Source organism: Perissodus microlepis, chromosome 7, assembly GCF_051167445.1.
Source record: "Perissodus microlepis isolate ML-2025 ecotype Zambia chromosome 7, ASM5116744v1, whole genome shotgun sequence".
Classification (NCBI taxonomy): Eukaryota; Metazoa; Chordata; class Actinopteri; order Cichliformes; family Cichlidae; genus Perissodus; species Perissodus microlepis.
In genome coordinates this window covers 7936109-8080287 of record NC_140467.1, presented here as the reverse complement: position 1 = coordinate 8080287, position 144179 = coordinate 7936109, and the positions used below count along the sequence as shown (strand labels likewise).

Genomic DNA, 144179 nt, shown 5'->3' with positions numbered 1-144179 from the left:
CACAAAACGAGTAAGAGAGAGAGAGAGAGAGGTCAGAGCTTGATGACAACACACACAAACTGGCAAAGGACATTTTTCTTTTGATCCAAGTCAGACTGTTTCAAAAACCACCAAAAGGATTTCCACTGCAGTGGAAGAACAAGCACCAGTTATTAAACAAAAAAGGACACACAACTTTAAACCCGTTACGGAAAACTGAAAGTTTAAAATGACACAAAGCATCAATGCATGAATATCAGCTACTTCAGAAGCTCTTCATCTTCATGTTTGAGTAATTTTCTTTAATATTTTCCAACAAAAAGCTGAAGCGCACCAATACAGAATGCACAGACTGTCAAAGCTGTTAGCAAAGAGAAACCCTGAGCAATATTTTAACAGTATAAAACTTCCTTGAGGAGCAATAAAAGAGAAAACGGCCTGTTAAAGGGGGGGGGGGGAGAGAAGAAAACACAATTTTGTAGTGTCATGAGAAAAAAAATGGCTTGCAATGATTTTCACAACAAAGCAAAACAGCAAAGGCTACTAGAGCAATTGTGTAAACCAGTGATCCCCTTGGGGTTAAATGTGCGGTGTCAGCAGGTTGGGTGACAAAGGCTACAGAGGACAGAAGCTCAAACCTCCTCATTTCTCCCTCTCTGTCTCTGATGATTACATGCTGTTTGCGCTTTCATCCTTTTCATTATGTCACTGAGCTGAAACAAAGAAAAGTAAATGACAAACAAAATAAGGGCAAAAGGCTAAGGAGCAGGCCAACATATCTATGCGGCATATAGTGTGTGTGTGTGTGTGTGTGTGTGTGTGTGTGTGTGTGTGAGTGATAATGTCCATGAATAGTTTCTCCTCCCTTCATCTGAAACCAAAGAAGCCCAGGAGGATGAGAGGAGGGGAACTTATTTTCCACACAGCATTCGATATGCAAAACCATCACATCCGACAGCGGGAGGGTTGAGGTTACATGCCATGCATTTACAAATGACAAAAATGCCTCCTCACTCATGCATACTCTAGTGACCTCCTGCCAAATGGAGTTGACAGCGTTCAGGATACCAGTTAAGATTCAGGCAGTGTCTGCCTTTCATAGGAAACTCTTTACATTGGAACCATGCATACACGGCCCTGACACAGGTGACACTGTAATTCTCAAATGATCAACCCTTTTAGTCTAGCATCTTATGTAAACTGACACCATTTTTGCAAGGCCACGAAGCACCATGAAATGCTTCACAAATAGAAAAGAGCGAGGTGAGAGGAGAGGAGAGAGGAGAGGAGGAGAGGATAGGAAAGGAAGGGAAATGAGGAGAGGAGAGGAAAACAAAGGAATAGATGGAAGACAGGATGAAATCTTGATTGGCATTACTACTAGACAGTGATTGTTCTAGATGGGTTTACCATGATGTCACGCAGCTATGCATTCATGCATAGGCCATATCTCTGACATGCACAGACACCAGGATACATATATCTCTACATACACACCGATACATGCTCAGAGAGAGAAAGACATCCGAGAGAAAGAGCTGTGCAAGCCGGGCACCTCATCAGTACCTGGCCCAGATGTTGATATAAGCGGTCCTTTCTCTACAGGTATACATCCAAAGACAGCCTGTCCTCCCAGGCGTCCTCTAGCCTTGCAACCATCCACCGCACATCTTCTGCCGCCTTGGTGAAACCACACTCTCTCGCCTCCTGCCTCTGCTTCTCCACTGCTGCTCCAGCACACAGCAGTAACCAGCTGCAGCCAATTTTAATCCCAGGGAAGAAGATAAGGACGGGGGGGATGGGAGATGTAAAATGACACGGATAGATGGCGAGAGACGACGACCGTCGGGAGGAAAAAAAGAGGAAAAGATGTACCAGTGTGAAGCCGGGCTCCACAAAAACCTACCAGCGGATTGGCCGGATGACTTCGACAATCCTGCAGCAGCCCCTATCTGCTGCTGCTATTACTGCACTGGTGTGTGTGTGTTTTGTGTGTGTGTGTGTGTGTGTGTGTGTGTGTGTGTGTGTGTGTGTGTGTGTGTGTGTGTGTGTGTGTGTGTGTGTGTCTCCAAAAGACTGAGAGAGACAGTACGTGGTAGTATCAGATAAATGTTTATGCATGTGAAAGCATTTGTAGAGTGTGTGTCGCTATTGTTTTCCGTGTATGAGCACACCCAGATGCTCCCCGACGTTCCTTAAATACTCTCCATCTCCCATCCACCAGATGCTCTCTCTGTTTGACCTTGTGTCAAAGTAGCCTAGACTAGAGAGAAATACTGTGACGCGCAGCAGCAGCAGCAGCAGCAGCATATGTCACAGTGAGGTTACACTCACTCATCCACACACGGAGGGCTGATGAGCTCACAGCTGCAGAAGATGCCTCGAGCGCCGTCTTGAGCAAGGTTTGGTCAAAACACGAGACGTAAACAAACACCAACACAGAAACACACGCTCGTGATATGAGCGCTTGGCTCGAGGCACAGCTGACTGTGGAGGAGGGGTGTATTTGAAGAAGCTTTATTGGTGTGACTGTTCAAACAGAACAAATTTACCAGTCTCAGAGTTAAACTTGATGCTGTAAACATCACAGTGAACTCGTTTGGTGCCTGTCTGCTTCAACAAAGCAGAAAATAATTCTGGGAAAGGCAGTTTTTCTAGATTTCCAAAAACGGCAGCATGAAAGCGGGGTAGAAAGGACGACGGCACAATCAATCAACACCATCAATCAAGGCAGACAGCAATCAGCGCAGGACTACACAGACTCACGCTGCCCATCGACTCTCTTTTACATGATCCCCAAAATCACGCACAAACATTTAAACACAAAGGTTCATTTAAACAAATTCCTCCCTTCTGCCCACATCTGCCGCTACTGGTGGAGCTGCTGGCACTACCTCCACCACAGCAGCCTTCGCCTCATTATGTGATTAGACGAGTCCAAAATCACTCCCAGTTTACCATACAGAGCACTAAATTTACTGTCCATTTTATTCATAATCACTAGTGCCCTTAAATATTCCACAAGGGCTTGTCTGCTTAATTCCTATGCTCAATATCTCGTTAAAATGTGTCTCTTCTGCTACTGCTGGGTGAGCTAAATGGCTCCAGCTGAGTATTTAGCAAGCTACTTGGATCCACAGAATCAACTGCATGTTTAACCATGCAGACAGCTTCACGTTTTACTAAAGAAACCCTGAAAATCGAGCAGAATTCAGTTTTACACACAGAGACGTATAGATAGTTGGCCACATACATCAGATAATCTAATGTCTTTGTTGCTTAGCAACACAAAAGAACCAGATCTGTCCGCACAGCTGTTGATTTACCTAACGCCACACACCCAAATTAGAGAGCTTGTTCAGTGTTTAAACGTCAATATTTCTAATTCTACATGCCTAAATAAGTGTCTTCACATGAAAAAAAACACCACCTTCACATATCTGTGTTCAAATGAAAGACCATCAAATGTTCTGTCCTACAATACAACGTCTTTACTGATCAAAGCAAGGCTGCCACTGCAAATGCATTTTAAAAAAGTAAACAAATCTGTCAACAGCTATACTTTAAGGATATGAATATGCAATCAAATCTGACAACAAGAGGACTATGCAACTGTCAAAATACTGAACCAGGAAGACAGTTTGTAACATTAATTCAATTCAATTTGATTTATATAGTGCCACATCACAACAGCAGTCACCTCAAGGTGCTTAATAGTGTAAGGTAAAGAGGGTCTAAACAATCAGATGACCCCCCTATTAAGGAAGTGGGAAGGAAAAACTATTTTCAGGGTCTAAAATGTAACTTGAAAGTTTTACATCGTAATAAATAAAGGCAGAAATGTTAAAACTTGACTATCTGATGTCTGTAATCCACGGACAGCAGCAGAAAAATGGGTTTGCCAGGTCACTGCTGCAGCTGTTGTTTGTGGATCTTTTTTCTTTTTTTTAAGCAAGTGAAATGCAGCAAGATCAGGTTGAGATCAGGTCACTGACCTGGTCAATGCAGAATATTCCACTTTCAGACCTTCAAAAACTCCTGAGCTGCATTCACATTATGTTTCAGGTCATTGCCTTTCTGTACTCTCAAGTGTCCTCCAGTGAAGTTTGCTGCATTTGCCCGAACTTTGCACAAAGTGAAACTCTGTTCACTTCAAAAAATGTACTTGTGTAAATGTGAGTCGTGACCCAGTGCCAAAGAAGCGATGTTGATCCATGCATCATACTGCATCATACCGCCTCTGCTGTACTTTTTTAAATGTAGTACGCTTCAGGATCAGAACCTGTCAAAGCCTTCTCCACACTTTCTTCTCCACAGTTATCTTACTGGCTGTTTTTTTGTTTTTGGCAATTTCTAATCTTATCTTTTTCTTCTTTGAACACATTTGCATCTTGTGGTGATCCCTCTGTATTTCTTTTTGTGAAGTCTTCATCATAGATCTGGATAATTATAAGCCTTCCTAATGGAGTGTTCCTAAATTGGCTGCCTGTTCTGATAACACTAAGTTTCCTGTCATGATTATGACCACTCACAATGCTCTTTACTTTAAGTCCAAGCTTTTTTTCCCCATGTTTCTAAGCTCACAAGCGTTCTTGTATCAAAACTGTTGATTTTGCCCTTCCTAATATTTCTGTTATCCCTTTGAAGATTTTCTTTGTTTTTGCTGCCTCAGGATGGCCTTTTTTCATTTGTACTGACAGCTCCTTTGAGCGCAGTGATACCAAATGTACACAACATACTTGGAAACAGCTCTAAACCGTTTACCTGTCATGATAGCCTGCGTGATAACACGCGAGGCCCCAAGTACAGAGGATTGGGACAATAAATAACTATAATGGCTCGATAGTTGTTGCATCATTTTTCTTTAGTGTATTCATCGTGTGACTATAAGGTGAATGTCTTAGTACACAGCTAAAATATTAACTGTTCTATGAGTTCCCACACATATAAAGATCTAAAAGTATATCAGTCAGCACCTTAGCGTGCTGTTAAATGTGCTCTCCCCAAGCCTCCAAATTGAAAAAAAAAAAAAAAAATCACTTCCTGTTATTTCAGTAATATTTTATATTGAAGAATGTATATCCTCTGCTCATCTCATTTCCAAGTTGGAACAACTGTTAATTAAGCTAAGTTCACTGACATTAATGATTTATTAAACTTGTACCAACCTCTGTAGTAACAGTATTTCATTTGTAGTGATTTATGCCGTTGTTTATATATGATGAAAGCTTAAAAAGATTTAATTGGGGATCAATAAATGCTCAGCAGGCTACAGCAAAACCTAAGGCTCTGTTCCTCCACTAATTACTGACGTAAACACTGGAACAACCAATTCCAGAGGCCACGGGCTCGTTTTGATTTCAATTCCGGCAGTTCACGGAAACAAGGATGCCTGACATCACCTCACCAGTGCTACGGACAGCTGCTGAGGTTTTTAGTCTCTCTCTGAGGAAGGTCACATTTTTCCTGATAGAAGACCTTGTGAGATGGAACATTTTCTCTCACAGTCTAAAATCTTTAAAAGTGCAATTTATTCATAAGTAAGATTTTCCTAATTATATATAGCTTAGCTCTGTACCCACACATTCAGTTCCCAGATGTCACTGAATATATACACTTAGTCATGTTTGTCAACACTAGTCAAAATGTCCATCCAATCTCTCTTATCTTAGTTACTAAAAAAACAAAGCAAAAACCACCTTTCTGTGGCTTTGTGGAACTGAGAGTACTACAACTTCTGTCACGGAGGCTTATAGATGAACTGCAAACCCTGCCCACGATTCCCTCAGCACCTTAAGGTCACACTTAAACAACATTTATTCATTTTTATAAGCCGTCTTCCTCCAGGCAACAGCTACTTTTTAGTGAAGTATGCAAACCACAAGCTTACAGAAAAATCAGAAGGCAGATATTCTTTAGTGAAACCAGAAAAAGACTCAGATTTACCTCATACTGTAACGTAGAGCGTACCACAGGTCACAGAGATTACTTTCTTTCATAGCTGGACGTAAATCTGATATTTTTCATGAACAATACCTCTTTTTGCTAAATGCTTTTTAAAGAGATGTGGACTTACTTGACATAAGCTAACTAACTAATATATTAATGCAACCTCAAAGTTAAACTATTTAGGTAGCTTCAGGTTTGCTCAGAATTTCAGATTAAACACAGTTTAATCATTACTATGATGTATTATTGTGTGTGTCCCTTATAATGCTGCAGAAGATGCATTTCTACATTAATGTATTAATGTAATTATGAAAAAAAGACTGGTCCATGTGTATACACCCACTAATATTAACATTACATAACTATATACTGATATATTAGTAAACAGTTATGTAATACATGTAATATATATAATTATACCCACTGTCAGCTTCCCATACATGGTAACAGTTACCCATCATTTCTTTATTTGTTGAAAGTCTTTGGACTTTGCACCACTGCACACGTGAATCCATACATGGTATTATCAATATTCTCTGTTCTATTTACAGTGAGCGCAAAGACAAAACAAGTACAAGTCCTCTCCCATCACACTGTTTTTCTGCTTTCCAGCTCCCCTCGGTTACTGATATTTCAGATTTCATCTGTAAGTCAAAACCTACTTGTCAGCTAGACCCCATTCCTACAGTTTTGGTTAAGGCATGTCTACCTTCTTTGCTTCCGCTCATATCTGCCATCATCTGCTCTTCACTTACCACTGGAACTGTTCCTGCTTCCCTCAAAATTGCCGCCATCACCCCAATATTGAAAAAAACTGGTCTAGATCCCAATAATTTTGAGAATTTTCGGCCTATTTCCAATCTACCATTCCTTTCAAAAATTCTTGAGAAAATAGTTGCCACACAACTCCACTCACATTTAACTAATAATAATCTGTATGAACAGTTCCAGTCTGGTTTTCGCCCCTCCCATAGCACTGAAACAGCACTTATAAAAATAACCAATGATCTTCTTATGGCAGCTGACTCCGGTTTACTTTCCATTCTTATTCTCCTCGATCTGAGTGCTGCTTTCGACACTATTTCTCACTCCATTCTTCTCAGTAGGCTAGCCTCTATCGGTCTCTCCCATACTCCACTAGCCTGGTTTAAATCATACCTGTCTGATTGCACTCAGTTCATTCAACTCAAATCCTTTACTTCTCAGCCCTTTCCTCTGACCACTGGCGTGCCCCAGGGATCTGTCCTGGGGCCCCTTCTTTTCATTATCTACCTTCTACCGCTTGGACATATTTTCCGTAAATACAATATCCATTTTCACTGTTATGCCAATGACACCCAGCTTTATCTGTCCACTAAACCTGATTCTGCTCTTCCCCCATCCTCCCTCACACTCTGCTTAGCTGAACTAAATTCATGGTTCTCTTCTAATTTTCTCAAACTCAATAGTAATAAATCCGAGCTCCTCTTGGTAGGCACTAAATCAACATTATCCAGAACCAACAGTTTCTCTATTGCTATCGATAACTCACCGGTCTTCATTTCTTCCTCTGTGAAAAGTTTGGGTGTCATCCTCGACAGTACTCTATCTTTCAATTTACACATTAATAATATTACTCAGTCTGCATATTTTCAATTGCACAACATTAATCATCTCCGTCCTTTTCTTACCCCACATGCCACTGCCATTCTTGTCCATAGCCTTGTTACTTCCCGGATTGATTATTGTAATTCACTTCTTTTTGGTCTTACTCAAAAATCCATCCACAAGCTCCAACGCGTCCAGAACTCTGCTGTCCATATCATCACCAGGACCCCTTCTGTCCACTACATCACTCCTGTCCTGCAGCAGCTTCATTGGCTCCTGGTCAAATATCGCATCAATTTCAAAATACTCTTGTACATATTTAAGGCTATTCATCATCTCTCTCCTCCATATCTCTCTGACCTGGTTAAGATCACTGCCCCATCTCTGTTAGGGTCCCTGGGTCGTCGACCCAGTGTTTTGTGTTTTTGGTTCTTTGATTTTGTTATTTCATTATATTCTAGCTTTGCTTTGTGGGTTTTAGGATTATTCTTAGTTTAGGTTCTCTGGGTGGGGTTTGGTTAGAGTTTTAGTGTTCTGGTTTTCTGTCTGTGTTCTATAGTTGCTGTCTCCCCTGTCTGCTGTATCCCCACGTCCAGTCAGTGTCTGTGTCTGCCCTGGTCCCACGTCTCTGTTCCCTTTGTTATAGTGCCTGCCTGTGAGTCTGTGTTATGTTTCCTGTTTTACTTTGAAAGTCCATGTCTCATGTTAATGTGTCTGGTTTTGCTTGCCCCAGCTGTGTTTCCCTCCTGTTACCCATTCCCTGATTGCTCCCTCTGTGTATTTAAGCCCTGTGTTTCTTTGTGTCTGTGTCGCGATCTACTGTTTATCTAGCTGTGTGTTCTGTCAGTCTTCCGGTGTAAGTTTATTTTGATATTTCCAGTTATGTTATATTTGAGTTTAACATTAAAGCTGTTTTGAGTTCAAGTTTTGCCTCCGAGTGTCTGCACCTTGGGTCCTATTCCTGTCTGCACACAGCCGTTCCATAACAATCTCGTTGTCTCAGATCTTCTTCTTCCCTTTCACTCTCTGTCCCCTCCCCCCATCTTGTAACCATGGGGAGCAGGGCTTTCAGCTGCTCTGCTCCACGACTCTGGAATTCCCTACCTCCTGATTTAAGAAACATCTCTTCCTTCTCTCTCTTTAAGTCCAAACTCAAAACCCACTTGTACAAAATAGCTTATCCCACATAACCTCTCCATTCTCCTATTTTATTTGTTTGTCTTATGCTTTTATGATTCTGTAAACTTCTTGCTTTTATTCTACTGTGTACAGTGACCTTGAGTGTTTTGAAAGGCGCTTTCAAATAAAATGTATTATTATTACAATCCATAGTATGTGTACCCACACTTGGCCAATAAAACAGAGTATCGTTTTAGATTCTGTCACATTCAGAGCTGGGTTGTAAACGTTAATCCGACCTTCTATGGTCTATGTACGGATGTACGGATATACGGAAGAGGATTAGTGCCACCGGGGAGGAAAAAAATAATTCTGACTTTAATCTCAGACTTCTGACTTTTTTCTCAGAATTCTGAGAAAAAAAGAATTCCAGTTTCCAGTCATTCTGGAAAAAAAAAAGACGTGAAAAATTAATTCTAAACTGATTATAAAAGCAGCAATTTTCTTAATCAACTAACTGTTTCAGGTCTAAGCTTATAGTGTGAGTAAGGACCAGTTAAACATCAGCATGCTGAAATTAAAATATTTTTTAACGCCTAAAAGAAATGGCCAGATAATAAAAAGATTTTTATTCAGACTTTGTTATGCACAACACAAATTGCTGAGCACCACTTTTGTTTACATGGCATAGCTAATGGGTTGCACAGTTTGTATGAATATGAGCTTGGAGAAGGGAGCATATTGATGCAGACACCAATGGGAGCCATTTTGTTTGATTTGGGAAGGCATAATTAGACCCGACATGCCCACTTTCCTGGGAGGCTGAGAGAGGAGGCAGGCACAGTCCTGCCACATTGATTCTCTGAGCTTCTCTCCTCACAAAGTTTAACTGCTAAACTCTTAACTGCAAACAACCCTACAGTTATGCGTGCACACTCGGACTCTTACTGTATATCCACACACACACACACACACAAATGCAAGGAGACATGTTTACATTTAAACACAGAAATTTCTCATATTTCATGCTAAGGACAAACCACACCTGATTAAATCCTACTGGCAAAGACACACACACACACACAGACACACACACACTAGTACACTGAGTAAAATGGGTAATATCTGTTGTGATGGTCAGAGGAATGTAAGGAGAGCTGAGATGAAGTGGTGCTGCTGCACCAGAGAGGTTGTCATGGAGAATGAAACCCAAAAAGAGACGTGTTGATCGATAATGCTTCCTTATTCTCACAAGAGGTCATACAGGTTACAGAGGAGTAAAACACTGTAAGGCAGGAGGCATCGCATATCCGGCTGCTCCTCTGACACGTGAACATTCATAAACATGCATAAATAAAAAGAGAGAAAAAAGAAAATCTGTTTCCTCATCCAAGCTTTGACCAAGCAGCTGAGCGCTGCAGCTAGCACCACCTTGACAGGAGTATTATAAGAAAAACCACGCAAGGTTCATCAACAGAGAACTCAGTTGGACCCTGACTTTCAAGTAACCAGAGCCAACACCTTAACATTATTGAAGCAGTTTGGGATCATCTTGAGGGAGTACAGTAAAAAAAGGCAGCCGACATCCAGAGAAGAGCTTTGAATGTCCTTCAAGAAGCCTGGAGAACTATCCCTGAAGACTGCATAAAGAAATGCAAAGAAAGCTAAGAGAGTTCAGGCTGTGTTGAAGAATAAATATGGTGTGCTCTGGACATCTTCCACAGCTAGTCGCTAACTCATACTGACCTTCTTGATCTATCATATCTATGGTATCCTGAGTTTAGCTTAAACTTGCAATGTACACCTGGGAGCTGGGTCAGATTCTGTTCACCCCATAAACATACTGCTATGGCGTTCATTTGAAACTAGACCTAAACCTCCTCCAAATGGTAAATGGCCTGCATTTGTATAGCGCTTTTCTAGTCCTTAAGGACCCCAAAGCGCTTTACACTACATTCAGTCATTCACCCATTCACACACACATTCACACACTGGCGATAGCAAGCTACATTGTAGCCACAGCTGCCCTGGGGCGCACTGACAGAGGCGAGGCTGCCGGACACAGGCGCCACCGGGCCCTCTGACCACCACCAGTAGGCAAACATGGGGTTAGTATCTTGCCCAAGGATATTTGGCATGCAGCCAGGAGGCAGCCTGGGATCGAACCACCGACCTTCTGATTAGTGGCTGACCTGCTCTGCCACCTGAGCTACAGCCACCAACCTGAGTGTGATTACTGTGTTCACATCTAAACCGCACCAAAGTGGAAAACAAACCACAGTTCAACTTAAACGGACTAAACACTGCAGGTGTTTCTTTTAACTCACTCCCCTTGGACGCCTGCTTTAGGTAACCTTTATTTCTTATTTCTGACCTGAGCAATTTCTGTCATATTTCAGGCTTGCTTACAGAACAAAAATGGCCAGATGTGCATAAAGGTTAGTGAAGGTCATCTCTGCCTATACAGCTTCCCATATACCCTTGGAAAAACCCAGAACGTGTTCTAATGGTCATCAATTTACATCTTCATTGATATATACTGAGGTGTCAAAATCTGTCATTAAGGGTAAAGTCAAGGTAGTCATATAATGTCTTTTAGGGGGGACAGCACAGATGAAGCTCTAGTCAGGAACCAACATGAACAGAAAGAAATTTTTTAAAAATGGAAGAGGATAATCAAAGCCAGGCAATCCATCAGCTATCATCTAATGAGCTAAACTCTAACCGCTAATGTTTTGGAGCTTTCCGTGTGGCCAGGGGATATCTGGTCCAAGACTTCCTAACTACACTTTTTTTTAAAAGAGATGAAAAATCCTGAGTTTTGAGACTGCTTTTGGGTCAGTGTGTTTTGTCTTTTGCTCTGCACACATGCTGAAAGCAGCCAAAGCTTGCTTAAATTTGACTAGTCGATACTACAGACTATATATGAAAACTAGAAAACTCCTAGTATCAGAAGTCTTGTTCCTTGCCTACAGATTCTAAATATTCATGTGTGGGTGTCCATTTAAATAGATCATATGTCAAACAACATGTCCAGTGTTTTCTTTATTAATTAATACAATGTAATAAATATATTATTAAGTTAGGTGTGCTGTTAGCCAAACCTAAGTTATTCCTGTTTGTTTGCTAACTGAATGCTCAGAAAACATCTTGTCTTGTTCTTCCTTATAGAGGGTCGTCTGATTGTTGAGGTTTTCTCTCTATTATTGTAGGGTCTTTATCTTACAATATAAAGTGCTTTTACTATATAAATATACTTGAATTGAACGGCATTAAATGTGAGGTTAAACTGAAGATGCTGGCTTTTATTTAGCAGATAAATGAACTTCAAGGACAGTAACAGCAACAAAAGGCGATAACATAAAATGCTACAGTGCATTTGTATATTTCTGAAAAAGGCCACCACAATTATTTGTCAGTCAATTTCCGTTTTTACGTTTCCTTTCAGAATAAGACCCTAGCCAAATAATATACGGAAAAAGGGGTTAGCATGACAAATTCTACACACTTCAGATTAAAAAAAAAGAAGAAAGAACTAATTAAGGTATATTAATAAGCTATAAATATTTATATACTGTAATTAGGGCTGTGCGATATGACCAAAATCTCATATCCCGATATAAGAATCCTATCGTCCCGATAACGATATCAATCACAAAAATGTAACATTTTCTGTAAATTCTGTGAATCTCGGGCAGCTCGACTTGCAGGAAGTGTTTCCAGCTGCGTGTCATGCACCTGGAGTCGAGTGTTTTAACCGATGCATGAAACTATACATTTTTAGACATAAGTTGTAAAGGCCGCCGTTTTCTTTGTGAGTATTTATTACACGGCGTGCTGCGGGGAAAAGCCTGTTCTAACGTTTGAGTCTAAGGTTTATTTTTTAGCACCTGGTGGCTCTTTTTTAATTCTCATCCGTAAATAATCTGCTCTTTCACGTTATTCCGTTTATTTTGAAAAGTCTCAACAGGATCTTGAGCTTTATTGTGAAAGGTTTATGTGGAACATAAACAAGCGGACACGCCGATGCTGTTACCGTCGTTGTTGCTAATCACAACGCATAAAAACAGGCGCTTGTCCGTCCGTAGTGTGGTTATATAAAATATAAGAGAAAGAGAGAACTTTAAGAAATTAATATAGCCACTACAGTGACCATCAAAACAATGAAAAAATATTCCCGTAAACGGTTTATTTTGCGACACCACGAAACAAACGATAGCGTAAAATGAAACGACAGACGTTTTTATATCGTCATCCAATATATATCGTTATATCGAACAGCCCTAACTGTAATACTATTGGTCTTTTATTTTGGGGCTGTTTACAGTATATTTTTCATTTGCTACATATAGCGTAAGTCCATTACATTGTGAACACTAAAATTTTAAAAAGCCAAAATGTGTGTTACTGTCTCTTTAAAGAACATACAGTACCTTTTTTTCTTTCCCTCTTTACATTCATTTCTATCATTCTGTTTTTCTACCTCTTTTTATCTCCTTGTCATATCTGACGTTTTACTTTCACGGTGTCTTCGTCCACATCTCCTGTGGTCCAGTTAAAGAATACTAAGATCGGACTTGGCCCACTTTTTCTTGTCTAACCCTCCCAATTAGGCACAGGAAGGGCTGTGTGAGAAAAAGGTGGCGATACGGTGTGTGCGTGTGTGTTTGTGTGAGAATGATACTGGATACTGTATGCATTTATAGTCGCCACATGTGGGTGTATTGTAAAAAGGCCATTTAGCTGTGGATAAAGTATCAGTTTCCAGTACTCCTAATGGCGTTATTACAGCAGGCTGCAGGGCCCATTATTAATAGTAAATGACAGAGCGTCTCTCCTAAAGGTCTTAATATTGATTCCCCCCATCCTCAGACTAGTCTTAATGATGATGTTCCTCTATGTCTTTCTCTACGGTGCCATAATCAAGGCCAGACACAACCTCTGAGTCGCTGTAAAGGGAAACAAGCTCACACTACAAATGAGATTTCAGGACTAAAAGAGGTAGAGCTAACGGAATTGCCATTCCTAATTCCTCATGTAGCCATGCTCAGTTACACCTCACTGTTAGCAGTTAGCTCAAACAGCCCCTCCACTCTGCGTTGTGTTGAAAATTATGTGTGAAGGATTGTGTATCTATTTGTGCTGGGGTTTATTATCTGCATAAGAACAGAATGCAACACTTAAAAGGTGCAGCAAACCCACCTGTAGCTCTTTGGTGGACACATTAATACGCAATATATCCTCACAGTTCTTTGCTTGGCGACGCTGAGCTAATACAACTCCACAGATACACATCTATCAAATTTGTGGTAATTATGGCAATTGGATTCACATACTATAAAAAAAAACTCTGTTAGACTTGTACTGCCTTCTTTCTCCCGTCACTCCTCATTGTATTCAAGCAGCGCTCCAAAGACTCAGTCGGAAACAAGCAGCATGCCTCTTAATGGAAAGTAAAGAAAGACCAATTAAAAGACAAAAACAGGGTAAAATGTGCACAGCTCAAGCGCTTCATCCGCTGGTTCGCAGATGTGGGAAAGTTGAGTAACAATAATGGGTAGAAAACACAGAGAGAGTGAGATATGAAGAAACCCCAGAGGCAGTGGAGAGTAATAAGAAACTCATCAGTTTGGGGGTGCAGCAGTCGATTCCCTGAGGGGTTCAAACCAGCATGGGTGTGTTCCCTGTCAATACAAAAAATTAATAATTGCGACTGTGGCTGAGAGAAGGCCACCTTCTGAGCATCATAATGATTCTGCTCTCCAATGCATCACTTGGCTGCTATGGTCTGATAGTCTAATAAACCCTGTCTGTAGTGATTAAGGGGCCCTTCATGCTGCTAAATCCAAACTAAAATGAATTGAATTCAACTCCACTGTACTGACCTGATTGCTCCTTTCTTTTCTCCATTACAGCTTGCAAGGATGAACTATATGAACAAGAATGTAATAGACACCATGCTCATAAAGTCTGCGAGAAATGGCCATAACTCTGACCCTAACAAGTCAGGTGGAAAATACTTTTAAGCTCAGGCATGCTCCACTGACTCATCATTAAGGTCATTACCATTTCGTTAGGATCAACTCCAAATTATTGGCAGTAAAAGTCCAGAAGTTTAATAAATTCCACAATTGGAGCAGTAAACAGCTAAGCATAATACACTTAATATCTTGGTCTGACCAGGCTACACTGAACATTTGTCAATACTAATGTTAAAGGACAGCAACATACACTATATTGACAAAAGTACTCACTCACTCATGCGGATCATTGAATTCAGGTGTTCCAATTGCTTCCATGTCAACAGGTGAATAAACTCAATCACCTAGGCACGAAAACAGCTTCTACAAACATTTTTGAAAGAATTGGACCCTCTCAGGAGCTCAGTAAATTCCAGCGTGGTACGGTGATAGGATGTCACCTCTGCAACAAATCCAGTTGTGAAGTTTCCTCACTTTCGGAAACAACAGCAACTCAGTCACCTAAAAGCACAGAGCATTGTCAGAAGATGCTAATGGGCTTTGTGTTCAGAGGTCGACAACTTTCTGCAGAGTCGGTTGCTACAAACCTCCAAACTTCATGTGGCCTTCAGCTGAGCTCAAGATGAGTGTATGGAGAGCTTCATGAAATGGGTTTCAGTGACCGAGCAGCTGCATCCAAGCCTTACATCACCAGGCACCAATGCAAAGCAATGGATCCACTGATGCAAAGCACACCACCACTGGATCTAGAGCAGTGGAATTTACTTGTCTGACTGCATTGTGCGAAGTGTAAAGTTTGGTGGAGGGGGAGCATGGTGTGGGGTTATATTTTAAGAGATGGGCTCGGCCCTTTAGTTCCAGTGAAAGGAACTCTTGATGCTTAGCACACCAAGACATTTTGGACAATTTCATGCTCCCAACTTCGTGGGAAGGTTTCGGGGATGACCCCTTCATGTGCCAACATGACTGCTCACCGGTGCACAAAGCAAAGTCCATAAAGACATGGATGAGTGAGTCTGGCTTCAACACAACAGAACACCTTTGGGATGAATTAGAGCAGAGACTGTGAGCCAGGCCTTCACATCCAAACCTCACAAACACTCTTCTGGAAGAATTGTTAAAAAATTCCCATAAACACACCAAAACCTTGTGGAAAGCCTTCCCATAAGAGTTGAAGCTCTCATAGCTGTAAAGGTTGAGCTGGCATCGTATTAAACCCTATGGATTAACAGTGAGATGTCACTTAAGATTATATGCATGTGAAGGCAGACGAGCAAATACTTTTGCCAATAAAGTGCATCTTCCCTTCTGATTGATCAAACCTTTACAAACACCATGTATAAACAGCATCCTTGTTAGTCTCTCCCATAAGCACAATTTTAAGAGTCAAAATTAGAAAATGACAAAGCACATAACAAAGTAAAGGACTGACAGGTTGAGTCATCCAAGGTATTTTTTTTTTTGCAAAGGTTTGAGTTATTCTCAAAGATCTTCTCAAATAAGGTTTCAGCCCTGTCACAAGAAATATTATTAGATTATTTTTTTTAAGCAGGCTAGGTTTCTGCTTCAGTGAATTTAATGTGAACCATTTTCAATTTTCCTTAAAAATCCCCCACAAAGACACAGATGTCTGTCTCTGCTGGGTGTTGTGGATCATTCAGGGTAACCAAAAGAATGTCTCTTCTGGGAAAAGGTTTGTGTCTAGTTTCATTTTTTAAAGATATCAGAAGGCACTGTATGAGTTTGATCGGATCTTGGCCCCTGAGCTCAGAGAAGGATTTAACTTTCGTAACTAGAAGACTAAATAAGTTCAGGTGGGAAACTTGTGTCTCTGTAGCCTATAAGAACATGATTTTGGTCCTTTTTTACAATTTAAAAGACACAACTTACAGTTCCTGCCATCTTTGATGCTCTTTATGTTGAATTAGTCAGTGACAGGCTCGCCTTTATACACAGAAATTTGCACATTCATCTCAAACAGCAGAGTTGCTTCAGTGCAACTACTGAATGCAACACTTTTGAACTCAGTGGAGTTCAGTCTGCTACTATTAAACTTCCTGTGAGAGTGTCAGAGCAGATAGAGAGCTGCTCCTTTGAAAACTGATTAGACAGATGCTGTCCTCTACTGGTAGGAAGCATTAGCTACAGTTATGAAACGATCCAGAATGTAAATGAAGCACTTTAACACGTCAGCCGAGATTTCTTCCAGTAGAACAGGAAGCTGCCTGCTGCTGCAATGAGCATGATTGAGTCAGCAGTGGAATTTAAATTCATATTTAAGCAGAGCAGCCTTACACAAAGGGAGTTTTCCCCCATTAATTTATTGTATGGAGGTACAACAGTGAAATGAACTCATGATCATGTGCATAAACCGATGCAGAGCAGAAAAATTAGAGGGTTTTCAAAACAGCTGAGGTGTGGTTATGAAAAACAGGCTTTAACACGTATACACATATTATATATATAGTGCATGACGCGTGTCACAGTACTCTGCGTATGAGTTGGCTCCACTTCAAGCTATTCAACTCGGGAATGAAAGTGAGCCTCTTTAGAAAGTCAGAAAATCACACGCCATTGTTGGTAGCCATCCACCAGTTTCAGTGCAGCAGCCAGAGCAGCTCCTGACGCCAGCTTTTATAATCCTTCTCATTCAGATCTGAAGCCCACAGTGAAGCTATCAGATTAGCGCTGCTGGCTAATACACACTATGTCAATGAATGAAAACCATGCGCTGCCTTCTGTGCTGCCATGCCTGACTGAATAAGATATGATTCAGTGAAAGTAGGAGGGAAGCTGTTGTTTCACCACAGACCTGACTCCCTGAGAAGGTTTTCTAAATACAGCAGATATCATTTTCAAAGCAGACCTGCTGACTTATAAAACACACAGAGAGGTATTGTACGCGCAAAGCCAGACAAACCGAGTGACTCTAAATACATGCGGCAGCTGTGATGAGCTGTCTGCCTCCACCTCTGGAGGTGAGAGGTGGTGTCCCTCAGCTGTACAGTCGCCTCATTAAACCCTCAGACCTCCCGGCTGACTGAGACAGTGGGAGAAAAAGAGTAAAGTGACAGGGGTTGCACGTGAATGTCAGTAGGAGAGTGTAGTGAATATACATGTCTAAGTACAAATGTAAACACTCGAGCACTTCCATTTTATGCCACTTTGTATTTCTGTGTACTTTTTAGACCACAAAAAATTTGAGAGCCAACTAAAACTTCATATGAAAAACATATGGACCGGATCATACAGCTTAAACCAGTGGTTACCAATATGGATCAGACACACATACACAAGCGTCCGCCAGAATTGCAGATCTGATTGCACTTTTCTTCATTCATAATTCCATCAGTTTTGACCTCTCCAACACTACTGCCTGAAATGCAGCCCCAAAACATGGCAGAGGCTCGATCATGTTTTACAGATGGCTGTAAACACTCACTGTTGTACTACTCTCCTGAGTTTCTCAGTACATACTGATGACAATGTGAAGCCAAAATGTAAAACTGTTTCGATTCTTTAACAAAAGAGATCTGTTACCAGTGATTTTCAGCCCAGTTCCTTGTGAATGGCATCTTTACATCTTTTCTGATAAGGCTTTGCTAGTAGATCGATCAACCAAAGATTCAGATGCATCTCTCAGATCCTGTATCATTTCTTAAGGACATGACATTCAGATGCTGTTCTTCTGCTGTAGATAGATTTTAGCCCTTCCACTTCTTCTTTTGTCTTCCACTGTCCAATTTCCTTTAATTCTTTAAGAACGCACTGCACACCATGCCAAAATATGCCAAGTTTTCTTTTTGTCATTCTTCATAGATTCAACTAAAGAAATGGGAACAAATTATGAGTTTTTGTCACAGGCTAGAATAGAATAGAATAGAATAATCCTTTAATTAATTTTTTGTCACAGACTGCTAGTAATAAATATACAGTTTAAGTTGTCTGTTATATACGGACACATCACTGTTTTTTCCTGTGATTTTGGTGCCTTTTTTATGCTTGAATGATTCATAGGTCAGTGTTACGTACCCTAAACGGTAGAAAAAAATAAAACATCCTCTGAAAATGGCCAGATACAAGGACTGTACTGAAAATGAGTGAAAAAGGAGCCAATATTCAAAAACTTTGAAAGACATTGAGAAAGCCTGGAGAAGTATTGCCCTGGGCCTCTTTAGAAGATATAGAAGAAAGTCTGTCTCCTTGGAAGAAAAATATAAAGAAATGAGGGATTATTTAGAAGCTTTGCGCAATAATGTTCATTCAATCAACAGAATATTTTCTTGTATTATTAGATTTCGTAGGTTTTGTATCCTAATATACTTGCATTTAGGCAATATTTGTAATTCATAACTTTTACTTTTACTGAGGATTTTGCAGCGTGTTGCTGATTCAGTAAAGGACCAAAAAGGAAAAAAAAAAAAAACTCACACAGGCACAACATTTTTCTCTTACGAAGCAAAATCACCTCAGCCTGATTACATTACTTTCACTGCGGTTGTCACAAGATAAAGAAGCTCCACTAGGTGGCCAGCGGTGTAAGGTGTAAAACATAAATACCCACAAATTAAGATTTATTTATACAGCCATGCTTTTAAAACCAATTTTCAGAGTTCAGTGTAAAATAAACAATGAACATAATGTCAAGTAATATGTCATATAAACAAAACAAAGAAGGAAAACAACCGTCAGAGCAAATATGCCCCAAAATCAGCTTCGTCTTTGTATTTTTACCATTTTTGTGTCCACATTATTTCATCAAAAGAGATGATTCATTGCTGAAATCTTGCACACAAAGACAACTTTCTATTGTTCCCACAATGAATATGTGCATGCATACATTTTACATACTCGCACTTAATTCCTTTCTCAGCATATTTCACACACACAGCCCCCCCCCTCAGCACTCAGACGCACTCATCCTGAATAATCATAAGAATTTGATGTTTATCTCAGCCAGTATGAAATGCAGCCTCACACAGCATCATATGGTTGCATTGCCACATCGATCCATCACTAAACTCTCTGTGCTGTCACAGATTCTGCAAAAATGCTAAAACTGGCATCATAACCAGTCACATCCTGACATTAGAATAACTGAACGGCGGGCGAACTGGCGTCACGGTTCTTAAAAACTCTGATCACATCATGACTCGAATGACATTTAGGGAAAATCACTTGACAAAAACCTTCTTTCAGTCACGTCTTTCACACAAAGACACCGCTTCTATCTGCACCTCACAAACACATGCTGCAGCACAGTCCCAGTGCAGTCCCATGCAGCGTGTCCACGCTAAGGAGAATTACATTGACCTAATTCACTTAACTGGACCAGTTAGATATTTGGTCATTGGCTGGCTGAGCTCGGGTTTGATCCTCTGAGCTGAGCTCCAGCAGCTTCTAGCCTCAATAAAATCATCCTCCGCCTCTGACAGAACTCATCTCTTGGTGAGTTATTAATACCAACGGAGCAGACAGGATGTTATGCACTGATTCTTCAAGCTTCTCATCAACAAAGCGACATGAGAGCAGAAGAAGGTCGCCTTCTCTCCCTCTGCTCCATCTGTCCCCCAATACTGTACTTTACATCATTAAGAGGACTGGCAGAACTTGGACAGCCAAGTCAGAAAACTTGACAACATCAGAAAATGACCCAAAGTGTAGATTTTAGAGAGATTAAAAGCTAACTGAACAACCATTAAGCTTTTTTGTGCTGCAACACTGCTGTGGCTGTATTTTCTATTTTGTTTAGTTTTTTTTATATAAGCAGTTTTAAATGGCCTTGCTTGGACAGTAGCTTTGAGATTTGTGCTTTGTGACCATCGACGCCTCCAAAGAGTGATTATTCAGTCTGAGCTTAGCAACCATAACCATGCCTGGAAAGCCTGTCAAGCTTTCCAATTTCTCCTACGTGCTGTGTTTGGATCAATATATCTTTTTTAGAGTCTTAAAAAAAATTGCAATAAGACATCAGAAAAGACTCATGAAAATATTCAAATGTGTTTTTTTTCTGCTCTGAAATAAACTGGAAAACATGCTTAAAAAGCTTAGCGCATACAACAATATCCTTAATAGCTTAACAGCCTGTTGCATTTGTTTGTGGAAAAATGGATAGCGCTACACAAAAACAAACATACTATTATAAAAGATTTTAGGGGTTAAATAAAATATTTGTTACGCACTTCATTTATTCAAGGAAAGTCTAAATTCCAGTACACCCACCAAATCGAAGGTTCGCCTACCTCCCTGTCTGCACACAGCTGTAAAACCTGAAAATATCCCTTTTTGATAAATAAAGATATTTCCTCACAGTCTCAGCTTTTTGCATGTTTTTCTTTTTCAAGGATTAAAAAAAAATTAACGTTCATCTTTTTAAAAAACTACATTTTTACTAATACAAAGATTTTTAAGGCTAACACTACTATATTTTACTTTATTTTGGTGTCATTTATTCCCCTATTATTCTTATGAAACAAAGAAGTCTTCATTCTAAGAAATGGGTCAATTGTTTGGTCTTCATCACACCGTGTCTGAACTTGAGCAGTGCAAAATTCATGTTAACACAACACAGAAACTTCAATAAGTATCATTTTTATTTGCTGATAGGTTGTTTAGGCAGCATATAATCACTCCATCTATGCATACACAGTTAACAGGTGCACATTTAAGACTTCTTGAATGTTCGCTCATCTCAACCATACATCTAAAAGAAAACCTTTGTGTCAAACTGAAGATGTGATGTTTAACGAATTCGAAGCAAAATCGGGATCAAATGAGCCCGCGTTCTTGTTGTAAACTGCAGATTTGAAACAGTCAACTTCACAAAGCAGATCATCAAATTTATGCAATCAGTAGGACGAACATATGTTTTTACTGCTGTCTGCAGAATCCCAGTTAACAGTTTCATTAAGGAACCGCGAGCTTGCTGGCCTGCCCCATATAAGCTGTGGGCGAGTGCTGCACAGTGTGACGGAGGCTGACTGTGCTCCACTTAGATGTTAAAGGCCATGTTAACATTTTGAATTCATGTTGTTTTCCCTCAGAAGGAACACATATTGTGCTCACAAACCCAACTGCATAAAACATCCCGGGGTCTTCCACCTCCACACTTTTCTCCGCGAGCCAAAAACATATACTACATTTGAAGGGGAGAAAATTACATTTCAGAGAGACAAGCAGTGACAGCGTTGGTTTCTTTTCTTATATGGAGGAATCTTAAGGTAGGGAAAAGGGCATTTCTGATATTCTGCTTATTGGTATGTAAATTATATCAGGACTTGTTGTAGATTCAGCCTGAATCTGAATAAGGGAATAAAGGCTCCCAAAACAGCTGATATTACCACTTGTCTTATTTGTCTCCAAGTTTATCGATTAAGTTTTAGTCATATAACTTTTCTGGGGCTTTTTTTTCCCCAAAAACTGAAAACAGCAGTGAAAATTAATGAGATTCCAAACATTACTGAACATTTTCAGCATGCTGTCATTTTTTTATTTCTACTAAATCAGAACAGCAGTCGCCTCAAGATGTAAGGTAAAGACTCTGCAGTAATACGGAAAACCCCAACAATCAAATGACCCCTTTGAGCAATGCACTTGTGACAGTGGGGAGGAAAAACTCCCTTTTAACAGGAAACAAGCTCAGGGAGGGGCAGCCATCTGTTGCGACTGATTTGGGGTGAGGGGAGAAAGATAACATCACAGGCATAGACATAAACACATTATTTTGCTTTTAAGGCTGCGTCCACACTAGCCCGGATAGATTTGAAAACTGCCTTTTCTTCTGAAAACGCTCTGCGTCCACACTAGCGTTTTCAGTCACGTTCACAGAGTTGTGCGTCCACATTGAAACGGCCCAAAACGCTTACGTTCCAGTCCTGCGCATGCGCAAAAGCGAGTGAGAATTAAAGGATTTGAAGAAAAGCTATCTGGAGCATGTACAAAGTGATATTAATCTTTTTTAGGGCTGTCAAAATTGAGAGCAATCAACACAACTGCTGTATAATGCACTCCGCTATCTTTGTTTAATTGGTCACATGACTGCATCACATGACTAAAATGCGTCAACGTTTTAGAAAATCTGCGTTTTCGAGTATCCACACTGCGACGGGACAGCTCCGTTTTGAAATGTATGCGTTTTCAAAACGCTGCGTTTTTCTTGAGGAAAACGCCGTCTGAGTGTGGACGGGAGGCCAAAACGGAGAGAAAACGAATTTAGAACCTGCCAGACGTCGTCTGTAAAATAAATAAATAAATAAATAAATGAATAATAACAACAAGAGGGAACTGAGTCCATTTTGCCAAGTGTCTTTTCTCACATCTCCACCACACTCTTCTCTTAAAACTCCACCTTTGTCTTTCTCACTTTGTCACACACACACACACACACACACACAGACACTTATTCACACTTCTCTCCACTCCATACTGTTCTAACACCTCTGTGGTTGTGATCTTCAAGGCACTTCTATAAATCTGCCTCACTGAGTCGAGCAGCCGTTTGCACCTCACTCACGCTCGCTCCGGATGAGGTGCTGAACATGGAGGAGAGCTCTACATCAAAATCATTAGGTGCAAACGGGCACAAGCAACATCTAATGTACAAACGAGCAGATGCTGTTATAGTTTAAGCTCAACAACAACACACTAATTGTCATAACAGGCCTCGTTTCGTGTCACGCCAACAGTGAACCGGCGTGGACTCACTCGTTTTCTTATAACATCCGTGACTCGACACAGTGTCATCAGTGAAAAGGCCCTTTGTTTTAAGCTTTTGGTTTTTTAGGGGGGTGGAGGGTGGAATTAGGAGAGAGCGGAAGATGACACAAAGCATTTGAACCCACGCAGTGACTGACCTAACCACTCGGCTATCCGTTCAGCCAGAAAGTTCCAGAGTATTGCTTAAAAAATGTAGAAATTGTTATGCTTTGTTGGTATTTTGTGGTGCAGTTTGTTGCTTTGATGGTGAGATTTATTTACAGCACATTCATTTACAAGACAGAGGGGTGAGAATCTTGAAGCAGCTAAACACACACACAAACATAGACGGGGAATAAATAACAACTCCCCTGAGATGTGCACTTGAAATTGTTTCTTTGTTGGCAATCCAGCTATCACGCTTAAATAATTTCTGTATAAAAGAAAGCAGTTTGACTGATTGGCACATGATGTTTATGGACACTTTTAGAAAGTGATACGTCCTAAATGACAACTCACACCTGCGTGGTGCAATGCACACACAAAAAACTTGCCAACACAGATATTTTTTTGGGGAAACAAATATGCATGTTTGTTCCCGTAAAATCTGCATGACTGGCTTCCCCCGTCCCATCGATTTAAATGAGAGCACAGTGAAAACATGTCTGAACGCCGTAGTTCCTAAAAAACTGTGATGTAGGCACATGAAGGAGGTGACGGCAGAGTCACCTCAACGTGGAGGTCCATCAGGCCTCTCTGCCAGTGCAGTGCTCCCTCTGGGACTGGAGCGGGGCTTTCTACAGTGTACCTGACTGGAAATAGCCTGTTAAAACGTGTAAGTGCGTGCATGTCTGCACGGTCGGGCAGACGTGATTGTGCACTCAGACGGGACATCCATATCTCTGATTTTTTTTTCTTTTCTTTTGGCTGTGTGTGGCCTCTGAGTCGAGCGGCTGGACTCCTTCTAGATGATTCCTCGGCGGGCCGTGAGTGTGTCAGCAACTGTCTGCCATAAATATACTCCGCTCTCCACTGGATGGAAGTCAAATACTAATATGACAGGGAGAGAAAGAGGGAGAGGGAGCGAAAAAATATATGTAGTGAAGGGGACAACAAGCTGTGCACAAACAGCAGAGGGCTCAAGGACGTTCTCGGCAAAGACGACGTTCATCTGGAGAGCAGCGAGGTGGGAAGTTCAATACACGCATAGACTCATGTTTAAATGTATAAGTGAGGGAGGAAGAGAATAGACCTGTCTGTTAGAGGCACATTAGCATTTTAACCCCTCACACATCACAACACCACACTCCCACTCTGTCAGCAGCTCTAACTCAGTAATCAATCACATTGATGCAACCCATGGAAACACAGGGACTGAGACAGAGCAGGCGAATCCTCTGTAAACATGCTCGGCAATGTCCAAAAATAAAATTAAAAAACTGCGTGATTTCAAGCTACACTGAGGCTTATTTCGCAGCTGGGAACGCAGCCCTTTTTAGCCACTTACTGGGGCTTAACTGAACCTCAGAGGGTGCGATGATAAGCATCTCCTCCACTTTTAACTTCTATCCAATGTTCTCTCTGCGCAGACACCCTGACTGCTCTTACACTGGCTGACAGAAGCAGGTCACTCAGTCAAGTCTGCTGCCAGAAATCCACTGGAACATCACAACAACCCTCCATCTTCAGAGGCTACAGTTTGGTTTTGATTTTGTTTTTTTAATCAAAACACCCTCAAAGCTACCCTAAGCATGACCTGCACAATTATTGAGTATTTCATGAGCACCACATGTGCACATGCCAGTGAAATTTTAAAGGGGGTGATCAATATGAAAGCTTCATGGGAGTGCAGGTATCGTGGAATAACAGCACTGATCTGGGCTGGCATGCAGCAGTTGTTTGTGTGAAGCGTGTGTGTCTGCTCAGACTGTACAGCAGCCAGCAAAGAGAAGAGAGAGAAGAAGAAGAAGAAGAAAAAAAACATTTGATCCACAGCGAAGGCCTCGCGTCCTCGACCAAAATAAGGAGAAAACCGCAGGCTGTGGCATCAAGCCTAAACGGACACACCCCCTCCAGCCTGGAGGCATCGAACCAGCGATAAACAGACCGCGGCTGCTCCTGGCTGCGATGTAATCATTATAGTTGCTGATCCTGGTGGACTGAGCCCTTCATTACGGCTCGTAATTGTATTTCAGCAACAAAACAGGCCTGCAGCCTAGCAAAGGTCCGTGTTTACACCGGCTTCTCGCTTTAATGCAGACTGACAGATGACTGCACGAATGACATCTTAATCAAACCAGCAACACTCATTTACACAAACACGCCACACACGCACGCCTCTCCGCGGATCCGCGCTCCTGGCCCCTCTCCCGTCCAGCGCATATCTCACCTTGCTTGACACATTTGAAGCGGACCGGGTCTTTGCAGTGTTTGATCACGGCCAGCACGTCCCGGGTAGTGAGCCCGGCTACTGGCATGTCGTTGACCTCCAGCAGCAGTTCATCCTGGGCCAGTTTGCCGCTCTGGATCAGCCCCTTCCCCTGCTTCACCTCGCCGAAGTAGGGGAACTGGCCGTTCTCCGCGCCCCCCTTCAGCTCGAACCCCAGCTCGCCTTCTTTCCCCCGGGTTATCACCGCTTCGTGGACTTTGTTGGTCCAGTGGTTTTTCTTCTTGAGGCTCTTCGACATCGTTAGGGCGAGTTAATCACCGCGGGCTAGCCCCTGCAAAAGCCTCCTACCGTCTCATCTCTGCCTTTTGTGCGAGCGGCTGCAGCTTCACGGCGCTCGTGGCTCCATCATCACCGGTGCACGCTGGCGCAGTGTCCGCTCTGCGAGCCGCGCAGTCGGGAAGAGAGCTGCAGTACAGCACGGCAGCGGACTGAAATAATTATCACTCTGTGAGACACACAGACGCAAGAGACAGATCCTGGCGGATGACCCGGATGTGAAGCCTGAAGGAGGGGAGAGATGAATGGTTCTGGTTCGGCGTAAAGGGATGGAGAGGAGGGGAAATAGCACAGGAGGCGCTTCACTCTTACTACACTGCCAGGGGCGCTTCCTCGGGCTCACTGTGATCGCATACATGTAGGACGAAATATGGTGCGCTGCGTGATAGCCTGTATAAACTTGCTCACGCGCAATTTACACGCAAGTGCGTTTGGGGAGTGTGAGAAACAGCAGGTTTCGCGCTGCAAAATTCATATATCTGTGGACTTTGCTAGAATATTCCCTTTCTAAAAAAAATATGCAACAAGCTTGTAAAGACTACCCAAAGGCTGCATTACCACGCGGGACAACACCAGGGACAGCAGGTTCACCGGGATGTGGTGATTTCGAGATTAATGGTTGTTTGTTAACACTAAGTACAAAATTTTGTATCTAAAATTAGAGAGAATTAATAAAAGGCTTTATTTATATAAGACTTGGGGTAACAAAAGGTTTTATTAATGCCGATTTTATTCTGCTAAATAAATATAAATATAATATCTACACAGTACGCGGGGAAACCTGCACAGAGGTGTGCCAAACTATGGTTAAACTAATACGCAGTTTAGAGTAAAACTGCTGTAGTTGGTCAGTAACCGCCTCCCTCACACATCCATACAGACACCCTCCCTCGTGCATCAATACCTGGTTCTGACATGCAGGATTGTCCATTACATGAACATACATTCCTAAATATTGCGCTTCAAAAAGCGCTTTTCATCCCTCGTGGATTCATTGTTGGAATTTTGTAATTCATCCACACAGCACATAACAGGTTTATTGGATGGATGGTTGAGCAGAAACAAAAGTTTGTTTTTGTTTTTTTAATGTATTTTTTGTTTGTTTTTGTTTGTTTAAATGTTATAATGCGAAGAAAAAAGCGTCGCATCCTGACTTGTGTTTTGTTAAAAGTTCGCCATCTCTGTGTTGGTCACAGTTACATAACTATGATGACATAAATCCAAGTTCAACACAAAACGACAAATCCGTTTGTTGCCATTACTTTTTCATGGCTTGCATGACTTTCTGAAAGTGGGTGAAGTAAAGTTGCGTTCAATATTTAATGCATGAGTCAAGAGCTGCTGGTCTGAATCTACTGAGGAGGATGGTCCCTCTTACTGCCACTCTGGATGTGTGTGTGTGTGTGTGTGTGTGTGTGTGTGTGTGTGTGTGTGTGTGTGTGTGTGTGTGTGTGTGTGTGTGTAATGTGAGCATTCTCCCTACAAAACAACATTACTGTACACAGAACGCAGCCAGTGAATAAAACACAAGGAGCAGTGGACTCTGTCTTTACATACTTGGGTATCTTTTAGCATTTAGGTCATACAGATGTTCAGAGTGCCTCTGACACGAATTCTAAGCAGATGATGGAGACTAGATTCATTTTCTCCATCGCAGTAGAGAAATATTACTGAATAATCCAGAAAACTGGCTGGATTAGTAGACTAGATACCCATGGGGGAAATGAATCCCAGTTTTGCTTTTGCTCTGCTCTACTGGTGGACGTCAGAATTGCAGCATCATGAGGCCTCTGGCCTGGACTGAAACTCTTCATTTTCACTCCAACACCAGCTCATTTATTGGGTCTGGTTGCACTAAATTATGAAACCAGCTCACGCTGCCTTCAAAGAGAATACAAATGTGGAGCAGTCTCTTGCTCTGGCGCTCTCTTTGTTACATAAGTTGTATATTTGTGCAGGCAGGATAAATCATACACTAAATTTTTCCCCTGTGCTCATATATCTATATCTGGATCAGAGTTTTTCACTATTTTGGACCTTCTCTTTGTGAGCAGAAGTGCGATAGAAGAACAAAGAGAAAAGCCATCAGCTGTCGAAGCTTTGAGCTCGAGCAGCTAAATTTGGAGTCACTTTCGGCAGCTCGTTGGCACTTCAAGATTATTTATTTTTTACTGACAGGATGCTAAAGTAGAGCAGGAGCTCTCTGTGTCTGTATGGCCACTCGAGAACAATGACACAGCTTCAGTGTTAGGAGGAGGTTGAAGAGGAGGAACACATACTCCTTTTTTTTTTTCTCGAGTGTCACTTTGATGCTGATGTTTGCTCCAAATTGTCCAAATAACAGAAGAAAACAGTCGAATTAGCAGTGAATCTGCACCCTGAAGGCATCCACACAGGCCATCTCAGGCGGCCTGTAAACACGTTTGTGGCCGTGTTTGTGCATACTGGGCGGGGGAGGAAGAAGAAAGATACGGATATTACTTTATATCATCATTATAGACAGAAAGTAATGAGCATCCTAAAGCAGACTGCCAACAACAGAAGGCAAAAATACAATAACACGAGGCAGCCTGCGCACTCAGAGGGGGAATTTCAATAGAGCTTATATGGATTTAGTTCACCGCCTCCCTCATTGACTCTGCTTTGTGCATTTGCTATTCGGGGGAAAGAAAAAAAATGCACACTAAGTTGTTTTTATTGCTCAGCGAGGACAGAGGGGGAGAAGGGTCACCTTCACACAGGCACTCGCACACAGTCTCCTCCACTATTTATCACCTTTATTCAATCCACAGATTAAGGAAAAAAGGGACAAGGGGTGTCTGCATGCATCTGCAAACATGAGACTGTAACAATATTTGGGATATGCATTTTACACTTTAAAAATTACACATGCACATGACACGATCGCATCTATGAGGAACCCACGGGTGTAGTGGAGCTAAAAATCTGTTTCACACATACTCACAGTCAAACGCAAGACACACACACACAGAATAAGTTAATTAGACTGAATGGCTTTAGGGAATTGGCAACTGAATCACATTTGCTTTTTCTTCGAGCTCACAATGAGATTTAATTATGAAGGGAAACTTGCGACGCCAGAGTACACCTGTTAAAAAAAAAAAATACAGACTGAATCCAAACCAAACCAGACAAAGGAGGCTGGAAATTCAGCAGGATTAAGATCATATTAGCTTCTGTGGATCTGTGTCGGTGTCAGTGTCGGCTCGGTGCAGAAATGTTACTCAAAAGCAGAGATTTGAAGCTGCACCAGTTATTTTAGATTAGGTGGTCCTGCAAAGAACCTCTCCTTGGCTTTAGTGGGCTTAATATTTTACATTAAATGCAAGTTTTTTCTTTACGAATCTCACACTGATACTTCCAAGTCTCCCAAACTTTATATAAAATGTGCTGGTTATTGCACTCATCTGGTTTTTGATCCCTTCGTGGTCTGCTCCGGCACCCTGTTCCTTCCTTCTCTTTTTCCTTAAACACATACCTTGTTTTTGAGTACATTATTCACACCGTTTGATCTCCCCGGGAGGACTTTAGGGATTAGCTAAATGACCCTGCAATTAGCTTTTAAATCACACAATACCTCCCCAAAAATAGTTTCCTCTCAGCTAATGCCCTATCATTGTGCTTGAGTGGTGATGGCTTAGCTAAGTCTGCAAGATAGGAGACAGCCTTGGCACTGCTGCTGCTGCCACCCATTTGTGGGATGTTCCTTGCCATCATCTAGCTCTCTATTAAATATATAAATATGGAGAGAGACTGGAATGTGACAGTTGTTCTGATAATCCTTTCACTATCTCTAAACTAATTCCTTTGATCAGCTTGTGAATGCTGGAAATAATTTTGGGCTTCAGTTCTTGCTTTAAATTACCACAGCTTGATAGAAAATCACTTTCTCGCTCTAGTTCAAGATTAATTAGCCCTAATCACGGGGGCTTTCCAGTGGAGATTTTATATGAAGGCCCAATGTATCTTTGTCACAAGCAATCTTTGTTAATTATATCCAAACTGCTGATTAAATTTTTCCCCTTGTCTCCTTTATAACCATCAAGCAGCCATCAGTCTATTAGTTACATGCTGTTACTAACAGTGTACACTAGATGGGGCTAGTTGTTGCTTTTCTTTTCCTATGCTGAGCTGTTAATATTAGGATATATTATTTATGTAGTCGTTTCTTTAATAAAACAGACATCTCTGACAGATTAACTACTATCACAGACTCACTGATCACTGTGCCAAAGATAGCCTAGTATATTTGTAAAGGAAGCTGTTTTCTGTAGTATATTCTGTATGTTTTTAAAGCAATAAAAGCCATTAGTAATTTAATTAAATATTGTAGTTTTGTTTATGCATTGTGAATGTGAAAAGCCCAGCAAGGTTCAAGATTTGGAAATTAGAAATATCTATAAACTATATGCGCAGCACATCAGTTTCATGCTCCATGTTGAAACTATGTTAAACTGCATCCTTTTAAAGAAATACATTTAAATTTAAATTGTCCCCTTTTTATGGATTCTTAGTGATTTTGGGAACATACACAGCTTAAAAATTCAAGGGAACACTCAATCACAGTAGAATTTGCTTATATGCTGTATTTATATATTTCTATATATGCTATATTTATACATATATTCATATTTTATTTTTCCCCCTTTATTTTTTTATTCTAATTGTTATTATTATTATTATTTATTGCTACTGGAAACTGAATTTCCCGGAGGAATCCATCCATCTATCTATCTGTTCTGAGTCTTGGACTTTCTAGTTCAGTTTATTGTAATATTCTTTGTGATCCCTGGTTTGTTTAATGTTTATACTTACATTGTGTATATTTTGATATATTTAGCTTTGTTCCTGGTTCACAGTTGTTTTAGAATTTGGTTTTTCCATCAGCCACATCCTGTCTGCATTTGGATCCTACTCACCCTAACACAAAGTCAGTTAAACTTCAGTCTATCCAGTTGAGAAGAAACCACCGACAGGTACATTGCAGAAGCAAAAACAAGACAACCCTCAAAAAGGAAGTGGCTCAGGTACTCATTTCTCTCTACTTCAGGGATATGGAGAGAAATGGGCCTCGAAAGGGTTGCAAATGTATAGGATATGATCCACAAGGGTAAACAAAGATTTACAAATGTGTACAATGATTTGTGTGTGCAAAGCAGTTTCTCCACGTAAAACTATTTTACAAATGCGTACATTCAAACCTGAATAAATACTGATCATTTACGCATAATTTATTACGTTCAGCTCACGAATCCGATCATTTTGACTTTCGAAAACCTTTCTGTGCGTACAAACGTCTAAAACTACACGTAGCATCTCCCCCTCGCTTTAAAAACTTAAATACGTGTGCACGAATCGCCTGACACGCACAGATCACGTGGGGTAAATTTATCGCTGCAAGCTTCACACAGACGCACAAATGTAAGATGCATTCATGTCCCAGTGTAAAGCTTGGACATCTGGGTTTCCACTACATACGTTCGTTTCCCTTTCTAAATAAACGGAACAGCTCGTAACCCTTTTACTAGAAAACACAGATTTACCAATTACAGAAACTACACAGTAGCCTGCCACATCCTGAAATGTTCAGGATTATTTATTAAGCTAACATGTTAGACTGCTTTCATTAGAGGATGGTAAGATTAACATCAAAGTGATATTCCACTTGACCTGAAATATATCTTCAAAATATACAGAGATTAGTAAGCATACTCACTCCAGAGGATGATCTGCAGTAATGTACAGTAATGGTGTCCCCCCATCTGCAGCAGAGTGCTCACTTTTCCCAGCAGAAGTCCATAAGATTATTTAAGCTATATAGTAACCTTTTATAGGCTACTGTGTAGTGTCTGTTCGGGTTTGGATGTGCGCATTTGTAAAATAGTTTTATGTGGTCAAATTATTTTGTATTTGTGTGTGGATTGAAGCAGGTCCTCGTGAGCCCTCAGAAGTTATACACAAATCATTGTAGAGATTTGTAAATCTTAGTTTACGCTTGTGTATAATATTGAATGCATTTGCAACCCTTTTGAGGCAAATTTCTCTCCATACAGGGGCATGCCTAGAAAAGGGGCGGGGGGACATGGGGTGCCACCAGCCCCCCTGAAATTTGATATGCAATTTCAAACAAGGTTTTCTAAATATATTTCAATATACAACCTGGGTGCTATTAAGCCACTCTAGCAGGATTCTAACTTTGACTTATGTAAAAAGTCTAAATACTTTAATATAAAAAAATATTAAAAAAAAAAAAAAAAACAAAAAAAAAAAAAAACAACTATCACAGGATGTTTAATTTTTCCCCCACTTTTCACCTAATAAATCTGCAATAGGACGCAGGGCTGCATATGAGCTTGAAAATTGTGGTTTGTACACTAGCTCTTTAAACTTAAATTGTACAATTACATACTTATGGTAAATATTCTGATTTTATGCACCCTCCCTGCCTGGTCCACCCCATTTTAAAAATCCTGGACACATCCCTGCTCATCTTATCCTGACTAATTTTTCTTTTTGTTAGTGTCCTCATCTCTACTGGCAGGGTGAGAAAGTGTGACAACCTCATCTTTTGGCTGCTGAGCTGACAGGTTGTTCTTCTGTTTTGTGTTGCAGGTGCTCGGTGGGTGTGGTCATGTTCTCAGAGATTGTGAACACCTGGGCTGAGTGTTGCCCTGTGTAAAACCACACTGCTTGTTCCCTCTAAGAAAATCAGCTCTGCTCCAGAGTCCTTTTCTTCAGTCTTCAAATTGCTTTCAGATAAGCTGAAGCTTCATAATACACTCATGCCTTATTTAACTGCATGTGCTCCCCCCCCCCATTCTGGAAAACTAAAATAATATCGGGTCAACGATTTAAAACTCTTACACATGTAATTTACAATGTAAATGAGAAAAAAAAACCACAGCCAGAGTGTGTTTTGTGTATTTTTCCCCCTTGGGTTTAAAACCTTAAACAATGACCAAAACAGTTTGAGATAAAACATCTGTTATGGGTTTTTAAGGTCTACATTTCTCAGAAGCATTTAAAAATGCTTCTTACCTTTCATAAAATAATAACAACACACCCCCCCCAAAAAAAAAAAAACAAAAAAAAAAAAAACAAAAAAAAAAAACAAAAAAAAAAAACAGGAGGCAAACATGTTTTTTTGCATAAGTTGCCATGGTTTCAACATAGCAACCCTTTTATTAGCAAAATCATGGAGATTAGTCCACTAAAGTCCCCATCTCATGGAAACAGAGCTGAAGAGAAGGGGGGGGGGGTATGTAACTTTAAACCTTCACAGATCATAATGAGTAACAGTGCACTTGTAACCAAATCAACTGTGTCTATGCACTGAACACAGATCTACATATGGTCCTACTGTCTGCTACAAGGCCACCATTGGCATCCTCTTTTCAAAGCTTCCCTTTCCTTCATGGTTCAATCGGGAATGTTTGCAGCAGCGCATCGACAAGGTGCACTTTTTGATTCGTGAGAGGAGCTCCTTTTTGGTCTCTTAGAAAAATAAAACTTTGAAAGAGGATGACAAGTAGAGGAATAAAGTCCCTTTGTTTTATATTGTGCACGCACACGCACACACACACACACGCACACGCACGCTCCATCGCTCACATGTGCATTTGCCCTCGCTCGTATCACCCATGCAAACCACACATCAGTTTCCACACAGCTCTCACAGTATGTCAGCATCAGAGTGAATTGGTCTTGCTTGTTTTATACAAGGAGGCAAAAATATGTATATATAACAGTGAAGTGGCCAGAATTATTAAAAAACAAACATAGTATGAATTGAAGGGACTCGAGAAGAGTTAAATGGTGGCATCTAAATAAACAAGCGAACAATGAAGAAAAAACACTGCAACTAAGGCATGCAAGGCACAAGCAACTACAAAAAGGAAAAGAAAATGTGATGCACAGACCAAAAAAAGAAAAAGCAAAGGCCCCCCTTTTTACATAAAAATAAGGTAAAAGAAGCACATTTTAAAAATAGAGGAAAAAAATCCCTGGCCATAGACAGTTGTACAAATATTTTACACAAAATGTTTTCTCTACATACCATTTTTAAACTTTTAGAGATGAACATAAGTTAATAAGGGGTTAAACGTGACATCAGTCCAAGCTTCCTCCACTCCTCTTGAATAAAGTCACTCATTAAACCGGACACCAAGCTGCCTGAACAGGGGAAAAAACAAACAAACCAAAACCTGGTTAGAGGAGAAAATGTGGCAGAAAATATGGCGGCCTGTTCACAGACAAAACATGACATGTCACCTTTTAGAAAAGACCACAGTCTTTCAGGTTGTTCTTGATGATAACGTCAGTGACGGCATCGAACACAAACTGCACGTTCTTGGTGTCGGTGGCGCAGGTGAAATGGGTGTAGATCTCCTTGGTGTCCTTTCTCTTGTTTAGGTCCTCAAACTGGCACTGGACGTATGCTGCGGCCTCCTCGTAGGTGTTGGCGCCTATGAAGTGGGTGGGGATAAAGAGGAAATGGAAATAGAGGGAGAAATGAAATCTAAACCTGTTCCGTCTTTCCACTGCCATCATATATGTTAAAAAAAAAAAAAAAAAAAAAAAAAAATGCATAGATGCACTTATTTTTCAGTTTCTCATCAACTGAATATGACTGTGCACACTGTTAGGGTTCTACTTAAAACTATAAAACTTAACGCCCTGTGAAAGTTGTTCCTTTGCTGACCTCCAGTCGTTTCACTCTGCAGTGACGTACAGGTTGAGTGTCAGTGTTGTGTGGTTCAGTGTTCAACAGGCACCTGTCCTGAGCTCAGTCTCAAATAAACAGGAAGCACTACCCGGCCGTGAAGGCCGTTAAATAGCAGTTCCAGCCTGGTGTCAAGCTGCAATTTAATTATGCTTTCCAAAAATGCTGCTCCAGTGTCAATTCGGATTTATTGTTGCCCTTGTTTTTCTCCATCCTGGCTGCAGAATATTTACTTCTCAGCTGACTTTGTTTATAATTTGACATTTATTCAAGCAAGGGTTTCACCTGACAGGTTACGGAAAATAACAGAAGGGCAACAGCATGTTTTACTATAACGCTAATTCCAAAAGGAAGTGCAGATCTCACAAACCCACATTTAATTTTGTTCAAAACATAGAAACAGATGAGATACAACTAGGATCACTCCAAGTTTGATTGCAGCAACATGTCTTGAATAAGTTAGGACAGGGTAACAAAATGCGGGGGAAAACAAACAAAACAAACCCAAACCCAAAAACCAAACATGTGTATTACAATTTTGCTAGTCAATCACTTTGGTGATTGGGTATAAAAAAAGGCAGTCTTAGAGATAGATCTTCTAAAAGTCCTGACAACTTTACAAGCAAGAGTGGCCCACAGATCAGCTGTACACTGCCTCCATCTGACAGCAGAGCTCCCTGCAGGCAGACAGGTCATCCTTAGACTGGAGAGGACAGCATATGTGCTACCTCTGTTGGACCGCAAGTCCTGCTTAAGCAGTTAATCCGGGGGATCCCGGGAGTTCCCTGGAGTTCCCTGGCACTGGCAGTGTCTCACAAGTCACAATTACAGATAAGTGGGCTGGCAACAGTGTGGCTGACTTCACAAAGGCAGATAAAACTATACAGCAAGTAAAATACCAACAGGTAAGACACAATACTGAAAGTATGATGTGTTTAACTGAAAGTGAAAGTGGCACAGTTGCTGCAGGCAAATCAGCGATTACGTGTGTTAGAGGAAAGACGCTGGACATTAGTTTAGTATTAACAGCACTGTATGTGTGAGTCCTTTAGCTGTTTTGGTCGGTAAAATGGGAAATGGTTATATTTTAATAAAAGTCTTGCATATTTGAAGAAAAGGAGGAAGGCAAACTGTGAGTTAACACACCGCTCTATCAATAAAACACAGGAGAACCTGACGGATTATAATCGAGTGCTCAATCAGATTAATGTTTAACTGGGTGTTTGTTTTAGTTTTTATTCTTTCAGCTGCAGCCTCTGTGGTGTTTAACATTCTGAGTGTAACATGCAAATATTAAAAACAGAATCCAAATGTGGGCTTAAAGCTACAATAGGTGAAGAATTTGATTTAAAGTACAAAAGGCAGCCTACAAATATTTATGCTTACGGAACAATAATATTATTAACATTAAATAAATTATTTGCAGAATTTATAAAGACTTTAGCCCCTCATAGTCTCAGTACACAGGCATCTAAGGAATCTTCCAGAAATGACAACACAATTATTCGGAGGACTGACTGGTCAGTAGGTGGTGATTTCATACATGTCCATCTCTAATATGGTTCACAGCATCAGTTACCATGGCAATGCACCCAGTACAGTGGTCTGATGAAGAGCAGGTGTGCTTGAAATGTCATACACTACATGCAATAAGGAAACTGATTTAAATACAGGAAACTCAGCGTTAACACTCAATTTAACTGGATAAGCCAAAGTCCCGCTTCACAGTACAGGCATCTGGTCTCCTCAGTACCCAGACATTTACACACTGTTAGAAGAAGAGGTGATGCCACACAGTAGTAAACATGGCCTTGTCCCAGCTTTTTTGAGATGTGCCTTCAAATTCAAAATAAGCCAGTATATTTCCTCAAATAATAACTGTTCTCAGTTTTAGAAGTTCACGACATTTGAAAATCGCTGCATTCTGTTCTCATTCATATTTTACACAGCCCCCTTTAAAAAAATGAAGTTCTACTTTAAGCCTATGGTTATTACTTAAAATTTCTACTTGGAAAAATTAAGTCAATACTGAGGTCAAAATGAACAACATCTGGCTTTATGAATTGAAAAACTTTCGCTTAGTATCACAGCTGAGTGTGTTTTTGTTTTGTTTTTTTTGTTTTTTAAGTTAACGTGAGTTATCAGTGTGTAAAATAAGGAAGTAAACGGCCACCACAAAGTAATGAGAAGTGTGACACCAATATTACTGAACTGGTTCTAAAAATTCAACCTTTACCAGCAGAAATAAAACATGACAAACCCCACATCTATTTTAGGCACAGAAATGGTCCCTTGAATGAGTGTACCATATTTGGAAACCATAAAATGTCCTTTCACAATAAATACAACGTGACCCGACGAGCCTCCTAGGGAAGAAAAGGTTAAAACTTATCTTCTACTGAATCTCTGGATCCTTACATCACATCGATATAAATAGATGATGACATGATGTTACAGATATGGCGTTCTAGTGTAGATTCATATCAAAATCATGGCTATTTAATCTGTATCTGTGAACCTGACAAAAATGCATTGTTTAAACATGAAGCAGCCCACACAGCTCCAGAGCAGAGCAGTGGGATAAAACATCTGTGTCATCTACAGGGCCTGCCACACCTTTGTGTAGCTACAAAACAAGTTAGGCTCTAAAAGCAATAATCACAGGATTCTGACAGTATAAAGGAATGCAAATATGACTTAGTCATGTTACACAAAAACAACAACAGTTTAAATAAGAAGGTTAAATTTTTCTACACATCATTACAAATCCACAATTAAAAGCCCAAATCCTGCATACAAAGTTGGGCTTAATGATTTATATACCCCGCCAACACACAAAGGACATTATTTGCATGTATAAAGCACCAGCTCTGCATGTCAGTGTTTGTTTATATGACTCACCTGCGTACTCAGGGAAGCAGATTGTAAGGGGGCTCTTTTTGATCTTCTCCTCAAACAAGTCCTTTTTGTTGAGGAAGAGGATGATGGAGGTCTCTGTAAACCACTTGTTGTTGCAGATGGAGTCAAACAGCTTCATGCTCTCGTGCATTCGATTCTGAGCGGGAGGAGAAGTGCACAGTGATTACCGATCAGAGACGTACTAGTGGGCAGAGTATGCCGGGGTCAGACAGCTCTTACCATTTCCTCGTCCTCAGCCAGCACTAAGTCGTAGTCACTCAAAGCCACGCAGAAGATGATGGCAGTGACACCCTCAAAACAATGAATCCACTTCTTCCTCTCTGATCTCTGTCCACCAACATCAAACATTCTGAGATCACAGAAAGATATTGTTAAATAAATGCAACTCTCACACACTCACATGGTCTGGGTGATGACATTTTCACACAAACACACGCAAATCTTTCAGAATGTGTAAAATACTGTGGACAGCTGTCAGAGCTTTTAAAAGCCGCTTTTTCAGTTAGTTTTCAAGAGTATGAAGCTACTGTGTTCTTGCATTCAGTGTGATATTAGGTGACGAGACTACACGCTGGCCGACCACTCGTAGCTTTTCATTTTTCATGAACAAGGCATCAACTACTAGTGGTTGCCTCACATAGGAACAGCAGGACATTGTCTATCAAAATGCAAACTCCTGAATTTGCTGATTCTGATCCTTGCAATATGCGCTCTCTCTCTCTTACTTTTTAAATATAGATTTATGCATAAATGTTAGCTGGTGGCTGGGTCTCCATGTGTTTATTTGTGCACCTCAAAACATGACGAGCAACACGTTATATAACAAAGCAAATGAGAGACCTTTGACACCAAATGATTTTATGAGCTATGAAAATGAGGAAAGAATTGATGGCTATAAGAAAGCCATAAACCATTACCAACTACATGTCACATTTTGGTTCTTGGAGGCACTCCTGTCACAGTGTTTGGTCTAAATTGTTTAGTATTAAGTGCATCTGAAGTTTTCTATGTTTTTTTAAAGCTATGAGCCGTTTTGGCTTCTAAAGGTTAACAGTCATAAATGAAAAATAAAGGCAGGCATATGTGAGTCAGTGTAGACTTTACATGGAGCACCACGAGACACTGCTGTGTTTAAACAAAACTAAAACAATGATGGTGGCTATACTCACTTGAAGTGCAGGTCCTTGAAAGTGAAGTGTGTTTCCACAATACCGGTAGTTTTGACTCTGGTCCTCAGCACATCCTGCTGGGTTGGAACGTAAGCACTGTTGGATATCCTGTCCAGGTCATTTAGGTAACTTTGGAAAGAGAAAAATCAAAAAGAGAAAGAAAGATTGGCAACAAGCTAAAGCACTGACGTAAGAGCGGGAGTTATTCTTCCAAGGACAGTCCCCTGTTGTTTGAAGTATGCGTGTCCGTGCATCCTACTCACTATGCTGCAGAGTCGTTGAGCTGGTACTCTCGGGAGCGGCTGAAGCAGGCTTGAACTCCTCCATCTTTCCACAGCCGCTGGATGACCCCAGCCAGTTCACTGGTCATGAAGCCCTCTTCTGCTGAGCCCGCCAGGACGAACAGCTGCCGCGCGTCATCCTAAAGACACAGAGACACTTAACTGAAAACAGCCTAAAGAAGGTTAACTCATTATCAAATAGAAACAAAGATTTACTAGATTTGTTTTGCTAATTTTTTTCTATATTTAGAAAGATCACAATTCATCTATTGTCGTTACTCCTTACCCGAAGGGGCCGTGCAAACTAAAGTGATAAATTAATAATTAATTAACTGTGTTTTTCCCAGTCCTTTCACCTGTTATACTTTACATAAAATTAGATTTCAAAAAGGGCACAGTGTCTAAACGCCAGAGGCAAAAACCTTGATATTTGAGAGCATAAAATCAGAAAAGAAAGGCTTCAGGATTAAACTTGGTCACGATGAGAGAGCCAGGCCAGTCACGCAGACACAATGACTAGCTCTTTTGTTATGCCAAGAGGGGGGAAAAAAAGGAAAAAAAAAAAAAAAGGAGAAACAGATTTGCAAAAAGAAACAGGAGTCTGTTTAAAAAAAAATAAATCTGCCAAACAGGATATTAATAAACTAGACTTGTGAAAACAGAAATAAAACAATGGCCACGACGTCTCCAGTGAGAGAGAAAAACAGAAATGTTGCCTGTTTATTATAAATCAGGCTATAATAATTTTGCACACTGGATTCATTACATGGACTTTGCACATCTTCTACTTAAATTTAAACTCCCCCCTCCCACCCCACTGTCCTGGTCATAATCTTTAAATATTTCTTAATTTCTGTAGATAGTTGGGATATATTCTTATTTTGTGAATTTATATTAATATAGGGATGTATACATTATACATACTGTAAATATTATATATTCCATTTCTGTACCACAGTTTGGGGGGGGGGGGGGGGGGGTTTGCATCATCATATGAGGACAGATTTCTCATTTGAAACTTTTGACAGGCAGCATTTCACTTCATTATGAGGACAATGCAAAGACAGTCCTCATCACAGTGAGCTTTAGCTTTAAGAAGACTTTTAAATGTGATATTAAGACCAGTTTTTTAATCCTTTTTTCCCCCTAGAAGGTTGCAATGCAAAGAACCCTGCCCATAAGGCAAATGACTAAGCCGCTGTTACCACAGACAACCTGTGAGGTTGTCTGGATGCTGTGTTTTCTGTCACTTACTGCTCTGGCTTGATCGGCAAAGTCAATCTTGAGGCGTCCCATGGCTCTGATGATGGCAATAATGGACTGGATGGTGTTGCTGTAAACCACAGCCTTGTACTGCTTACACTCCTCCTCTGAGTAGCCTGCTTCGTGGATGATCCTGAAACACAGAGAGAACATTAGCAGGCGTGCCACAGTTAATTCTAATTTCATACAATAAGTACAAACAATGGGATTCAATCTGTTCTTTAAATGCTGGTAAACTGGTTGATAGTTAACATATCAAAATAGATTATAAAATGTATAAATAATGGTCCATTTCATGTTAGAGATTGCTATTAAAATCTGCAACAAGGCCAAACAAGCAATCAACTGCTTTAGAAATCCAGAAGATACAAGTAAATGCTGCTGCTCATCTGGAGTCACATTTGCTCTAGCTGTTTTAGGTCTCTCCCAGCTCCCGAGGGAAATGTCTGCCTAATACTCCACCATGTTCACCAGCTAAGTGAACCTGGTGGCTGCTTTTTTGTTTTAATAGAAATGACACAATGAACCAACCTAGTGGAGCAGCCTTCTCAGTTAAACAATCGGCTGAAAGTTGGTACCAAAGCTCTGTCAAACTGAGACTTAAAAATATATAGAGAGTTATACTTTTACTGATCACTTGTATAATTTGAATGATTAACCGTACTTATTAAATTCACATTCTAATTCAAGCTCTTATGCCTCTATTTTCTTTAGTGTTTATTCTTAGACTATTTTTAGAGTAGTACCGCATCATTTCCAGTTGAAAATAATCCTTATTTATTTTTCGATGAGATATGATGCAGGTTCTCAGATCATCTTAAGCATTGTAGCTCCTCCCCCTTTGAGGACATTTATCTCTGACTGGCTGCTCCTCACAAACTGAAGGTCTAAACGACAGGTATGTGGGGCTTATGTATTCACAGCCAGAGTGGTGTGCTTGAGATGACAATATTAGGAATACCCACTCTGACATCATACAGAGCCAAGAGCAGAATAAATATCTTAAACTGCGTGTCTGGAGCAGTCTGAAGCCTGAGCTTCTGGCAGCATATATGACAGATATTAGGTAAAATAATAACAGAACAACTTTCAATTGTTTTTTTGAGTAAGCCTCTACTCAATTACTTTTTACTGAATGTTTTTGGGGGAATTAAAAATAATTAACTATGGGACAGTCTGGTTAATGACTTCTTTTGATGTATGTTTTGAAGGTTTTATGTTTAAGTTTATGGTCAAAAAAGGCTTCTTAGATTTGCTACACCTGCATTTCCTTACAGGGTAGAAAAACAAAAAGGTGTATCATTTAAACTGCACTTATTTATAAAAAAAAAAGAAAAAAAAGAAAAAAAAAAAAAGAACGAAATCGCAGATATTTAAATCTAGAGTTAAAACATCTTTGCCCTGAAAGAATGGGGAATAATTTAGAGAGTAGATTATTTCCTCTTCTTCAGATTTGACTGTGTGTGTGTCTCATGTTGTAGAACAGGGGTAGGCAATCTCAGTCCACGAGGGCTGGTATCCCTGCAGGTTTTAGATCTCATCTTGGGTCAACACACCTGAATCACATGATTAGTTTGTTACCAGGTCTCTGGAGAACTTCAGGACATGTTGAGTAGCTAATTTAGCCATTTAAATCAGCTGTGTTGGTTCAAGGACACATCTAAAACCTGCAGGGACACCGGCCCTCGTGGACTGAGATTGCCCACCCCTGTTGTAGAATGAGGATGGCACGCCCATTAAAATAGAACATTTTTTGTTGCCTGTGCGGGAAGGAAATGGTTGTGCTCCACATATTGCCTATTCACCACATGGTGTATTCTATACTGTATGTTTAACATTAAAAAGAACAAATATTTCCATCACAAACAAAAACTGAGTGTCATGTGATAATTTCTAATTACCACAGTTGCGTTAGATAATCCATACTCTTAATGCATCATAAGGGAATTCACTGAGATCGGCACTGGTATACTGTGATTACCCTTTTTAATAAAAAAATACATCAAGTATCTTAGTGCTTGATGTATTCTAAACTGTATTACTGATTCATTCGTACTTACTTCATCTGTTTAACAATGGTACTCTTCCCAGACTCCCCAGCACCTGAAACACAGAACAGAAGTTTGAGAAAATTACAGCAATTGTGTTAATTATTTCAAAACAGAAGCAGGTACGGTGCAAACCTACAAAATTACATTAAATGCCAACCAGTGTGAAATAAACACGCATAGTTTACCTTTAAACACCAAACTGCATGATTCATTTCGAGTATCTGTGCAGCCCTACATTTAAAACACTAAGATAAGTTAATGGTGCCAGACTAGCTTCTGTTAAATGCACTTTTTTCAAGTTTTAAGTGAGTTCTGCCTGTGGTGTATGAACACCCACAGCGGTGTCTGAGGTCAGATTTAGTTGAGTCACAAAGCGCAATTGGATTAATTAACTGGATCGTCTCGTCAATGAGATTATAGACAGCTTAAACTTCCTTGTGTTAGAAATTCATCCCATACCAGCTTGGCAGGACTCTGAACTGCATCTCCAATGATTTATGTATGACTACAACACTACGGTATATAAGGCAGTGTGATACCACTACTGCCTTTTAGGTGACACATATCAAAATATAAGAAAAATACAATGCTGTTTCATTTCACATAAAGCTCAACAACTCCATCTGAGATTAAGGCATGTTTTAAGATGAGCACACAACATTTTAATTAGCTTACCCCTCCCGGGACTTTTAGTTCCCCAGTGGCTGGAGCGATTTGCCACTTCATCATCCCATATGAAAACAGCAACACACAATAGAGCTACCAGTACTGAAAACATCACTTAAATTTAATTTGCAAACACGCTTGCGCCTGACTGAGCTGCTGAAATTGAAGGGATAATAGAAACCAATTATGACAAAAACTGGTGGAGTAAAATGGTTAATGTTTTGCCACAGAGACGAGATGACAGGGAAAACAAAATACACACTTATAAAATGCAGATATCTCTGCAGTTTTTGCACTTATGCTGCTTTTTCTGTCATTTGTTTGCAAAAATAATGCTACACAAAAATAAAAATCTGTCTCATATTTGCATTTAAGCTGCTTGCAAAAACTCTACAATTAAGACAGTCCTCCCACTCAAAGCAGTGATTGCAAGAGCCTGTCATTTGCCGATTACTGTATTATTGCATACGTCCCCAGCGGGGAAGCATTACAGAGCAGCAAACTGCAGTGAGAACATATCAGTCTCCCTCAGAGACGTGAACATTACACCAGATATTCAACGTCACAAATGTGGATGTAAAACATCTTTGTGTTTAAACAGATTAGCCAGACCATTAGATGATTAATCCACAAACCAAACTTGCATCTCATGCAGGTGGTTGTGGGAATCGTGACAGGTAAAAGCACCATGAAAATTCAAATAAGGTTTCATCTCAAATGACGCACAGGCTTGACAACGGGACGTATGGGGTTGTGAAGCCATGCTGGAGAATAGCTGGTGCCACAGCCCTGCTTGAGCAGAGATTAGCTGCGAGACGCAGAATAAGACTGCATTTTCAAAAACAGCTTGCCGACTGCATGGCTGTGGCAGGCATCCCATTAGCACGCACTAACCGTTTCTGTCGTGCGTGCATTACTGTCAGCCCGGCTGCATAGGTTGCTATGCAACCTCTACCCCATCTATCCATGCTGAGATAGGCGAGAGTGGTCATGTAATGGGAAGAATGGAGAGGTGTGGCAGCTTTCCTTAAAACTGAAATAATCCTGGAGAAATGTGACATGCGGTTATGTTAACTGGAAGCTTATCTATGGTTTACATCCCATAATTTGAAAGCTGGGCCATAACATTTTTTAAGCAGCATTAGTAGTTTAAGTATGCAATTTTCTGAACATATTTGCATGGTAGGCCAACATATTTAAATGGCAGCACGAATGCTCCCCCCCTGGACACAGCATTTGGGTAATGCAGTTTTGGATGACATAAGAGCAAGTCATACAGAGATACACAAACAAGTATAGATACAGAGGGTTTAAATTGTGTGTACAACGCTTCAGAAGAGCAAACATGTCTCGCAGGAGGGGGGGGGGGGGCGTATTATTCGAGACCTGTTGAATAGTGGAGCTCGCACATACTTTAATGCTGTTCCAACAGATAACAACTTTAACACTGCTCACAAGTGTTAGTTTCAAATATTTGCTGGATTGTAGAGATAACCGATCTAGGGCACGTCTACTTTCTTTTTGATTTACGTCATGAAGAAACAGGAAGGGAGCTAGCTAGCTATTGCACTTTAAGCCATATTAAAAGATGTGCTATTAGTCGGAGTCACGAAAGACAGCAACACAGACACTTGTTTACAGAAAGTTATTGATGCTTTCTGACGGCTAACAAATCCAAGCTAGCACCGAGGCGTTACACTAGCTAAGCAGCTAATTGCTTAGTTAAATTAGCTTACCGACTTACCGCTGGGTATTAGCGGTTTGCTTCTGTGGAAGCAACTAATCAGTGTGCTCTTATCTAGTGTTAGTTAACAGCACAGTTACAATTAGAGTTAATTCAACAAAGGATAAAAGATAGGAACTCCACTAGCTCAAACTTTTTTTTAGCTAACACCACCGTACCATTCAAATAAAGCCCCGACATTTCCCCACCTTTGCCTCTGTTGCTTCATGGGCTGGGTAAAACTTGAATTTTAGCAGCTACAAAAACTTATTTAAACCTTTATTGGGTTGTTTTTACGCATGGGCAACGAGAGTCCCACAGAAACACACAGACCCCGTCCCTCCCTCGGTCCGTCCATCTTTCTCTCACCAAGCAGGAGCAGCTTGACCTCCCGGGCAGCCTTTTCGCCGTCGTCTCGCAGATTCCTGTCGATCATCTTGCTCCGCTCCTGCGCCGCCTTGTCGTCCGTGCTCAGCGTACACCCCATCTTTGTCTGCTCCTCAACGGACCTCCGAATAAATACAATAAACGCACACGAAAACACAACTTTTGACTACGACTACAACGACATGCAAAGGCTACCGAGTTAGCATCCAGTGGGGAGGAGGAGAAGAAGAAGAAGGAGGAGGAGGAGGGGGCAGTCTGTCTAACAGTTAAGAGTCAAACACGCCCTAACCTCACACTCAAGCTCCGGATTTATCAGCCGAGGCTTCTCAGATATCAGTTAAAAAGCAAAGTGTCGCGTTTCTGATATCTTCGTCTAGGGTTTAAATTAGTCGACTGGTCAAGCAGGTGGAGTCAGTCACATTAAAGCAAAACAGACGGCACCATCTGCGGAGCAGTCCGAAAAACGTTCGCTTCCTGTGTTCCGCTCACATACCTGCAAACTACGCATGCGCGAAACGCAACAAGCTTCTTCTTTTAAAAAGCAGAAAGCTTATTTTTGGGAAGTGACCACTGCGGAAAAAGAAAGAAAACCACGAGACACAGAGTCAAAACTCGAAAGCATTCACGCTTTATTGCTTAACAGTTTAACAATTTTGAAACGTTCCCTAAGTGAGTTTAAATTCAGATTACACAAAATTAATTCAACATGTACTAAGGCAAAATGTAAATTTACAGATTTTATAGGTAATTTACTTAATTTTTATTTAGATAAAGAAAACAAAAAACGTTTATTTAGAATTAGAAAAGTAGAAATATAAATTACAGTGGTACATTTGTGGTTATCTGTCTACACTTATCATGGTTATGCATGTCATGGCAATTTTGGGATTTCTTTGAATTTTTCTTTTTCCAGGGTAGATTGATTGTACAGCAGACATTTTTAATGACTTAAAAATTTTTCTAATCCATACAGGGTCAAAATTATACATAGAGGCTCAAATAAATGCTTATACACTCACTTAAATCTTTCAATAAGTGGTGCTAAAGGTTAAAATGTGTCTTATTTGTGCTTATGACTGACTACAGCTGTTATTTCCTCTTGCAGCATAAAAAGGATTTGCTTGACAACACTAATTGGACACAATAGCAGATTTAAACAAGTCACAAAAGTCTCTAGGAGCCATTTCCAGACAACTGCAGATCCTAACATCATCAGTTCAAACAACTGTACATAAGTACAAGATGTTCAGATGTGTTACAACTTTGCCAAAGTCTGGAAAAAGACAAACTGTCACCCTCAGATGAGAGGAAATGGGTTAGGATGTTCAAGTACAACTTAGGAACCACCATGTCTCAAGCCTGCCATGAACTGGAGACTGCTGAAAAACCAGGGTCACTGGTGTGTCTGTGAAGGTTCTCAGTCATCCAGGTCATCGTCGTCAAAGGAGCTTGCAAAGAAAAGCGTCTGGACTTCTTTAAGTTTACTTGAAGACGTTTCACCTCTCATCCGAGAAGCTTCTTCAGTTCTAAGGTCAAATGGTGGAGAGTCCCAGATATAAACCTAGTGGGAGTATCCCCCCACAGAGGGACAAAAGGACCCCCTGATGATCTTCTAATCGCCTGAGCCAAGGTGTGAAACTGGGTGTGGGTCCCAATCAGCCAGAGTTTCGGGTGTGTTCATTGTGAAACCTGGCCCCACCTTATCATGCGAATTCCTGAGGTCAGATGGCCCAGGATGTGAGTGGGCGTTAAGGCGTCTGGGAAGGGATCTCAAAACTGGATTATAGATGGCAGAGAGTTGGTGTCGTAAACCCCCGCCTCTGTTCAAAGATGGTCGCTCACAGTGGACATAGATGGCTTCTTTCACTCCTCTTTCAAACCATCTGTCCTCTCTGTCCAAAATGTGAACATTGGCATCCTCGAAAGAGTGTCCTTTATCCTTAAGATGCAGATGGACTGCTGAGTCTTGTCCTGTGGAGGTGGCTCTTCTGTGTTGTGCCATGCGCTTGTGAAGTGGCTGTTTGGTCTCTCCAATGTAGAGGTCTGGGCATTCCTCGCTGCACTGTACAGCATACACCACATTGTTAAGTCTGTGTTTTGGCGTTTTGTCTTTCGGGTGAACCAGTTTTTGTCTGAGCGTGTTGCTGGGTCTGAAATGCGCCGGGATGTCATGATTGGAGAAAACTCTCCTAAGTTTTTCTGATACACCGGCTACATAGGGGATGACAATGTTGTTGCGTCTGTCCTTCTTATCCTCCCTCGTTGGTGTCTGGTCTTCTTTTCTGTGCCTCTTTGCTGACTTTAAGAACGCCCATTTAGGATAGCCGCACGTTTTGAGTGCTTCCTTTACATGTGTGTGTTCCTTCTTTTTTCCTTCAGGCTTAGAGGGAACATGTTCTGCCCGGTGGTGTAGGGTCCTAATTACTCCAAGTTTGTGTTCCAAAGGGTGATGGGAGTCAAAGAGGAGGTACTGGTCCGTGTGTGTGGGCTTCCGGTAAACTTCGATGTTGAGTTTGCCGTTCTCTTCAATGTGCACAGCGCAGTCCAGGAAAGGCAAACAGTTGTCCTTTGTGTCTTCCCTGGTGAACTTGATGTTTTTATCCACAGCGTTAATGTGCGCAGTGAAGGATTCCACTTCTTGTGTCTTGATTTTGACCCAGGTGTCGTCCACATATCTGTACCAGTGGCTGGGTACTCTTCCTTTGAAAGAGCCAAGAGCCTTCCTTTCCACTTCCTCCATGTAAAGGTTGGCTACAATAGGTGACACGGGGGAGCCCATGGCACAGCCATGTTTTTGTCTGTAAAAGCCTTCGTTGTATTTGAAATATGTAGTGGTGAGGCAGAGGTCTAACAGTGTGCAAATCTGATCGGGTGTGAAGTTGGTCCTGTCCTCCAAGGAGCTGTCTTCTTGTAGTCGTTTTCTGACAGTCTCCACGGCCTCCGTGGTGGGTATGCAAGTGAAGAGAGAGACTACATCAAAGGACACCATGGTTTCATCTGGATCCAGGGTAAGTTTCTGGACCTTGTCGGTGAAGTCAGTGGAGTTCTTGATGTGGTGTGGGGTGTTCCCCACAAGAGGAGCAAGGATGGTAGCAAGGTGTTTAGCAATGTTATAAGTGGCTGAGTTTATGCTACTGACTATGGGTCTGAGTGGGACAGCTTCCTTGTGGATTTTAGGAAGTCCGTAGATGCAGGGTATGGCATCCCCTGGGTAAAGGCGGTGATATGTAAGGCGGTCAATAATTTTGTCCTTTTCAAAGTCTTGAAGGCAAACTATAACTTTCTTTTTGTAGCTGCTTGTGGGGTCTCGCTTTAAGGCTTCGTAGGTATTGTTGTCACTGAGGAGAGTAGTGATCTTTGTATGGTAATCTGTAGTGTTTAGGACCACGGTGCATCTTCCCTTATCAGCTGGTAAAACAGTGATGTTGTGGTCTTTGCTCAGGGAAGCGACGGCCTTCTTTTCCTGTATTGTGAGGTTGGATGGAGGGACTTTGGCACTGGAGAGCGTGGCTGAGACTTTCATCCTGATTTGCTCTGCTTCTGTCTGTGATAATTTATTAATCCGTATGGCAGATTCTGTGGCTGTGATGAGGTCCACTATGGGCAACTGTTGTGGAGAAATGGCAAAATTGAGTCCTTTGGCTAATACTCTCTTTTCAGGTTCAGTGAGAATCCTGTCTGAAAAGTTCTTAACCCATTTCTCCTGACTGACTTCAGGTGTGTTTTCTTCTCTGGGTTGTGTAGGTTCAGGATGAGGAGTGTGTGTTTTTGAAAGCAAGGTGTGAAATTTCCTGCGTTGTCTTTCTTTTCCTTTAGAGTGTTGGGCCCGCTGAGCCTTGTCCACAAACTTGTAAACCTCTTCTAAGATTGGAGAGGGTAGAAGGATTTCCAGTTCCTGCAGGGTCTGGCTGATCTTGATCTGGAGGGCATCTATGGTGAAATGGACCTGTCTTATCCTTTCACTTAAAAGGTGATTTTGTGCTCTCTGTAGAATCAAGTCTGCTCTGTATCCCCTGACAGTGGATCCAAGGCGCAGGCTCTTAGGAACAACTCTGCTTTGTCTACATCTTAGGTTGAAACGGAGATGGTTCCTATAATCCGCTAGTTTCCTTGATTCCCTTTCATACTCCCGCACCAGTTGAAGGGTGTTCCTCCCAAAATGTACGGCAATATGTCTGTGAAGGTTCTCAGTCATCCAGGTCATCGTCGTCAAAGGAGCTTGCAAAGAAAAGCGTCTGGACTTCTTTAAGTTTACTTGAAGACGTTTCACCTCTCATCCGAGAAGCTTCTTCAGTTCTAAGGTCAAATGGTGGAGAGTCCCAGATATAAACCTAGTGGGAGTATCCCCCCACAGAGGGACAAAAGGACAAAAGGACCCCCCTTCACTGGTCACAGTGAAGCAAGTTTTACATCACTGTGAACTGAGAGAAACTCCTGCTCCAAAATCAGAACCTTAAAGTTTAAGTAACATTTGCAGTTGCCCACATGGACAAGCCAAATTCCTTCTGGGAAAAAGTACTATGGTTAGTTAGACAAGTATTGAGCTATTTGGCCACAATGATGCATGTTCAGAGAAGTAAAGGTGAGCTTTGCAAACCTAAGAACACTGTGGCATCTTTCAAGCATGATGGTGGTAGCATTGTATTCTGGGGTTGTTTCGCTGCCAGTGGTACTAGTACATTGCACTTAAATGGCCTAACAAAGAAGGTCTCTGTCTAAATAAATAAATAAATCTGGGTAAATTCCCAGATGATTAAACACGCAACTAGAAAGAAAATCAGCAGCCTATTTATGCAAGATAATTCATAATTTTATTGGGGGGGTTATATTGGTTGGGTCTGACTATTGGGGGGGGGGGGAATTACGCCCCTGTCCCAAACGCACACAAAAAACTGGTTTTGGAATGGATAAAGTAGGCTAAAAGTGTGGTATGTGCAAAGAAACAAACCAGTTTAAATGAATTCTACCAATTCTGGTAGCAGAGGAGTGATCAAATAGCCATCCAGGATTATGGCAGAAGCTTGTTGATAGTGTTTGGTGCAAGATGCAAACGCTAAAGGACATTCATCCAGATCTAAAGTGTATGGAATTATATTAGCCTGTTTGTGTATTTTTGACCATGTGGATTAGGGAAAACTCAAATTTCACTTCTTGTTTTTTTGAAGTCATTAAAGATGTCTCCTGTACAATCATTCCACGCTGGAAATGTAACTGTTTAAAGATCACAAATAGCTCCAAATTACCATGAAATTCATGCCTATGATGAGTGTATGTAAACTTTTTTATACCAGCTGTAGCTCAACCATTTTTATTGCAAATAGAGTGCAAATATTTCAGTTAACAAAATGTCAAAATAACGACTAAAATTTGGTTAGGAAACATGTTTTGCTAGATAAATCTTAACATTTCTGCATATTGTATGCCACGAGGACTCTGTATGAAGAGTATCTCGGTAATGTTCAAGCAGCTGCTCTTCATTCATGCAGTCTTCTTGAGGCATGTTGGTCATGTTGCTGGGGTCCAGAGTAGGTGCTATGTAGAGTTTGCAGACATTTGGATGCACTCTTAGTGAGGTCACACTCATCTGTGACCTGACTGTTGATGACAGACTCTCCCATGACCTTGTGCATTTTTCATGAACAAGGATAAACAACTTATAAATAAACGTCCTCTGATTGTGACATCCACAATATCTTTGCACGAATTTGATAGCATGCTTACAGTAACATTTCTTAATTTGAATTACTATCAAATGAAACTAGCAAATACAAATTTACTAACACAAAGAACTTCACGTTGTATTATGAAGTGAAATATGTTCTTAGAAATGAATTCATGCATTTACATTGCTGACAGAAAAGCTCTTGATTTCATGTCAGGTCTTAAAAAAGAGAAGCTGGAGAGTTTTTCTGGTATGTTGCAAACATTTGTAGTGTCTGAAAATCACATGATAATTTAGGCAAATCAGCTGCAATTAGGTGGCACTTGTTTGTTTTGTGGAACTATGCAACGTAGAAGTGTTTGTGTGTGAGAGAGCGCAAAATAATTCACACTTTGCCTGTGATGTCGGGGCTGTTTTGCATTGCAAGCCTCTGTCGTGAGTTCTGGACATTCAGTAACATGTTTGCATATGAAGCTTGTCAGAAAAAAAGCTGTGACATGCTTTTAATGTAGAAAAGTTTGCTCATTTTGAGTATTTCACATATAGATTTTTGCCTTTCATAAACTTTTGTCCATATAATTTCTATTATCAGTTGTATTCCTTAGAGATCATTTTCACCACGAATATTTTGACTGGTCATGATAGGGAACCCACAGGTATATTACTCGTGGGTAGGTCCTGGATTTGTGCATCGTGGTTTATGGTCATGGCCCTTTAGGACGCTTAATCAAATTGAATTATCACACTTGAGCCTTCCCTACTCTGCATGTCAAAATGAAAAAGGTCTACAGTGAAAAATGTCAAATCTATTTATAAAGACTACAGTCTTTTCTTCCAACATAAAAACAACATTTCAAAAACCTAAAAACACAATATATGAATTCCTCCTACTAGTTTCTATAGGTCTTACAGGTGATAAAGGAGGAGAAAGTCGATGACAATCTGAAGTATTTCTCAATAACCAGCATTTGAATTGTGAATGCGATTTGATTTCGCCATAAATAAGTTAGAAATTATTGGGACAATGGGACAATCATTGGGACACCATCAGGTCTCTTGTGCTGCTGTCAGGTGGTGGACGGATAAGCTTAGGTCCACAAATGAGGGCTACACCCTGTGGTTGACCTCTCCCAATGACCACATCCAAGAATTCAAATAAGTGTTGTGACCAAAGCACCTGAAATCTGTGCAGCTAAAAAAAAAAAAAGGAAAAAAGTAGAGTATGAAAACAGGATTTTAGTCGTGTTTAGGAGTTTATTTTATGGGCCATTATTTTGAATTTAATAATTTGAAACACGCATAGACCTGTGAATACGGAGGGCGATGAAATCAAAATCCTGCTCTCCTAATGTCAGCTCGACCTTTCGTGAACCATTGTACGCGTAATCATTTTGTTTATACACAGGATGGGACAGGGTACAGATGTGGTTAGAATTCATATCCTCAATTTACATGTGATTTCCTTGGGAGATGGCTATGTCATGCAAACTAGCACCATCATTTTTTCAGTCTACACTAAGTAATCATGGAAAGATTCCCCTTTTGCATGTACAATGTGCAAAAATCAACAGGAAAACCCCCCTGTTTTAATAATCGTCAGAAAACATATGTCAGGCTCTCAGAGGAGGGTGTGGCATGTTTTTTTCTTCCTGTCAGTGTAACTCGCGAGGAACAGGAAGTCTTTGAACTTTTTAAACTGAGTGCAAAGTGAGTGTGTCAACACGTTCATTTTGCTCCATAGAGATCAGGGACTCTGAGGGAGACTATTATTGTGTTTGCATGCGTATGTGTGTTAAACAGGTTTCTTTTCTGTGTTTTTGCACAAAGAGCCTTAAATATCAAGAATAAATGGCAAAATAATCACTAACTACCTAATGTACTGGTGACAACATCGGATTGCATTGGTATTATGTAAACACCACAAGCTTTTCATTGGCAGTCATAAATCTGCATGTGGTGGTACACATGTACACATGTACCCCATATTTGTGCCACAGAATAGGAGGAAGTCATGAATTAGTTTTGTGAAAGTTTAAATCACAAACCCAAGACACCATAACACACTTAAATGTTCAAATATTTCTGGTTTTGCTCTGTGTGTTATGACTTTGCTGGCAATTTGGGGCAATCGTGGCTCAAGAGTTGGCAGTTTGCCTTATAATCAGAAGGTTGCCGGTTCGAGCCCCGGCTCGGACAGTCTCGGTTGTTGTGTCCTTGGGCTAGACACTTCACCTACTGGTGATGGCCAGAGGGGCCGATGGTGCAATATGGCAGCCTTGCTTCTGTCAGTGCGCCCCAGGGCAGCTGTGGCTACAACTGTAGCTTGCCTCCACCAGTGTGTGAGAGTGAATGAATAGTGGAATTGTAAAGTGCTTTAAGGGTCTCTAAAAGCACTATATAAATGCAATCCATTATTATTAAAAGATGAAGCATGGTTCACCCACTTCTACATGATAGTCATCTGCAGATCAAGAAGGCAGAGGGGGCAGGACCAGGAGTTGCTGGCCCTCCACAATCAGCCCTCCAGGTGGCACCAGAGTCAAGAAACAACTAATCAGCAGGAGCTCAGAACTGGTGAGGGAGATAGGGATGTTTAAATAGAAAGAAAAACTTTCTTCTGTGTTTTTATGAAGATTACTCAGGATCATTTAGAAAGTTCTTTGTCCCACATACACACACAACAAATGGGAGAACGTTTGATGATGAAGTTGAGTATCCACAACACCAATTGCAAAAACATTAGAACACTGTTTAAAATGGAAATAATACAACGATTTACAAGTCTCATAAACCCATTTTATTCACAGTAGAACAAAGGAAACATCAAATGTTTAAACTGAGATTTTCTTTACGACCCAATGAAAAATATCAGCTCATTTTGATATTTGATGACAGCAACAAAACAAAAGTTGAGGCATGGCAACAAAAGACTGGACAAGTAGGTGATACAAAAAAGAAACAATTGGAGGAAGATTTTGCAGCTAATTATATTATAATGGCAACAGGTCAGTAACATGAATGGTTATAGAAAGAGTTTCTGTTAGAGAGAAAGAGTTTTTCAGAAGAAAAGATGGGCAGATGTTCACCAACCCTCAAAGAATTTCCAAATAATGCTCCTTAATGAATTATGTCATTATCTGCAGTACATACTAATGTCAAACATTTCAGAAAATGCGTGTGCAAGGGTCAAAACCCAAAATCAATACTGGATGCCTGTGATTGTTCCAGAAATCACTGTATTTGAACAAAGTTGCCATCTGCAAATACAGTTTAAGCCTCTGTCATATAATGAAGAAGCAATATGTGAACATGATCCAGAAACACTGCTGTCTTCTTTGGGCCAAAGTTAATTTATAATGGATTGAGGCAATGTGGAAATTGTTCTTTGGTCATATGAATCATAATTTTAAATATGTTTTTAGAAAACGTGGATGCTGTGTCCTCTAAACTAAAGAGTAGAGAGACCATCCACCTTTTATCAGTGCTCAGCTCAAAGCCTGCATCTCTGATGACATGGGGGTGTATTAGTGCCCACGGAACTGGCAATTTACACACCTTTCAGGCACCAATGTATATACAGGTTTTGGATCAAATTACGGTCTCATTCAGACAGTGTCTTTTTCAGGCCTTGCATATTTCAGCAAGAAAATGCTAAACTGCCTACTGGAGCCATTAGAACCTGACCTGCCTGGAGTCAAGACCTTTTACCAACTGATAACACTTGGGCCATCTTGAAATAAAAAAAACACGACAAAGAAGATCCAGGACTGTTGACAGTTATTATCCTACATCACACAAAAATAGGACCGCATTCCTCTCCCAGAAGTCCAGCAGCTAGTCTCCTCAGTTCCCAGATGTTTACAGGCTATAAGAAGAGGGGATGCACATACACAGTGGTAAACATGGCCCTGTCCCAACAGCTTTGAGTCGTGTTTACACCATCAAATTCACAGGCACCGTATTTTTTCTTAAAATTGTACATTTTCTCCTTTTAAACATTTGGTATGTTTCGTATTTTCTAATGTGAATAAAATATGGGATTTGTACAGGACGTCTTCTACACGTTGAAGGTAAAAACACTTCTACAAAGGATACACCTATGCATCCTCAATTACAGCTCCTCTGGCAAGCCTCGTCACTCCTCTGTCCTCCTGATGCATTTTAGGAACTGACACATCCTCAAATATGAAAGTTTTCTTTCCAGTTCACAGGCAGGAGGCCAAAGCAGACATGGGAGGCACAAATTTGAGAAATAACAAAGGTTTAAGGAGGCCAGCGGATATGATGAGGGGAGTGAAACAAGAACAAGACACATGAGGCAAACCTTAACCAACACTGACACAAGTTGACAAAGACATGGGAAAATGGAGGACAAAAGCACATGATGACAAGATAGAGGGAAGCAAACCACAGGGAACACAAGAATACAAGAATAAAATCAAAGCAGAAACCAAAACTCAACAACAGGACAGTGACAGACTTTAATGTTGGAATAAGTCAACAGCAGCTGTGAGCATGGAGCGAGAATATTCCCATCATTCATTTGATATATTCTGTGTTTACATGCTGCTGACACGTTGGAAGTTCTGAACTGATATTTATCTGAGAAGTTTCTGCTTCTCTTGCTACAATAACAGCGTCACAGTGCAAAGCCTTCAGAAGATATTTCCAGAATTCTCAAACAAGAAACAAGAAACGATAAAAGGCTTTTGTACAATAAGAGTCACACGCTCCTCCATCGTGACCCCCAAAAAATTCTATAGCCAGAAGAGAAATCTCTGCGGTAAAACCGAATGACACGTGTGATTATAAATATTACATATTGCTGTTATTTTGTTTCTTTTCTAGTCTCACACAAAATAATCATGGGCACGTGTTTGAGGGATCTGATCGTACTTTGAGGAGACAGGGAAGAGCTCCCAAATTCATAAAGCATTTATTTGTTTTAGAACATCTTGTATGTAGCTGTTTGTCTGTCCCATTAGCGCCAATCACACAAGCTACAGCTTGTGTGATTGGCGCTAATGGTAAAGAACAAGATATGCAATCCAGCACTAATTTATGTACAGGTCATATCAGTGCCAGCGCTTGACAATAATCCAAGTGGCCCAAATCTCAACTGTGCTCAAACGCACTGATGAATTATAGCCTTTCTTTAATGAATCAGCAGAGGAGATTAGAAAGTCACGATTTGCTCGGGGCTTGGTGAATACTTACAGTAAATGTCCGCGGATCATGATGAACATTATGCTATTAGCACACGAGGCAGCATGCAATTAACCAGAGATCACGAGTCCGTTTGACTTTTAAAACATACATTCTGCATCTTTGCTATGAGCGGAATGCAGTAGAAAATGCATGGTATTGTGTGTGACCCTTCTCCATTCAAATAGCTGCTGGGGCTCCAAGTAGATGACCTCGTTTTCCTGCTGTCTCAGAGCTTTTCTTCATATTGTGAGGAGGCGAGGAGAGAGAGGAGCCTCATTGTTTTCTGTTCTTTCACTGCATGCATGAGCGGTTCATAGCAAGGTTCACATTTTTAGAAGTTTGGGAACTGGCAAGAGAAGGGAGAGCGAGAGGACAATGTATGTAGCTGTTATCACACATGCTGTTACATAATAACAACATGTGTGTAATATCATATACCCTAAAGCAGCAGATCCACTATGGTTTCTTTCTGTCCTCCTTTCATACATGTATACTTCATGAAAGAATATTGGGCTTTTGAATGAAGACACAGACAAGCAAGAATACTGGACTATGTACAAATGGTTACTATATACAGTAAAATACACCAATATTTATATTTATTAATTTATTTTTATTTAATGTGTATGTACAGGCATGTAAGGTTTTACTTCATTGATGTGTTAATTAGTTTCATCTGTGTCTTCTTTCCCACCTGTGTCTGCTTCCCTTGATTACCTCATGCATGTATTTAAGGCTTCAGTTTGTATCAATTACTTATTGTGTCATGTTGTTGCTGTTTTCTTTGTGCTATGTTTAAACCCCCTTCCCACTTTTTAAAAAAAAAAATATGTATGGAATACGTTTTCAGCTGCCTGTTGGATTTTCTGCTGCACCCAAATAAAGGTTCATTTCCTGTTTATTAAGGTTGATTTCAAGTCTGTGTTTCAGGTCCAAATTAACCACACACCAGGATAGTTTTGCCCAGTGTTAGGGGAAAAGATCAATACCTCCCTATTGTCTCCATGCGTATTTTAATAAAGTGACACAACTGCTCCATGAGTTGACGTCACAATAAATTCACCTCATTGGAACGATGCGCTGTGCATAAACCTCAGTGAACTGAAGTGCAAAGAAGAGTGGACCAAAATTCCTCCACTGTGATTGGAGAGGCTAATAAAGTCATCCAGAAAACCACTAATAAAGGTCATTAGTGCTTAAGGCAGTTCTACCATGTACTTGGGTGTGCTTAGTTTTTCACAGGACTGAACGTTAGCTCCTCTTAGTTAAAAACACATGAACACGTAGCTAAAGTTAGCCCAGTTTTAGTCCAAGATGCCCCAACAGAACAATGTTCCAAGCGTATGTAAATGTGCCAAGTCTTTACAAACACATTCACATCAACCACTCCATATCAGTATAGAGCATTATTTTTTTCCCTGTTGAGATCTGGTGTGTTCGTTTACGTTTTTGAGCAGTGTGTTTACTGCACATGTGTGAAAGTGTTGTCTTCTTATGTATTGTTCTCCAAGTCCAGCTTTTCAATAAATGTCTATCAGCTGTTTTCAATTACATGTAGTTTCTAATCATTAGTTGATATTATCAAGTTAGCATTTGATGATAGCTCAAATTTTTTTCAATGTAAATTACATTAAATGCCACCTTTTTCACTCACTGTGTTTATAAACTGCTCTGCTTTTGATTATTAGTTATTTTTTACTTCTGTCTCTCTTCCACAACATGTCTTTGTCCTGTCTACCTCACCTAACCCCAAACGGTCGCAGCAGATGGCTGTCCTCCTTAAGACTGGTTCTGCTGGAGATTTCTTCCTGTTAAAAGCGAGTTTTTCCTTCTAAATGATTCTCTGTTTTCACTGTATTGTTCCAGGGCTTTTACTTACAAAATTAAAGTTCCTTGAGGAAACTGTTCTTGTGATGCTATATAAATAAAATTGAATTGAATGTTTGAGTCTTCATCAGTTTTTTCAAATCAGAAAAATCAATGCACTGTTTAAAAATATGCAGCTATAGTTACAAATAATAATTTCCTGTAAGTATCATTATTATAATGTCTCTGCTTGTATTCAGGTCATACTGAAAAAATAACATTTTTTTAAATAAAGATTAAATATTGTCAATATTAATGACAAAAAAGTTACTAATTTTTTTTGTTAAAATTAATAAAAATAATAAAAATGGAAAAATGTTTATATTTAATGCTTTTAGTTGTGTCTTTTTCTAACTATCCATATGAGCCAAACATTTATCAGAGAGGTCTAAAGGCTTTGTTTCACCATTTTTTCTATCTTAACTATAATTTATTCATTCAGAGTGAAGATATCCCTAGTATGGTCATCTCAGCCACACAACTCCGTGAAAACCAAAGTCTCACCTACCTGCTGTTCAAACCTTCTGTTTCTCAGTGGCAGCTAATTAGAAACAAGCTAGCTTAAAGGGATGAGATGGGAACTCAAATGACTTGTTTCAGGTGCACTAAACTCCACTGTACAAGCAAGAAGGATTATTTTGATCTGTAACTCATGCATAGCTGCTCTAGTTGAGGCCAAGGATAAGCATTAGCCTACACATCCTCTTTAAGATCTGCTTTTTGTGGAAATTTGTTATTGCTGTAAAAGATGAAAGATGAAATGATCCATACCTACCACCGTATATATATATTTTTTTAATATTTAAAATTACTCAAGATAATAAGACATGCCAGAGTTTCTTGGAAACCGGAGAAATTGGCTTATTGGAGACAGGAAACAAACACACCCAACTGCAGACAGACAGACAGACAATGATATTGATTTGTGTTCTTGACAAATGAAGAAATAGTAGAGGTGGCGCTTATGTCCTTACCAATGCAGTTTTCAAAGATATAACTGTAAAAATAACAACAAACAAACAAACAAACAAAAATACATCTGTGATGATACTCAGAATTTCAAATGTTCTGTGGTTGTGCTCGAAGTCTGGATGGGACAACCACAATAAATCATCTGATATTTTCTCATAGCAATTATGTTACATGCAGGACTCTGGTTTATTTGATAGCATGGTCCTTGTTTCATTTACTATATTGTTTTGTGGAGAGGGACCATTATCCTCAGTGGTAATTCCATCAAAGTAAGGTCATCTACCAACTGGGGCAGTCTGCGTCACCAGTTTGGTTAAAAGGTCAAAACAACAGTCTGAAAGGTTAGCGTCCTGCAGCAACAGAGTAACAGAGCGAACCTCTCTCTTTGTCCTCTTTTTTTAATAGTGCTTTACCATTTTATCTCATCCCAGATCCATTCATACTTCTCTCCACTTGATTGCCTACAGCTCTGGAGAATATGTGTTTGTGCTCTCCATGGTCCTGAAACAAACATCTCTCTTTCTCTCTCCGTCCGTCTCCATCTCCTGCTTACTGAAACTTGCAACCCTAGCTTGAGGGATTCAGCACCACAGTCACTAATAGCTCCCACAAACCCCTCCCTACTCTATCCGTCTATATTTCTAACACACAAACAAACTCTCTCTCTGTCTTTCTCACACAGACACACACACACTGGTTCTTGTCAGAGGAGGAGCGTCATGAATGTCAGGTTACTTTCTGCTTTGCTCTCCGCTCCAGTGTGTCGGGAGAAGAGAGAGTAACATGGACGACTTCAAAACAGCTCACCTGTGTCGTTCTCTGCAGATGAGGTAAGATAAGATTTTTCTGCATATTTCTACCAAACTCCTGCAGGTAAGAACACTCTTTTAGAAAAATTATGCAAACTTGGAAAAACTTCCATGAAACAGATTTAATGTCTGCTCGCTGAGGCAGCGGTAGAGTCAATAGATGGGAAATGTTTTCCTAAATTTTTATTCCCACGGGAACTTTACTGGGATGTAAAAAATTTTTATAACTACTTTGATTCAAAGGAAACAAAGTCAGCTGAGGATATTCTTTAAAGAAACAGTCTCACATGAAATGTTAAAGCATTATAATGATACATCAATATATTGATTGACATTTTATCCGTGGCTTGTTGTTCAGTTCAGTTTCCTGATAAAGATTGGATTGAGAGCAAAGTAAACCTGGCGTCTATTGTTCCCCTGAGACCTTTTAGGAGATGTTTAATCTTAATTTCTCTCCTGACACAAAAGGCTTCACTCAGCATCAGATCCAGACTCTGGATTCCCCGGTTTCCCCGCTCCCGAGGAATCCCCTTATTACAAAAAAAAACAAAACAAATTGTTTAAATGGGAAATTTCCTCTAAATCACCAACTTGAAACTTCTCAGTTTTATTTTTATAAACCTTTTATAAACCTACTCTCTAGTTGCTGTGGTATTTTTGTGTTTTCTCCCACCAGTGCCACCAGGCTCACTCTCAGTGCTACACTGGGCATTCAGTGGTTTTCTCTTCTCTCAGTTGCACCGCTCTGTGAAGCCGAAGCTCAGGCTGATGTGAAATTTCCCACTTTTCACATTCAAGACACAGTTCTCTGAGATGAAAAAAACAAGTATGAATTAGTGCCATAACATAAAGAACATTTCCTGCAAAACGTGACGGTGAAAAAAAAACAAAACACTTTTTAAATTCATGAAATGTTGACCTTACAAATTAAACTAACTGAAACTATTTGTGCTATATGTATTTATTTCATTTAAAATCCTGTTTAAACATTCAGTGTGGTGTTGCATTTTACAGTTAGACGGATGTTTGTCTTCTAAAGAACTGAACAATAAAACTATGGCACAGATCAATATAAAATGGAGCTACCACACTTTGATCCCTGAAGCCATTAAATCCCGTAAGCGCTGTGAAACATCTGCAGTTGCAGACGTATTTCCATACCTGCTCTTTTCTCTGCAAACAAACCTGCTGTTCCCACTTCTCATTCGGCAGTAAGTCTGCAGCCGCCCGGTGTATCGTTCATGGTATCAAAGACTTTTTTAAACCGAGCTCGCCCAGTCAGAGGACTGTATCCTAGAACTATATTACCGGTGCAGCTGTTGCAGGCAGCATCTGCTGGATCTAATTACTATGTTTCTGTGCCTGTCAAAGAAATATGGTTTGCCTCTGTGACTCTTTCCAGTAGCCCTGCATACCAATTAGGGAGATCCAGTAATGTAGGTCTTATTAGTGTGAAGAGAGAAGAAGTGAGGATGGCCTTGAGAGGAGGCAACAATCTCCTTAGCGAACTCTACATCACGTTGGAAAATCTCTGGCTAAGCCCACTGAGCAACTTGATAATTAAGCTAATTTACTCGGTTAATCAGTAAAGTCACTAGAACAGCTACATAAAGTTAAACACATCTGACTGACACATAAGTGCTGCATTCAAGTACAACTGCAAGAGAATACCTAATGTCAAAACCTACCTACTTAAAATAATGCATCCAGTTATTTTAAGTATTGTGAACCTTTGTACAACCAGTTGCTTGGCATGTCGAGAGAGTTTCTTCTCCAAGAATCGTGTTATTGCTCTTCTATAGATACAGGACATTTGTTGTGGCTACGAGGTGTAGTGGTTGACACAACTGCTTTACAGCAACAGATCCCCAGTTTGACAGGGACGAGGCACAAAACCAGCCTCGGGGTGTTACAAGCTAGTGTGTCCTAATGCTGGTCCCAAACCCGGACAAAGGAGAGGAAGGGCATGTGCCAAATCAAACATGTGACTTTATTATTCTTAGGAAATGAAGCAGTAGCCAAAAATACCCTTTTATAGATAGAGATATCTTTATTGTTCATAGAATAAAGCTGACCTATTAAAATTTTTATGGGCTCCTTTATCATGGGAGCCCATAAAGAAATGAGCATTGAGTCAGGGCAGGCTGCTTGCAGCTTCTTTTTAAGATAAGCAGTCATTTCTTTTTTCACTTTCAAATATCACATTTCGTGCAGCTTTTTCTGTAAATATAAGACACTTCATATTTTTCTTTAAAAACTTTTTAAAGAAAAAAACACGTGAACTGCTTTTAAAATGCAGTGTGCTGTTATGAACATAACTGACTTAACAACAAAGTAAGAACAGGCTCCCATCAGCATGTCCATAAAGCAAACTGTACTTTTATGCGAATATTTATGTACCGTAGTACAAGTATTTTTACTTAAAAGGGCCACTGTCAGTTCATTGCTCTCAATTCATTAATGAGAAGTGATTGATGAATGATATGATCATAAATTTGACCTTGAGCCAAAGTCAGTCCTTAACACTCAAATGTAACATCCTACCTTTTGTTGTCCTCCCTTTGATGTGCATCAATTTTACATTTTTCTGACTTTACAAATCATCACCGTCAGGCTCTGAACTCCTCTCTCTCTCTCTCTCTCTCTCTCTCTCACACACACACACACACACACACACACACACACACACACACACACACACACACACACACACACACACACACAGAGACACACACAAACAGGCTCTTTTTGTATCTGTGACCGAAAAGACCCGGAATGGGTCTTTAATGAGTAAGCGATGGAGTTCAACATGCTGTAATAAAGTTTAATCTGGCTGTAAGAGCAGGAAGGAAACATCTTTCAGGTACAGTATGATGTTATCATGTGGCCTAATGGAGTCACTTACAGGGTTTTAGCAGTATGCACCAACCCTCGTGGTCTCAACTAAGTATCTTTTTATTGATTCTCTGATCAGAACAGACTAGTTAATCACGTTGTTTTGCCACTATTTCTGATGTTTCTTCATTTTTAATATAATAGTAACAGTAATGATGCTTAACAATTGAGATACATAATTGGTATGTTTTGCCTGCCTGGGGTCATTTTAAATACACGGCTCGTAGTAATTTAAAAGAAGCAGTATCCCCATATGCATATCATCTGTTATTTACTGAATGCTTTTATCTAAATCACCTGACAGCACCACGAGCGCCTGAATCTCGAGCGTGGGTGGCCCCAGTGGAAATCTGTTTGTACACTCACCCAAACAGGCTTTCATAACTCGCAGAACAAGCAGTTCCAGTGCCAAAGAAAAGACCCCCATCCTCCCTTTTTTCTCACTGCAGACACAAGTCTGCGGATAACACTTCTTTAGCCTCAGAGAATCTGTCCTGTCCTAACATAAAAACCGCAGCTTCTATTAAGACTTACTTGGACATCTGTCTGAAAGAGCCAAACACACAAGCTCATGTGGACACACACATGTTTGATGTTACCCAAATATGCCAGGCAGTCCCTTTTACATATCCAGGAGCAGAAAATGATGCCTGCAGCATGAAGCGACCAACTTGATCTTTTTGAAATGACTCTCCTGCAAAGATTAGACACTCTCTCAGGGCATTTTTGAAAATTGTAAACTGTAGATGTCCTCGTTCAGCCTCCCAGGAAAGAGTGGATTGGTTAAGATTTCTGGGAGCCAGACACACAAAGCTCAAAGCTGGAGATTCATGCACACTTACATATGCATTCTTTTTGTGGCATTTGAAAGTTGTTTTGTGGGCACACACACTATTTTTAGATCCTTTGAGATTTACATAGCTTAAACATACAAGAGAAAAAGAGGGAAAAATAAATATTAGCAAAGGATAAAATGTAGCAAAGTTTAACCAACATGAAAGATTTGATATTGTTCCGTGGTGCTGCAGTGCTTTACAGCGATCTGTTACAGTGGTCTGTTATCTGGATTCTGGCTTCAAACCTGCTGACAGTGTGTGTTTTCTCAGTGTGGTCCAGATTTTTCCTACAGCCCAAAGACAAGCATGTTTGACTCCAGTATGTACCCAGCTTGTCGCCCAGTGAGGGCTGGGAAAGACTGCAGCATATCCATTTTAAAGAGTTCTTAAAAAAATAAATTAACACAATAATTATACTGAAACTGTTCATTTTTCAGAATCAACATGTCAGCATCTCCATTAGCATCAAAGCCGTTTTAACATGTTATTCCAGTTTGTGAGATGTTGGTGTGACTTTGTAAACAAAGCTGCTGTGACCTTTATTTGCACACCTGTCCGTTCTTTTCACCGGGAGCAAGCTGTTAGCACAAAAACACCTGCGACTCATTTACATGCTGCAAGTTATGCACAATTTTGCATCTACACATAGAAAGATGCTGAATAATTTGATCCCCCCCCCCCCCCCCCCCCCAAAAAAAAACAACCTATAGTACTAAAAACTTGTGTTTTATAATCTCTCTTCTTTTCAGGTTTTGCACATATGTGAACGAAGCTTGAAGCATGCAAAGGATGCTGGACAGCATGGAGATTCTCAATTCATCCCACGCTAGCAACATCAGTGTCAGCAATGGCACTGGCCTCTTCACTCAAAGCCCGTACACGACTTTGGAGATAGCGCTCATCATTCTCGTTGCAGGATCTCTGAGTCTGATCACTGTCATCGGAAACATCCTGGTCATGCTCTCTATAAAGGTTTGGGGTTTTCCTGTTTTGATCCTTCATGATTAATGAGTGTGATTCAAACATCCATCTCTGGACACCTTGAACAGCACAGCCAGACTTACAGATAAGACTTGAACATGTGCAACCCAGCACAGAGTGGTAATTTAATAGAAACGAGAAAACACACATCACATTGCACAAAAAAGATTAGCATCTGACAGCCTCCTCTATGTTGTTCCTCTAAAGGTAAACAGGAACCTGCAGACCGTCAACAACTACTTCCTGTTCAGCCTGGCTTGCGCAGACCTGATTATTGGTGTCTGCTCCATGAACCTCTACACCGTCTACATTGTGATTGGGTTCTGGCCCCTAGGAGCAGTGGTGTGTGACCTATGGCTGGCTGTCGACTATGTTGTGAGCAACGCCTCAGTCATGAACTTGCTCATCATCAGTTTTGACCGTTACTTTTGTGTCACCAAACCACTTAGCTACCCAGTGCGGCGCAGCACCAAAATAGCAGGGCTGATGATTGCAGCAGCATGGGTCTTGTCCTTCATCCTGTGGGCTCCTGCAATTTTGTTCTGGCAGTTCATAGTTGGGGGAAGGACTGTGAAACCCAATGAGTGCTACATCCAGTTCTTCTCCAACCCAGCGGTGACCTTCGGGACGGCTATCGCGGCTTTCTACCTACCTGTGGCCATCATGATCTACCTTTACTGGCGCATCTCCAAGGCCAGTCGCAGCCGCATGAGGAAAGACAGCAGGAAGACCTCAGGCACTAGTCTGGGAGAAGCTCCTTCTAACAGCCAGGAGGAAGGAGGTGAGAACACCACTGCAACAAAAAAGGTTCAGGAGGAGGCTACAGATAGCAAGGAGAAGGAAATGCTCCAGCAGAAACAGCAACAGAACGGAATCGGTCCGTGCAAGGAAGACCGAACCACCCAGGTGGACTCCACATCAGATAGCATTCAGGCTTCGACATCCAAGGATGCTGAGATTCCACCTTCGTCACGGAAAAACTCAAATATTGGGAAAAATGAAGCCCAACCATCTTCTCGGAAAAACTCAGCAGCTGACGCTCAAATGCTAGTCACGAAAACTCTGTTTAAGGTAATCAAAAGATATTCATCCTTAATTGGCCAGATTTATTACAATTTAAAGCAGTCATGGGTTTGGTCATGTCAATCAGTTTGTTGTTAATTAAAAGTTTTTTTTATCACTATATTTAATAGCTCAGCAGAAGTTGTCTTTATTTTAGAGACATCATAAGTTTGGTGTCTGTAGTTTAAAGAATACATCTGGAACAGTTTATAATCTGGACCATAAATAAAATATCTAGAAGTTCACAATCTTTTTTTTTTTTTTTTTGGAATAAGTATTAGGACAAGAGAGTCCAGTGCTGAGTTGTAAGCTAATGCTAGCTAATGTACACACAAAGAGGTGCTAAGGGTGCAGCAAACATAAATTAAACAAAATAACTGAATTTAACTCAAATAAGCACAAAGTAGTTAGGTGGTGTAATTAACAGCACAACAGGATATATTATTAGTCAGATAATTTTAGTAAAAATGAATTACTAAACACCACAAACATAGTCGATATGTTCTGTCCGTTAATGTAACTTAGCAGATAGGTAGCACCTAACCAAATACCACTCATCTTATTCAAGTAAACTGGTAACCATATAAATGAAGATGGTAACCATGGTGAAGAAAAAAAAGGAATAAAATGATATTAGATTTAATTTAAGTGATCTTTGTGCCTGATGGCAGCCTCACAGAGTTGCTAGCATGACTGCATTCATTCAGCTCTATGAAGCATTTTTGTGTGGTTGAAACTTCCATGTTGTTGTTCTGGAAAATCCCAGCAGTTTGTGAAATACTCAGAACAGCTCATTTGGTACCAACACAGGTGTGGAAGGTTATGTTGGACTTACACAGGAGTGACACACACACACACACACACACACACACACAAACACGCTAAAAAGAAACAATAGAACTCTTTTCTTCTTCTACTGTCATTTTTCAGGTAACAATGCGCGCTATGAGTGAAAACGCTGTGGCAAAGTGGAAAAAGAGGGGAATTTCTTCCAGGGAGAAAAAGGTCACACGCACCATCATGGCCATCCTGGTTGTGTTTGTCATCACGTGGACGCCGTACAATGTGATGGTGCTTATCAACACATTCTGCTCCATCTGCATCCCCAACACGCTATGGACCATTGGCTACTGGCTGTGCTACATCAACAGCACCATCAACCCGGCCTGCTATGCCCTCTGCAACGCCACCTTCAAGAACACCTTCAAGCAACTGCTTCTGTGCCAGTACAAGAACATACGCACTTCACGATGAGCGGGGGGTGCAAATGCTTTACTGTGTTTGTGGTGGAGTCTGAATAGGTGACAAATCTTTTAAAGAATGATTTCGAAAGTTGGAAACATAGGTACATAGATAAAGTGTGGTCTTGTTGTGCAATTACTTCATGTTGCTTTTCGGTGGTAGAATCCCCCCCAGCCCCCTTCTTCCACTGAAAATAAAACTGTGATTTAACTCATAATCATACTATAAAGTCAAACTTTCAAAGACTTAAATGGAACTAATTTCAATGAGCTTTACTGACTCTCTGAAAAATACTTTTGCATAACAGTCACTTGGAGTTTTCTTTGTTTATTCCCTCTTTTTGCTACTTCTACACAAACTTGTGCAGTTTGTTGTTTAAAATGTGCTTGTTGTGATGGTTTTGTGAAGGTAGTTTAAAAAATTTGTGATTGAAAATTATACTATTATGAGAGCATTAGAGCTGAGCTCTAAAAATGAAGCATGTCTTTATACTAAATCCACAGGAGAAAAGAGAATTAGCAGCTGTGAAGTGATGCGTGTCCTGTGTGTCGTGCTAAACTTACATTTCACATTAATGGAACCTGTAATCTGTGATGTTGTGAGACGTGTGCGACTATTAAACGTGCCTGTGTCTTCCCTCTTTTTCTCTGATTTGTGTAAATAAAAAGGATGACAGTTTGGAATCAGAGTTATTTGTCATAACCTGTGTGTCCTCTTTTTTTTCCTTGATTTCTGCTAATATTAATTGTTTCCCATTGGCTATCATCCGATATGAAAAAAACTTAACCAAACCAACCAAATTACTGCCACAAGATTACAGGCTGTATACGAAAGAAAGAGGTAGCCATCACCCATGATGATGTCACCCATTTGTTTTTGTTTGTTTGTTTTGTTTTAGATGCTGTAAATAACATAGCCATGTTTTTATGCTGGGAGTCTTTAGGGACTAATTTGTTTTTAGAGCCAGACTCACTAGAAGAACTGGTTTTGGGTCTGAACACCAGGCTTTTCCACCAAAAAGAACACTCCAGTTAATTGGAAAACGACGTTTTGGTCTAATAACGCTCTGCGTCCACACGATCTTTTTTCAGTTGTGAAAACGCTACTTTCCTATACTGTGCATGCGTGAAAAGTAAGACGATTGAGCTGGGTCATTCCTGTCTGCCATTTAGTTACTTTCTGGTTCTTTGAAAAGTCACGCAAAATGTCAAGGAAAAGTGCTGAGTTTTATCTGGAGCTATCTGGAGCATGTACAAACTGATATTAATCTTTAAAAGGGCTGTCAAAATTGAGAGCAAACAAAACAACTGCTGTACAATGCCATCTTAGCTGAATTGATCACATGACTGCATCATATGACTAAAATGCGTCATCGTTTTCGAAAGCCTCCGTTTTCGCAGTTCACACTGCGACGCTAAAACGGTGTCTTCAAATTTATCCACTTTGGAGAGCGTTTTCAAAAAGGTCTGTTTTCCTTGACCAAAAACGATGTCTCGGTGTGGATGGAAGGCCAAAACGGAGAGAAAAAGATGCAATTTCAAACTAAAACATATTAGTGTGAACACGGCCTTAGACAGCAAGCTGAGGTTGCTTAAGTCACATACAGATAAGTGTTTGAAAGATTGTAATCCAGTTTACCAGCCAAAAGCAATTTACTTCACATTTTTAACGAGAAGAGTTATTTGCTGTAAGCATTAGCATGTGTGCAGTCCTCTGTCCTGTTACAGACTTATCACTCAAAAAGTGCTCCCACAAAAGAGTTTAGACATAAAAATAAGAAGTAAATAGACTTTCTACTTGAACAAAGACTATAATCCTACTTAGGTAGAAGCTTAGTAGATTAATATTGTTCAAATTGTATAATCAAAATGATGACGATCATTTTGGCTAAGACCCCATGACTGACGGGGGCCCTAGAAAACACCAGAAAAAACATTATTAACCTGTCTCCATAAAATAATGTTTGCCTCAAGGTCCTTAGAAACATGTTTGTTTCCTGGCATTACTTTTATTTTGGTTTTGGCAACAACGTGGCCTCCGACCGCCTCACCCCTCCTAATTCCCTGATTTGGTTTGGTCCAGATGCACGCGCTCCTAGCTGATGCCGAGCAGCAGCGGTAAGAGGTTTGGGAGACATGTTTTTATTCTACAGACTTATTTATTTTGTTATAATAATACATTATAATTATAACCTATCCTGTTTATATTTTGTACACTGCCTGGGACTGTTGCAGGTGGCGAGAGAGTTTTCAGTGATCCAAAACTGATTAAAACCTATTTGAGTTTCACAGGTTTCAGGACAGACATATTTTATTTGGCAATACTTTGTTTGAAAGTTGATATCCAAATGAGTATTTAGGTTATATTTGACAATACTTAGTATTATAAATAAAAATGTTTAAACAGTACACCATTTTATAGATGAGAATTTAAATGTATTTCCATCTGTATTTAGTGTACAATTAAAAAAAAGATTACAAATCTGATAACATTATCATTCAAAATAGAGAAAGATCCAGGCGCTTCGTCTCCGATCATGGTACTGCAAACACGTCCTGAACATCATCTTAAAGTCTTCTCTCTCAGAGGGTTTTTCTGTCTTAGCTGATGGGAAAACACCTCCCAACACCTGCAGAGCTGTTACACCCTCTAGTGGATAAAAAAAACATGTACCTGGAGGTTAAAAGGTAGAAACCTGAAAAGACCAACTCTGTCCAGTTCACTGGATACTGCACAGAAGAACCTTTTATTCTGTTTGTAGGGACCTTCCTACTGCGATCTATTTAACCAGACATAACAAAACTATTGTACAGACTAAAGTTAAAGGACCTTTTTTTTTTTAAAACAAAGGTTAATAAAATCTGTCTTCAAACACCAGTCAGGTGCCCCTGTATGAACATTAAGACTTGTCTTTCTTGCTATATTTATTCGTCTGGTTCACAGTGGCCATTATGTATTAGCTCGCCGTACACTGGCTATCATCCAAAGTTTCTGCTGTTTTGCTGCAAAGTTTTTTCTTTCTGTAAGTGCAGTTCATCAGGGGAACACTAAGTGCGATTGATAACTGTTTCAAACCCCTTATATATACAAACACCAGCCTATCTGAGAAACCCAGGCACTTCTGCCCATACCTACATACAAAATCCCACCTTGTGTCTTTCAGCCTGGCATTGGAGCAGGTGATCAGGAACCGCAGGGCCTCTGTTGATGCTGGTGGCATTTAATGTAAACATAATGTAAATATCATGCCTGGTTGTTTATAATGTAACCCTCTGATCGAGTTACACATGTGCCTTAATGGGATTTGAGTCAGTGTTATCAAAGGCAACACAAAAACAAGAAATGCAAGTCCAGATGACTCAGATCTTGAATGCAAGGGCTTCCTTGTGTCATTTTAGCATGAAAGACTGTATGACGGCACAAACTGACATCTACTTATTGATGGAGGTGAGTTACATTCCTGCATTTCCAGGTTACGTTTGCCTCGTGTCGAGCAGCAGTGCTCATATCTCTGTTTACACTGTACACACTGCATCCAAGATCAATTATCTGCTTTACATTTAGTCAAAGTAACCAAGAACTGCTACTGTTTAGAGTAAATACACTCTATGGAGGAGGAAATATCAGATGTATGTGGGTAGAGAAGAAGAAGAAAGAAGCTAATTCAACACATTACTATCAGAGGAAACATGGAAAAGAACCAGATCCTGGGATTAGCTGATGGGTATCTGAAACCACAAGAGGAGTACAGAGCTGAACTTAATGGGGAGGATATGGAGAGTGCTAATGGTGGAACAAGGGAAAGCAAAGGCAGTCCGAACCTGCTGCAGATGCTAAAAGCGGCAGAGAGGAGGAGGGCGCAGCAAAGTCGGGACAGAGACAGGTTAGAGGTATCCAAGTTTGTGGCGAAAGAACCGGTTACTGAAGCGCTGAAGACTACCATGGTGAGCAGAGACAGCGCTTTCACTATCTCTATAAAAGTGCCAGGCCCACATAACATCACACATGCACCTGTGACTACACCACGGGGAGCGTGAATGTGCATCTACTCAAGATGTTAATGATATTTAGTCGCCATGAATGTTTGACCAGTACGCTCACGCAAATACTGCACTTGCTTTCCCTTTCTGAAAATGTAAAACGAGAGAGCTAACGAACTGACTCGTGTCATGTCTGATGAATGCAGCATTAAAAGCAGGACCTCTGAATAAATGTTTGTGAAAGAAGGATAAAACATCTTAACGTTTATGGGAACTACTCGTGGGAAGTGTAGGCAAATAAAAATGGCAGATTTTTTTCAATTACTTAGTACATTTGGCCCTTCCCTGCTCTGACATATCTTTTAAGAAGCATATATATATATATATATATATATATATAAAAACACCCAGCACGCCCCTGCGGGCGGTTTATCCTTCAAGCTCGGGTCCTCTACCAGAGGCCTGGGAGCTTGAGGTTCCTGCGCAGTATCTTAGCTGTTCCCAGGACTGCGCTCTTCTGGACAGAGATCTCCGATGTTATTCCCGGGATCTGCTGGAGCCACTCGCCTAGCTTGGGAGTCACCGCACCTAGTGCTCCGATTACCACGGGGACCACCGTTACCTTCACCCTCCACATCCTCTCGAGCTCTTCTCTGAGCCCTTGGTATTTCTCCAGCTTCTCGTGTTCCTTCTTCCTGATGTTGCTGTCATTCGGAACCACTACATCAATCACTACGGCCGTCTTCTTCTGTTTGTCTACCACCACTATGTCCGGTTGGTTAGCCACCACCATTTTGTCCGTCTGTATCTGGAAGTCCCACAGGATCTTAGCTATATATATATATATATATATATATATATATATATATATATATATATATATATATATATATATATGTATACACATATTTTATTCTTGCGTCGCCACAAAACTGGGCGCCTATCAGAGATACACCTATGTACAATCAGAAATGGGCAATATATCCTGTTCTTGCTGCCGATCAAGCTCCAAAAATATTGAATCCCAAAGTTCCTATCATGGCCTCAGTTTTGTTTTAGGTCCTGTGACTTTACAGAGCTTCCCTGTAGCCACAGAAAACAATAACCAACTGTTTCTGCAGGCTCTTGTCTTTTCCGTCACGGTTTAAATCAGTCAAATGCCACTCTAAGAGACTTCAGTAACACTGCAGTGCTGCTTGGTCATTCTGTGGACAGAAAACAATGAATTCATGGTCTATTGTCACATGGCCTCTCATGCTTACCTCTGTAACCCTTTTGTTAAGAATAATGTTCTTTCCTCTTGACCAGTTCTTCTGTCGTTTTTCTTTATGTTGCAATAACTGTCATTACGTTGCAAAACTGTCACCTCCCTGCTGTCTGTTTATTTTAAACTATTTTCATCTGTGGCCTCAAAAAGCACTCAACTGAGATTTTCTTTCCTTAAATCTCGCTCTTCATCTTTGTAGTTCCTGCTGTCTGTATTTTCTCAGAATCACACACAGAAAGCCTCACAGAGGTCACATTACTCACTTCCACCTTCTTTTGTCACCTGTTTGGTGAGGGAGTGGCATCAAGCGTCACTTGAACAGCATCGGCTTGCAGCTCTGCAGGGTTCCTGAGAGTCACTGTGCCAGCATGAAGAAAGCGTATAATCTAGTGAATATATCTAAGGCCAAGAATGAGGAGGCGGTGCAGTCCATCTGTATCAAGGTATCACAGCTTTTCTTTCTTTTACAGAGGGCAGCGAGTCGAGGACTTGATGTGTAATTACAAGCTTCAAGCTTTTTTAAGATTAGAGGGTTTAAGCAACATTACATTGGTTATGTTGGTCTTTGTCGATTGCACTGGCATAGAGGAAATGTGTGGTTGGACACAAAGAGAGAGATATTTTACACATTAAGATGTAATTATGAGATTTATTTGAAGAGTATCTGTGCAGTAGCTGGTTTGAATTTGAATGTCCACCTGTCCCTCGTTAAGTTAACTTTCACACTGCTCCAAGTCAAAGGGTAATAGCTTTTGTGTTAATGATTGGTGGCTTGTGTAAGTGGCAGCTATTTTTGGAAGGCGGTATTTAAGTGATTTTACGAAACACAAGGTTTTCTTATAACCACGTGTTTAAAAAAAGCCCCTTTAAAGTACAGCTTTATTTATATTTATTGGTGACTTTTTAATATAATTTATTTTTGTTCGTACCTGGTATTACTACACCCCGTGTACAAAAGCCCTGGGCCACTTACAGGAAGTGCTTGGTCAGTTTTTATGGTGATGTTAATGCCTGGGGAGGTTTGAACTCTGCAGTTGTTGACACACTATGCGCCTCAGTAGAGCGGTGATCCTGCTCTGTGACTGTCACGGTCTGTGGGATTTGCTGTGGACTTCTGTTATCTGTGTTGTGTCTTAAATTCTAGTTTCCTTTATGCCTTTTACTGCTAGGCTGCTTTTTGATTCCTGTTAGTTTCATGTTTATTTCAGCATGTCATATTTTAGGTCAAGGTTAGGAGTTGTGGAGTTTAGTTACTCGTGTTTTAGACAATTCAGCTCTGATTATGCTTTAATCCCAGTCTGTTATAGAGTTTACTTCCATCTTATCCTCATGTGTCTTTTCTTGTAAAGTTTGTTCAAGCTTCTTATCGATGTTCACTGCCTGTTTTATTTTGCTAGTTAATTGACTCCTATGTCGTGTCCTTAATTTTACTTTGTCCCCTGCGATTGAGTTGATTGTGTCTGGTTTTCTCCCAGTCACATATGTGAGTAAATATATATATAAAGAGAGAGAGAGAGAGAGAGAGAGAGAGAGAGAGTTCTGTCATTCTTTAGTTAAGTGTCTGTTTTGATTAAGGCAGAAGGACCCAAATGCTGGAATCTCAAGGCAAACTTCAAGAAACAACAAAACCTTTATTTAGGTGAACGATAAAAATCCAAAGAATTCATAGCAAAATTCAAAATCTTCCTGAGCTCCAGAGGCACATTTTAAGACAAGTTGAACAGACTGAAGGCCTCGTTATACCCTGCAGTGCCTGGCAAACAGCACCATACAATAATGTTGTCATCAAACTGATATGTGCTGTCATAATCCGCCCTTACTGCCCATCATCCGCCACAGCTGTCTTGAAGACACAAGTGCACAGTTGTGTTAGTTTTTACTGTGAATTTAATGATATATCAGTGCATATACACATTCACTTATACTGAGGGAGCTATTGCAACAGCACAATGGTGTGGTGGTTTGCACTGTTGCCTCAAAGCAAGGTCCTGGGTCAGGAGCACTCCAGCTTCTCCCATACTCCAAGACATGTAGTGCCTTGCAGTGCAATTATTATCTTGCAGTTATATACATAGTAGGTAAGTGCGGCAGAGTGGGTAACAAAACACAGCTGAACTAGACCAGGAGCCAAACTGAAAACAGGCCACAAGAGACAAATGACTATCAAAATACAACAGGAGGTAACATGACAGAGAAACTCCTAACACCTAACTCTCATGTTTTTTAACTTGCTTTTGGTTGACTTTTTATGTTTATGTTTTAGCTTCTGTGAAGCACTTTGTGATTTTTATCTTGAAAGGTGCTATATAAATAAGATTTTACTTTACTTTTTTACTTGACAAATACTTACAAGATACGAGAGACTATATGAGAATTACAAAGTAAAACACAAAGTAACACATATCACTCTAAACACAAGACTAGAAACCATAAAATAAAACAGAGGCCAAGGCAAAAGAAAATATGAACATCACAAGAAATTCATCACAGAAATGAAAACTTGAACCACCCACTAAAAATTCTAAACCAAAAAAAAAAAAACCCTAAACTAAATTTAACTTTAACAGTGTTACTAAAACTGTAACCAAACAGAAAATACTTAATATCAAACCCTTTAGCGTTCTGCTCAACCAATTGGTAGAGCACATTTTCAGGCCCTAACTGAGGCTTTCGCTGAAATTGACCTACCTTGTTGAGTCTTTTCTACCAATTGGTTTACATCTGTAATGCCAAAAAAGTCCACCAGAAGGCACTGTGAATGGAAACTTTTGGCTCTTCTTATACCCCTCCCAACCAGGAAGTCAGAAACAAAAAAACATCCAACATATTTTGAGTGTTTTTGTGAAACTAAGATAGGAAGATATAATTTTTTCTTATATGACAGTGTTAGAGGACTTACTAAACAGATGTATTTCGCTTGACAGCATTAAAAAAGTGAAATTAAATGTTTAATAATTTTTTTAAAAAGTGGTCAACCAAACGGTTGATTTGTCCCTTTATGGTGCTACTGCTAACATAACCTAAATGTTATTAAAATTGATTATTTGCTATAAAATCAGACCACTAGACCCATTTTCTTTATCCATTGCTATTGATAAATCACATTAAGTGTTAGCACAGCAAGAATATGCTGAAATAATTTCCTCAGTAAGTCATTTTCTTTCTGAGTTAATATTATTAAATATTGTAAAAATCAAGAATAACACGTGGAAATCACAAATATCACAAGTGATTACCTTTTAACCAAATTACAGTAGCTGCTAAATTAATATTGCTAAGTTCTCAAAATTATAATTTCATGTTGAACAAGTACTATATGGACGCTAAACAATTATATGGCTAAAAATCACATAGTCCTGTGGCATGATACTCATGATACCATCCATCTTCAACCACAGTGTGTTTGAGGTCATGGTTTCATATGAAGCCACAAGGGCTGGCACTCTCCACCAGTATATTGTCAACAAACCAGATGAGTGGGGCTCTAAAGTGTTCTGCCAAGCAAGTTCATCTGGCATCATCCACGACTTGCTGCTGTATCAAGGGGGATCTACATTTTCAATGCTCCCCTCAGCGAAAAGGAACAGAAGCTACCTCTAAGGGGCCAAATTTGTAAAAAAAAAAAACAACAAAAAAAAAACCAGTATACAAACCCATAAAAGAACCTCAGCTCTTCACAAGTTTCAGCTTGGTCCAGAACTTGCACACCTCCTTGGATGTCAGGTGCATTGGTACTGTATGACCAAACTGCACCGGTGGAGCTCCCCTGATGGCAGACAAAGACCTGTTGAAGAAGGGCCATGGAGCCTGTTATTATAGGTCTGATGAAGGTCTGATTGCAAAAAAAATGGTTTGACAAGAAATGTGTTAACCTTCTAAACAATGCCTGTGGGTTCATGCCTCTTTCATCGGTCAAACCGTGGAGCAAAGAGCCCAATGCAAAGATCAATGCCCATCACTCATCCCTGTATATAATTAGCATATGGGAGGAATTAAGCTTTCTGATATGATATTACACCTGTATAAGACAAGTTATAAGTTACAAGTTAAGGAGATGGCATATTCCACTGTTCGGATACATCCTTGACTTGAATACCTGGTCTACAAGAGGGACTGTGCCCTACTGGACCAGAAACTGATGGCTCTCAAAAGGTTTCCACCTGGCTGTGTCTGAACCAAGTTAACAAGCCAGCATCTAGAGTTGGACGACCATGACTCAGCTCTCCAAGACCACAGAATCAATGCTACACCCTAAGACCCCGACGACCAAAACCACAAGCAGATGTGCTTGATTTGCACTGTTTTTATTTGATTTTGATTTTGCACAGTAGCATTCAATCAGAAGTGGCCTGAATGGGAGTATTTTGTGCTGTAGCACATTTTTCACATTTGCAGACTAAAAAACTATGTATATTGTTGTTTGATATAATACTTTCCTTTGATGGAATGAAAACAGCAATGTTCACTGGCATGCTACTAGAAATAAACTGTATCCAATGCCCTGGATAGTTTTTGTTATTAATTTAATTATAATTTGGCCCTTTATTAGATTTTTTTTTAAACTGTATTATCTAATGTACTTGTATTTGCATGACATTTCATACTTTTACCATTAAGTGACATCTCAACCGTTTGGTAGAGATCAATATTTTAAAAACTACAGGGTCTATTGAAAAAGTATATATTGATTGTGGTTATTACTCACCCAAATCAATAAGAAATGCAAACAAAAAAAAAAAAATTCCATTGTTTTTTCTTGGTGTGGACCTCAAAGGGTTAATTCAAAGTTAAAAACCACAAAACCCACAGTTCTGAATCAGTGTTTTAGCATCTGCATATTCTTCCTGTGTCCTACTTGTGTTCCCTGGGTGGATCTCTGGTTGCCACTTGGTTGGGCTTGCTGCCTGTAACAAAGCTCGTCCTTTGTTTTTCTTTTGTTGTCCGCTTCAGAGACCTGTGTTTGGTTTCTCTTTCACACCATTGATTAGAGTGTCTTTACTTGGTCTGGCACTTCATGGCACTTCATGGCTCAGTTGCTGTGGTCTCTAAACACTTCCACTTTGCAATAATACCACTTGTGGGATATCTCAGCGGGAGGAAATTTCACAAACTGACTTGTTGCAACGGTGGCATCCTGTTACAGTACCACACCCTAATTTAGCAAGCTCTTAAGAACAATTCATGCTTTTATAAATGTTTGCACAGGCAGAGTGCACGGCTAGGTGCTGGATTTTATATACCTAATTTCAGAGATTATGAGGTGTGACCCAGTACTGTTACCCATAAAGTGTATATTTAAACCAGATCAGCAAAGTTTACTAATGTTGTTAATGTTGACAAGAGACCTTTGCCAAACAAAGTATTTAAATGAGGCATGCTTGTCACAGTCTGGCGGAGGCAGACTGTATGGAGTGAACAAACTAAAACAAACAAAAAAAAAAAACCTGGACATGAAACTTGGAAACATGGTGTGGAGAACGTGACGTGAACAACAGACGACCTGACAAAGAATGAACAGAAACACGCAGACTAAATACACACATGGGGAAACAGCGGACACTAGTCTGACATAACGAGACAAAAGAAGCAAAGCTGACTACACTGACATAGGACACAGACCTTCAAAATAAAACAGGAGACATGAGACGCAGACATGACAATATAAACTTGACAACATAAGACACGCAGCATGAAACACATAAAGGGAGAGGGAAACTTAAATACAGGGTAGAAAACACAAAGGGAATCTAATAAACAAATGAACTTAGCTACCCTAAAGAACTTAAACATAACATCCAAATAAACTAAAACTCAAAACGCTGGGTCAACAGACCAGGAACTTGACAATGCTGGGCTGTCCCAGTCTCTTTCCATGACTGCCTGCCCTGACTAAGTATTTTTGCCATTATAAAATTTATTTGGATTCTAGATTTCTTCTTGCGCCCTCAGTCTAGTTTAAATGTGTGGTTAAGTTGGGGGATTTAAAAAATATTACCCTGCCTGGACTTAAAGATACCTGGAAATAAACTGTATCACATGTAATGAAAAGAAAGATTTTTTTCAGGAACGTAAACCCAGACCAATGCTTTTTTAAATGTGCAATATAAAAACCATAGGCTACCATCATTAAATACATGGCAAACCAAAACAATTCTGCATAACACTGTAGGAGTTCTGAGATGAGATTTTCTGAGAAGTTACAATTAGAAACCTGAACTCATGCTTCACTAAGCTTTCCTGAAGGCAGACACCTTTTCTATGCATAATATCTTTTTCATTGCTTTGCTTTGTGTCATAAAAAAGCCTCAAACATATGTGTTAATCGCTTCTGTCTTGTTGTTTTTAGTTGCATGACTGCTGTGTTTAAGCTATGAATGCAGTTTCTTGCTTTTTTCTTCTTTTTTGCTCACAGTTGTTGTTTTCTCCTTCTGTGGGGTTTGAAAGCAGCTGACAAGTTATGACAGCTAATAACAGAATTGAAACAAGTTAGTCAAACCCTGCAATTACTTTAGGAGCTATATGTTGCTATATTTTTTACATTAGAAAAAATAAGCACCCTCTCTTGTCCTGTAACGCATCTCACAAGGTGCTAATGTTCCCATTTGAGGCTTATTAAGGATCAAGTTTGCAAAAAACAGAAATATGTTACATTTTCCAGAATGCAATCAAATGATATCTTAAATGCAAAGCTTCAAACACTTGAGGTCAGCGTGTGGGCGTGTTGGTGGGTGTGCACATATGTAAGAGAAAGAACAAAAGCAGAAAAAAAATCTGCCATCCACAGAAAAGCTGAAGACAGGTGGTGAGCCTTCAGTAAGGCTGAGCTGTAGGTTTAATTCTACGCGTGCAGCCAGGGAGCAGACATGGCCAAGTGGGATTCCTGTGGCAGCAGCCCAGCCTTCAAACAGCCACACTGGATGGTGAGATTGCAACAGATACACAGATAAAAGAGAGAAATAGAAAGATTAATGACACAGATAGGCTGTGAGAAGAGAGTTAAAAGAAAGTTGGTGTTTTATGAGCAAATGTATCTGCTTTGACTGCCGCATCTATCTGCTTCAAACAGAGAGGAAAAAACTTTTGTGACCTGCTAAGAGGTAAAACTGAAATATTTGGTATCTGTCTTTTTGAGCCTGTCTGTGATTTCCTTTTATGATTCTTCAGCAAATACCGTTCACTGGCCAGAAGCAAGAATTCAACAGACCTCCCACAAGGACTGTTCGGTCCATGTCTCAGTCATCTACGGATAGCTTCGCTTCAGGTATGGAAACATGAAAACAGACACGCTGTTAAGTCTAATCACATGTCTCTTTTTTAAAACTGAGCTGTTTTTTTGATCCCAGCATCGCAAACCGAGGATTAACCCTGTAGGCCAAACCTTAATTAAAGTGAAAAGTCTTCTGCAGAATTAGGCCTCATTAATTTGGTCCTAATCTGCTCCATGAGCCTTTCTCAAACATGTCAGTCACTGCCAGAGTATGTGCAGACTTCAAAGAGATCAGAGAAAAGAATCACCTAGTTATCAACAAGATAAAGGCTGGAAAACCTGAGCCAAAGAATCATGTGTTTCTGTAATACTCCTTCATGCGTCAGCCAGATGATTTGTCTCACATAGTCTAAATTATGTGTTGCAGTGCACAGTGACACCTCTGATGATGAGTCTTCTCCTCGAGACAAGCTTCAGAAATCCACCAAAGGCCCGTCTGACTTCTGCATCAAAAACATTAGTCAGGCTGATTTTGGACGCAAAGAAATAGAAATGGCAGAGCAAGGTACGCCAATACCAACGGCCTTCAAACCACAGTTTATGCAGAAGTTACAATATAACGGTAAAATGAATGTTACTGCCCATCTAAAGAGGCTCTGTAGAGAAATGCACAAGAGGAGGATCTAAGACTGTCCTGGTTTTTGTGTCTTGATTCTCATCTGTGATATTTAGAAATGCCAGCTCTGATGAACCTGAGGAAAAGGGCAGGTGAGGAGAAACCGCTGGCTGGAGCCAAAGTAGTGGGCTGCACACACATCACTGCACAGACAGCGGTCAGTTCAACACACACACTGCTGTCAAATAAAGAAACAAGCACTGACAGAGATTTACTAAGTGCCAAATACAGATCTGGTTTGTTTCTTTAAATAAAGAGAAGAATATCACTATTTAGATTTTATTTTATTTCTATATTGCATATTATCCACAGAGTATCATATAATTCTGCATTAGCACTACTTCAGTGTCTAGAACCGGCCTCTGTGTGTTTATGGTGTCCTGCAGGTGCTGATTGAGACTCTGGCTGCGTTGGGGGCGCAGTGTCGCTGGGCGGCTTGTAACATTTTCTCGACTCAGAATGCTGTGGCGGCTGCTCTGGTTAAAGCAGGTACAGCTTCTGCACAAGCTCCTGGTTTCGCAAGTTTTACTCATCCTCCCTCTTACTTTTTTGACCATCACACATTTTTCATGCCACTTCCCTTCTCAGGCATCTCAGTGTTTGCGTGGAGAGGAGAATCGGAGGATGAGTTCTGGTGGTGTATTGACCATTGTGTCGGCACTGAGACCTGGCAGCCCAACATGGTATGATGATCGACTCTGCTTACACGTCACATAGCTTCCCCTAGAAGTACACAGTCTCCAGTTCTTATGTTAGTTTCATTTTGATGGAGAGAGACAGGCTAGCAACCAAAAATGAACCAGAAAAAACACAATACATACAAGTTATAAACTGATTTGCATGTCATTGAGTGAAATAAGTATTTCATAACCAAGATGAGATTTGGTACTTGGTGGAGAACCCTTTGTTGGCAAACACAGTGGTAAAGTGTTTCTTGTAGCTGGTTACCAGCTGTGTACACCACAGCACGTTTCTGTATCATTTAAAAAGACAGGCCTGCACATGTGGCTTCTTGAACACGAGGACCTTGCGGGCACTGCAAGATTTCAGTCCATTACCCCATAGTGTGTTACCAATGGTGTTTTTGGTGAGTGTGATTCCTACTAACTTCAGATCACTAACAAGTTCCTCCGATATAATTTTGTGATGATTCACCACCTTTTTCATGATTATCTCACCTCATGAGGCAAGATCTCCTGTGGAGCTCCAAACTGAGAGCAACTAGTGATCATTTTATATTTCTTCCACTTTCGAATAATCACGCCAGCAGTAGTTGTCTTCGAACCACGCTTCTTGCTGATGGACTTGTAGGCCATTCCAGACTTGTGCAGATACTTCTTAAGATCAGAATTATCTGTAATTGATTGATTATAATCTGTGTGCTATATGGACTCACAACCAGCATGAATTACGGCAGGGTTGTAGGGGATCATTTCACTCAGTGTGGGGTTTTTTGTTATTTTTTCTTGATCTTTTATTGATATTCTGTCTCTCTCCAGTAAAATGAAATTACCATGAAAATTAAACACTGTTCATTTATTTCTAAGTGAGCAAACTTACAAATTCAACAAGAGGTTGAATAATTATTTTCCCTCACTGTATGCATAATGTATCCTGTTTTTTCAAAGCAGGTCTATTATGCACATTTCCAGCTCTATATCCTTAGCTAACTAACTTTCTTCTAAATGTTGGCTTTCACCTGATAGCTTCATGTGCAGATTCTCTTAAGAGAGATTAATGTAATATTTAAGCATATATTTCAGGAGGAGTGTATTTGTACTCACATCCTCTGTGGTATTTCAGGAGATACTGTTCGTGTTTGAAGACTTTTTGTAGCCTCAGATCTTAAACACCGTTAGTATTTCAAATATAATTAATACTTGGTAAACTGTTCCTTTACACTCAAATTTTCAATGTAATTTATTGGAGTCTTAATGAATAATTATTTGAGAACATGAACCTTTGATTTTATATATTTCAGATGCATTTTATTCAAAATTATTGCTTCATGTTTATGTGGGCCAAGAACCACTTGACCTACAATTCAGTGTGTTATCTACAAATGCTTCCATGAAGGTGCCTTGAGCTTGTTTTTCTTATTATTCCCAGATCCTGGATGACGGTGGTGACTTGACTGACTGGATCTATAAGAAGTATCCGGAACTGTTTAAGAATCTCAAAGGTGTTGTGGAGGAAAGCATCACAGGGATCTATCGGTGAGTGTAAACACGAAGCTCGAATGACTTTAAGGTTACAAAGTCAATCTGCAGCTCATGTGGGTGTTTCCGTGCCTCTGATTCAGGTTGTACCAGCTGTCAAAGGCAGGCAGACTGTCTGTTCCTGCTATGAATGTCAATGATTCGGTGACCAAACAGAAGTTTGACAACCTGTACTTCTGCAAGGAGTCTGTACTGGAAGGGTAATTAATCCTGTTGCGACTATTGGAGATTATGTATCGGAATTTCAGGAGCAGGACCACGCCTCCAAACACGCTCCTTCCGGTTGTCATCTATATAGGTTGACAAACTGTCTGTCAAACCTAAAATGAGGTCATGGGCCCAGCTAGTGAATAAACAGATAAAAACACCAGCATAGCAGCAAACTGACCATGGTCAACTCTGCTTCCAGGCTGAAGCGGACCACTGACATCATGTTTGGAGGAAAGCAGGTGGTGGTGTGTGGATATGGTGAGGTTAGTGGGATATAAAGTGTTTGCCCCGCGAAATAACCCACATTTAAGCCACTCGGCCAGACTGTGTTGAATTTCTTTTTCTCGTAGGTTGGAAAAGGCTGCTGCGCTGCCCTAAAAGCACTGGGTGCTATAGTGTATGTCACAGAAGTGGATCCTATCTGTGCCCTTCAGGCCTGGTATGAATAGAAGAAGCTTTTATCAACCAAGATGTGAAGTGTTCCCTCCTCTTACGCCACACCATGAAAAAAACATGATGAAATACTGTTTTAACCCTGTCCTCTTATCCCCCACTCCACTCAGCATGGATGGCTTCAGAGTAATTAAACTGAGTGAAATAGTCAGACATATAGACATGGTCATCACCTGCACAGGTGACTGCTGTCATCCTATGATTAATGCTTTTTTTTTTAAAACAAAACAATCAAAATATTATTTTTAATTAATATTTATTTTTCACCTGTTTTTTTATTTTTATTTTACTCACTGCTTCTCTGCAGGGAATAAAAATGTTGTGATGAGAGAACATCTGGACAAAATGAAGAATGGCTGCATAGTCTGCAACATGGGACACTCCAGCAGTGAGATAGATTTGGTAAAGACAGATGTTGTGTGTGCGTGTATAGGCCTCTATATGTGAATGATTTGGCGTTAAACTATAGATTCCTATGTCTCAGGCTGGTCTGCGGTCTTTAGATCTGAAGTGGGTGCATGTGAGACCTCGGGTGGACCACGTCATCTGGCCTGATGGCAAGAGAATTGTCTTGCTGGCAGAGGTGAGGATACTCTGTTCTTCTAATGAGGCCCAAATCATGTAAGGACTTTAAATGTGTGACCTTGAAGTACACTGCTTATATAGCAAGAGAAATATGCGCTCTTCTTAATGTATTATAAGGAACAGATGGATGAATGTGAGAGATTTTGAGATAAAAATAGAGAGAAATTCAGAAAAGAAAAGCAGCAATTATGATATAAAGACCAGGTGTGTATCCTCCAAAACTAAATAATAACATCAGACAGCACAGGAAGACCATTTGTGTACGCTGTGCTTTAAACTGGGGGCTCATACTACACTAATCATAACATTATCCTGTTTAGTACATACAAACCACAGCTCAATTGGGATGAAATATTATTTCAAATGGTTGTAATCATAGCCGCTCTTACGTGATTTGTTTTCATTTAGTATTGACTTTCCTCTCAGGGTCGTTTGCTGAATCTGAGCTGCTCTACCGTGCCCTCATTTGTCCTCTCCATCACTGCCGCTACCCAGGTAAGAAAACAGATTTACAAAGTGGTTATTCTTTTCTAAATGCATCACAGCAGCTCTGTCAGTCATTAGGCTGCTCGCAGTCACTTATAGTTAACGTTCGCTGTTATGTTTCAGGCCATGGCTCTCATAGAGCTGTACAATTCCCCAGAAGGAAGATACAACAAGGATGTCTACCTGCTGCCAAAGAAGATGGGCAAGTTACAATATACTGTTACAATAGTTTGATGCTCACTTTTAAAAGCTCACTGCTCTATATACTCAGTTTCAAGTTGTTTTGGCAACTCTTGCTTCTGCATGATGTCACTACAGATAGAATGAACAGGAATGTGTACTACATTAACTCAAGTGGTTTCCTCAAGTACAGGTTTAATGTTCTTGTACTTTAGTATTTCTGTGTAGTGTATCTGCATTGTGCTAATTACTTCCAACCGGTTGCAGCAGAGTCCCTGAGTTCTGCTGCTGCATTCTTCATGTTAAAAAGGAGTTTTTCCCTCCCACTGTTGCCAAGTACTTGCACATGTTGGTTGTAGGGTTTTTACCTTTTAATATAAAGTGTCTTGAGGACTATTGTTGTATTTGGTGCTATACAATTAAAACTGAATTTAATTTAATTACTTTCTCTTTCTATTCCACAGCTGTTAATGTATCTTGTACTCGATACTAAGCTTTAGTTACTTACCATTTTGTATTGAAAATCTACAATATATAAGTGATATACCTGTAATACAGTCATTAAAAAGTTACAAAATTAAAATGCATGTCAATGAATTAATAATTATGATCTAATAATATAAAGTATTGATTGTGGAAAAGTGCCACTACATAATGACTACATTTCCTTTAGTATTACTAGATACTTTAAATATGTTTTTTATATTATATAGCATGAGAACTATTAAGCTACTTAAATGGGATTTAATTTAATTTAAGTTAAAAAAAAAGTCTAAATACTTTTTTGCACTTTGCAAAACAGCTATCCAACACAAAATCAAGCTCAAATTCAAGCTTGAAAATATTCACATAATACATTTGTAATGGGTCTCAGGGCTGCACATAAGCCTGAAAATCATATCAAATGTTTTATAGACCATTATAATTTTATTTGTCATTAATTATTCTTTTTCCTGTTTTATCAGTATAGCCAAGAAGGAAATTAAGGTGTGATAATCTTCGTGTCTCCATATTTTCAGATGAATACGTGGCCAGCCTCCACCTGCCGATATTTGACGCACACCTCACAGAGTTGTCAGATGATCAGGCCAAGTACATGGGCATCAGCAAACACGGACCCTTCAAACCAAACTATTACAGGCAAGTAAACTTCTCTCTCTCTCACGTAGACAAACACTAACACACATTTTAACGTTTAATGTTTCTGATCTTTTTTTGTTTTTTGTTGTAACAGGTATTGATGTTTTGCTCACAAAATTGACGGACAAACGCTCTTCAGAAAAGCTGCTGTGAAAACAGGAGCGCTGACGCCCTCTACAGTCTGAAGCTTTACAGAGTGTATCTGAAGCAACAGCATATTAAGACTGACTTTTCTCTATTCCTATGTATTGTACACTGTTCCAGATTTTCACATTGTCCACAGTAACCAGAATTTAATCAGTATGATGTCTTAATTTGAAAGGGAGGAAATGAAAAACTGTGCTGAATGGGACGGAGTTACTTTTCTATCAGCTGAATGGAGTACCTGAAAATGTACTCTTGTCACATCACCTAAAATCCCCATCCTTTTCTAACCTTTAGATAAATTAATTTTAACTAACAGGCAAGTTGTTAGACTTTTGTACATATAAATATAAAAGAATTATTATAATAAAAAATACATTTTACTCTTTCTGCATTTCTGCTTTATAACTTGAAAACACCAAAACCACCAATGAACTTTCTAACTTATAAACCATAGAACAACTTAATGAACACTATTTGACTTATTTGTATTGATAGATACGGTTGCAGTTGTGTACAACCTTGTATATTCAGATTTATTTCTGGTTTCCAAGAATTAAAATATATAGTAAATGGGCTGGTTCTGCCTCATTCACAAAAGCCATGTTTCCCCTTCACGCTAGTGCTTTCTATTTAACATTCACACACCAAAAAAATGCATCTGAGAGCAACTTGGGGTTCAAACTTTAGTTGCCAGGGATTGCACTACCAGCTTAACAATTTAGCCAGAGCTTGACAAAAACTGTGCACTGTGAGTTTCACCCACTAGGAGGAGGAATAGTAACATTATCGTTTGGTAAGTTATGGTCCTAATTGCTTGCATGTGTCACTGTCAGAGCCTTCAGTGCTGCTATCCTTGTATGAGTATCTGAAACCTGTGTGTGTGTGAGTGCGTGATTGTGCACACGCACGTTCATGTACTTGTTTTGCTAATACTGTGCTTTGGGGACATGAAGCCACACAGTCACAATATGTGGGCTACCTCCATTGTGAGGTCAGTAAGTCCCCATAACATATATCACCAAATTTTAAGGTGAAGGCTTTGCTAAAGGTTAGGGTAAGAGTGCAGTACTGTAACTTGATGGAATGTATTACTATACTAAATTCAGTAATTACCTTAAAGTTGTATTTATGTTGTTACTTGTGCCACAAAGATTCTTCAGATATCTGCACGCCAGGTCGATAGAAAAAAAAATCATAAAGCAAACATGCATTTTTTTTCCTGCACGGTTGCACTGCACTCAGATGCTTTCATTTCGTGTGCTGGAGGAGGAAAATTGTGGAGCAGTACAGAGACACAGCTTTTCAGGAGCAGAAATATAGACAGCACTTTTATTTTTATTCCAGAAAAAGGACAAAAGTGTGATGGTAACGGGCAAACTGTTGCCAGGACAGAAACAATCACAATAAGATCAAACAAAAGTAAAGATTTTTTTAATCTTTACTTTTGTTGTCACACCTTCATGTTCTTATGTAAATACTAAAAGAAAGATTGTACGTGTGTCTTCATTAGGATAGGGATTCATGTTGGTATTAGTGTGTGGGACTGTAGCCTAAAGTTTTATATTGTTACGTGATAGTTATGAGACAATGCATTTGAGGTCATTTTATGGAGTAATGAGAAAGTACTGTAGTGAGTAGTGTAACAATTTACTTAGTACTTGGGAAACATAGGAAGCATAGAAACCCCAACAATTCGACCCCATATGAGCTCTTTGGCTTGCTAATAAAAAGCCCCCAGCAGCCCTGACTTATTGCAACATAACTAAGGGAGGATTCAGTGTCACCCTAACTATATGCTTTATTAAAAAGGAAAGTTTTAAGATTAATCTTAAAAGTAGAGAGGGTGTATTTCTCCAAAATCCAAATTGGAAGCTGGTTTTCACAGAAGAGGGGCCTGAAAGTTGAAGGCTCTGCCTCCCATTCCCACAGGTGTAGACCCAGAGGAAATAACAAATGGGAGATGTAAACATTTGCACTGCCATTTACAAAAGCCTTTGTTGGAAGATAAAACGCAAATATTTACTGTAGACTGCCTTAAAGTTGGGTTATGTTGCTTTCCAGCAAGATTAGAAGTATGGCTGTAAAGGTCAATGGTAAATGGACTTGTTCTTATATAGCATATTTAACTATAAATAAACTATATGTAGTTTGTTGCTCAATCTGTCCTGTAATTATAACACATAAAAATTTTGTTGATTTGCAGATTTTTTTTAATGTGGATTCATTGTAAAAAATACAAATTTCTTTAATAGATTGTGCAAAAACAAAACCTTTTCTGTCATTTTATTGTTTATCTATTAGTTAATATATATTGTGTGGTATGAATGGCCACGGGGGAGGCCTTTTTCAGTATGAAAATAAAATTTATAAAAGCACCGGTAAAATATTTGACACCCCTGTGTTAGGCGTAAACTAATACAATATGAGGTTGCATGAATTTAAATTTAAATTAAAGTTCTGGGGAGTTAGATGGGTTAACAACCACTTTCCCTGAGATAATTTGAGGCAGTCAAAATAATTTTGTACTGACATCATTCGCTCTACATGTGTTCCTCGCAGACGCTACGTAATTAACTGTATATCAAGAAAATCCAGCTGGTCATATGACAGTGATTATCTGTTTTCCTCAAGTGTCTACCTCTGGTCATGGAGTCCTAAAAATACCCCCCAGTCCCTGGATTATTGTAATCCAGTCTCCCTCTTTGTACGCGTGTGTGTTTATACCAGTGCATGGCCTCTATACTTCTTTAACTATATAATACGATTCTTTATGGCAGCAGACTAAAGTTCACAATGCTGCGTTTGCTCCTTTATTTCTGATTATCAAAACAAATCATTTTACACATTAACCTCAAACATCTAATACTGTGATAACGTAACAATAAAATTAACCCGAAAACAAGTTTTGCTTCCAAATCCCAGGTTTTCTTTGACTTCCTCAAGCATTTTTTGGTCGTTTGTATTGTGAGATAATCTCAAATGAATCAACACTTACCATCCTGTTGAGATTAAAATACTTTTATTGTAACAGAGGAGCTGCACAGTGATGTACAACAGAAAGAAGCAGTTGAGACAACAGCTATTAAACTGCCATTAGCGCGTGTGATTAATGAGGAGATCCTTCCATAACTTCCACACCCAATCTAATCTAATGATACCACTCATTCTGTAGTATTACCAGACTCTCGAAATCAGAGGGGGGTTAGTATGTGTGTGAAAGAGGGGTGTGTGTCCTAGGGCAGAGCTGCTGATAATCCATTGGTTGGTGATGCATCTGCAGAAGACAGATGGTCAGTGCAGCCTATGCTGTTGGATGTGGTAAGCTCAGTTTGTAAGCAGTTTTAGCAACCAGGAAGTTGTGTATCAGGATTTCATTCCTCTGTGTGTGTGTGTGTGTGTGTGTGTGTGTGTGTGTGTGTGTGTGTGTATCATTGTCTCCTCCCACTAAGGGATTCTCCCTAAAGAGCTTTGATGCCTTCCCTGCATCACTGCACGGTCTAATCACTCGTACCAGCTGTCAGCGTGTCGGCCTCCCTCTTTCCTCTCTCTTCTGGCACCACTTAACCTCAGGTCCTCTGCAGTCGGCCATAATGGACTCTCACGGCATTCGGACTGAAACATGATGAACATACATCAGCCGCTCATTGCTCCGACGGTGCTGCACAGATGAAGCCCTGCCAGCTATATGTTTTGTCCTTTTATGAATGCGCTGTACTTCAGTGTAACCTTAAGCTACTTTATGGACGTGTTAAATTAAGAACACAGATTTTTCACTTTTCTCCACATCATTCTTAAACCATGTGTGCTTCCTGGTTTTGACTTCATTTTTATTCAAATTCAGGTGTTTAGCTAAATCATTTTTGTACATCTGCATACTTACGTTATAGAAACACTGAAATCTACATAATACGTTTAATGATGGAAACATTTAAAGACAAATTTCATTTCGTAACAGATTTTAGATACATTTTATTGGAATTTTCCAAGCTGTAAAACACCTGTTTTATGTTTTGCACATTTATTTAACTGTTTAAACATACATAAAGGTTTGATTATTACTTGAAAGTCTCCCAAAAAATCATAATTTCAGAAATATAAACTCTTTATTTTAACATGTAGAGGTCTCAAAAAGTGTACATATCAAACGTCACTATCACTATGTGCACTGTATGTTAAACTGCATCACCTTTTGTCTCTTTAACTTCCCGAAAGTAGAACTGAGGATTTTACTGCAAGCCCTCAAAGATAGTTACAACCCTGTGGATGTAACAAATGCATCTAACCTCAGTTTAACATCATTTTGCACCGCTTCACTTCAGTTCTTTCCTGACTGAGAAAGATCAGGTTGCACCATCAGCACAGCTTCTGTATCTGCTGCTGCTGTTAGTAGATTTGCAGCTACAGCTATTTACAGCTGCTCCTTTCAGACAAACGAGCACTACTGATTTCTTAATCAGGGCAAATTATAGTCAGTTCAAAGCTTAATGGTCTGCACATGGATTATTGTGTCATGGCCTGATAATCAAAGTGTCCTTTGGTTCGTACTTTGAGTGTTTAAGATTACAGTAGAGTTAGATATTGTGATCGACAAACCGCGTTCAAGAAAACTCTGAGAGGCATCGCAGCTCCAGGAGGTTTAGAGACAGACTGGGTGGACTTCAGAAGTGTTTGTCCTTGTGTCTTGTTCCTTCCAAATATTGGAAATTTTCTCCATCCTTGCAGATTTCTAAAGTGTTCTGAGACTGCAAGAACGCTCAGGGGGGGATCATCAGTTTTAACCCCATGCTGCTCCGCCTGCAGTCACTCATACAAGCGACACCTGAACCTGCTGACCTTTTTTGACACCAGGATTTTAAAAAAAAAAAAGGTTATGGCCCTTTTCCAAGCACCTTGTCCTGCAGTGAGTCCCCTTGTGGAGGGTGAATGGGCAAAAGCTCTCAGTCAGTTGTTGGCAAGTCTAGAACCACCGGATCCTTCCAACTCACCAGAGTGAGTTCTACCATTGCCAAACACTGTGGGAGAGTGCACCGGTAACCACCACCAGATCTGTTACATGGAGCAGCATCTCAGAGATAAAGCCTCCATGGCAACCAGCGACATCTGAGATAGACGACCCAATCGATGAGATCCACAGTTCAACCTCCCCATCCCTCCCTCTCCTCTCTCTGTGGTTCTCACTGTTGCACAAAGATAGTACACAGGAGGCATTAGAAAAAAGTTTGGATTCCTTTAATCTGAAAAGCTGCACGTCTGTCTCATCCTATATTGGCACCACACATGATTGCTCAAAAGAGGAGAAACAAAGCAAAAATGTGCTAGTGCCAAAATGGGCAAAGAAGACTTGGCGTGAGGTCGAGAGTAGATCCATCAATCACAAACTTCAGAATCAGAATGAGGACACCAACGTAGGCTGTGTGGTTCTGTCTCTACTCTGTTTATGGCCCTATGGTAATTCACTGATAGTGTGCTGTGACAGTGAATTCTACCAGTGCCATACACAGAACAGGAGGAGAAGGAAGTGAAGTCTGACTATTCTGCAATAGAGCAACAGCACAAGTGTGAATCCTGACTGGACCTCCGTGTCTTTTCTGCGAAGCTACCACTAACCTTTTGAAGTTTTGTGTTTTGGTGCCAGTGGTTTTGCAGTCACATGCAGAGTCTGTATCAGAATCAGTAGTGTCCTTCCCTCATCTCTGTTTTGTTTATAGCTCACAGGATAGTGAGTAAATCCAGCTATGCCATCTGCTGCTGGGCTACTGGATTGGACTGTTTATCCCAGTTCACCCACTGTCTTTGAGCTCTAAATGTTAGCACTGGGTAGCTGAAGGGGGGGGGGGGGGGGTTGGCACTGCATTTATGGCCTCCATGAGAGCCTTCCTGAACACGGTCTGAAGGTCTGCTGCTCGAATTGATTCTGGCTGTAGGGAATGATGTGCTAAGTGATTTTTGAGATGCTTTCAATGGGTCCCAAAGCAGGGCTCATATTCCCGTTTCCGGGAGAGATCGATACTGTAAAAAGCTTGAGTGAGAGAGAGACAGAGAGACAGAGAGAGACAGAGAGAGACAGAGAGAGACAGAGAGAGACAGAGAGACAGAGAGAGACAGAGAGAGACAGAGAGACAGAGAGAGAGAGAGATCAAAACATCCTAAGTTACTCTCTTTAGCTGGTTGTTTTTAGTTTGTATCTCACAACTGAACAATAATAATTATTAGGTCACACATTTCCAAAAGACCTGATTTTCTATAAATGGAATAAAATGCATTCATGTTTTTATAATCAGACCATAGTGAAAGCTAAGTCCACTGAGCCTTGTGTTATAACTGTGTCTTTATGCAAAATTCTCACATCTTTACATCATGAAATTTGCAGTAATCTAAAGGGAAAAATCATTAAGTTGTCATTTTCAACTTGACTACAGACCATAGTTCCCCGTTTTGTTTTGTTTTTAAATTTCACTCTGCCTATTAAAGTCCTGCGCCGGACATTGCTCCTTACCTTGATCATGTAGTATCCTTATAGCGCTCAAAACCCCATCAGTTAGAAAAACTGAAGAAGCTTCTTCGCTGAACCCACCCTTCAAACAATCCAGGAGTAAAATATTTTCAAAATATTTCTAAACTGCAATGAAGGTGACAAAATTTCCCGACTGGGCAGCATGTGATGGACCTTTTTTTTGTACTTCTTCAGCCTTCAGAGTCCAAACAGAATCAGATTATTCTCCTGGGCTCCACGTCTCCCTCCCTCGCGGATACTTGCTGGTTTGGGGCAGCAGAGGATTTTCTAGTGGACAGGTAATTAGTTGGTAAGCATCTTAACTCAGTAGCAGTATAGTAATCCATTATGCCCTCCTCCCTTTCCTTCTGCCGCCTTCACACGCAGGTCTACGGAAAATTTCCCCTGCGCCCTTTACGCACTGGACGCGCACTGCAGTGGGAATGATGAGGTCAAGCAGGACTAGTAATCCAACACTGCCCATATTTACTTTAACAAAATATGTGTTGTGGTTAAAAAACAAACCACAAAGGAACAAAAGCTTCGTTGTGTAATTAATATATAAAGCAGACAAGAAAAACGAGTATTTTTTGGCTCTTATTTACCTTCTAGTGTCCGATAAAACTCCAACCGTCGTAATATCTGCAATCAGACCTACCAGCATCCAGCGGGTGTGGCTCACCGCCGCAGCCAGGCCTCAAGTTCCGCGCTCTCATCCCTGCGCAGGTCCGAAAGTGTCTCCTAACCTAGGCCTCCCCTACTCCTTGTTTTATACCAGCACGCAGATGTCCCTCCAGAGCTCATTTACCTGCTGTCGCTGATTATTAGACAGATTGCAAGTGGAAAAAGTGTCATCATCCTTTCAGTTGACGCGCGTCCACTGGAGTGGGATAAGACAGGTTTGGGTTACGGCTCTGTCAAAGTTGAGGCTGAAATCCACCCGTGCGCCCTTTGTCCTCTCCATACATTATGAAGGATGCCCAGCCGGTCAGCAGCATCTCCTCCTTCTCCTTCTCCCCCTGCTGCTCAGATTACCCTGAACTAACTAACCTAACTTTACTACTTTACTGTTATAATTACCTGCTCCCCCCCCCCCTCCCCCCCTTTTAGCAACATTTGCAAACCGGGATTACGAACTGAAGGATCAGTTTAGTCAAATTTGCGAAATCCATCCCCCAGAATCGAGGACCAGAATTGAATAGTTCATCAAACTATTCATTTTTGTTTATTGTTGGTTTGTTTATTTGTTTGTGTAACACATTTCAATAGAAAATAAATTCATAACAAAATAACCTGCGTAATACTGCGTGTGGTAAAGCGCCCTAACTAAACCGATGTAGGAACTGGAAACCAGAATAAGCTCAGAAGCGAGCTACTTGTCCGAACACCGATGAATATTTCATAGGATCCTTATACGTTCGGCCTTAGTCTTCAGAGCATCTCCTCAACACACACACGGACCATCTTCGGGTATTTGTTTTCGTCTTTAATTTGAAAATCTTAAAATGGTCGGATTAAAAAGAAAACCTCCAAGTTTGTAGTTTTTCAGGCTCAACGTGTATATATGATGAGGTATTTTAGCCGAATTCCCGGGGTAATGGTTAAGATCAAAACTGTTTATCTGCCAAAAACAACAACAACAACAACAACAAACAAACACTTTCTCAAGCTTCACCTTATACAAGCAGTAGACACAGGAGTTAATAACTCCCTGAACCTGAAGCATCGAAAAGGAAATCAGCCATCAATGACATAAAACAGAAATAAAATATAAAAACGGAAAATATATTTATATATATACATGCAGAGGTATTTTAATAGCTTTCGTCATACTTACTCGTTTAAAGAATAAACCTCCAAAGTTACGATAAAAAGAATAAAAAAGAATTCTTTTTGTGCTGTTTGTGAAGACACGTCAACGTTTACTGCCATCCAGTGGACACAGGAGGGACACAAGCTATAATGGTTATTCTGTGTGAGACGTTTCCTCCAAAATAAGACCATTTTTACTAAACCTCAAGACTTTACAGAACATCAAGAATTAAATTTTATATAATAGGGATAACACAGGAGTGACACAGTGCATATTGGGTCAGCTCATGTTTCTAATAACAGCACAGGTGTGAATGATCACCTCTCTTTTAGAAAACAGTGTCAATCCCAGGATTGGAATAAACTGGAATAAACTTCTGACGCTGAGCTTCATTCATGACAGCCAGCATTTTCAGTATTTTGATGAGTTTGCTGATGCAACTCCATCATCTCCTCCCTGCTTCACTGCAGAGGCTGTACGGAATTTCTCTCTTGCGGATTTTCACTGATAATCCTTGTGCCAAGTCTGAAATACTCACCTGTTATTCCAAGCCAGACTGTGGTTCTTTTTATCAACACCTAGTGATTATTTTTTACAACTGAACTTCACTGTAAAACAGATAACTTCATATTCAAAATCTTTTAGAGATGGATATAACTACCAAAAATGGCACATGCACTCTAACTTTTACTCTTTTTTTGATGAAGTCCCTTCGCAATTGAAAAATGAAGATGAGGAAAATATAACTGTTTTAGCTGGTGAGTCAACAGGACAGTGCTAACAGGGATGCAGGGTTGTAATTACAGATAGCACTTTTCAGCCCAGATCCTATAGGTCACCAACAGGTGGAGTGCGGTCCGGATTAGGACACAGATCTACAACTACATTTTCGAAGGACAGTTTCTATTTTACTCTGCGCAACTTTTCTCGTACTTATGGTAGGGCTATTATCCGTGCAACCTTTTTCTTTGTCTTTATAAAGAAATTAATACGATATTAACAGGTAACTCGGCTAACTAATATAATAATCGGCTAACTAACTAATAATAACTTTCATATCGTCTGTGTTCTTAAATGTCTTTTAAGTTCACAGGCTGTTATAATTTGGTGGACGTTCATTTCAGCAACATATCTAATAACTGACTGGGTCCTAAAATATCTTTCTTGGTAGGACTGCTATTCTTGTTGTCCCCTTTTTCACCCTTATCTAATCACTTCTGTTATTTACTGCCTCTACCAGAGTGCATTGAGGAGTAAGACTATGTGGTATCAGTCAAACCAAATCTGCCTATTATTCTACCATTGTCTGTTCAAGTGAGAACTCCACCAAGACCCTATTCTCATTATTCAACTCCTTTAACAGGCCACCTGATTCTCTGCCCGCTCATCTCTATTCATCTAACTTCTGCGATGCTCTAATGCTATTCTTCACTGAAAAAATTCATAAAATACACTTAGACTTGGACCCTAATGCTCAATGTAGCTCCTCTGTCTTAACTCCACCCCCTTCTCACTTCCTCTCTGTTTTTCAACTTCCGTCTTTAACTGATATTGCTGATCTCATCCACAAATCAAAGCCTTCTACCTGCCAGCTTGATCCTATCCCCACTGTCCTTGTCAAAGCCTGTTTACCCCCTCTCCTTCCCCTCATATCTGCTATTATTCACTCTTCACTCACCACTGGAACTGTTCCTGCTTCCTTCAAAGTTGCCGCTATTACCCCAATCCTGAAAAAAACAGGTCTAGATCCCAACAACTTTAATAATTTCCGTCCTATCTCCAATCTACCATTCCTCTCAAAAATTCTTGAAAAAATAGTTGCTTCACAAGTCCATCTACACCTAACTGATAATAACCTTTACGAACAGTTCCAGTCTGGCTTCCGTCCTCTGCATAGCACCGAAACTGCTCTTATAAAAATAACAAACGACCTTCTTATGGCAGCTGATTCTGGTCTCCTCTCCATCCTTATTCTCCTTGATCTGAGTGCAGCATTTGACACCATCTCTCATCCCATTCTTCTTAGCAGATTAGCTTCTATTGGTCTCTCTCATACTCCATTAGCCTGGTTTAAATCATACCTGTCTGACCGCACTCAGTTCATTCAATTAAAATCCTTCACTTCTCAGCCTTCTCCTCTATCTACTGGGGTGCCCCAGGGATCTGTCCTCGGGCCCCTTCTTTTCATCATTTACCTTCTTCCACTCGGACATATTTTTCGTAAATATAATATTCAGTTCCACTGCTATGCCGATGACACCCAGCTTTACCTCTCTACCAAACCCGATTCTACTCTTCCTCCACCCTCCCTTACCCTCTGCTTAGCTGAACTCAATTCCTGGTTCTCCTCCAACTTTCTTAAACTCAACAGCAATAAATCAGAACTTCTCCTGGTCGGCACTAAACGATTGCTATCCAGAATTAACAATTTCTCTCTCACCATCAATAATTCGCTGGTCCCTATCTCTCCCTCTGTGAAAAACTTGGGTGTCATTCTTGATAGCACATTATCCTTTAATTCACATATCAATAATGTCACACGTGCAGCATATTTCCAACTCCGTAATATCAGTCGCCTCCGCCCTTTCCTCACTCCTCATGCCACTGCCATTCTCGTCCATAATCTTGTTATCTCTCGAATTGACTACTGTAACTCACTATTATTTGGCCTTACACAAAAATCTATTAACAAGCTCCAACGTGTCCAGAACTCTGCTGCCCGTATTATTACTAGGACTTCCTCTACCCACCACATCTCCCCAATCCTGAAGCAGCTTCACTGGCTCCCGGTTAAATTTCGCATCCATTTTAAAATAATCCTCTATACATTTAAGGCTATTCATTCTCTCTCTCCACCATACCTCTCCGATTTAGTACAGATGAACTTCCCATCCCGGTGCCTCAGATCTTCATCTTCTCTTTCTCTCTCTGTTCCTTCCGCTCGTCTGATTACAATGGGGGGCAGGGCTTTTAGTTGCTCTGCCCCTCGACTTTGGAATTCCTTACCCCCTGACCTCAGAAATATTAGTTCATTCCCTCTTTTTAAGTCCACCCTCAAAACTCATCTGTTTAAATTGCTTATGTTTAAACCTCTGTATGCTCTTAACTTTTATCTGCTATTCTTATTATTGTGTATATTTCCAGTTCTGTGTTTTTATCTGTTGTACAGTGTCCTTGGGTGCTTTGAAAGGCGCTATTTTTAAATAAAATGTATTATTATTATTATTATTATTATTAAGACTATGTGGTCTACAGATCAGCATTCAATTACTTTTTATGAGATAAACTGTGTGGTCTGCCACTAACCAGCTCCTGTTACCCACTCATTTCCCTCGTGTCTGGCTCTCCTATGTTTCAGAAATAATGTGGAAAAGTTTCAATAAATATTTTCCTTCATTTTCGCCCAAATAATTGATGCATGTTCTCCATTTGGGTTATGTTGGTGTAACTTGTGAGCATTTTAATAGTCACGGTTGGGCGTTTTTCTTCAAAGCTGCAATAATCAGGTAATATGCGTACGTGTTATTTAGGCCAGGTTTTACAATGGGATCCTCTGGGAAAGAAATCCTCCAGTTTGGATTTCTTGCTATAATAAAACTTGGGAATTATATCTCTGCCTGAAATAGTTGATGAATAACAGCTCCACTTTAACTTATTTTTTTAACTCTTGTGGTCAGTATAAACAAATTCTTTCATAATATAAGACCTGTAGCAATAAAGCATTAGTATCAGGCAATGACTTTTGGCATGGTAACTGCATCAGCCCCAGTGTGTGTTTCTCTGATTTGTTGTGTTATTTGGCTTACTGCATCCCCTGTGCTGTAACAAAAATAACATTGTTTGTGTGGGTCAGAAAACTATGTCCACACACACCTGTATGGTGTAATAATACATAATTATAGCTGATATATTTTCCTTCTGGTTTTATAGTTTATGTTGGAAAACTTGGTGTTGTGGGGGATTTTTTTCCAATGGAGTGAAATGCTAAGTTCGTTTTGTTTTGTTTTTTTGTTGTATTTTTCATATTGGTGGAAACAACACAGATTATATTGTAATTAAATTTAACAAATGATGTAAAGATTATCTCATCAAACTACTTCTTAAGAGGTAATATATTGATGATCACAAGCAGGTGATATAAATTAAATATTCAATTATGCCACCAACAAATTGTTCATTTAGAAAAGCAACAGAGCAGACTGTTTATGACATAGTGGTTGTAATAGCATCCATAACTAAATATTTTTCATTAATTTATCTTCACATGCCTAGATGATCACATCTCTTTTGTTTTTTGAATGAGGTGTTAAGTCGTTGAACATTACATTAACAGTCACAGACATTAGGGAGGAAACTGTCCACTGCCCTGCATTTACACAGACTCTGAGCAGTGTTTCAGATCTAAAAAAGCTCTGCAGATCAATTTGGGGGATCAAGGGGTCACAGAAGGAGTAGGTAACGGACTTGCTGGCTTTAAACTAAAATGCTTGTTGTGTAATTTTAATGAGACAGTTGCCTTAGCTCTGAGGTGTCCAACTCCAGGCCTCAAGGGCCAGTGTGCTGCAGGTTTCAGATATCACCCACGACACTATAACTTTGCTGCATTTTAGAGAGTGGATGTCTAGGATCAGAACAGAAAAGGTTGTCCTATTTCAGAGACAAATTTGGTGTTGTAGACCCAGTTGAATATATTTAGAACTGTTTATGTCCCAGTTCTAAAAATTCTGCAAGGATTGTTAAATAAGGATGACGTTATTGACAAGAGGCAATAACAGAAGATTGTAAACCCACTTCTGGGAGACCTACAACTGGGAACCAGTGTTATGGTTACAGTGTTGTATGCGTTATCTGATCATTTAGGACCACATTCCTTTGTCGGTTTTCAGGAGTCATTTAATGTTGATAAATTTTGTTGGATCTGGTTGTCCCCTGCAAAGTGGGTCATTTTCACTGAGAACCAAAGAGTCGTATAATGTCAGTGTTTCAAAGCTCAGACAAAATGTGAAAATGCAAAGTGCTGACGGGGTGAAAAATAAATGTGTCTTCAGCAGGTTGTCTTACTTTCATTGTATAAGGTACTTTTGACATGATGTTTTAGAAAGTATTGTACCTTTGGAGCTCTGATTGTGTTTGAAAAATGTTTTTAGAAAGAAATACTTTACATTTACATACTTTACTTAATAAAACGCTTCCCCTCTAAATTTTCTGACAGAACTAACTGTCCACGGAAAATTTCAATTTCAAATACTTGTATGTGAAACTGTTGGGGGCATTTGGCATGAAAATTGGGCTCTTAAACTTCACATCATTGTCCTGGAACACTACCCAATTTTGATCCACTGCTTTGGCCCACTTATTGACTTTTGGTCAGTACGTTCCAAAGCTGAAACTAGCTATTTATGTTAGTCAGCCTTTTACAGCTGAGGGGTAATAAAAAATAAAATAATGTCAAGAGACATTTTAAATCAACCAGAATAATTTGAATTAACATGCAAGAAAGATTTGTTAAAGGTTTACACTTTAATGTCAGATGAAACCCCAGACTTTTTTCCCTGTAGGCTCACCTAAAGATGCAACCATTTAAGCACAAGGATGGTAAGTGCTAAAGGCTTAGTTTTTCTGTCCTCAAAATCTTCTACAGCCCACAGACAATGAAGACATATTGAATCAAGGGGATGGAATTTGGCACTGTGATGGTAAAAGAAGAAGGCATCATTGATGTGTTGGTTGTCTCGAGGATGCAGTAATCCTGTCTGATCTGAATGATGTCCCGTGTGCCGTTGCCATGCTGATGGATCTTATTTTTGCCCTCAACATAGACTATCCAAAGGAGCTTAGGTACATATTTGAAGTCATTCAGAAGATTCTTATCAACACTGATTGTTGTAATTCTTAAATTCCAATTTTACTGTTTGCCTTTCCACAGCAAATGCCTTTACGTATTTGTTCGTGGTATAAGAAACGTACTTCTGTGAAAAACAGTATAATGGTGGACTCTGCAAGTGGTCATCTCATGCAAGTTCATAGGGTTTTGTTTGCATATGAGCACACTGAAAGCTATGCTTCAGAAGCATGCAAGCACTCATTTTCAAAGCAATTGGTTCTCTGGAATTTATTGAGGTTGTAAATGAAGTCACATACCAGAGTTTGAGGTGTTTTATGGTTTATATTCACACACTGATCTGCAGTACAGTGTTTATGCTGTGAACTTTAATGCAGCAGTTTTTTAGCTCATGCCATGGTGAAGGTTCTGTTGTCCAGCTGTCCACAGTTCACAAGAATCGTTATTCCTCCCGGAGTATTGGTCAGAATTTAATTAAACATGCACAAAGCCATTACCTAATGAGTAAATAAATGGATGGATTGTGAACCCAAAAAGGAACATTAATGAATTTTCTGATATCTGTTTCTCACATGAGTAAGATGGAGCAATAAATGAAATAATTGTTGTGTCCTTGTAACAAACTTGATGCGTGAAATAATGAGATAAACTTGAATCTGTTTTATTTATTCATTTTTTATAATGTATGAATAACTAAAAATCAATTTAAACACAAATTTAAATGTAAGATTTGCGGTAAACCTAACAGGTTTGCTGAAGTTGATGTTGAAGGCTTAAAGATCTTAAGTTCATACACAAAAAAAAAAATCTTGGTCCAGTAACCTTTATAGATCAAATAAAACTGATTTACAAGTTCACACTAGACGTTTGGGTAATTAACAGACCTTAATTAACTAAACTAAGTTAAGAGTTTAATCAACAGATTGTTCTAATTAACCTGAAACTGATTCTCAAAGTTAAAAACTGTAAAAGCATTTGAATTAACTAATAAATCTAAGTTAAATAAACTGAGATAAGCGTAAGTGTAAGAGTTATTTTACAGTGTGGAAAGGAGCCGCCAAGAAAAACCATGTCAGGTGACTCCTTCATGAAGCTCATCACATGAGTTCCAAGAGTGTGTAAAGCCATATTCAAAGCAAAGGCTGGTTATTTGGAAGAATCTAAAATATAAAACAGGTTTTGAGTTATTTAACACTTTTGTTTACTACATTATCCCATGTGTGTTCATTCATAGTTTTGATGCCTTTGGTGAGAATCTACAATGTAAATAGTCATGAAAATAAAGAAAAAACATTAAATGAGAAGGTGTGTCCAAACATTTGACTGGTAGTGTAAGCACCAGTCCAGTTACTAGTTTCACTTTAATATAGTCAAAAAACACAGATTTATTTATTTATTTTTTAACTCAGAGATGCTGCAGTAAAATACTTTTTCCTAAACTTTAAGTGTTTGCCAAGTTGGATCATTTCAAAAAAAAATTGTGCCACAGGAACAAACACACAAATTCTGGCATTGTTTCCAATTTTGAAACACTGTTTCATTGTTGACTTGATCTTCTCTGTTCCTTTAACAGTCTGGATGAAGTCTCAGCAAGTTTTTCCACACACAGCGGTCACAACTGTACTCTCATTTGTTGCACTGAGTTTCATAGTTTGAGGCTCATGTTTTGTTTGTATTTGAATGCTCATAAAAGAAAACGTTTATCAACACAGAAATATTGAACTTTATGAGGTTAAGATGACATAACACACTCACTTTACTTCCATGATCGCTCCCCAAATGCTCAAGAAATCAAAATAGAACTACCGTCTCCAAAGGTTGATTCTGTTCATCTGGACGCAGCGTTTTCAGTGGGAGAAACGTTTCGTCATTCATGCAAGTGACTTCTTCAGTCTCAGCTGACTGCAGGTTTCCCCAATCTTATAAACCGCACATTTGCATAATGACTGAAACCAGCCCACTGAAGGAACAATGGGCTGGGAGCTCACCTGCAGTCAGCTGAGACTGAAGAAGTCACTTGGATGAATGACGAAACGTTTCTCCCCCTGAAAACGCTACATGCATCAAGACGTTAAAACTACCATCCACAGAAGCATTTTTAAAAAAAAATGTTTGTTTTTTTAAATAAATCACACTAAACAATAATTTTTTTGTTTATTTCTTTCTTCAAGTTACAAGGGAAGCACATATATTCATTTTTTGCCTTTTAAAATTTTGGGATATCTTGAACTGTATCATGGAAACAGGGCGTAGGAAACTAAAAAAAATTGTATTTTAAAAACAAACAAAAAAACAAAAAACAAAAAATAAAAATACACATTCAAACAAATTTAGGCATCAAATATATGCGTTCCAGTAAAATACATAACACAACAAGGAATCCAGAGGCTGACAAACAACAAGTGGTTTGTTTTCTGTTGCAAATGAAAACCAACTGTGACATCATGTCATCTTAAGACCAACACCCTCATATATTTGGTTATCGAGCCTAATTAGAGCAATTCTCACCTTTCTTTTTAAATCACCATATCAAGAAGAAGTCTGACATGCAGTTTTTACCACCTTAATTAAGGTATCAACCTCTTGCAAGACACCACGAAAGAGAAACGGATCTTTTTTCTTTCTTTCTTTTTGTTTTTTAAATTCATTGAATTTTTGATTCAAAAAAGAGAAATGGCCCCTTTTGATGGTGATATGACTCTAATTATGTTTTCTTTCACAGGGAAAAAACAAAACAGCAAACTGATCTGTAATGCAATGAGCACAGGTTGCAAACAAGTGTCAGACTTCAGATCAGGGTGCCATCACAGCTCTGGTAACACCTCCGCCACACGAATGCTAGCAGGCACATAAAGCTTTTCATAAAGCAGGAAAAACACTGAAAGTGTCCTCTCAAGAAGAAGAAGAAGATTCTGAAAAGTGTTGTGTCCAAATTGAAGTTTAAACTAATCTGAGATTCACCACTTGAGAGTTTGACCATTTGAGGAACTTTTATCTACTCAGCTTCACTCTTTATCCATAACCCAGTTTAAGCTGGGGGGGGGGGGGGGCATGACACTACAGCCTGTAAGATTCATTAGATTTTGGTCCCACCATTTTTCGGAAAAAACAGGCCACCAAGAGCATGAAAAAGTAAATTGGAAACAGAGCGCTTCTGTCTGGCAGCAGAAATTGCTTTTGATTGAGATGTTTATGTAAGAAGAAAAAAAAAAGGGGGGGGGGGGTGCAGAGGAGCAGGGCTGCAACACACCTCTAAAGACGTGTAATTCTCCCTTAAAGACGTGTAATTCTCCCTTAAAGACGTGTAATTCTCCCTTAAAGACGTGTAATTCTCCCTGTCTTCATCAGGACAAGAAGTCTTTTTAAACTAGTGTGTAAGTATTAAACCATACATTATGATAGGATTCACCAACCGCGAAAAACTAACTATCCCTACGCAAGTCAAACACCTATTATAGTTCAACACAAGCAATAGGCAAAGTTAAGAAGTCCGACGATTCACCGAGAAAACCCGGATAACGCGTGACTCACAGAGGCGTCCCCTTCGTGTCTATAGCGATACAGCTCCACAAAGCCCTACACAAACTTTAACTGTGTCATGCCACAATATACAAAGATACTCAGAGAATGACAAACGCTTTCCTAAAACGGAGAGGAAGAGGAGGAGGAAGAGGAGAAGGAGATGGGTGCTGAACAAAAGAGGTGTCGGGATTATTGAACCTCCTCTTCTGGTTTCTGCTGAGCATTGGAGGGGGAGCCGGGGCGCCAAAACAACACAGATTATCAATGGATTACATTCATGCATGCACACACACGCACACACACATCTAGACACACGCACATGCTGTGGTGTTTTGATGTGCCGCTTGCTTGTTAAGTGTGTGACGTGCCTGCAGGTTGCACAGAGGGCACGGGTCTGTACACATGACCGCACGCTTGTGGCCTTCTGCTCCTTCAAAGTGATGCTTTTAATGGCAACTCCTCATCGTGGCAGTGTCAAAAAGATGAAGATGGGGCACAGGTAACTTAGGGGAAAAAAAGGAAAAAAAAACAAACAAACAAACAAAAAAAAAAAAAAACAGGATTCCTCTCTCCTTAGAAGCAGAGACTGCTCTGAATCATGGATGTCCTCCTGGCAGTCTTCTGTCGGCGAGGAAAAAATGCGTCATGAAAAGAAAAAAAAAAAAAACTTGAGCGTTTTAGAACGAAAGGTGGCGAGGTGAGGCCTGTGGTACACAGTCTAGTTTTGTGCTGATGGCTCTCCTCCTCTGCCGGCCTCACAGCTCAGTTTCGGCGGTCAGAGCAATGTATAAACGTCGGCTCGAGCCACAAAAGATCAACCCGGTCTAAACTGGGGCTTGGGACGAAGGAGGAGGAGAAGAAGAAGAGGAGGAAGATGAAGGAGGAAGGAAGGGCAGGTGGCAATGACTTCCTAAGTAAGAGTGAATATTCTGCAATATCATACTGCAAATCCTCGTGTAGCGATAAAAATCCTTGTGTTGCTGTAAAAAAATTGTCTTGTTTAAATATGAATATAGTACTGAGTTTCTGCTCTTTTTAGGAAATGACAGTCTGCTGTGAGGTGAAGGCAGCTCCACCTTCACTACAACTCCATATCCTGAGCCTCGTCCTCCGAAAAGTCTGACATGGAGCTCTCAGAAGATGAGTCGCCTCCTCCTTCCTCCTGCTCCTTTAGCGCCTCCTCCGTGGCGTACTTCTGGATGTACTCTGAAAGAGACGCACAAGTCGAGCAGACTTGATGATGACAAACGTGGCACAAACCCATTCCGTGCACATTTTCAGGCTAAGCATTGATAAAAATATGATTTTAAATACAAAATTTTGGAAAATCTGGTGCAGGTTGACGTACAAATCTGACATTTTGGGTATAAAATTCGTAGTTTGATGTTACAGCGCTGTATGAACATTTGTGTTTTCAATCATGTGTGCGCAAACTACCTTTGATTTTGTGTTTATAATCCTCTGGCCGGTGCAGGTACATGGCGGCTGCATCCCCATTCAGAGGATCGATGGGGTTGGGGTAGGCGAGCAGCTGAGGGAGGAACGACTCAAAGATGTTGGTGAGGTCTGGTGGATGTGAGGTGAAAAATTACAGTCAGTCCAGAAAACAACAAAGCTGCAGAGAAACACCAACAACATGCACGAGCACTCCTCACTAGCGCTCGTCTATGCTTCTGTGTTTAACCTCCCTGGAAATGCAACTACACGTCACATCAGTGCAGCACAACTATTCTGATTGGCCTGTTCAAGACCACTGACTCCCAGGAGCAAAAAATAACAAATAAAAAATGCTTTGGACCAAGTATAAAACAAGAGGAAATTACTACAAGGTAATTAGCACATGTAGAGTCTTAAATGCTGATAATTACATCAGCTACTTACATAGGTTAGGCTGTACTTGCTTCAAAGAATCACAGAAGAAATCTAAATCAGACTTTATTTGAAGTAGTCCGTCCATTATGTGTGCACCTATAAAAACGCCCACTAGGGGTCTCCCTTGCAAAGAAAAGTTCACTTCACAGAGCTGTTTTGTTTCCTCTGTGGTTATAAGCAACCTCCACTTCAAAGTGTGAGTGGATGATGACGAAGGAACTGCTCAGCCTTTAATGACCTTTATAGCAGCATTCAGCTCACTGTACACACAGCACTGCACAGGGTGAGGCGTTTTCCACATTTACTAATCTACTAAACCAACCACATATAAGTTATATGGATATTAAATTACAGTGTTTCCTACAAAAAAGTCTTTACCTAGAATATTTTGCAATTTATTTTTTCATTTGTCCAAAGTGGCCACTACTGGACAATACACTGGCTCTTATTTTGAAAGTTCAGTTGCTGTTAACCAGGTAGTTCTGGAGCTTCCCGTGTAACGTTTTCCTGCAGGCAGACTGGTCAGGTTGTTGTTACAGCACTGAATGCAAACCAGCTCTTTCTCTGTTTCCACTTGATCGGACAAACTCCAACTGCAGGCAGTGACGAAAGCCTCTGTTCTGCTCTGTAGAAGTGCTGTGAGTTCTCCAACCAGAACCTGCCACAGGTGGAGAACTTCAGGCTTTTTACTCCAAGGCTTCAGAGCAGAACAGGAGCTACTGTCACCAGCTTGTGCAATTTAAAGAAAAAAGGTCAAAAGGTCACATCACAGCACCCTATATTACAACTCTATCATCATCAGGAAGTATTTTTAGAGCAGCCAAGGAAACTTTAGGACAGACTGAAGATGTAACACCAGTTATTGGCTAATTTAATATCTTATTATGTCATCGTGATAGCCTCTTTCACTCCGTCAGGCTAAAACTACAGTCAGATACATAATTAAGCAAGCACTGTTCTCAGTGAGAACATCCATTAAATATAGATGCTGAAAGCCAGTATAATCAGTATTAAGGAGGCACAAAGACGTCACTGTAATGCTACAATGATAATGCTTCAACTGGGGGCTACTGACTGTAACCTTCCATTTGTGTAGATGTTGAGTCAGTTACAGCTTAAGATTATTATCTATGTGGAGTTGTCGTCACACCGGTGTTACAGCACCCACGCAAAACACTCAAACGCATATAGAGGTGTTTTCACACATCTTTGTGAAAACAAACACAGCTGTGGATCACAAGCAGACTGAAAAACAGAAATGTACCTTGTGTCCATGAATGAAACAGTTGACCTAAACTTTGAGTTTATTTACACTCTCACATAAAAGACAACTCCACTCCAGCCGAGTGTGTGTAAAGACCTCTTAGTCTCGAGACCTGACCCATCTATCGGTGCTCAATGCATGACCTCAATACCAGCAGCAGTTATCACTGAAGTGTAAGCCGATTAAACCGAGACGCTCTGCCTGAAACCGCGCTGCAGAGGTGCAGCACAGGCCGCTCGGTCATTGTTTTTATTGGCACCAGTCAGAGTATGCGTGTACCTACCATAGAGAGCTGTCCACGTCTGGTTAATGACATCTAAACATACAGTTCCTGACCTAAAAAAGACAAAACAGTGAATAAACTACACACAAATCGTTAGACAGAACCAATGATTTTCTGTAGGAGTGTTTGTGTGCTGAAACAATTTCCTATCACATAACCGTCAGGCTGTGCATTTAATCTTCCCCATATTCACCGGATAAATGATCATTGATGTTTGAATCTGTCCTACTTACGCTTCATCGATGTTGGGATGAAAGATTTTGTTCATGAATCCTGAAAGAAAAAAAATGCAGATTTTTTTCCCACGTTTTTAAGTTGTCTACTGTTTTTTTTGTTTGTTTGTTTGTTTTTTTACAGTGTAAGGTGAGTTCAAATGTTTTATACCTATTGAAGGTGATTTGAAGGGGTATTTATCAGGCAGGTCCACCCGGACCTTCCACACGCCTCCTTCATACGGCGCTAAAACAAAAACATTAATTATCCACATGTCACATGAAGCTTTTAATATGTTTAATATAAGTGAAATGACAAAAAGCTGGTTAACACTGGGTCTTACTTCCAGGTGGTCCGTGAAACTTGACCACAAACTCATTGAGTCCACTAAGGATGGTGACCTCGTGCTTGCTCTCGATGCTGACGCTGGGTTAAGGAAAATGCTACAAACAAAAACAAACAAACAAAAAACAATAGCGAACAAGCTGGAAAAGTCACACATGATCACATATGGTTGTTTTCTGTTTATTTTTCCAGCTGGGCTGCTGTGTCTGCCTCTTTCCCTGTGGATTTGTCTGGGCAGAGGTCACGCGTGGGTTCAATAACATTAGCCGTAATAATGAGATCAATAATGCCTCTGTCAGACAAACAGCCTGCTTCTAAAGTGAAAACAGGCTCACGGTGAGACAGGATGGAAAGATACTAGCAGGGGCAGAAAGTTTTCTACTGCACACATCCTTTCAGCGCAGAGAAAGGCACAAACATGAGCCTGTGACGCGTTCTGCTTAGTTAATAATCACAGCATGTGGTGACAGCGAGAGACTGAGTCAGCTGTCTTGACAGCGGTGCAGAAAGGTGGAGTGCGTTTAATCTCAGCGACTGCGTGAATGTGACACAACGATGGAAAAACAGAAAGGAAGAAACCACAAAAGTAACAGTTGCGCCCTGTTTCATCACCTCATCGTAAATCCTCCTGTCCTCGCCATTCCAACAATCTGAACAAGGCGACGTTCACATGCTAATTTAGTTAAATTTCTCAAGCACAAATAGAGCTACACGGCCTGAATGCATAATAGCCACGAGGCAAAGAGACTGTAAACATCCAGCAGAGCAGACGGTGGTTTAGAAAAAAAAGGAAAAAACCACTGACCAAGACAGGGAAGCTCTAAATGTGATCCGAGGGAACAGCTCCTATAAATAAAACCTGTTGTAGATGTACGCTTGTGCAGCAAAGCAGAGCAACTCTCTTGTGCTTTTTTAGCCCCTACATGGTTATCCATAGAAACCTCACCAAGATTTATTACACAAAGCAATTCCTATATTTGGACAGAAGCTTGCAGAGCACCTTATCAGCTCCTTTTGACACAAAGATATGAAGGATTTATTTATTATTTTAATTGTTTTCTTCATCACACCAAGCACATCTTTCCCATCTTCACTGGCACAATTAAGCCTGACACCAGCCATACAGAATCGCCTCACCTACAGCACATGTGGAAGTATATTTCGAGTGATATAATCTGTCACAGTGATTCAGTCTTACATATTCGATTTAAAGACACAGCGTGAAACTATGAAAGGCATCTACTGTTACACGCTGCTGCTGCAGCGCTCTGTTTGGGAACCGGTGAAACGAGATCCACAGCAGCAACACCTGATGGGTCCCAACATGTTTTTCCTCAGTGACTCCTATTATCCAATACTGAATTTCTCATCTCACTCAGCTAATAAAACACAGGAATCTTATTTTGTAACAACCCCCCCTCCCCGCGCCTCTTTTTAAAGATGTGACTCTTTGGCACAATTCAGTGTCTGTGGTTAAAATTTACCAGGCTGCAATCCACATACAAAATACCTCATTCTTACTTCCTAATACCAGGTTACATTGGTGTTATGAAACATTAAACCCACTGTACACCTTATATGTGGCTCCTGCTAAGTTAAAAAACTTCACTGTTATCAGGAAAATATTAAAATAACGATAGTATGAATGTGGCAAAGCTTCAAGGAACGAAAGGAAGTGCTGACTTAATTAAAATTAATCAAGACATTGACATTAATAAGAACTTATTAGATCTTCTAAAATATGTACGTTGAAAACTTTTTGGACCACAAGGAAAAAATGAAGCATATAAAATGGTTTTGTTTATCCATTAGACAAAAACCACATGTAATACACACTTCTGCTAAATAAAGTAACAAAGACTTATTGCCTTAACTATCTGTGGATCAGTTGAGCTTACATGCACAGGTCATCCCTCAAAAGGCATTGTTGACCCATAAAAATAAAAAAAAAACCTTGTTAAATTTCAACTTTATGGCGACCTCATAATTCCTATACTCATAATGGCCTTATTGTTATTTACTTAGATAGATACAAAACATTTTTTAAAGCATAATCTTTTTAAACTGTGTCCCGCAGGCCAGCAAGGAATGATTATTTACATTCTCGCTAACTAATTTGACTGTTATTTCTATTATACGATTAGGATCTAAAAATATAATGAGGTCATAATGAAGTTATGGTTGCCTATGGTGATTTTTCATTTTTAAGTAAAACATAATCACTTATTTTACAAAACAAAAAAAATTAAGTAAACAGGAACTCTTCTCATTTCTTTAAATGGAAAAGTAGATGTTTTCGGTTTGTTTGGTTTTTTTAATGAACGCTGTTCAATACTGAGTCATGTGCTTCCCGAGGTGTGTGTCTGTGGAGGTGATAGATGAGTGTGAGTGAGTGCAGCCCTGTCCCTGCTCCCAGCCCCCACCCCCTTTGCCCCCCCCCCAACACACACAGAGCATGCTTGTTGTTCCTCGATCAGCTGTGTGAAAGAAGCCCCGCCCTCTACCATGTTCCGGATGGTAACAAGGTGGCCAATGAGAGCGCAGCATGTAGCTGCAGGACAAAAACAAAACAATTGAGCCTCACGCTGTCAGAAAAAGCTTTCAAGCAGAAACTTCAGCAGGTCACTGCAAACAATTACTAAAACACACAAGCATTTATACGAATATAAGAAACGCAGGTATAAGTCGATAAATGAAAACTGCGGAGGGGGGAGAGGGGGAGTAATTATGTAAAAATAAAGATCACGATCACTTTGGTTTGTATTCCTTTTTTTTTCCATTCAGACTGAAATTAAACTAGTTTTGCTTCACATCCTGCTGGAGAATCTGTGCCAAATACGCCATCCGTGACTACTGTGTGTACCATTTGTGATTTGTTTGTCTTCAATTAGAAGGATTGTTTTCATTTGGACAACAAATTAAAAAAAATAAATAAGCAAAAATGATTAAGTCTTGTTTTATGCTCTCTGATATTAAGGAGCGAAAGGTCGTTAGCTGTCGGCTCTGCATTTTTCAAAGATCGTCTCCACATCGACCTTAATTGTTCTTTCTTTGGTGATAGCATGCTACACAGCTAGCTTCCTCGGCGTCAACGCTACCAAATCACAAATAAAGGAACGTGTCCTTCCACATATTTGTTTCCAAAACGTACAAAACCCTTCGTCAGGACTTCCCAGTGTGCTGTCAGTCCTGTGGGAATCACATTTTAGAAGCCAGTGGGCTAACTATAGACGCTATCAGGCTAACGCTAACAGTGTCCAAAGCTAACACAAGAGTGAGCAGCCAGCGTTGTATTGCGACAGTTTCCGCTGCTAATTCTCTATCGATACAAACAGGACGATAATGCTAACGTAGCAGCGAGCTAACGCTTCACAACAGGCGGTGGAGTTCACTCAAAAAACGTTAAATAAGCGTCCTGTTCGCCATTCTGCTAACCGAGCTAACGTCCAGACTCGGTGGAGACACAGAGCTGTCTGTTAACGTTAAAGTCTTCATACTTTTTTTTCCAGAATCTCTCAATCTCACACAGCTGCCAGCCACTTCACACACACATTATATATATATATATATATATATATATATATATATACACATACATACACATACACACACACACTTAAAGAGCACCCATCGAGAGCAAATTGTGTAATTAAGCACTACCACAAAGCTAACAGCTGATCATTAAGATAAAAGAAAAAAAAACCACCAGCTTGTGTTTATATACTGTAAAGGATACAGTTTCACCACGTCGGTATCCATTCGCCTCTTTCCCGGACTTGGAGACGACATTTTTGTATTCCTTTCAGAAGTGAGCTAAAAATACTGCGGCTACTCAGCTACCTCAACCTCTCAGCTTGAAAATACCAAGAGAAGCTCCCCGGTCTCTATCAGCAGCCTTTCCACAATGTCCATACACGATATCCCAGCTGCAACATCGCCCACTTTTTTCCTCTCCCTCTATCAGCGGCTCCTTGCCTGACCAGCTTGTGTCCTGTCCTGAAGACTCTCTGCCAGTGACATCAACCTCCAGCGACTAGAGCGAGCAGAGGAGGGGCTGAGCTATAGAAATACAGCCGAAGGACAGGGCCATACTGTCAGCACACCGCCTCTCAACCACTTTAACTTACTGCGGTGTAGCATTTCTGCAAAGACAGGAGATCAGGAGGAGATAAGGTTTAAGGAGAGACATTAACTTCTGGGTCATTTTAACGAGTCTGCTCGCATAAAACTCAAAAAGAAAGTGGGTGCTGTTCTATCGTGTGTAGATCTATGTTAAAAATCTCATTATTGAGGGGCTGCAATAGGTACATTAGGCCGAAGTTGTTTGGTTTCTTTAAGTGCTGAATGAATCATTTAAAGGAGTAGATATAGGTTAATTCAAGGTGCTTATTGCACACACATTGCTATGACATCCAGCAGGTTTTAAACAGTTAGTAAGAAGTCAGCTAATGACTGACGCAATCCAACACAGCCGTCCTGTAATGCAACCTTGGTGTTTAATGGATTTTCTATTTGTTTTATTCCTTTATTGATATGTACAGTTAAATGGATTGCAGACTTCTAACAAGAAGGCAAATACACAAACTACAAAAGAGGCTTAAGAACACGAAACACTAATGATTTATTAATAATGAAAAAGACTTACAATATAACAGGTAAAGAAGCCAAATCCGATTTGTAATGCAGTCTTCCTCAGAGCCGTGCTTGTGTTAGTATTGTTCTTCCTTTCCTCAGGTTTTTCCCCTTTTCCAGCATTCACTTCACTAAATTCCATCCAGGGTTTCCAGGGAAGTGAAGTAGGGCAAGAGGTAGACTTGTTGTAGGCTTGACGGTTGTCCTAAAAGCTATGAAAAAGTATTTTATCCATTCTAGATTTCTTAGTTTTTTTGCACATTTGTTGTTGTATTGTTGTATTGTATTGTTTGTTATATTTCATCAAACAAAATCTAACATCAGACACAGATAACTCCCATAAATACAAAATTTTGTTTTTTAAATGATGATTTTATTTATTAAGGGGGGGAAAGTGATCAAACCTACCTGGCTTCTGAAAAAAAAATTGCTCACCCTCTGTTCAATCATGGTTTAACTGTGATTAAAACTTTTATTCAGAAAAGCTGATTTTACTTTCTGACTTCACATGATCTAAAGAAAAAGTTGAAAAACAAATTGACATCTATGAGTTTGGAAACACATTTCAAACACATTTCTAAGGCTTTGGGACTCCAGTGAACCACAGAAAGAGTCATTATCCACGTATGGAGTGACTGGCTTACCAAAATTACTCCAGGAGCCATCGACGACTCATCCAACAGATCAAAAAAATAACCCAGAACAACATCTAAGGTTGGTTAAGATAAATGTTCATGATTCAACAATAAGAAAGAGACTGGGCATGCATGGGAGAGCACAGAGGCAAAAACCACTGCTGACCAAAAAAAGAACACAAAGGCTCATCACACATCCTGAAAATATCCCCAAGACTTTTGGGAAAATAATCTGCAGACTGTGACAAAAGTTGAACTTTTTGGAAGGTTTAAGTCCCGTTATATTTGGTGTAAAACTAACACAGCATTTCATAAAAAGGTCATCACATCATTAGTCAAAAATGTTGGTGGTAATGTGATGTTCTGGGGCTGCTTTGCTGCTTTGGGATGACTAGCTGTTGGAACCATGATTTCTGCTCTCCACCAGAAAAGTTTATGCCCTGAAGGTCAAGGACATTTGGGTTATGTAGCAGGACAACCACCAGAAACACACCACCAACTGCACCTCTGAATGGCTACAAAAACACAAAAACAAACAAACAAACAAAAAAGTTTTGGAGTAGTTTCAGCAAAGTCTGGTTTTAAGTCTGATTGAGATGCCTTAGCATGACCTTAAACAGGATGTTTATGCTGAAAAACCTAATGTACCCGGATTAAAACAATTAGGCAAAGAAGATTGGGACAAAATCCCTCCACGATCATGTGAAAGACCCATTGGCAGTTATCACAAAAACTCCTCTCTGCCAAGGATGGTACAAACAGTTATTAGGTTTAGGTGGCGATTACTTTTTCTTGCATTAAACTGTCTGCTCTTGGACTAAACTTGCACAGTTGACTGTCTGCAAATTCAGCCCATCTTTAGATTTATTCAGTCTCTTACTAGACTCATAAGCACCCACAACTACTTTTGCCATATTTCACCTCACAAAATATGGCAGCACCATTTGTTTTTGTTTCAGAATCTGACTTTATTGTGTTGCACTCTCACGAACGTTCATTGCACATGAAACCTTTCAAGCAGTGCTAAACAAAGATCAGCTTGTCCATAATTTCTTGTTTTAAAGATTGGCATGTACGACATTTTGTGTGAAGGCCAGCACACTCGCTGTAAACACAGATGGTCAAAGGTGAGGTTTAAAAAGGTGCAGACATCTAGCGCAGACATAAAAGAGATAAAAATGTGTCTTTATGCACCAGCGAGACGTATTTGCACGGCAACATCTGCACTCAGAAATCTATCCATAGATGCCTTTGAATATCAAGTTGATCACTGATTCATACTGGTTTTGTATTAACTCATTGTTTCCATTATTGGTAACACCTCACCACAAATGTGTTGTGCCAGCTGTGCTTTAATATAGTGATGTGAGAAAGGTTGCTAAGGTTTAATATATTTTTTAAAAAGTAATCTCCTCCATACCAGGTTCTAAGGTTATTTAAATGCAACCTCAACAGAACAACAGCACATCCTCCTAAAATCTATTCATTTATTTCCTCTGTAGTGGACTTTTGGTTTTGGTTTATATGTTTTGACTTATTTCAGCTACCCTACCAAAGGTTAAACTGAAAGATAATTTTATCCCTCTCTAGGATCTCCAGGATATGACACATTATTTGTTTAACAAAACTTTATTTAGGCTTGTTTTCCAGCAAGAAAACCGGAGCTTGCTGTCATTGAGCTGACCACGAACTCCTCTGGATACCACAAATCTGCAACAGAATGACTGAAAAAGAAAAGGCAGGCTTTGGCAGGAGCTTCAGGGAGCTGTGCACGAATGAAAGAAGCTGTAAAGAAGAGTGGGCGAAAATTCTTCCACAACGATGCAAGGGTCTGATAAAGACATGCAGATGTCATGTTTTCTGATGTGCTGATAAATCTTTCATCTAACTAAGTTAGACTATACTTTCATTGTTACTATATTTTTATATTTCTTAGCATCTGCATACAGAACTACAGATCATTGAAGTCTGTTGTATATCATGTGAAACAGAGAAATAAGCCATTGAAATCATGCTCTGATAGAAGCTTATTAAACTTCATCTATGATTGATACATATGACATATTCATGTGTAACACAATAAAGCAGCACTTTGTCTAGCCTGACTTATTCAGAAGACTAGCAGACACTCTGACAACATCATCCAGTTGGATAGTTCAGTTATCTTTAATCTTTACATGGAGGAACATAGAAATGTCATCAATGTGGTGCATCTTCCAGTAAGTCTAATCAGTTTTCAAGCTGGTTGATCTCACGTCCTGACCTCTGTAAGTCAATAAGTAGATCACAGCAAGCAACAAAAAGCTGCCGACTCATCTCCTGTTTGATCTCATTAACACAGCAGTGGCTCATTGTTCAGGAATTTCTTACTGTCTGTGACATTTCACAGACTCCCTTCATTGTCTACCTGCTGCCAGTCTGTTCAAGGGTTATTTGGACAGTCTGTGTTACATTATGAGACCAACAGTGGCTGAGAATCTTTCTGCCTCTAGGTGAGCTCTGAATGTACTCTTTGGGATAATATTTTAGCTTCAGATGAGACAAAATGTATCTGTAAACAAGTGAACATTGTAAAACACCAGCAGAAGGATTGTTTGATTAATTGTTGCATTGGGAGTAGCTGTTCCATAAAAAGAGATCAGGTGTAAAAACCTTTGTCTCAAAAGGTTCTTGCATTTTAACAGGGTTTGGGCACGCCTGCTGTTTTTGCGCTTGTACCTTAAACAAAAGAGGGTGTTGATCTTTTCCAGATCGTTACTCACTGTGAGAATTAGCAATTATTACAATTCTAAGTCTATGTTTATTTACACATGGTCCATGTAAACAAGCTACTGTGGCTAGTTGTACATTTGTTTTGCTCCTTCTGCAACTCCCAGTGAGCTTCAAATCCAGATTATAACATGTCTGCATTGCAGCTCCCAAAGATGTGGGCGAAAGGTTGACTCATGGTACAGCTGATCAAAAGGAGCTACTCCAACCACGTGTTTGGCTCAAATATCCCTTATTTAAGTTGTGTGTTAATTATCCTTTGTAGCTTGGAAGACATAAACAAGGTTTGTCACTTTTTAATTTCTTAATACACTTAGATCCATGTGTTTACAAACAAATAATGTAATCAATATATGATTGACATGCAGAATTTCAGCTTTTATTCAAGGCCTTTAACAAAAGCATTGAAGTAACTGTTTAGGTGTTGCATCTGTTTTAGCTCCTTATATTGATAAATTATTTTTTAAATGCATGAATAGAAACACAGTGGGTTTACAGCAAAGTGGAAACTGATTCAAATCATTGGACTGATAAAACTAAAATTGACTTGTATCACACTGATGGGAAGAGAAAAGTATGGAGAAGGAGGGAAATAGCTCATGATCTGAAGCAACCGCAGAATCTGTTAGTGGTGGAGACAGTAAGACAGTGTTTATTGATGACATGACTGCTGATAAATGTAGCAGGATTAATTGTGAAGTGTACAGGGCTACGCTTTCTGCTCAGATTCAGCCAAATGCTGCAAAACCGATCAGACCAAGCTTCACAGTGCAAATGGATAATGACCTAGAGTATGCTGCAAAAGCAAAGCAAGAGTTTCTTCGAGATATAAACATTCTTCAATCTCAAAGTCAGTCACATGATCTCAACTCAATGGAGCATGCTTTTCAGTTACTGAAAGACCCACATACAACAGCATTTGAAGGTGGCTGCTGTAAAGGCCTATCAGAGCATCCCAAAGGACGACTTTTTGCAATGTCCAAAAATGATTTCCGACACAGGAGTTTCATCTAACTAAAAACTGTATTTCTAAAATCCAAAATATGTTAGTTTCTCCAATGACGTATGAACCTCTGAATATCTGGGGATTTACATAAAAAAAATTACACTACTGTGAAAAAAAGTCTGTATTTCACTTGATAGCCGTTTATTAATCCCTCAAGTTTAAAATCACAGTTGTTTTTAATGGCTAGTATGTGCATTAAGTATATAATATAAGGTAAACATGTAAAACTACAAACATATATCTCTGATAAGCCATATTCATTCAAAACAAAGGGTATTGACGTTCACGTCAGTTGTTACTGACTCTTTTATTTATTTGTTATTGCTAGATTATTGCGGCGAGGCCCTTTAATAAAACTATAAACATTTCCATGTGACTCTTGAACGCCACTTGAGCGTCCTATTCTCCTCTGATTGGTTAGTTCAGACCACGTGGCTATGACGTCTCGGACAGCAGCAGCTGTGGACAGTTGGAGGAGTTAGCATATTTCTTTATTTTGCTCTGAAGCCAGAGCTGGCGGTTTCATGTCGCGCCGTTTGTTTGCACTGAGGCGGATTCCTGTCCGAGTCTGGGTGTGAGCCTCTTCGGTCGGCGTGTCCCAGGTTAATCATGTCTTTGCCTGAGCACGGTGAAACTTTCAGTCAGCTCAATAAGTTTGAGAAACTGTCGTGGAGGCCCTCCATCCGCGACTCAGGTTTGTAAACACAGGCGACTGCTCTGCAGCTGGATCCAATCAGCAAGCCTTCCTGAAAAGTTAATGTAAATACTTGGTAATGCTGCTCAGAGCTCGCTGCCTCTTTGGGCAGAGCTGGCTGCTCATTTGCATTAGCTGGGCTTTGTCTGTGAGCTAGCCATACTAGCTTTGTGTGCATTCTGCATCGCTACAGCAGCTACACAGGCCAAATGTTGCTAACGTTGCTACGGAAGCCAGCAGAAATCAGCCAGTGAATATTTCAGTGTTATTGTTGCTTATGTTCCCATTTAAATGGAAATGAAAGACAAAGGCACAGCAATGATTTTCATATTCTGTAAGCTCTCCCATACATGAAGTGGATTCTCGGTTACACAAAGCATACTTAAGAATAGAAAATGAGAGAGGTTACACCTGAACTCCTGATTTCTCTGAGTGTAGCAGTGCACAGAGTATCTTGATTCACCGAGGAAGTACAATAGCTGTGGCTTAAAAACAAAATAAAATTAAAAAAAACTATCGGAGTATACGATGACTGTATTCATATACTTCTACGGTTTTTACTGGGATCGTCCCAGAAACATCAGCCTCGGTTTGCTGGAAGTGTGACGCATGGCTGAATATACGTGACTGTGGTTGTTCAACATTTGAAAAGCCTGCAGTGTGGTTGAAGTAAAATAAACAGGTGTGACGGCGGTGGAGCTATCAAATGATCGTCCAGGAGCTCCAGAAAATCTTTTCCATGACAGAAGGATCATGGACAACAACACCAGCTGCTCACAGCAATCTGTGAGATCCTGTAATTGGTCTGTAGTGAAAAGGGGAAAGAAATGTCCATTTGGAAGTTAAAATGAAACGGTAGATGCTAATTAGTTCAACCCCTGACAAGAACGCGAGAGAATTGGTTTATGAATCTGTCTTTTTCTCTGTATATCTTGCAGCCACTAAAAAGCGAGCACGGTGGTTTCAGGCCCGGCGCATCTTCTCCCCTTCCTGCCCAAACCTGCGGATCCCCAACAGGTTTCTGAGAGAAGGTACTAAACCTGCACAGACACCACATTGGACTGTCTAAACTCATAAACACTAGAATTCAAAGTGCAGGAGCTGCAGTTAACGTCCTGTAAAGCAAAGCTAGAAGTGTTATATTGCTCCTAATAGAACTATTCAGAGGAGAGAAAGAAGTCTGCGTGATGATTTACATCGTGGTGTGTGGCGATGAGACTGATGGTGTCTGTCTACAACTCCTCCTCCCACAGGACACTGCATTCCTCCTGCCCGCAGTGGACACCGCTGTGTAGCAGACAGCACCAACCTGTATGTGTTTGGAGGCTACAACCCAGACTTTGATGAGGCAGGCGGCTCAGAGAACGAAGACTACCCTCTGTTCAGGGAGCTCTGGCGGTATCATTTTGCCACAGCATCCTGGCAGCAGGTCCGCACAGAGGGGTACATGCCCACGGAGCTGGCTTCTATGTCAGGTAAGGACTGATGCTGCTTTTATTTTTATTCCCTTGGTATTCAAATGATGTGATGGGGTTCTGCTGGATTGATGAAAATGTTTTTTGACTTATTCCAGTATTTTTATCAGCATATTCTAAAGGCTGTATGCACACCCCTGCCTTCATTTATGCATTAAACACTGAGCACATGTGGTTAGTCTAGCTGTTATTGAAAAGCAGCTCTAAATTCACCCCTGCACACTTTTTTTTTTTCTTGAACTCACACAAATAAATTAGGACGCATCACATTTGAGGCTAGAAGCTGGCCTGCATTTCTCAAAGTTGTGAGACTTTTAGTTGCAATTTACAGCTCGGTTAATTTAGGTGTGAATTCTGACATTTTATAGCAATGTCTTTTTTTAGCAATAAAAATAAAATATTCTGCTCTAAATGATATTTCTCAAGTTCATACTTTTATCTGATAACTAAAGTTTTATCCTTGTTTAGTCAACAAACAGATGCAAAGTCCTGCAAGAACTCAACTCTTTGGTTTGTAATTCATTATTTGTGTAGTCACAGTTGACTGTTGTGTAGACTTTAGGGGGACCTTTTGGCATAAATGTATTCAGATTTATTTTTAGAATTAGCCCATATAAGAGGGAGGTCCACCTCCACACTACATTGTGTTGTCATGTTTCCACAGCATAGGCAGAAGTGTGCAGTGAAGGCCATTTAGTTGGTTGAAATCTGTAGCCTCACCACTAGGTGGCACTAGCAGCGAAAGCAAAGCTAGCAGAGTTGTCTCTTCTGGGATAAAAAAAACTACAGTATTCAGAGGACAGAAGTCTGCATGATGATTCACTGTGTTGCATCAAGATTAGACTGCCTGAGAACCACTGAGCCTGGTTTGTGTGCGCCAGTGTGTCTCACTAACGGACGTGAGCCAAAAATGACCTGACGGCGGCTGCCGTGCCCTGCGCTTTAATGTCTTTCTGGTTTTGTGTCAAAGTGATTTCCTGTGTGTGTGTGTGTGTGTGTGTGTGTGTGTGTGTGTGTTGCTTCTATTGGTAAATAAACTGTAGTGTAGTCTCAGGATTTATGAAGGTTATGTATTAAATAAGGAAATGACCCATTTTGCAATTATCTTTGTCTTGGCTTTTTTTGTACCTACATTATAATCAGTCCTTTGTATCGACTTCAATGTTTTTATACAACTGCTATGTTATATTTGTCTGCTGCCCTCCTGGCAAGATCACTCTTAAAAAATATACATTTTTAATATCGTAGAAACGTTTTGGCTGGATACATAAAAGGTATATAAAAGTCACTTTGCCAAAAACTGATTGCAGCTTCTTCTTTGTGACAGGAATATTATTTTCTGGCTCAACATGACTTTACATCATTCATGCGAGATGAGATCTAGAAAACACTTTGACTCAGATTTCCTATAGGTTTTGTGTAACAGAAGACTCCTGTACAAAACATTCAGGGTTTTGTTGTTTCTTTTTATTCCCAAACTTCACTCCTAATCAACAAAACGGAGTTTGATGCTGTTGTCTTTCCCCAGCTGTCCTACATGGGAACAACCTGCTTGTGTTTGGTGGCACCGGGATTCCATTCGGTGAAAACAACGGCAACGACGTCCACGTTTGCAACGTTCAGTACAAACGATGGAACCTGCTCAGCTGCAGAGGGAAGAAGCCCAACAAGATCTATGGACAGGTAACGATTTTTGTGTATGAGGTCCTTTTGAATGTTCTGTCCCATCCCATCTGTTACAATCATTTATCCTCCTTTTCCAGGCCATGGTCATCATAAATGGCTACCTTTATGTGTTTGGAGGGACGACGGGTTACCTTTACAGCACCGACCTGCACAGGCTGGACCTGACCACCAGGGAGTGGACCCACATCAAACCCAATAACGCGCCCTCAGACCTACCTGAGCAGAGGTCAGTCACCTTAGGTCATTCATACACAGCTAAAAGCAGCAGGGACAGTTTGTTAAACACACAGTGAATTCTCTACATGTGGCTCCAGATTTTCTGAAAATGAATCAATAATTTCGCAGATATAGACATGAGCTAGCTCATGACGGGCAGAGAATATATATTTTTGGAGGCGGGACTTCCTGGACATCATATCCACTAGACAAGGTGAGAGTAACTGGCACTTAAACACCATTGCATGCAAACTTGTTGTCGTCCTGTCTTTAAATTAAGGTTATTTGTGTTCATCAGATTCATGCTTATAATTTGGAGACAAACTACTGGGAGGATATCATGACGAAACCCCAAGAAAAAATAGGTTTGACTCATGTTCAACTTTTATTTACAGCGGTAAAGCGTTTTGACTGCCACAAGTCGACTTCATTTCATTTTCTTCTCACAGGATATCCTGCCGCCCGTCGATGTCACAGCTGTGTACAGGTCAAAGAGGGTGAGTGTTTCACACGACATCATCAAACGGGTTTTCTCTGAAATGTTTCTGCTTCATGCCTCTTTTTATGTGCAGAGGTTTTTATATGTGGGGGTTATAACGGAGAGCGCATCCTGTCAGACCTCTGGAAGCTCAACCTGCAGACTTTTCAGTGGGTGAAGCTTCCTGCGATCATGCCGGAGCCGGCTTACTTTCACTGTGCTGCGGTCACTCCGGTCAGTACCATCGCACACTGAGAGAACAAAAACTAAATCGTCATAGAGTAGACGCAGACTTCATCCTCTGGTGTTCCTTTTCCTTTAGGCCGGCTGCATGTACGTCCACGGCGGAGTTGTCAACATGTCTGGGAATCGAAGGACTGGCTCTCTGTATAAAGTGTGGCTGGTGGTTCCCAGCCTGCTGGAAATGACCTGGGAGAAACTGCTGAAAACTTTCCCTCACTTATCCCAGCTGTCCACCCTCCAGCTGCTCAGCCTGGGACTGACGCACACGTTAATCCAGCGGCTCAAATAAAGACTGAATGCAGCGGTATGTGATGGCGTAGCACGGACTCTAAGATGTCTTGACGATTTAGGGTGAAAGGACAAAGTAATCCTGATGATGTCAGATAGTTATGAAAATGTGTGGGTTGTTTTTAAAAAGTGCAATTTTTTTTTAAGTTTCTCAGTGTGTCATATGTGCACGCATCCATCAGAAACCGTGTAGAAAATAGAAATTAATGTATGCTGTTTGTTTTTCACTTCCGCCTTCTTCAGGTTTTTCTTCTTGTTTTTTGGTCGTGGAAACTTGTGGAGCCTGAGAGATATTTTATAAACTCCAAAGACCACTTGTTAAAAGGCCAAATGAATGTGGGTACAGTAGTGAAGTTTTAGCTTTTATATTTAGAGGCAAAGACTTTTTTTTTTTTTGTCTGTTCTTTTTCCCAATCCTGAAGTGGAACAGGTTGTGCAGCACTACCCTCAACCAGTCCTGCTGTTCACTCTTCAAACCCAGCAGAGGCACCAGTTTGTAGGCCCTGACATTTAAATAGAAAGTTTCGAGATTCTCAGTAAAAAGCAGACTTGTATTTCTGATTGCTCTTCACAGTTTAAGTAACACGTTTCAGCCTCAAAGACTCACTGATTAGGGTGCTGATGTGGAGCTGCGATTAAAACTCAACCGTTCAAATTGAAAAATGTTCCTCTCGCCGGTCACAATTAGGCCTTCTGATCAGATGAAAACATGTGACACGGCATCACTGTGAAATATCTTATGCCTCTTCAATTTTTATTCCTCTTTTTTTGGGGGGGGAGGGGAAAAAATGAAAAACACCTGTTTTGAACGCCCGTAGCTCCACAGTATCTATTTATTTAGTGCCTTTTGAATTTCAAAAAGTGGGGTGTGCAAATTGGTCTGCAAGAGTCAAGTTTGTTTATTTCACTCAGTGTGTAGCCCTTGTTTTGTTTTGTTATTCGCCCACTAGGATTTAGTCGGTGCTCTTCACAAGCTATGTATGCTTAACTAGTCTGTTATTTTAAACCCATGAAGCCATTTTTACTATTTTAATCACTGTGCTGCTGTTTTTATTCTATTAGAAATCTTTGAACTGCACCCAACTTGTAGCTGTACTTCCCCAGAAACCCCAACCCAACATTTCTGTCACGTTCAGTTTTTTCACTTTAAAGCCAAGAATCCATTTCAACTTTTTGTACTGCAACATGCATTGTTGATATTATTATTATTATTATTATTATTATTATATTGTTGTTTTTTAGAGATGCTGTGCTTTGGTACTTGGCAAGGAACATTAACAAACTAGTAACAAGGTGTGGAAGGTGTACTCAGGATGTGAAATACTGTGATCAGTCTGATGAGCCGCGCAGACACTCATCATTGAAACATCAGCAGGTTCAGTGTGAAACCAGATCTAGGCACACCAGCAGTTTTTGTTTTTTTGTTTTAGTTACTGTGGACTGTAAATCTTTGATACTGTTGTGGTTCTCCTAGTTGCTTTCATGCAATTTTTTTTTTTTTTTTTTTTTTTTTAAAACACATTTTGCCTTGCATTGAGCATTTGAATTCACGTTAACTGCAACTGTGCTGGTTCGATATCGAGCTGCGTTAATCTGACGGCTATTCTACTACGATCCCTTTTGTACACTGCGCCGCACCTCAGTTCCTTTAATCATGTCATGGCCTTATTCATTTCTATTTTGAAGCATTCTACTTCACTGCGTGCTCAAACTTAGTAACGACGTTGCTTCAGATTGACATGTTCAATATTTGCATCATTTTTTTGATGTTAATGAAAGCTCAATGATCTGTTGCATGTCAGTATGGTGTGCATGTCACTTTAAACTCTTGGGAGAAAAGTTGAATGTCTTTATAAAAGGCAAATATGGCTGCAATATGTTGTTTTGTAATTTCTGTCTGTACAAACAATAAAAACGCAGGCAGCTGGTTTTTCAAAACATTGTATTGACTCACTTTTTTCCCCATAGCCTGTTCATAGAGAACAAATCTTTGCTGGCACAGCCTGCCATGCCTGGTTTCCAGTTAGTCTTTTGAAAAACCCAGTACACAACCGTTCAGGTCTAAGGTGTTGCGTATCAGTGTGTACCTTAAAACATCATCTGAAACAAGGGCGTAGATTTGGTTTTGGCATTGGTGGGGACATATGATTCAACCCTGCCCTGTTTCTTTTTTTCTTTTTTTTTTCCTTTTTGTTTTTGCTTCGTAATAAAAAGAGGAGAAATATACTTGCCTACATCTGCTATTCTACATGCTTTTAAACCATTTAAAATCACAATTCATAGTTTTATATGTGAATTACATAATGTTAAATTACTATTAAACAAATGACTAAGTATTTTTTGGATTTAGTTTTTCAGCCATATTCCATATAAATCAGGTATCATACAAAAAATAAAAATAGCTTCAAATACAGTCATGACAATAAAAGAATATGACTTTAAGGACTTAACAACATTACTTCAGTTATAGTACACCAACATCTGTTATAGTTTGGCACTAAGGGAACACTGAATGATCTGGTGGTTTTTGTCCATAAAACTACTCGTCTAAGATGACCACACAGTAAAAGATCTCTCAGCAAAATTATGCAACAGTTTAGGCACTATTGCCGCTATCAAATCAGTGAGCTGGGATTTTTTTTTTTTTTTTTTTTTTTTATTATTCTAAACATGAACTACTGTTACAGCAACAGACATGGACTACTGGTGTCCCACACAACAACTCAATGTCAACTATGGCTAAGTTCACACTGCAGGTCTTAATGCTCAATTCCGATTTTTTGATAAAATCCGATTTTTTTTTTTGTCTGCTTGTTCACACTACAAATAAAATGCGACAGCAAACGCGCTCTAGTGTGAACGCTCAACGCGGCCGCATGCGCAAAAGAAGATGTCTCACACAACGCGCTCTGTTTAGACCCAGAGCAAACAATATTGTTTGACTGATGGCCCTTAATATAAAGACTTCGGACTTCACGTTTCCCAATTTTTGCTTTAAGTTATTTTGTTATTTACATAATAATGTAAATAACCTAATAATTACTCTTATTGCTGTTTTAGAGAGGAGCGGTGCGTCAAAGGATAGTTGCAGATTTCTGTCAGAATCTGCAGATTATCCAGTACAAATAAAATGTTAACGTTTCTCCAACGTTGTCTTCCCAGCAGTTTCACCGGATGGCCAGGAAGCGTTCGCGATGTCTTCTCCGGCGCTGATAATTGGCGTCTGTCTTGTGTCAGTGACGTAAAAGACGGATTTAATGCGACTTGACCGTTCACATAGCGGTCGCTTTCTGAAACATCGGATATGTATCGGATTCAGTACCACATACGAAAGTGACCCAGATCGGATTTGAAAATATCGGATTTGTGCCGTTCACACTGTCATACCATGATCGGATATGGGTCGCATAGGGTCAAAAAAATCGGATTTGATGCGCTTTCGCCTGCAGTGTGAACCTAGCCTATGTGAAGGAGCCAAACACATGCCTTCTCTTCTCGTTAACTGAGATAAACTGCTGGCATATTTTTTTTTTTTACATCTATACTGTCCAGTCTCTCCTGGTGGACATACAGCAGCATTGTTTAATCTCATTTGAGTCATTGTTAACCTTAGCCAACGTTTTAGTCTTCTGAGAGCACTGAAGCTTCTTTCAGCCTCAGTACATGCGTTTTATCCTCAGATTAAAATTATTATTTCTGTGCTTGATGTGCCTCATGTTTGGCCCTGGCTCTTCCCCTCTGACTGCACTAGGACATATTGCCACCTGATAAAATAACACATTGATTCGTGCCATATAAAAAGTGAGACATGTCAATTCAGATTCTTTGCCAAATATACACTAATGAATCAATTTACATCAGCAGCCTAACAACTGTCATGATAAAAAATACTAGTTAATCTATAGCACCAAAACATTAGTCAGTCACCTGTGACCTTGCCTCTTCACCTCTGTCCGAGCTACAACATGGCAGAGCTGCCTCTGTCACCTGATAAATAAGTGAGAAATTCCAAATACATGCAGTCACACATGTGCTTCAAATACAGTAATGACCCACCAAGTCGTCATCCAGTTTCACCTGTGATCTTGTATCGCCATTGCTCTCTGAACTTTGTGTTGGTTCTTCTGTCACCTGACAAATAAGACATACATGACAATAAGAATAAAATGTGTAGCTGCTTCAGTGTTTCTGTCAATTTGTGAAGATCTTGACTCATCAGTAATGTTTGTAGGGTGAGTGCATTTTTAAAACAATTTGTGCAAACTGCACTACAAGGTGGAATATTTGCAAAATCATGACTACCTCATTACATTTTGTCTCAGAAATTAACCCTATGAATATGTCAGTACCATTAGGATGAAATTATTGTGTCACCAACATTTTAATGTTAGACATATAATTTTAACAGCCTCTGTAAACTAATATCCTGGCTTGCTTGAGGCTGCCGTTTTCTCTGACAGTTTCAATCAAAATTAGAAATGCTACTCAGACTGAGATAACTAATAGTGCCGCCTGTTGTGCAGTTAGTTTCCAAAACACGTTATTTATGGTTACATACAATTTTAGACTGATGTGGGCCAAAGCCTAGTATAGCCTGTAACATTATTATGACGAACACATTATATGAGTGAACTTGACTTTAAGAAACTTACAGGTTTCTTTGAAAAATACTTTCTTATATCCAGGTTCTTCCTTTTTGCTGCCATCCTCCTCTCCTCCTTGCAGGGCCTCGTAGCGCAGGCTTGCCGCTGCTAAAACTAAACAGAGCTCCCTGAAAGGCACAGCCAATCACATTGGCCATATTTGTCACATGAGGTAGGACTCCAGTAGAGAACGTAATTTAACTCTTTCTGCACCGCTGGGTGAATGAGACGTTGACAGATCGTTTTTCTTTCCTTTCTATCGGGTTTGATTTTCTTTACTCGAAGAGATCAAATTATTGTTGGGGACAATTCAATAATCGCTGGATATTGGTGGGGACATGTCCCTTCCTTCCATGCCAAATCTACGCCCTTGATCTGAAACATTAAAATTGGGTAATACAACCTAAAATGAACAAACGGCAGAATAATACAGTCATTTATTTAACAAAAACAAATTAAAAAAAATGTAGAAGCAGTTTGTGGAAAAGCTAGGTACTATCTTACTGCCTCTATAAGAGGCGAAGTACAAGCCAGATGCTGCTAATCAAATGTACTTGATGGTGGGAAGGAAGAACTACTTTTGGTAAGTCTGTTTTATTTATAAGCATATTTAAAAACAACACAGCTTGACCAAAGTGCAGTACAATAAAACTCAGTCACAATTAAATGCTAGGGATTAATGTGTGGTAAGACCCCCTAGGGGTCTCTAAGGGATGGTGGTTTGGCAGCCACGGGACTTGGGACACCGTGCAGTCATTGAGTCGACCATTAACTCCTCTGAATACTAAAGTATTCTAGAGTCGAATACGAGGCCATCTAACTGATGAATCGTGGCCAAATTGGGTAATGCAACAAAATGATCTGAAGCACAGCAGCAAATCGAAGTGTAGCAATGACATTTCAAACTCCAGACTTGCATCCAGCTGAAATCCTGTCCCTGGACTGAGAGCTGTGCATGAACAAACGGGGTGTGTGGTAGTTGTTCACACACTGCTTCTGTTTTGGCGTAGCTTTGGTTAAATAATGACACTGTGTAATATCTCATGCTGTTGTCGTTCATCTGAGGCTGTGTTTGAATCATAAAATCTGCTAAGCACTGTGTGATGTAAAAGAGGGTAAACTTTCTAACATAATTCACATGACTGTCATTTTAAAATGTCACATATCACACACATAAAATTTTACTGCAGTTAAAATATACAAACTTCATCACAATTGTTCCTTTAAAGTATGATCAGTGCAGAAACTCCTGTTGTACAGTAAAAATAGTTGATCTCTCATCGCTGTTAATTATGTCAGTTTATAAAATCTACTTTTTTTTTTTTTTTTAACAGCACTAGTCACAAAAGTACCATCCTGAGCTTACAATTTTTAGTTTTGTCTCAAGTATGATTACAATAAAAGAAATAAAATAGATTTAAAAAAATTAAAGGTTCCATTTGGGATTCCCCCATCGACATTTATGCATAATTTGACGAGATAAGAACCTGCCAAAAAACATCTGCAATTTGTGCAGAAAATCCCCATCCAACGTTCAACAGCCGGCTGGAGATGGAGCAAAGTAGTACTGAGCCAGGAGGATGAGGTAGACGACCACCAGAGCTGTACCTGGGAGAAAAAACACCAAACCACACTGGACTAAAACACCCTAAAATAAGATTCAGGTCTTTCAGCTGCCATTAGTATCAGATCCCAGATATGCCTAAGGAGTAAACAAGAGCAACTAGAGAGCAAAACTCCTTCCGAAGGGCAAGGGCTATATCCATGATGTTTTTATTACAATATGCTAATGTCAGCCTGTTGTTCTGTTGTTGTAGGGATGTTGTAGGGAGTCGTATTGAATTTCATATGACTTGATATGGTTACTTGAAATTTTTTTGGCAATGATCGACTTTCAAGGTCAAACGCTTAGCCAACTAGGGTACTCCTGTCCCCCAAGGCCTAGTATATTGTTTTGAAGTTTTAAGACCATCCATAAAAAACTGGGCAGTATAAAGTTTTTATTTTTACATTTTACACATTTTTACATGCTCCCACCCTTCAGGGGAAAAACAGCTCACTCTGTTTTTTTTCTTTTTTGTTAAAGTTTTAGATTTCAAAATAGCTGCCAGTAATGCAAAAATACAGTGCATAGACCCCTTTTATAGTCTTATGTGATGTATTTCACAAAGGGGGAGCACATTGTAAAAATTCTGTTTCTTAAATGCACATACAGTGGGATGCAAAAGTTTGGGCAACCTCGTTAATAGTCTTTATTTTCCTGTATAAATCGTTGGTTGTTACAATAAAAAATGTCAGTTAAATATATCATATAGGAGACACACACAGTGATATTTGAGAAGTGAAATGAAGTTTATTGGATTTACAGAAAGTGTGCAATAATTGTTTAAACTAAATCCGGCAGGTGCATAAATTTGGGCACTGTTGTCATTTTATTGATTCCAAAACCTTTAGAACTAATTATTGGAACTCAAATTGGCTTGGTAAGCTCAGTGACCCCTGACCTACATACACAGGTGAATCCTATAATGGGAAAGAGTATTTAAGGGGGTCAATTGTAAGTTTCCCTCCTCTTTTAATTTTCTTTGAAGAGTAGCAACATGGGGGTCTCAAAACAACTCTCAAATTACCTGAAGACAAAGATTGTTCACCATCATGGTTTAGGGGAAGGATACAGAAAGCTGTCTCAGAGATTTAAGCTGTCTGTTTCCACAGTTAGGAACATATTGAGAAAATGGAAGACCACAGGCTCAGTTGAAGTTAAGGCTCGAAGTGGCAGACCAAGAAAAATCTCGGATAGACCGAAGCGACGAATGGTGAGAACAGTCAGAGTCGACCCACAGACCAGCACCAAAGACCTACAACATCATCTTGCAGCAAATGGAGTCACTGTGCATCGTTCAACTATTCGGCGCACTTTACACAAGGAGATGCTGTATGCGAGAGTGAGGCAGAGGAAGCCTTTTCTCTGCCCACAGCACAAACAGAGCCGCTAAAGCACATTTGGACAAGCCAGCTTCATTCTGGAATAAGGTGCTGTGGACTGATGAAACTAAAATTGAGTTATTTGTGCATAACAAGGGGCGTTATGCATGGAGGAACATGGATTCCACTCAGTATCAGCAGATTCTGGAGACCAATGTCCAGGAATCAGTGACAAAGCTGAAGCTGCGCCGGGGCTGGATCTTTCAACAAGACAACGACCAAAAACACTGCTCAAAATCCACTAAGGCATTCATGCAGAGGAACAAGTACAACATTCTGGAGTAGCCATCTCAGTCCCCAGACCTGAATATTATTGAAAATCTGTGGTGTGAGTTAAAGAGAGCTGTCCATGCTCGGAAACCATCAAACCTGAATGAACTAGAGATGTTTTGTAAAGAGAAATGGTCCAAAATACCTTCAACCACAATCCAGACTCATTGGAACCTACAGGAAGCGTTTAGAGGCTGTAATTTCTGCAAAAGGAGGATCTACTAAATATTGATTTCATTTCTTTTTTTTGTGGTACCCAAATTTATGTACCTGCCTGATTTTGTTTGAACAATTATTGGACACTTTCTGTAAATCCAATAAACTTCATTTCACTTCTCAAATATCACTGTGTGTGTCTCCTACATGATATATTTAACTGACATTTTTTTATTGTAACAACCAAAGATTTATACAGGAAAATAATGACTATTAACAAGGTTGCCCAAACTTTTGCATCCCACTGTATATGATACAGAGCCAGCTATCCACAATTTCAGCTCCAAAATCTTTTAAACTTACTTACTTTAACTTACCCTGAAAATAATCACACTTGCCATCCATGAATATGTAGTTGACCAAGATCACACTGAAGATGCTGGCCCACAGGTGCTGGTCACTGAAAATCAGCACAAATCCCACATCCTGGGAAAGGCAGAGATAGATTGTGTCTATTATAAAACACTGTAAAGCAGCAGAATGACTTGTATTTATATATGAATAAATGAAGGCTTACATAGAAAGCATTAAATAGGACCAGTATTGGTATTTGTAGCATGCAGACCTGCACAGCGATACAGCTTCCCACCTCGAGGCTGGAATAAAAAAAGAAAAGTAGATATAAATAATGCTCTTCAAACTGTTCCTGTAGCTTATTGATGAGACGGGATGTACCTGAGACTGATGTTGTTCTGGAGTGCAAACTGGATCCCGTTAACAATCTCGGGGATCTCAGGAACCATAGCCAGAACGGTCACCCCGATGAAATACTGCTGGGAGAGAAGAAAATATTAAAGCTATAAAATACAAACAGCCTGAGCGTGCTCAGATCCGTGTACTTACCTGAGAGATGTTTGGTTGGCTTAGTATGGGCTGAATGTGCTCGGTGGCAAGATCGGCACAAGCAGACGTGAGCACCGTAGCCAAGATGAGGATGACCAGAGACCTCCAGCGTGACCAGTGGACCACCGTCCCGTGGTGGCCACTCACTGGTGAGATTATAGTATTGTAAGTAAGCATCAAACACAGCTCACTTTTCTCTAAAATAGCAAAATGTAACATGAAATTTTTGGCTGACCTGTTAAGTGTGACTCGTTAGAGTGATTCATACCCTGTACTTCTCCTACGTGGATGTTGTAAATGTGGGAGTGCGTCTTCAGAGTGAAGAGCAGACCGATGATGTAGGCAACGGGCAGGAGGGCACACACGGTGTACACCAGAGGCCTAAAAACAAACATTGCACAATTAATGAGCAGCAAGTGCAGCAAAATGATGATGAATGAGGCCTTAATGTGTGATTTTTAGACACAGTTTCTACAGCTTCAGATTGAATTACTCCTCTCCAGGAAGATTTGTTTCATTAGACTGGTGCAGCAGTTAGCTTTGCCACCTCACAGTGGAAGGGTCCATGGTTTGAATCTCCTGGTGGGGTCAGGACTTTCTGTGTGGAGATTGTGTGTTCTCCTCGCGCCCTGCAGATGTGAACTGTTTATTCTAATTTGACTTTAGGTTTAGATGGGAGCCTGAACGGTTTTGCGGTTTAGGTCCCTTGACAGAGTGGGCACCTATCCATGGTGAACCCTGCCTCTAATCTTGGGTCTGCTGGGATAGAGGTCAAGAAAATGGATGGCTAGGAAAAGAGAAAAGCCCTAAAAGTAATTTAGGGAATATTTAGATTTAGCAACATCAGATATTCACTTTCAAATTACAATGTCAAAGTAATTCCCAATTATATCCATCTATACTTTTAACTGCTGGAGCCAATCCCAGTAACATTGGGAAAGAGAGACAGACACCGTCCACACCTTTGCCAATTCAGAATAACCACTCGGACTAACATGTATGTCTTTGAACTGTGAGACGCAGACACAGGCATGTTGCTCAGAAGTCCCGCAGCTGGCCAGCAGGTCCGAACCAGGAGCTTTCTTGTTGTGATGCAACGGTGCTCACCACTGCACCACCCAACAATGATCACTTTAATAAAAAGTTAAGTTGGTACGTTAAATTGGAGAATCCGCTTAGAACACCTCACCGGCCACTTTGATAGGTACACCTGTTTAATTGCTTATTAATTCAAATATGTAATTAGCAATACTATGGTTGTTCCCATGGTCCAATGAGTCTCAATTTCTGCAACAACATTCGGGTGTTTCAGCTGCTAACCTTTCTTTACATCGCTTCCATTTTCCCTGCGCTCAAAGCAGACGTCATTCGTTGCTTTAGTCCAATCATTTTGCTGCCCGCCTTCTCCAGCCTTCATTCTGCATCCTTTTTTGTCATTCTGTTTTTTTGGGTCTCATTCCTACAGGCCACTTCCTCACCATGTCCAGCTCAATATCTAAGCCTTCATCTTCACCTATCCTCCAGGTGTCCTCTCATAATTCCTCCCTGCTGGGCTTTGTTCTGCTATGATGGGACATCGGAGTCTAATTGCCAAATGGCTTAAATTAATTCTGTATCTCAAAAATCTTTTTCAGTTCTTCCAAATGATTTCTCCCTATTGAACTGAAGGAAAAGGGGGGTCCAAGCCAGTACTCACAAGGGGTAGCTAATGAAGTGTCCAGTGAGTGTATCTGCATGTATGTGTAATGATAATGTATCACCAAAGGAAGCACTGCATCATATTCCTTAGTTTTGCACATAATGTGAGCTGAACAGCTGTGAGGACGTTATTCTTGAAAATTAACTGTGCAGTTCTAAAACAAATTTTTATTAGTAGATAAATTTGAAAAATAACTTACTGGACATGGTTGTGAAACAGTGTACCATTGCTCTGTTGAAAACAACAACAACAAAAACAATAAAAACATTGTACATGTGCAATACAGTGCATACGGACAGGGTGTATGTCCTCCTGGCTAATGATACCTACCAGGTCATAGTGGCAGTTGTGGCAGACAAACGGCCCCCTGCTGTTGCTTGTGCTGTTTGCCCCGGTAGAGTTGGTACAGGAGTCACACACCAAGTTCCCATAAGCCTTAGAGAAGAGCGTGGGTGCAAACACACCTGCCAATAACATTCAGAGGAGGGAAGTGAGTGTTTAACACTGTTTGTAATGTTTTTAAACTATAAGATGTTTCTGGGGAGAATAAAAACAGAAACTGTTCGTGCTGCTTTCAGCTGACTTGATTCATGAAGACAATCCTCTTGGACTTAGCTTGTATTCGGTGTTTTAAAGGCACCAGTTCGATGGTATTTGCATTTGATTATTTAATATCCAGAGATTATAATGGCCGAAATCTGCTCCGGGTGTTACTTACTAACAAAAACAATGAAATAAAACTATCGCAGGCATAAACATTTGTTTTCTGATTGTGGCACATACATGCTATTCACATATTTTCATGTGGCAGTCTGAACTGCTTCTGCAGCCTTCTGCGTGTGCTGATTTTCAAATACGTGCCTCCTATGGAGATGAAAAGCAGCGCGCAGCTCACTCCTGCAGAACGGCTGTTAAACCTTTGCTCACTGTGACGGAGACCTCCAATTATCATGCAAATGCCCTGAAAAGCAAACAAAACATGACGTCTCACTCATACATGTTTATTTAACACATTTCTCAAACCTACGCCTTGAAAATATATATACAGTATACTGGTGCTGGCACTAACTGTGTTACTTAAAAACTGACGTACTGGCATTTTTTCTTTTTTTGTACAGGTAGACTTTCCAACATATTAGCCATTCATGTTGTTGTGCACAGCAGTGCAGTGCCAAAAGGCTGTAGGTAAGTCTTACCTACTAACTAACCAACTAACAAACCTAAGCTAAGCAAGCTAAACAAGATGAAGCTTGACTCACAGGAATAAAGAGGATACATCCAAGCAGTGTCCCAGTCAGCGCAGCCTTAACAACCTCCTCCAGACAGGTGTTAGCTTGCCGGTGACCTCTGAGCAGGGCTGTGATGTAAAAGGTCAGTTCTGTGATGGAACCAAAGGTGGCGTTCACCACAGCGCCCACAGCAAAGTTACTCTGAGCTGAAATGCTGCAAATGCAAAAACGAAATATAAAAATCAGAGACTCTGTTCTGCTTCTCGAGGTGTTAATGGTTAATGAAAAATACTTACCTGGCAATTCCCATGCCAATGTAATATGACAGAGGTATGATGGAGCCAATTGCTATGGTGAATTTGACATCGGAGCTGGCGTACTTGTTTTCTCTGTCAATATATCCAGTTACCAGGGCAACTATCACTAGAGGGAGGAGGTCTGAGACAGGAATCAAGGATGATAACAGGTCTTTATATCACAGAAGGAAACACACACATTTTATGTGTAAAAGGATACTGGCAGCAAACACATTAATCCCATCAATCGTGTACTTGTAGTAGTACCAGTTGGCAGCGTGGTAGCAACACAGTAGCGCTCTGGTCTCATAGCCCTGATGCTAAAAGTGAAGAAAACCAAAGAAAATGGTGCATTAGGAACTCCCCAGGACTATGCAGTGACCAGTAAACACTACGTGTCACCTGTACCTTCCTCTGTGAGCCAGCAGAGATAGACACATCCTCAGGAGGCAGCAGGAGGATGACGCCCAGAGTTCGTGCGTTCATCTTGAAAACTGGAATGGTGAAGACCAGGATCCAGGAGATGAAGCATGCCAGAGAGTGAACGACCACCAGAGGAGGATATCCCAGCAGCAGCCACACATAGGTGGCAAAACGACGCTGTACAACAAGAAGGGCACATTGTATAACATTATGTTACACTAGTAGCAAAAAATCTGCTAAACAATTTATGTATTCAGTGCTAGGTCAGTTTTACTTCTATAACCCAGTACTGCAAATTACAGCATGCAACACCCTCTGCCCTAAATGCCAAAGCCTTGCTTGTGAATTTCCGGTATCTATATATATGTTTTTAAGTGTGAACATTTACCCAGTAAGGAGTGCGCAGAGGTCGGTCTGGCATCTCTGGGACTGGCACCTCTGTGGGTGATGGCAGCAGAAATGGTGAGTTATCTTCTTCCGCCTCCATACTGCACTCACAGTCTGGTGCGCGCTCACAGCATCGCCTCAGTGTATTTCCCATCTAGAGGAACACAACCAAAAAGATGTCTTTTACAATCATGCTTCATGCTTCATGCTTCAGGTCTATTCAGTGGTTTTATTAAGGTACAACTTAACAACATGCACACATTTAAGGTATTCCTGCAGCAAAGATTCTACAATGTACTTAAAACAGTGGTGTCCAAACCCAGGCCTCGAGGGCCGGTGTCCTGCAGGTTTTAGATGAGTCCTTGATCCATCACTGCTGATTTCAATGGCTATTACCTCCTCAACATGTCTTGAAGTTCTCCAGAGGCCTGGTAATAAACGAATCATTTGATTCAGGTGTGTTGACCCAGGGTAAGATCTAAAACCTGCAGGACACTGGCCCTCGAGGCCTGGAGTTGGCCAAGCCTGACTTAAAACATGCTGTAAATGAAAGAGTCAGTGGAAACATGGCATAAAATTACTGCCTACTGACCAATTAACTGCAATTAAAAAGCTTATTTTTCCATGCTGTGCATTAAATCACCAGATTAACAATTAAGCATCATCTCTTGTTCTTTTTTTCAGTTTTACTATTAGATATTCTACGTTGTTCATAGGTTTTTAGTCACCATTTGATAATATTTTAAAGTAGATGTCATAGGGATCATTTTCTGTGGAGGAGAGAAGAGTCAAATGACCCTTAAAACACCCTCTTTTTGATTGGTCAGATGCTGCCAACACCCTTTTATGTGAATGCGCAGGAGAAAGCCTGGGTTAACGTAACAAACTGATGACCAGCTTCATGTGACTGTTTATCCTGATTTCCAATTTTAGGGTAAGTAAATCCAGATAACAGAAAGATACCCTGGGAATGCTGAATGAATTCGTAGTATAGGGCCCAGGTTATGTGTTCGGCATACGCTACCATGGTGATTTAAGCAGGTAATATATAAAGACAGTTTCATGACACAGAAAACTTTGACTTTAAGCTCGTTGAGCCATTAATCTCACTTCACAGTACACCTCTCTGTGTATGGGGAACAAATACAGATGCTGTGACACAGACTAAGAGAAGGAGAGAGAGGGGGGATTAAGGAATAACGAACAGGAGGATAACAAGCACAATCCCATACAAGTGAAGATTATCAGGAAAATTAAGGGGACTGTCGAGAAAAGTGGGACAGAGAGAGATTGAAGTTTCCCGGTTTACCTCTCATTACATCTGAGAGAGGGTGAAAAGGGTTAAAATCCAGTCTTTTCACAGTCTTCACTTTTATTTTTGGAGTGATAACTGAAACTCTTATTTTGCTAATAGTAACTTTATTCTTAATCAAAGGTTATCCCTTTGATTAAGATCAAAGTATAAGTATAAGTATCAAAGTATAAGTCTGAGAGAAATGTGGTTTGAGTTGTGAAAACGTCTAGACCAGGAGTAAAACTAATCCATAAACAACAGAAAACAAACCTTCAAACAGGAAGTACCAAAACAAAAACTAAACACGGAGACAAAGAAGCAATGGAGGACAGGGACATAAAACAGAATAACAAGTCAGAGGAAGGAGGCGTTAGGGACACACTGAGGGAACTCACTGAGGGTGTTCAAAGTCGCCCTTGCACCCTGAACGTGTCGCCATAACAAGTTGTTGCAATTGCACTGTTGCAGACTTGTGACATCATTTAGAAAAACACAACTTCTGCTTTAATGACCACGAGTCAATGAAGAAACTACTGGATTTACTGAATCAGTCTGATGCCAGCTAAATGAAAAGAACCACAGACAACAGCAGGAATATTAACTCAACCCAAACAGCACCTCGTGGATTGGGTTGCCAAACGGCCACAGGAAGTAGCAGCACAGCTTCCAGCACAGTTTACCTGAAGACAGAAACAGAGTGAAGAACAAAGGGAATTGCAGATGATCAATTATTATCATTATCTATTACCTCACCTACCATACGGTACCCCAGTAACAGTGATGAACATCAGTGTGCCAACCAGGAAATATGCCAGAGAAACCCACCAACCAAACAGGAGCACGTAGGCTACGTTTCCACATGTGATGAAATGACCTGACAGCAGAAGGACAGAGAATGAAAGAAGTGTTTCAGCAGAAATATCTTTACGCTTTTAGGATTTATGAATATAATTTAACTTAAATTTCATTAATTAATGCAAAAAAGAACAGAATAAATAGACAGATTTCACTTCCAGATTATTATTATCAGACACTTTTTTATTAACAATGTTACCAAAGCCTCAAAATATAATAACAAAAAATTCTATTGTCATCAGATTTAGTTCAGGTAAGGATTTGTAAGTCTTATCAGTTTCTTCATTGTTGTTACATGTAATGTGTTCAAAAGAACTTGACAGCCAGTTTTATCTTCTACAACTAATTCATATCAAAGATGGTTTCAAAGGTTTTTTTAAAGTAACATTCATAAAAGATTTTCTCAACTAAAAACTAAAACGAGGCACAAAAAATGTGTGTAAATTGGTTAAATGGTAACAACTGTCTTACTCCCTCTGACTCACTCCTCACTTTTTCCAAGGAGAATGATGCTATTTTACAATATTAAATCTGACTTGAATCTTTGATCAAATGTCATGATCCTGGGTCATTTGACCCAGCATTTTGAGGTTTCTTGTGTTTTTCTCATTTTGTATTATGTTTAAGTTCACTTTGTTAGTCTAAGGGTTTATTCTATAGTACCTTGGTTATTCTGTTTAGCTTTCGTTTATTAGATTCCCACCTGTGCTTTTGCCCTGTGTCTCCCTCTGTGTCTTTGTGTGTTTGCTTGTGCCTTGTTTCCCCTCCTTGTGTTTTATTCCATCATGTTTATTCTATGTTTCCCCAACTCGTTATGTCTCCTCTCGCTACCTCATGTTTCTTCGCTCCCTCTCCTCCACTCTTGCGTCATGTTCCTTCGATTCGTATTTTATTGTGAAGGTCCCATGTTTTCTTGTCTAGTTGTGTTCCCCGTGCGTTCTCACTTCCCTCGTTTTCCTTCTGTGTATTTATGTCAGCGTCTCCCTCAGTTCTGTGTCGTGATCTCCCTCATAGTTGCGTGTGTTTCACTGTGTTCCTAGTTATGTTCCCAGTATAGTTTTCTATCACTTTTTTAAATTCTCTGCAATAAAGCTGCATTTTGAGTTCACGTTTCGCCTCAGTTGAGTCTGCGTTTGGGTCCTCTCCTGCCTGCACACAGCCGATTTATGACATCAAACTTTCAAATCTATCACTATTATTATTTATGTTATTCTAAACCGAGACGTAGTGACAAGAAAACATGTTAGTTTTTAAATACATTTTTTAAATACATTTACCCTTTCATTACAGCAATTTAGCTGTAGTGTTTCTCAGCAATTATCTCTGTGCTCAACTTCAATGACCACGACAAATAATGCACGAGATTTAACAGACTGATATCATGCATCAACACAAACTTTACATAAAACAAAAACATACCTGGACCTGAATGCGGTTTTATGACATTCAGCTCAGAGTATAGTTCTTTCACAACATCTGACCGGCCTTCAAACGGCCGCTCCGTCACGTGGCTCTTCCACTTTCTAAACCCAAACTGATAAAAACGCACACACAGACAGCAATTACTCCAGTGTCCTCAACTCGGCTCACTTTCTTTTCCTGTGCAAAACTCTTCCGGTTTCTTACTCTGTAGTTGTTGACCAGTTTGTTGGCTTCCACTTCATTCTCGGCTCTGATGGTTTTCTTATTTTGGCTTTCCTCCCAGCTGTCTTCGCATGCATAATGGCTCGGACCTACAATGAGAAAATAACCAAGAAATGGCTGCAAATATCTCTTAACAGGAGAGCTGAATATGGATATAAAGACTGGTAAACTACACTCACATGCACATGCAGCAGTGCATTTTGTTGCAGGATATAAGGAGTGTTGTGAAGATGGAGTGGAGGAGTCTGCGTGCTGAGCGCCACACAGTCGATCATGGGCCTGTTCATTACTGTAACCTAACAGAGGATCATGCTCGCTTGAAGAATCTGTAACACCAAAGAAACAAAAACTGAAAGATGTCAAAGACAGCATTCATACACCAAGTGCCATCCTTAAAAAGACCCAGACTGGAACTTAGCATGAGCTGTTTTTGCCAGGTGTCCATGGGCCTGAAAAGGACATCCCATAATATATGGTAATAGGCAGCATTTTGTGTTCAATCAGGTTTTAATCAAATATATTGTTGTGGCACAGCAGTGAATTTACAATGACTTTTAGAATAATCAGACAATTTAATTTCAATTGTATTTTTATAGCACGGAATCACAACAATTTGGAATTTGGAAGTGAGCAATCTGGGAAAAAAGCAATTTCAGCAACTTACGGTATTTCAGATTTTCACCCACAACCATCTCCAGATTTATAGAGAATGGTCTGAAAAAAAACATCCACTGCCCAGAGATCACAGGAGAATGCAGAAAGGCAACATTATCTCAAAGAACCACTCGTTACATCTGAGCTAAGCAGAAGAGCATCTCTGAACATACAGCACTTTAAACTTTGAAGGAGATAAACTACAGCTGCAGAAGACCACACCGGGTGCCATAACCTGTCAGCTCAAACAGAAAACTGAGGCTACAATTTGTAATTCTCGCGAACATTCAGGTACAGTTAGAATTTGGAGTAAATAACATGAAAACTATGGATCCATCCTGCTGTGTATTAATGGTTCAGTACAATCAATAGTAAACTCAGGACCCCTCAGCGCCCATCACTGATGGCTGTTTCAAGCAGAATAACGCAGCATGTCACGAACAGTTAAGCTGTGCCAAACTATTCCAACACTCGCTCCTCTGAACTGATAAGACAAATAAAGACATCACATGGAAACTGTTTCAAAAATCACTAATCACTATAACCCCAACTCTGTAAAAGACTTCAGCAAGAAAATCATCACATGAAGAAAAATCAAAATAGCATGACTCTCAATCGATTCTCCAAAGTAATTAAAACAGTAATCAGAGAATGCCAGTTTTTAAGTATCTTGCTCCCCACTTGCACATATTGCATCTGGGTCAAAAAGTATGATGTGCATATAGAATCAGATACACTGTGTCACAGTGGACGCCAGGTTTTGAGGTTTTTGTGGTTTCATGATTTCTTTTTGCTTTTGAAAAGGGATTTATGTTTGAGCTCTTTAGTCTTTTAATGATTAGACTTTATGTGCCCCTTGTTCTTATGAGCTGTTGGTTATTCTACACCTTGAGTCCTTTGCTTAGCTTTTGTTGGCAATAGGTTACTTGCCTTTTGTGTTCCCCATTCTGTTCTTTCACTCCTGTCTCCATGTGTTTGTCTTTTTTCTCGGTGTTAGTTACTTCTTGTTTTATTTTGATGGTCTCTTGCCTCATATGCTTTGTATTTAGTTCTACTTCCCTTGTCTCGTCCTCTGTGGTCATTTCCAGGACCACAGAGTACAGGAGGATTGCAAGACAATTCTTTGCAAGATATCCCCTCATCTGTTGTTTTAATATTGGCCTTGGTGATTCTGGTGAATTCAAATGAAATATCATGTGACTGTCATCATTTTCCTACTAATTGAACCATTAAGTGACCCCCTCATGCCATAAAAACAGGGGCTTTGTAAACCTGTCAGTGTAGATGAGGAGATTCTGATTTGCCTTCCCTCTATGTCCCTTCAAAAGCTGCACACAAAACGCCTCATCTCTTAAATTTTTCATTATTATTATTATTCAATGACATGATGAGACATGTACATAGATCTCCTGAGGGGCATAAAAGGCTTTCTATCTATCTTAACTTGACCTGATTAAAGTAGCTAGATTTGTTACAGTGAAACCAGACTCATGACAGCAATTAAAGCAAGGAAAGCGCCTGCAGCCATTCAGAAAGATACAGAAGATTGATGAATGAATGGATACATAACAAACCAGATGCATCAAAGGAAATGTGGGCACATCGGTCCTGACTTCTCTTTTTCAACAGCTCAAATTGGCTCACACACTTTTAGGTAGTCTTGTTTTGTTATCCTGGTTCTGCTTTTTTGTTGGCTTCCTTAAGTGTGTCTGCAAATACAGCAGCTGCAGTGTTATATGATGGTGTTAGTGACTGTGCACACACACAGCATTACCTTGATACACTATCATGATTTTGTTCTTTAGTGTGCATGAGTATTTGAGAACACTGAGAATGCCTTTTAAGAAAGAAATCACCCTTGTTCCTGTGAAATCAAATACAAGTAACTAAAAATGCTGTTATCTTTAAGTGACAGAGAAGCTTGAGTAAGAATGGAAGAATTGTTTAAATATGCAGTAATGAATTAATATCTTTTCTATTTCTTTGTTTAAGCCTCTATGACGTGAAAACTGGACATTGGCTGTTGTAATATTTGGCTTTCAGGAACGTTTGTCAGGTACATATAAAGACACTGGACAGGAGGGCACTATTTATGACATTTTATAGGTCTATATTAATCTAAAAATTAACTGAAATATATGTTAATTAGTTGAGCGCTATCATTGATTAGTTGAGAGCACAACCGTGCAATAACTCCATAATGAGCTCCTGTAAATATCAGTGTAAACAAAGCCTACGCAGACAGAAATAAAGCGGAGACAGTTAAAATGGAGAGTGTAATAACGGTGCTGTTGGCGACACATGACAAATAAAGTTATAAGACGCTAAATAATGAGCTCGTGCCGCTCACCTTGCGCGTGTTCAGCCGGCCTCCTCCTCCGGCTGGTCGTGTCCGGGCTCCCCGTGGACGACAGAGACATCTCCGCCGGTAAAAACACTTCACCGTTTGCTGAGTGTGTTACCGGAGCCTGACCGGATCATCTCCTCGGATGCTGCTGTCGCTGTCGCGTGGACTCACTGATTTAATGAGTGTTATAGAGCGTGGAATTATGGGAAATGTAGGCCTCTGGCGTCTTAAAGGGAAAAGCCACAATAAAACGCAACAACTGTTCACTTCAGCTCAGCCGAGCCTTTGTTAACTGAAAAATAAAAATACAAAGTCGTCTGACTAAATAAATAAATATTTTTTTAATATATGTATATTTGTTTTTATTTCAGCTATTTAACTTTACAATAATTACATTTTGTTATTAAAAAGGCTAAGTGTGAGTGGTATGGAGTCTTTTACCCTTCTTGAACTGTTGCTGGTACTGAAGGTGTTGCCAGTTTAGTTAATTCATTTGAAAGGACTCCCGGTGTCCGGTGCAAGTCGTGAAACAAACACTTCTTATTAATTATACTTCTTATTAATTATATAATGATGCTGGCATATAAGTGAATTAAACATTGTATTTCATAAATATCGCATGGCTTGTGTGGTATACAACGAGACTATTTTAGGTTTGTGAATCTTGGTAAAATACAGAATTCGGTGTAAATAGAAAACGAGATAAATGACAGCACTGAACTTACTAAATGTTATGAAATGCATCCAAACCCAGGTCATTAATACCAAGGACCAACAAACAGCTGTTTCTCTTTCTGTTTTTATCACTCTTTTTCACTAAAAAGGTCACATCCTTCAGCTTAGTTTCACTCAATATTTTTCTCTTGGTTATTCATGCTCCACATCCAGTGGCCATACAAACGACCGCGGTTGCTATATCTGAAAAACAAAATAATAATAAACTGGGCCAATTTAGTTGTATATATGTGTTAAAGAGTGTAGATTTTCTAAACAACAAAACTGCACAGTTATGTGGTGCGTTTGACTTGAAAATGACTGTAGGCCAGCAGAAACACAGCAAATAGCTCCACGATATGGTCACATGTAGCTATGACATGAAGCGGTTTGTCCTGTTTTTAGGTTTTAGCAGAGGTTTCGTACTATAAGCACCAAACACACTTTTAAAATGGAAAAGGTTACATAGTTGCCTTGTTTAAAAAAAACGCCATGAATAAGACATTAAAGCACTCAATGGTTACATTCTAAATCCAGACAGGAGGTTCTTTGCAAAGTCAGTGCCTTATTATCAGCTTCTTTCTTGCTACCATAAATATATCTAAATAAATTTTAAATAAATTAATTTAGAACTGTAGCACAGAAATTCCCTCACTATACTGCACACTGTCCCAGAATAGTTTAAGGATCAGACAGCTCCAGGAACCGTCTGAGCTGTCCAGACTTTAGTTTTTTGGAGTTAGGAAAAAAAAACCTACACAATTTTTCAATGAAAATCACTCCACATATATGGCTGTTGTAGTTATTTTGATATTTATTATAGATGTCCATTATAGAGGTGACTGCAATTGCCAATTCACATTTAGTCTTCATATAATTTATTGAACGGCCCCTCAAATTAATAATGATCCTCTATAATTATCCACTTGTGCTTTGTATACATTTCAGAAATAAATGCTTAAATGAATATCTCAGTATTATCTGATATATTTGATATGCGTCCTTTAACATTCTTGTCAAAGTGATGTTTAAGTTGGAGGTCCTGAAATAGAAATCCTGACGAGCTAGTTTGTATCTATCAGGCAAATTTTTAAATGTGTCCACCAACAGACACAGCGCTGTCAGTCCTCGTCTCCTCCACTGGATAAACCTGTTATCATTTGCAGCAGGTTTAACTAGTGTTATAACTTAATCAGAGGAATCATGAATTTGAATTTTGGCCACATGGCCGCAACTGATAAACAAGCTTTACATTGTAGTGTAAAGTTAGAGACCTTTGCATTTCAGAAGGAAATGGTCGCACTCAGGCAGACTCAGAGTAAAGCAGTGCACACTGATTTGACTGGTGAATGAGAGACGGTGCAATCAAAAAGATCCCACAGAAAATTTGCTTAAACTCACCAGCATGTAAAACTAGAGACTGATGATTGAAAACTCTTGCACATTTTATGTGAGCTAGGCTTAACTTTGTTGGGCACTGAATCTGGGTCAACATTATCTCCTTTTTCTCCTCTAATGGAGGCTGGTCCAGTATGGTGAAGAAGATAAGAAAGAAAGTACTGGGAAATACTGCTCCTTTACATTTAAAAACTGGCTCTCATTTCATCTACCACTTCTAGGTCATTTCACTCAGTTACTAAGTATGAAAACAAACTATTCAACCTCAGCTGCTGTGTTCCAGTCAAACATATTTTTCATCTATAAAGATTGCTTACTGTGAAAAAAATATTTAGCATCTTAAGAATTTTATTTGGGGGGGAATAGTTTTTAACTAATCTTTTGCATTCAAAATAAGAATCTATTATTTGACTAATCTTATGTGTAGTTTGGCATTAGATTTGGCTTAGCTTAAGATTCTGTGCATATATTCACTGTGTTGGCCTGTCTTCACATGTCGATGTTGTGTAAATGTTCAACTGTTAAAGGAGTAAGATAAACAGCTGACAAGGTCAAATGTGAGATGTCAGGATTATTGCGTTCTGGCAAAATGAACATTTGCTGGCAAATAAAACTTGAGGCCACGCAGACCCTAAAAAGGTCTCTGTGACCCAAAGTTGGACCTGTAAATAAACTCTTTAATCTCAAACTGTGACCAGCACACTGATCTTTTATTGTAGTTTCATCTCCTTTCCCACCAATACAACTTCTTATCAAGTTTCTCAAAATCATATTACACATAACCAAAAACAAATGAAGAGTAGGAGGCTGATACAACATAGGAAGGGGCTTTTGAGATCTCATGCCTACATGTAAATGTAGCAGCAAATATAAATCATTCACTTTAGAGCTCTTTGGGTCAAACTGGGATCAAACCATGGCAAAGTCCTTGTTTTCTATAGATAAGAACCTTGTTTAACAAACACACTCCAGTGGATGTACTGGGGGCAACTCAGGGTTCAGTATATTGTCCAAGGATGCTTCAACATGCAGAATGAGGAAGTTTGGGGCACAAACAGACCCAGTCTGTCTTATGAGCCACATTCACCCAGTTAAGACAGTACATATGGAGAAGGTGTGAAACAGCTAATGATCCAAAGCATACCACATAACCTGTAAAACATACTGGAGTCAGTGTGATGGCACTGGGACACT

The 144179-nt window shown here is 40.0% G+C and overlaps 7 protein-coding genes and 1 long non-coding RNA gene across 11 annotated transcripts in view; 3 read left to right on the top strand and 5 right to left on the bottom strand.

Moving 5' to 3' along the window:
• Positions 1-26387, bottom strand: part of magi2b (membrane associated guanylate kinase, WW and PDZ domain containing 2b) — an 88924-nt gene extending 62537 nt beyond the window's left edge. For both annotated transcript variants that reach the window (XM_084933123.1, XM_084933124.1), the window contains exon 1: positions 25699-26387. In XM_084933123.1, coding sequence (XP_084789249.1) covers positions 25699-25996 — 298 coding nt within the window. In that variant the 5' untranslated portion in view covers positions 25997-26387. The remainder of the gene's footprint in view (positions 1-25698) is intronic.
• A 6805-nt stretch (positions 26388-33192) lies between these two features.
• LOC146382473 (guanine nucleotide-binding protein G(i) subunit alpha-1) lies at positions 33193-45741 on the bottom strand. Its single transcript, XM_084933120.1, has 9 exons — positions 45219-45741; positions 42470-42512; positions 40401-40542; positions 39129-39286; positions 38866-38994; positions 37916-38045; positions 37679-37832; positions 34327-34520; positions 33193-34227 (listed from the first exon to the last, which is right to left on the bottom strand). The coding sequence occupies exons 1-8, from the start codon at positions 45334-45336 to the stop codon at positions 34330-34332; spliced, it is 1065 nt and encodes a 354-aa protein (XP_084789246.1). The 5' UTR covers positions 45337-45741; the 3' UTR covers positions 33193-34227; positions 34327-34329.
• Positions 45742-59623: 13882 nt separating this feature from the next.
• On the top strand, positions 59624-67444 carry LOC146382472 (muscarinic acetylcholine receptor M2-like). The gene is made up of 4 exons (XM_084933119.1): positions 59624-59774; positions 64234-64456; positions 64673-65536; positions 66458-67444. Exons 2-4 carry the CDS (start codon positions 64265-64267, stop codon positions 66779-66781), a joined length of 1380 nt encoding a protein of 459 aa, XP_084789245.1. The 5' UTR covers positions 59624-59774; positions 64234-64264; the 3' UTR covers positions 66782-67444.
• Positions 67445-72375: 4931 nt separating this feature from the next.
• LOC146382471 (S-adenosylhomocysteine hydrolase-like protein 1) lies at positions 72376-87531 on the top strand. Its single transcript, XM_084933118.1, has 17 exons — positions 72376-72459; positions 79181-79277; positions 79651-79788; positions 79956-80056; positions 80286-80388; positions 80488-80582; positions 82009-82115; positions 82202-82318; positions 82528-82591; positions 82679-82767; positions 82892-82962; positions 83089-83183; positions 83266-83364; positions 83793-83861; positions 83976-84054; positions 85052-85172; positions 85267-87531. The coding sequence occupies exons 1-17, from the start codon at positions 72385-72387 to the stop codon at positions 85271-85273; spliced, it is 1527 nt and encodes a 508-aa protein (XP_084789244.1). The 5' UTR covers positions 72376-72384; the 3' UTR covers positions 85274-87531.
• A 790-nt stretch (positions 87532-88321) lies between these two features.
• On the bottom strand, positions 88322-92472 carry LOC146382470 (uncharacterized). The gene is made up of 2 exons (XR_014800647.1): positions 91816-92472; positions 88322-88931 (listed from the first exon to the last, which is right to left on the bottom strand). It is a non-coding gene; the product is annotated as an uncharacterized LOC146382470 (long non-coding RNA).
• A 9135-nt stretch (positions 92473-101607) lies between these two features.
• LOC146382469 (ubiquitin-conjugating enzyme E2 H-like) lies at positions 101608-111026 on the bottom strand. The gene is made up of 7 exons (XM_084933117.1): positions 110703-111026; positions 106965-107041; positions 106793-106867; positions 106642-106681; positions 106409-106461; positions 104427-104555; positions 101608-104195 (listed from the first exon to the last, which is right to left on the bottom strand). Exons 1-7 carry the CDS (start codon positions 110753-110755, stop codon positions 104071-104073), a joined length of 552 nt encoding a protein of 183 aa, XP_084789243.1. The 5' UTR covers positions 110756-111026; the 3' UTR covers positions 101608-104070.
• Positions 111027-116444: 5418 nt separating this feature from the next.
• LOC146382468 (kelch domain-containing protein 10-like) lies at positions 116445-123026 on the top strand. Its single transcript, XM_084933116.1, has 10 exons — positions 116445-116702; positions 117641-117733; positions 117956-118177; positions 119706-119860; positions 119941-120089; positions 120209-120293; positions 120378-120444; positions 120529-120576; positions 120652-120791; positions 120880-123026. The coding sequence occupies exons 1-10, from the start codon at positions 116618-116620 to the stop codon at positions 121087-121089; spliced, it is 1254 nt and encodes a 417-aa protein (XP_084789242.1). The 5' UTR covers positions 116445-116617; the 3' UTR covers positions 121090-123026.
• Positions 123027-126306: 3280 nt separating this feature from the next.
• On the bottom strand, positions 126307-141068 carry cax2 (cation/H+ exchanger protein 2). 3 transcript variants are annotated; one of them, XM_084933113.1, is made up of 20 exons: positions 140877-141067; positions 138052-138198; positions 137855-137961; positions 137648-137762; positions 136131-136247; positions 135992-136053; positions 134081-134233; positions 133678-133869; positions 133490-133589; positions 133270-133411; positions 133004-133187; positions 132606-132705; positions 132075-132208; positions 131944-131975; positions 130314-130426; positions 130046-130191; positions 129878-129972; positions 129720-129798; positions 129520-129628; positions 126307-127339 (listed from the first exon to the last, which is right to left on the bottom strand). In XM_084933113.1, exons 1-20 carry the CDS (start codon positions 140944-140946, stop codon positions 127266-127268), a joined length of 2271 nt encoding a protein of 756 aa, XP_084789239.1. In that variant the 5' UTR covers positions 140947-141067; the 3' UTR covers positions 126307-127265. The 3 variants fall into 3 exon arrangements, with proteins under 3 accessions (XP_084789239.1, XP_084789238.1, XP_084789240.1); XM_084933112.1 differs by having other exon boundaries at positions 130281-130426; positions 140877-141066; XM_084933114.1 differs by lacking the exon at positions 138052-138198 and having other exon boundaries at positions 130281-130426; positions 140877-141068.
• Between the last annotated feature and the right edge of the window lie 3111 nt (positions 141069-144179).

Coding starts and splice junctions, on each gene's coding strand:
- LOC146382473 (XM_084933120.1), bottom strand. CDS start 45,336: ATGGGGTGTACGCTGAGCACGGACGACAAGGCGGCGCAGGAGCGGAGC. Junction 38,046..38,865: donor TTCAAGGACCTGCACTTCAA/GTGAGTATAGCC, acceptor CTGTGATCTCAG/AATGTTTGATGTTGGTGGAC. Junction 37,833..37,915: donor TGGCTGAGGACGAGGAAATG/GTAAGAGCTGTC, acceptor CCTCCCGCTCAG/AATCGAATGCACGAGAGCAT.
- LOC146382472 (XM_084933119.1), top strand. CDS start 64,265: ATGCAAAGGATGCTGGACAGCATGGAGATTCTCAATTCATCCCACGCT. Junction 64,457..64,672: donor TGGTCATGCTCTCTATAAAG/GTTTGGGGTTTT, acceptor GTTCCTCTAAAG/GTAAACAGGAACCTGCAGAC. Junction 65,537..66,457: donor TCACGAAAACTCTGTTTAAG/GTAATCAAAAGA, acceptor GTCATTTTTCAG/GTAACAATGCGCGCTATGAG.
- LOC146382471 (XM_084933118.1), top strand. CDS start 72,385: ATGAAGAAAGCGTATAATCTAGTGAATATATCTAAGGCCAAGAATGAG. Junction 80,057..80,285: donor ACATCACTGCACAGACAGCG/GTCAGTTCAACA, acceptor GGTGTCCTGCAG/GTGCTGATTGAGACTCTGGC. Junction 84,055..85,051: donor CCTGCTGCCAAAGAAGATGG/GCAAGTTACAAT, acceptor CCATATTTTCAG/ATGAATACGTGGCCAGCCTC.
- LOC146382469 (XM_084933117.1), bottom strand. CDS start 110,755: ATGTCGTCTCCAAGTCCGGGAAAGAGGCGAATGGATACCGACGTGGTG. Junction 107,042..110,702: donor GATACCGACGTGGTGAAACT/GTATCCTTTACA, acceptor ACCCAGCGTCAG/CATCGAGAGCAAGCACGAGG. Junction 106,462..106,641: donor CATCCCAACATCGATGAAGC/GTAAGTAGGACA, acceptor TGTCTTTTTTAG/GTCAGGAACTGTATGTTTAG.
- LOC146382468 (XM_084933116.1), top strand. CDS start 116,618: ATGTCTTTGCCTGAGCACGGTGAAACTTTCAGTCAGCTCAATAAGTTT. Junction 119,861..119,940: donor CCAACAAGATCTATGGACAG/GTAACGATTTTT, acceptor CTCCTTTTCCAG/GCCATGGTCATCATAAATGG. Junction 120,792..120,879: donor ACTGTGCTGCGGTCACTCCG/GTCAGTACCATC, acceptor CTTTTCCTTTAG/GCCGGCTGCATGTACGTCCA.
- cax2 (XM_084933112.1), bottom strand. CDS start 140,946: ATGTCTCTGTCGTCCACGGGGAGCCCGGACACGACCAGCCGGAGGAGG. Junction 133,188..133,269: donor ATTGGCATGGGAATTGCCAG/GTAAGTATTTTT, acceptor TTGCATTTGCAG/CATTTCAGCTCAGAGTAACT. Junction 129,973..130,045: donor GCCAACCAAACATCTCTCAG/GTAAGTACACGG, acceptor CTCTCCCAGCAG/TATTTCATCGGGGTGACCGT.